At 41.4% G+C, this 144179-nt stretch overlaps 1 protein-coding gene across 4 annotated transcripts; it reads left to right on the forward strand.

The window, feature by feature from the left end:
- The first annotated feature begins 11250 nt into the window (after nt 1-11250).
- On the forward strand, nt 11251-120016 carry EPHA4 (EPH receptor A4). Of its 4 annotated transcripts, XM_067301928.1 has the most exons (18): nt 11251-11350; nt 11935-12002; nt 16458-17121; nt 54451-54606; nt 70586-70924; nt 91563-91687; nt 92880-93039; nt 94169-94280; nt 99529-99587; nt 100389-100502; nt 100685-100870; nt 104931-104992; nt 105525-105734; nt 108301-108450; nt 110573-110766; nt 113303-113458; nt 113745-114631; nt 117537-120016. In XM_067301928.1, exons 1-17 carry the CDS (start codon nt 11260-11262, stop codon nt 113857-113859), a joined length of 2961 nt encoding a protein of 986 aa, XP_067158029.1. In that variant the 5' UTR covers nt 11251-11259; the 3' UTR covers nt 113860-114631; nt 117537-120016. The 4 variants fall into 4 exon arrangements, with proteins under 4 accessions (XP_067158029.1, XP_067158031.1, XP_067158030.1 ...); XM_067301930.1 differs by lacking the exon at nt 113303-113458; XM_067301929.1 differs by lacking the exon at nt 117537-120016 and having other exon boundaries at nt 113695-113774.
- Nucleotides 120017-144179: the final 24163 nt, after the last annotated feature.

Below are 144179 nucleotides of genomic sequence, written 5' to 3' on the forward strand. Positions count from 1 at the left end.
GTGAGGACAGTGAGAAGACAGATCCAGGCCAACCCAGTGCCCTGCTGACAGCAAGGTGTCCTGAAAGTCCTCAGTGCATTGAGGTCTCTTTTAGGTCTTCCCAAGTATTTACCTGGACTTTCTGAAGCCACTAAAGTTTAGAAGTTTGTGGAAAGCTTAGTATGGATAAGGCGGGTACCAGTCATGCTAATTTTTTTTCCTAGTCCAAAACTGAAAACCTCTTTGTGGGAAGAAGTTTACTGGAACTGCTGAAGTTTCTTTTCATGGATTATTTAAGCAGTACAAGATGATGTTAATTCTGAGTTTCTTCCATGTTATTCAGGAAAGTATGTCTGATTATGTAAATTAAAAGTTGCTGCTTAAAAATATTTTGCTTGAGAGATTGCAAAGGCAACACAGCAAATGAATTAAGATCAGAGAGTTTTGCTCAAGTGAGAAGATCGCATAAGTAACCACATGTGTTATTGAAAAATACATATTGTTTACAATGTATTCTTACAAGATTCTTAAGTATTTCACTTTGAAGTTCCCTTGATATAAAATATTGCATTTCTTCAACTTTGTCACACAGGCTGGGCTTTAAGCTGATTTGCAGCTACATGCAGAATAAAACTACTATGCTGTCCCACTGCAATTTTGGATTTAATTTGGTTACTTTCCGTCTTTTTAAGCGAAACAAAAGTTTTCAAACCGAAAGGCATTGACTGCCTACCTAATTAAAAATGTATCCATCTGCTGGCTGACTTGTTATTCAAAGCATGCGGATCTAAGTAGGTTGATTTATTTATGAAGACCTTATGACACTGAGAGATATGCATTCAAAAACATGTAAAAATAAATGTGTCTACAGATGGGTAGATACACGTAGATCTTCATGGGGTCCTAAATAACAAATAGGAAGATTTTGGAAAATGGGCTTTACAGGGAAGCTCCTTCCCAGGGAGCTGCCCTTTTAGGTTGCTTCCAAGTGTTTAACATCGAGAGTCCAAATAACAAAGCAGCCAGCTAACACGTTGTGAGATAACTCTAGTCTGAATATCCTATAGTGCCTTTTAAGGTGCAATGATTGTTTCTGAAAGCTCCATGTGAGTGATAGACTCTTAAGGAGATGCTACATTTTAAACAATGTTTTATTTAGAGAACAGTTTAAAATGAATTTTAATTTCAGGAGAAAATCATTATCCTTCACAAACATCATACATCAGAGTTGGGCTAGATGCTCTCTTTTTATATTTAATTTCACTGATGTATTGGTAAATCTCCACCAAATTAACTTAAGTTTCTTCTAACTATGCTCGGCCTATGGAAACATTGAGTTCTAATGGATTCATTCTCAGTGGTATAAATATAGTTGCAGTCCTCAGGTAAAGTGAAGTTTTTTCATCAGTTTATGGGCTGTAGGAAATTCCCTGTGTAATGAAACCATCATGGTATTTCTGCATGGGGTGTGAAGCTGCTAGTGTTAAATCTCACATCATTACTGGTGCAATTCCACTGCCGTGAGCTGACTTCTTAACATAATACAAGTGGAATAAAACCCATGTTTTGTACATAACGCTCTTAGCGAAGCTGAATTTGTAGGTGGTCTGCACAGGCCACCTGAGAGGCATGAGGAAGATAGAGAATGACGTGGTTGGGAACAACTTTGGAAGAGCTTTACAGCCTCTGTTTCTGTTTACAGCATGGTTTCTATGGGTCCTCCTTGGGTTTTCGCCCATCCATGTACCTGGCAGCAGGTTTATTCCGATTTTGTAGGTGTTTGCATGTGTGTTTGTGTTCATGTGTAAAACAAGTCATTTTATCCAGAACAGACACAAATTATTCCATTATAGATGACCAGATAACACTGGTAACCTCTTAAATTGAAACTGTGTCTTGTATCAAATGATAAAGTCACTTTCAGCAGCAAAATATTCTGCTGAATATTACCATGCATTGACAATTGTGTTCTGCTTCACAAAAAATATTTCTCTAATCCCAAGGTCTGTTTAAACTGCCTCCCTAGTATATACATTTTTAAATTCCCTGTGAATCTCTTTTTGTTTCCACGTGAAGACAAGCATGCGGGTTTCTTAGTGCCAACAAAATATATAAGCATGGTTTATATGTAGATTTAGCCAAGGAAGGATATTAGGCTGAGCTGGCTTTGGATAGGAAGCCTTTCTGGCATTTTTTTGGAAAACTCTAGAGATGTCTGAATAATCCTTACGCTAATAGATGTCACCACTGGGAGTCTGTTTTACTTTTACAACTCTTTATTTGAGCATCCTACTAGCATTTTTGGATATTTTGGAATGGTGGGTGAAACTTAAACAGATCTGCAGTGTCTTATCCTTCGATCTGTTCCAAAGACATATTTTGATGAAAGTTTCAGATAATGATTAAGGAAAGAAAAAACATACGGATTTTACTATGCATGCTGCATTTGTGAAGAAGCATTCTTTTCTGCTTCTATTCTTTCTATGTAGAAAACCTCTCTGACTAGTAAGAACAGGCCAATAAAATTACCCGTAATCCTTTGCCTTTATTTCCAACACACTGCAAATGGCTGTTTTCCATTTTCCTGGTGTTGTGCAGACCCCTGACAGGAGGGCCAAGGGACCTCAGCAGCTCATGGCATACAGTCACACTCTTCCTTAGAATTAACCCATTGTTCAAGTAGGTTAAGCAAGTTTTTCACTGCTAATCTTAGTCTGTGTTAGAAACAGTGCAATAATGTGGCTAAAGTTTAGTAATGGTGATGGGCAAAGGAGATATCTGAGGAGAAGGGTGGCATTTTTTTTTCCCCAGTAAAAGCTGTAGTATTTGTACATTTCTCTTGGAAAGTAATATTTTTGCTGTTTTCCTCAGGATACTGCAGGAAGAAGCGTTTGCAAAAAAATATTGTTGGAAGTATCAGCTGCATATGTATTAGCAAAATCTGACAATAGACTGTCTCAGAAAAGCAATACCAATGAGCCATTTCTAATGGAAACCTAGCCTTAAGGTAGAATCCACCAAGATGTGTTCCTGCTCTTTATTGCCATTACAGACCTGCACACAAGATAATACCCTCAGGTTTTTGGGCTGGCTTCCAATAAAAGATTGAGATGGTTACTGTTGAAAAAAAGATCAGAGGGGAATGGGACTTGACAAAAAGTAGTTGCAACCAAAGAGGAATTGTTTGTTGATGCCATCCGTGTATGAAATACGAGGAACCGATTTGCATATTGTGATTCAGAAAAATTCTTCAAATGGAGTTTATCCCCGTGGAATGCTGTCAAAGTCAGAAGGACACAGGTACAGACTTGGGCACGTCTTTTGCTCTAATGCTACAGCAATGGCTAGGATCCCTGATAGCGGGTTGGGACCTGGTTGTGCTAGATGCTATACAAGAATGTCTTGGTATATGACAAGACCTGGCAGATGCGTATAAATAAATAAAGAACAAGGAAATAACAAGTGGCATTGTGGCCCAGCACAACAAATATTACCTTATTCTCTGAACTTTTCCAAGATCTGTGACAGTACTGAGAAAAATAATGGCTGCCATTTGTTAGACATAAAAGCAATTTTTTTGCATGGTCCTTCTTGCAGATTTTCATTTTTCTATCCATTATTTTGCTTCCTATGAAGTTAACTCAGAATTTGGAATATTCTTCTTCCACAAAATCAATGCAAATATTGAGCTACAATACAGGCACATGCATATACTCAGTTTCCGCAGCTAGTGGTTCCCCTAAAATAACACAAACCTTCTCTTAGATAATAAACAGCCATTCTTTGCTATCTACAGGCTCCCTGTAACAAGGATGGAGAAATATAGATAATGCTTCAGATTCTGAGGTAAGCTCAGAATTATTACTTTAAGGTTGGCCACCCTATAGACCACAAGTATGAGGTCCCATAGTGCCTTACAAGTGTTACTGAATGAAACTACATCTCCATATTCTCTGCAAGAACAGAGCAATAAGCACTGGATGTCTATGGATCTCTCTGCCTCGGTATTTATTCAGCACCTGTGCTTTAAAGGTGGGCACCTGGGATAATCACCTACATCCAGCTTCGGAAGTTTTGCTTTGATGGCTGTTGAAGGTCTCTCGGGCAGTCTGCACAGAGCTCAGAGTACAGCCCCTCTCTCAGACTAAGTTCCCATTCTCAATTATTCTCTTATCCTGTATGTCAGTCACTCTTGTGTATGTGGAAAAATTGCACACATGCTTTCCACTTTCTAGGAGAACACAAAGCAAGGTTTTGTATTTCATTCTAAAGGAGATAAAGAATCTTCCTCTGCCCTACCATGAAAAAATAGCACACACAAAAAAGAAGGGGGGGGTTGATTTTATTTCTTACTTTAGACACAGAAACAATTCTCTTCTATATGATTCCAAATATTTTGTTCATAATAATGGGTGGACTATCTCAGATAGAATGGTTTAATCTGAGTTAATTACGATTTACACTCATATTTGAAGTGCCAGAAATCTTCAGTGCTCTGTAGGGAACCTGTCTCTGGTGCAGTTTGATTGGTACCATCATTGCATAAATAATCTCTGGAAAGATCACTGTCTCCAAACACACAGAATAAACATGATTGAGAGTGCTGACACTCTGGTCTTTAGATTATTTTACCAAAAAGCCCAATCAGTGCATTGTGTACTGAAATTGTTTTTGTCTGTAGACATCTATATAGAAAAAGTGATGATTTAATAATAGTAATACTTTATCTATTTTTTTAGTAATTCCTGCAGTAAATAATGTCAGAAAACCTAAAATCCCAGTATGAAAGCAAATCAGGAAAACAGTTTTTCATTGATACTAATTTTAGATTAATTTTAGATTTATTCTAAATGTACATGAAAGGTCCAATTCTGCCTACCTACTAAAGCTAAGTGGCTGAACGCTATTTATACAGTAAAATTCTACTTTACCTGAGCACAGGCCAGAATGTAGTTCAGAAATCTTAAACCGTGACCTTATGCTTGAAAGAGGAAACTAAGCTTGTCTGACTAAATCTTGTACCCCACTGCAAAAAGATGGGTGTGTGCTTTTAAAGAAATCTGGATGTAGTTTGCAATTCTGTGCGCTTAGATTTTAGCTTTACCCTTCAAATTTAACTAAGGCTCCTCTGAAATTGCTACAAACAGATTCCCTACAATTTTTGGCACGGGCTATTTCACTTACATTTGTTTCTTTATTAATTGAGCACGCTCTCTTGCAAATGCTCCAAGGAGTACTTACAAGGAGCCTGTCTGTGCAGCCTCCCCTCTGGCTGGTAGCCCTTCCTGTTGCCGATGCCAACAGCACTCCTCCCATGAATTACTGCTTGCCAGCGCGAGCGAGGCCATCACACGCGAGTCCTACGTCTTCATCCCAGTAACTTTTCTTTTCTGGAAGCTGACGCTACTCCCAGATGATCATGAATGAGTAAGACGCACAGCTGCTAAGGACTGGCAGTACAAAGCCAATGATATTCGAAAGCATTTTGTAATAATCAAGATATCTGTTAACCTCCACAGCTTTAAATAACCTTTAAATGAAATGTAAGCACATGTGTTCCTTACTGGGTTGCCAAGCATCTGTGCTAGCACTGCAAACAACCTGCAGGGTTAATACAGTTATTTGCACTGCTTTATTGGTCACATTTTTACATCAAAAAAAATGCAGATTGCTGCTTGCCTGTTGGTCTTAACAAGGCTGATAGCCACAGTGAACTAAGCTTACAGATATATAGCAGAGATGGGCTCTTGTAGTTATTATATGTGGTCTGCTTAGTATGTGAAAAGCTGTAATACTTGGTTTGACATTCCAGTGTAATTTTTTGCTTTGCTAGGTCTGTATTGCTTTTCACATGTTGCCTTTTGCCAGTAACCTTTAATGTTTGTTTATATGAGGAAGCATAAAACGGCATCAGAAACACTCCTGTCCTTGTAACTATTTTTGGTGATAGGATTTCCTTTCTGGGACCTCATCAGGGTGTATTATAAATTTTAGACTAACTATGAAATTTGTGTTGTAAGGAGCAGTGTAATAGAAGCTACTACTTCAGTTGTCATTAAAATCCTGTTATAGTTCACTTATGCTTATCTAATTTTCCACGGCAGTCTTGGTTAGAAAAAGCAAAAAATCTATGTCTGTCTGTCTGTCTGTATATTGTCAAGTCATTACATATGCCTAGCCAGAATAAATACGCTGTCACAGTTCCTGTAATCAGTATAAAGGCAGTAATAAATACAAAACTATTGTGATTATGATCATGATGAAGAAGAAGTGTAAATAATCTGCAGTGCCTAAAGCTCACTTTTTTGCGGAGTGAATTTTCAAATGAGCTGTTAGTCTGATCCTTTTCTTATTGAGGTCAGCAGCAAACGTCCTGTTAACCCCAACTGAAACAAAATCATTCCGCTAGCTCGATGTTTGTAGAAATGCATATTATCTTTCCGTAGATTTTCTCCTGGTGTAGTTTTTTGTATTACAGACTGGAGCTTCGGCTAAACACAGGCGTGACCTGAGAAATGAAATCTTACTCGTATCAAATAACCAACAGCTATTCTCAGCTAACAATAAATTTCATCAATGATTTATCAGCAAATATTTAATACTCACAGGTCCATTAAGAATCAGTAAATCCAAGGAGGGAAAAGCTAGGCACATCTGAACACTTGTACTGGGAAGTAAACCACAGTCACTCTCTGGTGCCTTCCCTGATAAAGGTGCACCTTTGGCGCGCAATTCCTTTTGACAATGAGACTGTGTGTGCTAAACTTCCTAGGGTTATTTTACATTCTTTTCCAAATAGCTGAGTATAGTGTAAGGTGTGTGGGAGTGGAGTAAGTGGGCTAGCATTTTTGTAGGAAAGTGCTTTTCGGAGGAGCTGGGTGAATTTTTTTCTGCAGACTGCAGAATTGCATACTAAAGGAAGATCCTGTGCTTCCTCCCCCTGCCCAGCTTCTTTTTCCTCCTCTTTTTTTTCCTATCTAAATGTAGTGCTGGGCCTCAGGAGGCCCGTGAACACATAGAGCCTCCTACTGAGGTTGTCACTTGACTGACAGCAAAAAGCTTCTGGGGAGATGGACGGGCATGAGTAGGTGGACACAGAAAAATGTGGAATGAAAAGATTAAGTAAAAATAGAACAGAATGTTAATACAAAATCACAGCCCTTTCTGGGTCTCTAATGTATTTAAGTTATGAATATTGGGACTGTAAGAAGGGCAAAATGTAAAGCAGCTACATGTACCTATGTGTGTGTAAGTGAGAGACACTTTTAATGTTCATTCAAAATGCGTATTTGGAAATGATATTAACTACAGAAATACACTGAAGACAAACCACATATGCAAATGCCCAACTATCTGTATACTTGTATATTCCACTGGTGTTTTAAAATATAAGAAAAATTGTAAATGAATATGAAATATAATAATTGTTCAGTTGATACACTTCTAGGTGATGTACAGTTTTTTAAAAACTCTGTGTATGTGTGCTCATATGCATGTTTGTCTATGTCGTTTGAGTCCTGTAAATAGTTCTCTAAATAATTCAGCTGTGGTTGACCTCTATGAAGTAGACAGGATCAAACATTTAACACATTGTCATAATTATTACAGCGTGTGCTGCAAGTGAAAATCGTTTCACTGAGAATCTGAGACAAATACAAGATCTGAGACAAATACAAGAAACCCTGGCTGTGCTTTTTCGAGCTGCATTAAATTGACCGTTTAAATGGTGTAAACTTGATTATGGTGCAAACATGATTAGTTCCCATCAAAGTTGAATCACTTCTGATAGTGAGTTACAGTAATGTAACGAGGCAGGTTGGCAACAGAGCAGGCCGCTCAGTTAATAGGCAGTTAAGAAAAATGTAATAGATCCAACTGCTGTAAGAAAATTTTAACGAATAAATTCTGATGTCAGGTACTTTGTTGTAACGTGAGTTACTTCGGTGAGACCGAGAATTTAGTCCAAGTATCCATGACATCTGTTAAAACCAAGCTGAGCTTTTACAATCTGTTGGAATGACACCAAAGTAAAGAAATCATGATTATTTTGGCAAGGCTTTTTTTAAAAAAAACTTTTCTTACAGCCAAAAGGTAGTGGATTTGGTAGAATGGTGAACATTTTAGTGTATTACATTTACAGTCCCTTTTTACATTGTCTGTATTTATTTTATATGAAAAGAATTAACAAATAAAATCATATCAATGGAGATATTTTAAAGGTTTAAGAGTATTTCAAAATTTTTATGGCAAGCTGATTTTTCTGGCATTACTACAAAAATTATTGCAATTTAAAAAAAGAAGATTTTTGATGCTCTGCTGTTCTCATAAAAAAGTTTACCCTGACTTACAGCAGATCTAACAGATGAATCAAAGATCTGAAAACAAAAACACTCAGACTGCTTTAATTGAATACTGCCTATATTTTTGGGTAAATAATAAAAAAGGAACTAATCCTTTTCTTCCTCCTCATTAGGCCAAGAATTCTTGTAGATAATTAAGCTCAGGAAGTACAAGTTTTAACAGTTGCATTGACTTTGCACTATTTTCAAACTCCTATTATCTGAACAGCCACTTAAAAGATTTATTTTCTACGGAAGGAAAAAAATACACTAGATAGACACCACTGCTGAGTTATCTTTAAGGTTCTACTAGTGGGTGTTCCAAAATGAATGTTCAGGGCAAAGGAAAACAATCTGAGCTTCTGACTGTAAAAACCTCATGGTAAAGACTGTGTTAATAAACATTTTTAAAGCCATTTAAAAAACCATAACTGTATCCTACCTAGATCTTAGGCTAAAATTTAAGCACATAGAAGATACTCTATCTTTCTCTGCAAAAATATTATGAATGTGTTTCCAAATACTTTTTTACAGATATTTGAATTTGGGAAAAGTTAAAGTGATTTAAGGAGAAAGCAGCTGATTCTTGATAGGCATGTTTCCTTTTGCACAAAATTGTTACTCAAACTTCAAGATCTCTTCAAAATATTTTTCTAAATAATCTGGCATCTACAGGAGTTCTGTGCATAAACAAAAGTTAATATAGCAATAATTTGTTTTACATCATGCAGAAAAAAACCTTTAAAAAGTCTGGATCTGATTTTTTAAAGCCAGGATATTTGGGATGAAGACATTAAGGATTTGGTCTTGCACCTTTATTCCAGAAAATGTCCTGCTGGGGGGATCAGACATTGAGCCAACCTGGCACTGGATGCACCTCCAGCATTCCTGTGGCACCCAAAGGACGTTTTGAGGAGCAAAGGATGAGGGTCCCTGGCCCCTGTGAAGGTGGTGGGAATGTTTCATCACTGGCTGTTTATCTTTGCTTCAGCCTTTTAGGCTTTGCTGTTTCAGGCTGAATACTGCTCGGCTTTAGTACTGTGCTGTGTGTTGAAAATCAGAGCCACAGAAGCACCTAAAGCTGCTACGGTCTGTGACCCGAGGGGCCCCTAACAGAGCCAGCTCTTCTTCCCACGTGCCCCAAACTCTTCCTCACTCCAGGAGGATTTTGTCCCCAGCCTGCAACACCTACACACAGAAAACGAGCTAAAGGCAGACATGCCTCCCCTTCAGCCAAACGTGAAGGGTTTTTAATCGCTGCTTTGCTAATCTTAAAGAAACGAAGCCAGCTCCACCAAATACTTCAAAGGAAAAAAAGATACTTTTAGTACCTGAGAGCAGAAGGCTCTTAATTAATTAGTGTTTGTAAAGCTTTTCAGAGGAAAGCAAAGCATATGCTTGCTGTTGTTGTCATTATTATTGATAAGCATAGTGAAAAAAATTGATCTCACAATCAGTGGTTAATTACAGTTTTATACAGTCAAGAAATAGCTGCATTTTGCAAACAGTCCTGTTGGAATTAAGTTACGCTGAAGCTTTTCTTATGTTTTGTTTTAAAAGGCTGCCACTGAAAAACAGGCCTCCAGACAGTTTTATAAATATATACTGTTTAAAGAACATTACTTACCATGCTGACACTGCCTAATAAACCAAGGACTTACACACTTTTAAAAACTATGGATTTATTGTAAATATGCATTTAGAATTTTTTTTTTTAAGTCTCATGGTCAAGGCATTCAAAGCAAAGCAGGACTGCAGCTAGCTGTATCTTGTTAAAATTAATAGTCATTGCATTGCTTTAAAGACATCAGCCAATACTGTTTTTATTTGGTATACAGCTGCTTTGAATCACGCATATAAATATAAATGTTCCAGGTGTATATATATATATATGGTGTACACGAGTGTGTGTGTCTTTATGGGTCTCCTTAGCCACTAGTGTAACTTACAATGTTGAGAGAGAATGTATAAAAATGTGAATTTTGTCCTACAGACGGTAACATCTTCAAAGCAGCTGTTAGGTCCATCCTTCCAGCGAGTTATTTATGGACTCTTGGCTTTGCAGATTATCTGTCTGCTGCGGGGCTTTTTTCCTTGCTGCACGTAACTGAGAAGGATGCGCTGGTCTGAGGCAGCTGCCATGGGAAGGGTTTTGTTTTCATATTCGCTGCACATGTTTTGGAGGGGGAAGAAAATTATTAGTCCTGTTCTGTTGCTTTTTTGTAAGCCTCCCCCCACCATGCCGCTGCCCTCGTGCATAAAAATATTAACGATTTGTGTTTGTGGCAAACAGAGGGCCTCACCCTGCCTGTTCCCCACCTTGAAAACTTCCAGTTTGGCCCAACCTCGGCTTTAACATTTATCCGTCTTTAATTGCGAGGAAAAGGGCAGGAGGGGAAATAAAATCGCGGGTGTGCGTGCGTGGAAACCAGCGCTTCAGTCTCCCCACACGTCGTACGGGCGGCGAAACTTTCCCGAGCGGCGCTGCCTCTGGGCGGCGATAAAAAATAAAGGAAATAAAATGGAGGGGGGGGTGGAACGGGAAGGCGCCGCCAGGTGACGCTGTTGTTTAACGGTCGCGGCGCGCGGGGCGAGGCGGGAGGGGCGGGGCGAGGCGGGGCGGGGCCCCGGGACGCTCCCTTGGAGCGTCCCGGGGCCCCGCCCCGCCTCGCCCCGCCCAGTGCTCGGCGCTGGTAGTGCCGGGCGCGGGGCAGAGCTGTGGCCGCGCTCCCCCACCCGCCCCGCCGCGGCTTCCCAGCCCGGCGGCCCCTTTGCCCGTCTCGGCTGGGGGCGGGGCCTGGGGGCGGGGCAGGCGGCGCTGATTGGCGGGCGGCGCTGACGGGCGGCGGCGCCCCGCCCCCTTGGCAATGTCTACCGACCGCCGCACTCCGCATGTAGGCAGTTATTCCACTGGGATAGAGGCAGCCGGAGCGGCGGCGGCATGGCCGGGGTCTCGTACTGCGCCCTCGTCCCGCTCCTCTTCGGGGTCTGCGGGGCCGTCACCGGCTCCCGGGTGTATCCCGCCAACGAAGGTGAGCGGCCCGGCGGAGCGCGACGGCCCGCGGGGCGCCGGCACCAAAGTTTGGCGGGCGCCTCGGCGCGGGGGCCGCTCGGCCGGGCCGGTGCCGCGGGGGGGGGGGGCGGGCGCGGCGCAGGTGCCGCGGGGGCCCTGGGCGCCGCGGGGCGCTGCCCCGGCGCGGCGCGGACGGGTCCCGCCGAGCCCTCGCCCCCCGCTCCGCGCCCGTGGGCAGTCCTGCCCGGAGCGCAGTCTGCACGGCGCTCCCTTGGGCAAGTGTGCCGCTTGCGGGCTATCCTAGATACATCTCCGTAAATGTGTGTGTGTGTGTGTGTATATATAGATACACACATATATATATATATATTTTTTTAAAGTAGGAACGCTCTTGCGTTCTCTTCCCGCAGCCGCGTCTGGGGCGCTAAGCGCCGGCTCCGCGCCGCCGCGCCGTGCGGAGGCGTTAACACGCGCCTCTCCGCTGGAGCGAGCGAGCGAGCGGGCCGGCGGTGGAGATGCGGGCGCGGGCGCCGTCCCGAGCGCTCAGGTGAGCGGCGGCGGCGGCGGCTGGGGCTTAATCCGTGTCGTTTCTGCTTCCCGCAGTTACCTTGCTGGACTCGCGCTCGGTGCAGGGCGAGCTGGGGTGGATAGCAAGTCCCCTGGAAGGAGGGGTAAGTTTTTCTAAACCGCTATCTGATCAAAAGGGTAAAAGGGGGTGATTAGTAACTTTCAGAGCGTCCTAATGGCTCGATTACTGTTGATTGTGGCGAGGAGGTCAGGTTTCCTCCCTGGCTCACCGAGTGAATTACTCTTTGTTGGGGAAACTCTATACTCCCTCTGGATAGTTCTGTCATGGAAGAACTGGAAACCAAAAGGGCAGAAAAGAGGCTTCAGAATTAGGAGATTGGTTGAAGCACGGGCTCAGATGCCTATTTAAAACTGAAATACCAACAAGAAACACGATCTGGAGGTTGAACTGGCATTCTTGACTGTAGTTATTATATCCAGGGACTGTCCCGACAGGGTGATGTTCAGGGCGATTGCTGTTCTATTTCTGGATGAAGGCGTAGGGATCAATATACAGGCTAGACCTCTTGGTGTGGAGGGACAGGTCTTAATCGGGATGCAAAAGTCAAATGCTTTGGTCTCTGAACAACAGCCAGCGCTCAACAGTGAATCGTTGGCATTTCTTTTTACGTCCTCTTTTATAAGAGAAGATTTTAAGAGAAGGCTGCTTAAACTCAGAGCTTGGCTGTGATGTTAAGGGATTCACACATCCTGGCTTGGAGCTCAGAACAACTCTGCTTAGTCAGCTGCAGGCAAGGCATCTCTGCTAATTTAGCTTTATATTGGAGGATAGGCAGCTTGCTGCTCCCTCGTCTGTGTCCCATCCTGCAGGGCACGGAGCACCTCTGTGAGAAACTCGGGAGGATGCTGAGAACTGGCAGAGGCTGTACTTCGCGGAATCAGGCTCTTTGGGATTTTTTTAATAAGCAGTTAGAAAAGCTCTTTCTTTATATAAAGTGAACAGTCTAAGAAAAAATGCCAGCAATGTGCACTAAACTTAAAAGCCTCTCAAATCCTTCTAATATTAAAATAATAAAGCAGCTTAGTATGCTTAAATAAAAGTAACTAAGTTAAATTGATTGAAAAATAAAAGTGCTGGAAGATCAGGACCTGTGCACAATAAAGCACTGGATTCTTCAGGAAACCTGCAAAGGCCCCCCCCCCCCCCCCCCCCCCCCCCCAGTCCAGAAGATGCAGAGCTAAGGAAACAGCAGTGAGTGGAAGGAATGTGCTGGCTGGCGATGCATTATGCATAAGCTCTGGATAACCATAACAGGGGAGAATGGGGGATTGTTTTGCTCCCCCATTGTTGTTCTGCCTGAACTTGACTACAGCCCTGGCTTGTGCGGTGCCTGAGCACACTGTGCTGTCCCTGAAACTTCTTTTTTCCTTTCTTTTTTTTTTTTCTCCTTAATTAAATATCAAAAAAAAAAAGAGTGGGAAAGTGATTGGCAGGCCTCTGGCAGTGCAGACAGTGCACACTCACTGCTGATTGCAGGCAATTGCCCTCATCTTTTGATGGTGAGGAAAGGTACAGCTCTATCTTGGTGAGAGTCAGGCTTCCTTGTTAATCCTCTACCCTGGAAAGGTCAGTTATTCAAACAGGATCTTTCATATGTTTCTCCAAGGGATACCTCCACCGTATATTAAAATATGACCTAAATTACAAGTTTTAATAAGTCAGTAGTAGAATTGATGACCAGAGGAGAGGTGTATCCTATTAATACTTGTTGGATTCCCCCTTTGCCTCATTTCCTTGAAAGCTCCTTGGAAGTTTGAGAAGGAAAGGCATACTCTTATTGTGGACGTGACTAGTTTCACTAAACCTACATATGTGTGTTCTATTTTTAAGCCCCTAGTGAAAAATTTAAGAGTACGTGGTCTGTCTCTGAGATAGACTGCTTGGAAAGCATTTATTTTAACTTTGTATGCTACAGATTTATTTCAAGCCGCGGAAAAGAATTCTTACTTTCTGCCTTCCCATGGAGGTTCTGTCCTTCAGTGCCAGTATGTTTTTCACTTTAACTGTATGCACCTTACTGTGTATTACAAAAGATAACTCTATAGATCTACACCAGACAGTTCTTGAGGTGTGAGGGTTGTGTGAATAAGAAGTGCTGGAGATAAACATAGTCGTTTAGCAGTAATCAAATATATAGTAGCCCTGGAGGAATTAATAAATTGCATTATAAATGTAATTAATGATTTACTCTTGCATTTCACAGTTGAAAAGCAGGTTTTGTGCCCAGAATGCTTTACTCTGCATCATTAAGCCGTGGGAAGAGTTGAATTATAAAAGTTAATTTCAGCTTGAAAGCAAAAAGTTACAGCTTTGACCACATACTTAGCGCTACTAATCATTTACAGTGGCTGGAAACTTGGAGCTGTAGTTATTTTCAGCTCTGGCAGAGACACACACTTAGGTTTGTTTTGTGTATGTGTGCTTATGCAATAAGAAACCCAGAAATACATATTTACATGTTTTTCAGGAGTATGTTAAGAACCTGATCCAAAACTTGCTGAACTTAGTTGCAGCTTATCCATTGGCCTCAGTGGTCTCTTGGTTGGATCTTACAGCAGCATCCTCCATTCTCCATTGTGTAAACATAGTAAAGGAAATCCCATCGACAAGTATTATTTCCCTCTGCTTCTTCCTTTTTCTTATGCCACACGCAATATAGGTAGTGCAGGCAGTCTGAAGATAAGCAGAATAGAAAGTGATGGATCATAAAGATGATATTGTAAAACTAAACTAGCTCTGTGGCAGCTGTAAATTAAACAACTCTGTGTTACTAACACCAAGTTACACTCTGCATTGGTAGATGACTTTTTCTAAGGTTTTCATTTTTTGTGAAAAGGAGTGACATGCTGAGTTTTTTTTTTTTTCTCCTTCCTCTCACCCCTTCTTAATTTGCAGTTATCTCTAGGTAGTAACTAAAATATTATTCCCTCTGCTCCTAGTGACTCATGGTGCTAACTACTATCGTTCTATAAACAGATTCAGCTAAACTGGAATTGCTTTACTTAAAGATCACTTGCATAAGACCAGTCCTTGTGAAAAGATTGCAGGATGTTATACATGAAGCTCCTTAATGTTGAGAGTGTTTCTGTTTATCAGAGCCACAGCTTCAGTAGTTCTGAAAAGTGCTTCTGGGAAGTCTCTTTAAGGCTGCAGTTATTTTCCAAGGATAATTTTTGTTTGCTTCGTTGTATAACCTGCAATCCCAGATGGTATGTAGCTGTTATCTAGTATACATTCTCCCCACCCCAGAAGATTTCTTCAGCAGTGTTATGAGTGTGTGTGTCCTGTCCCCCCCCCCCCCCCCGAGAAGATACCTTTTCCTAACAACCTTTGTGCCCCCCCCCCCCCCCCATTCCAGGAAAGCGCCTTGGTAAATCTTCCTCTCTCTTACATGATTATGATAATCTCTCATTAATGCTTTTTTCAAAGCTGTTGCTTAACTCTTCCTTCCTTCTGTAAGCTCATCACACTGCTGAACTGCTCATTTAGGACTGGATCTCTTTGCATACCTTCCTTGAACTGCCTGAATTTTTGTTGCCTCATAATTGCATTGCTTGTAAGTTCTGTAGTTTCCCTTTGCTTTAGAAGATGCCTGAAATTGAGGGGTCTAAGAGTCTTAAAGCATGCTGCTACCTTCTAACTTCTTGGGGCTTATTTAGAATATAAATTTAACTGCCTCTTTCCTGAGAATTCCTCTAAGACAACATGTATAATATTCCTTCTCTTCCCACCCTTCCCAATAAGAAACTCTGAATGGGAAAGTTTTGGCAGTATTGGTGACAGACAGGTGGTGTTTCTCCTTACCTGTCCTTCCATCTCTAAGGGCTGCTGAAGTCAAGGACCCAGGTCTTATTAAACAGCTCTTTCTGTTCAGCTCCAAAGTGAAGACTGTTCCCTGGCTGTGTTAGGCTATTGCTAGCCCAGGAAAATAGTTGGAAACTTAGAGAAGTGGCATGATGGTTTTAAAAAAAAAAAAAAAAAAAAAAAAAAAAAACCACTTCTGGTAGAGATGCAGGAAATCTAGCCGTTGTTCTGTCTCTGCCCCACACTGCTTGTGTGACTAGGTCATGCGCCTTGCTGTTTCATGTCAACAGGTATGAAGTTGGATTCATGCATTACCTGTCTTGCCTGCTGCAGATCATAGTATCAGAGCTGTCCTATGAGTTTGTGAAGTGCCACAGTGCAGCCCTAGTCTAGGTAGAGTCCTTTAGCCTGAATTGTAATGCAAAAAAATACAGTAAGTTGATGGAGTATTCTTGTATTAGTTCAGCGGGCCTTTAAAACACGTTTTCTTTCAGAGGTGTTTTGCCTGACTGGGAACTTTTCTCCTGAGCAGACTTTCTTTTAAGGTCCAAATAGCTGAGGTTCTGGCTATGGCCTGACCTGTTCTTCTATTTATTTATTTTTCTGTAGTGGCGGAGGGGAGAAAATGCAAACTGAATGTTAGCTGTGGAAGGGCAGATTAAATCTGCTGTGAAGCTCTGATGTTCGTTTTAATACTGATATATATTTTTTCTTCCCCTTTCTCTCCTCACAGTGGGAGGAAGTAAGCATTATGGATGAGAAAAACACTCCGATCCGCACCTATCAAGTTTGCAATGTGATGGAGCCCAGTCAAAATAATTGGTTACGAACTGATTGGATTCCCCGTGAGGGGGCTCAGAGGGTATATATTGAAATTAAGTTCACGCTGAGAGACTGCAACAGCTTGCCAGGTGTCATGGGAACTTGCAAAGAGACATTCAACCTTTATTACTATGAATCAAACAATGATAAGGAGCGTTTTATTCGAGAGAGCCAGTTTGCCAAGATCGACACCATTGCTGCTGATGAGAGCTTCACCCAGGTGGACATTGGTGACAGGATCATGAAGCTGAACACAGAGATACGGGATGTGGGGCCACTCAGCAAGAAAGGATTTTACTTGGCTTTCCAGGACGTTGGCGCCTGCATTGCTTTGGTGTCTGTTCGTGTTTTCTATAAGAAGTGCCCGTTGACAGTTCGTAACCTGGCACAGTTTCCAGACACCATTACTGGGGCTGATACATCCTCTCTGGTGGAGGTTCGTGGCTCCTGTGTCAACAATTCGGAAGAGAAGGATGTGCCAAAAATGTACTGTGGGGCAGATGGTGAATGGCTGGTGCCCATTGGCAACTGTCTGTGCAATGCTGGCTATGAGGAACGTAATGGTGAATGCCAAGGTAGGACCAGCCATGTTGTGCTTTTCATTTGGGTTTAGTTGAATGCATAATCGAATTAGAGATCAGAGTAAGTGGAGTAAAGCCAGTACTTAGCAGCCCCTGTGGGATGTAGTGGGACAGCGGGATTTAATGAAGTCCAAGAGCTTCAGGTTGCAAGACCGAGAGTTGATAATCTGAAATAAATGATACTACTGTAACAGGTAGAAGGCAAAACGCATTTTCCAGCAGGCACCTTCACTTGAATTGGCTCATGATAGCCACCAAAATGTGAATGGCTGACTCCAAAACAATGCAGTTGGACTACCATCATTTAAAGAGAGAAAAATCTTTGAAGTTTTATCCGAAGCCAAGTTTGTTAAGCACAGAAAACTCTGACTAGGTTTCCTTCTGGGCCGTTTACTGTGGTAAGAACCTGTCGGAAAAGAAAGTGGAATTTTAGCTGGTTTACTTTCCCTCTTTGGAAAGGGGGAATCTTTGGTGTTTTACTTGTTACAAATTTTTAGCACTAAATAACCCTTTGATAGCTGACACTGCTGTCTTTGTTAAATATTTTCATTTCTCAGAGGATCTCTATTGTCAGCTTAATAATAGAGGTGCTAGGATACTCTTAGAAATGCTAAAAGTCTCTTCCTCCCCCCCCCCCCCCAATCCTGTGTGCTGCAGAATTAGGGATTAAAGTTTATATAAAAGACAGATTATCCTTAAAAAACAAAAGACAAAAAAACTCCCCACACAACTGTATTCTCTTTGCCTCCACTTTCTGGAAAAAGTAGTAGTAAAAGATTAGGAAAGAAGAGAAGAGACTAAAAATATTGTGGGCCACAGCTTCTAAACTCTTGCTCATCTAAGCATAAACTAAGGTTAAACTTGAATGGCTTCATGCACAGTTTAGTTCAGTGGGTTTAATCCTGCAGGATGCTGAATTGAATGTGCTCAACTCTTCAGTGGATTTGGACCCATTTTTCTTGGAAAAAGTGATTCTGATCCTGATGACTTTGCTTCACTACTCTGGTGTATTTTTCACTAGCTTGTTTTCTCATCTTGAGGCTGAGAACATGATAGTAAAGCAAATAACCAACTGCTTTTGTGCTAGACTCCTAAGAAAGCAGTGTCTTTTTGAATGTCCTACTCAGTTTCTTTTAAATGATAATTTATAGTCGATATGAAGTTCATTATTATGCATTGGAATTAAGCTTTGGCAGAGAAGAGGCACTAAGCATGAACCTCAGCCTTCATTCTTGGGGTTTTTGCTAGATGGAAAAAGCCTAAGTGCATCTTATCAGCAACAAAATTACAATAGGCTGTAGTGAGGATTGAAAAATGAACAGCACAATGACAGGACAGCTTATTTAGAGCGAATTACTCTGTCTTTTGGCATCCTGTGAGACAAACTTGAAAATATGCATGTATTCAGCACACAAACCTGTGGATGCGGTGCTGGGAGGGCCATTGGTGGCTGAGGAGCTGTTACTTTGAAATAGCCGAACAATTTCTAGGTGAAGCTTCTTGATGGTTTACAGCCTGGGTTGTGAGAGGAGGAAGTGAATGGGAGGAAAAAGGCCTCTTGGTTTATTGCATGGAAGTTATTCTGCCTTCTCTTAAAGGGCTATTGGGTCAGTACTGGGTCGCATTGATTAACACAGGTCTAACTTTTCTTGTTGCCCGTGGCCCAGATGGGAGGAGCTAATTGCATAACAAATCCTATGTTGTTCCAGGGAAATCACTCGAGATTTTTCTGGTGGGCAGTAGTAATGACAGTGGATGTCTTTGGAATAGACCTTGGGAATGAAAGTCTCTGGTTACACAGCCTACAAGATCTTAGCTGCACCCAAGGAAGCTTGGGCTCAGGAAACCCAATTACTGTTTCCCAAGTTAAAGGGAAATCAAATGAGACCATATAAAGAAAGGAGAAAAACATTTGTCTCTTGCATTCTCCGGAGTAGAGTTAACTTGTGCCAGCTCTCCTTGGAGGATTTGAGCCAGCAAGTAATTTGAAAGTGCTAAACCCATTTCGTCAGTGGTTATTTGTGGTTTCCTTTTTCTAACGGTTGCCATTCTCCAGCCAGAAAAACTTACCGGGAAGCTCCTCTAATTCATGAAGCCTACCAGAACTTTGCAGTTTGCTCTCCGGTTTCCAGGAAGACTGTTAAAACAGTCTGGCCTTTGACACCGCTGAATGAGACTTCCCATTTTCTTGCCCCACTTAACTTCATAGTTCAGCAAATGTTCTGCTCTGGCAGGTTTGGGGAGGGGAGGGTGAAGTGGGGCGGATTCCTGTGGATTTGAAGCAGAGGACGAGAAAAGGAGATTTGGAGTTTGCAAAAGGCCATAGAAGGATGCCAGGCCAGAGCCGGAGCTAGCGAGCAGGTTCCATCTCAATTGTTTTTCAATAGGTCAATTGTGGCAGGACAAATACAAAGAGAGGTCAGAGGTTGTCCGTTTCCTCATCCATCTTCCTTGCTGATCCTAGGGTCAGAGTTAAGATTGATTAAGATCTTAAATGTTGGACAAAAGCTTGGTACGCAAAAAACTGTTTAGGCCTGTAGAGCAGAGGGTTTGCACTTGCAGGGAGAACGTCAGGCCTGCCTTCCCTCGCGTGGGACTTGCCTCCAGCAGAGCGATGCTGGCACAGCCAGCCTGATGGCTGCGTGGCCCTAAAAATTGTTCCAAGTTCATTCCAGCTTCTGATTTTACATAATAGGTTTTTCTTTGAGCTGCTTTTGCTCAATTTCTGTTGTGTGTAGGGGGAAACCTAATGGGAAGCCACTCTTCCTCTGAAGTGGTTCTTATAAAGGGAGTTAATGACTCTCTGACCTTCAACAGGGTTTTTTAAAAGTGTGTATGTGGTGGGGAAGGGGTGGAGAATGATCACAAAAATTTCTTATTCCTTTGACTGTTATTTCTTTCCAGCTGGCTTTATTGATAGTAACTGTCCTAATGAACATTCATATGTACGCTAAAAGCCAAGGCAGGAAGGGAAAGGAGCTAAATATTTAATCCATATCTGCTTGGGAAGCTTCACAGGTGCATCACAGGAATAGTCTGTGATCTTGGTCCCAGTCATTAGAAATACTAGGTGAGCAGTGATTCTTTTCTTCCAGTTGAATTTACAGCTGTGAATGCACCACTAGAAGAAAAACTTGCTGTTGTGTTTTGGGTTTCGTTTTATTTTTTTCCGCCCTACCCCAAACTTCTTGTGTTAATGGCTATCCTTTTAGGAGAGAACACGTGTGGAATATTGTTAAAGGAACATGAAAGTATCCTAACTGGTCACACACTTTAACCCTAAGGTAATCAGTGGCTTAAGGCAAAGCTAAGACATAAAGTAACTCTTAAGTTTGCTTGTATGTATCATTATCATTTAAATTTTGTCACATATTAATATGATGTGGTTTGGCTTTAGCTATGATTTCCTTATGATAAAATGCATATCTCTCTTTGCTGAAATGGGAGACAAAAAACAAGCAGGAAGGGAGAAAAGACAGATTAAAGAAGCAGTAGACTGTAGCCATCTGTGATGATTTTGATGCTGTGAAATTACAAATCTCAATTTTAGACCTGCCATTTAGTATAAATATGTGAGACAGTTGAGATTTTTTACTGTGATATTGTAAAGGTTATGAGAGCCAACAGCTTTGTCTTCATCTACACTTGCTTTTGTGAGTTGTGAATTGGCCAATTGGCAGAAAATCCAGTGTCATTTAAAATATGGCTCAGTTCTGGTTTCATATCACTGCCATTTTTAGAATTTTCCTTCTAACTTTGATAAGAGCTTCCCTAAGAAGTAATAATTTGATAAGATTCCTTTTATCTCAGAGGCTTTGAAGAGTGACTGTGATCATTGAGAGCAGCAGTTCAGTTTATATCAGAAGAGTACAGTTTAATTATGTTTTTCCTATGATAGATTTTTTTGGATGGTGGGTTTTCTGAGGGTGGAGATGTGAGTAGTAGCTTGTGCATACTTCCCCTTTTAGTCTTAGACTTTTTTTTAGTTGGAGTAACACTGATGAACAGTCTGGCTGCACAAAAGGATAATCAGAAGGGTGACTAAGACTGTGCAGATCTGAGACTTCACTGAAAGATTTTTTTTTTCCAGGTTGCTTATTTTTGGCTGTGGGGAGGGGGGGGGGGAATGCACAGACTTGACATGTTATGATTTTAAAAGGAACTGAGAAGACAGAAGCTACCAGGAGGGGCATGGGAGCAATACTGTAACACAGCCTGTCTGACCCAAATTCATTCAGTTCTTATCTTGGTTAAAGAAGCGATTTAGTTATATTCTGTTCTGGGGAAGCTTAATAGTCTTCCAAGGGCTGCTCCCTCAGTGACTTTGTGCCACCTGGTGCATTGCACAGTCTCCATTTAAACATCATGCAGACTCCATAAGGCTTTCTTCCTCCCTGCCCCCCTCAGAAGTGAAGCTATGATTGTTATCAAACAGTCACCCCTCAGAGTATTCCTTGGAGAAAGGCTCGAACTGCTTCCTCTTGAATTGCTAACAGGAATTTCTGCTGATATCCAGGAGACCAATATCTGGTCCTTATTGTGCACGTCATTGGTCAGGAAGCAGCTCAGCAAAGCCCATTCCTCAAAAGCAAAAGAAAGATGAGCTTCTGTTACATTATAAATTTCGCAGCGTTTCTGGGTACCCTTTTCTGGGGTACGTGGGCCTTGTTCTGGTGTGTATGGCTGGCTTGCTTCTTTTAAAATCTTTCTAGATAACTCATTTTGCATGTAATGACTTAAATATTTAGATTTTGGCTGTGTAAGGGTTATTTATCTGTGTCTAATAACATGCTCCACTGACTTTGGTCTTCATTGCCCTTGTGAGAAGAAAAGATTAAAGAAATGCTCAGCAGTACCTTTTGCTCTTTGGAGACTGCATTTAAAAAGCGCCCCCCCCCCCCCCCCAAACTTGTGAGATAAATCTTATCTGGTTTCATTCCATTATGCCACCTCCTTCTGCTCCGTTGTGAGGAGCAGGTGAGGTCACACAGCTTTGTGAATCGGGGACAATTAACACTCCCATGACTAAGTGGACATTTTATGAATATTCAGGGCCTGCTTCACCTCCCTGGGAAGTAAACATGTTGGTTCCCTTCTTTTTCCTCCTGCCAGAGATGAAGGAAGCCCTCCCTGTGAATGGGGATTGGCAGCTGTCGGGCCACTGCCTTTTGCGTGCAGCGAATTCCTCATTTACATCTTTTGTATACAGCCTCATGCAAAGCAGCACACCCATTTCCCCATTTCACAAAGGAGATAAGAGCTTCCTTTGGAAACTCCAGCCAAAATCTCCTGTTTATGCAGAGCTCAAAGATTTGGATTTTATGCAAATAAAGTCTGTTTAGATTTAAACCCTTTGTTTAAGAGATACAGAGGGTAATATTTGCACAGTGTGCTTTTTGTATCGTCTCGGGTCTTCTCTTGACTAAGACCAGTCGTCACTCTCTCCCCAAACTCTGCAGGCCGCTTGCTCACTTCGAGGCGGCGTGTGGGAAAGGGCTATCCGAAGCCCTAGGCTGGTTTGTAAAGCAATCGCTGGCGGTGCGGGCAGCGCTGTTTCCCATGCCTCGCAGGGCTGCGGGCTCCCAGGTGGGAGCTCCTCTAGGTGCTTACAGGTGACCAGAAAGCCCTAAAGCCCTTCTGTGCCTTCCCCTTGCAAAGGAAGAATTACTAACTTCAGGAAGTGGAATTCCCCCCCCCCCCCCCCCATAAGCACAAACTCTCACAAAAAGCATTAGGTTTTCTGCGTCGTCTTCCCCAAAGGGTCGGCTCAGGCCTGGTGTCAGCCCATGCCTTTAGCTGGCCTGGTCACTGGATAGAGGTTGGCCCACGGTTCGTTGGTGCGAAGTGGAAGAAGTGGCTAGTAGCGCTTGGGTAAACGTGCGCAAAAAAAATTGCTGTCTCTATCAAAAGAAAATAATTGGTGAGAAGTTCTGCTTTCTTAAGCCTCATGATTACACAAGAACCCCTATTTTGTTTTATTTTTGGTTTTAGTGGCTTTCTTTTCTTTTTAACTTTTCTTTATTTCAACTTCACTTAAAATTGCCTTTGGCTTGAAATAAAGCTGAGGCTCATTAAATGCTCCCAAAACACAGGCTTGTTCAGAACGGATTTGTTGAAAGGTTTATTGATATAAGTTAGAACACATGCTGCATGAATGTACTATATTTCTTTAAAGTACTGGTTTTCATTCTGCATCTTTATAAATCAGTGGTATAAAATTGGGACCCTAGTTGTGTTGGGACTGCATTCTATTTAAAAAAAAAAAAAGGGGTGGGGGAGAAATTAGGTGGGGGGGTTCCTTTTTTTTCTTCTTTTTTTGGATGTCCAATTAGTGTTTAACTTGAAGGTAATTTCACAGGGGTAGTAAACTGTGCAGTGTGAAACCTGGTGGCATAATTAAATGGAGGAAAAATTCTTTTACAACAACAAAGGAACGTGCAAAAACTTTAATTTTGTCCTAGTAGTCATTTGGAAGGGGAGATTATGCTGTTTAAAGTATAATATGGATGAGCTATTAAGGTTAAAAAAAAAAAAATCCAGGCCACACTGTACAGTTGGTATTTGCTTTAGTTCAAGTAGTCATGGATGCCAAGAGGAAAATACTGTGTGTGGGGTGGGGGGAGCAGGAAGAGTTGGTTCCGTTTTGTGGGTGGATGTGTGCTGGGTTTTTTTCTTTACCTCTGTGTGTGTGTTTTGGTATAGAGGGATTTAGTTTTACAGATAACTTCAGTGAAAGAGGTATAGTCGGAACAGGCCTCTCTTCCTCACTGGGGGCCTGGTACAGAACGGCACGTGCTCCAGTGGGATTGTGCTTCCAGCGGGCTGGGCAGAGGTGGGAATCCCGAAGAGCGGCAGGAGGAGGAGTGATGCTCTGGTGCCGCAGCAGCGGGAGGAGGAAGATCAGGGACCTTCTCGGGGCACGTGGGATCCCTGGGGCTGAGATGAGGCCAGAGAGAAGCTTGTCTGACTCTGTTGAGTGTTGTAGCTGCAAGATGGCTTTTGCCCCCTTCTCACTTGTTGAAAGGAATCAGTTGCCACTTTCTAATACGTTTCAGTTCTTGAATGCTGGAACACCTTAAAATGCCATTTGAACTAAGGCAATCAATAATTGTTTCCCTTGTATGTTTGAATACTTTGTACAGCCACAGTACAAAGCTGCAGTACAGTGTCTTAATTACCCAGATAATCCTGTTTGCTTGTATTTTTAAACTATGAAGTGCAGGGTAATTATTCAATTCTTAATAGAAGGCAAATGGCAATGTAAACAATAATTAGGATGTTAGACTAATGCGCTTCAAAGCAAATTGGATTTTTTTCATACCATTCAGCATGAAGTCCCATAAAGCTAACAATTTAGTGGCAAGGAAACAAGTTCCATTTTGTTCATATTTTATGGTGTTATCTCTTCATGCCTTGTTTCTGTGAATAACAGTTTGCCCCAGTGAAGCTGCCGGCTCCGGAGCCTAACGTCATGTTAACAATCGGCTCCCTGCTGCCTGCCTTCGATCCCGCTCTCCCAGGGCTTCCCGTGGCCTCGTCCCCTGCAGGCCCGGGGTGAGAGGTTAGCACGTCCCGGCTTTCTCCTTTCTCCTGCGGCACAGGGCAGGTAAGCGTGGAGAGATGCGGCTCCTAGTCAGGTGCAGCTCCCGTTAGGCAGGTTTTTCTGCTGTCTGTTGTTCTGGAGGAGTGGGCTTTACTTTAAGACTAGGATTCTTTCTTCATTTTGAACTGAGCTCCTCTTACAGACGTATTTCTAAGGGGTAGAGCCAGCCTTGGAAGCAGTGAAGGACCTGAAGTGAAATTCAAGGTTTAAGAGACTCAGCCTTGAAAATGTGATTGCAGGCTGTGGGTCAGAACTAGAACTTGTTATGCCCATTAACTTGGAGAGCACTACTGATTTTCATGGCTCCATCTCCAGTTTTACTAGAAGCATAACGCAAGCCATGAACACTGCAAAACACTCAGTTGATTTCTGTTCCATCTGCAAGTTTTGTGTATGTAACGTATTTCAGTACTTCCAAAGACCATTAATTAAGTCCTGTCATCGTATCCATTCCTTGCATTGTATTTAGCCAGTGATCGAAGACTGTGTGTGTTGGTAACAAAGGCATCAGCCAATAATGCTGCTGCTTTCCTAAATATTTTAATAATGCCCCTGTCACACAGTTTTTTGTCTAGCCTTTGCTGCACATTCTCATCAGTCTGAATGGACTGAATAATCAGCTTCCCTTCTCCCATTATCAGCATCTTAAGAAAGGCCAAAACATTCCCCAGTGTTGATACTGTTAATGAATTGCAGAAATTTGATTTTTAGCTAGACACTTTTATTCTGAGAGGTGGCTTGGGTGGTTGGAGGAATCAGTGGGACACTTGAAGAGGCTATGGATGTATTTCTTTGAAACTAATACTGACTGTATTAAAGCATGCACTTAAAGGTGTGGATTTTCTTTTATTTATTTCTAGTTTTAATTTTAAATCCCAGAGGCTTCTCACCAGGCCACATTGTAATAGCATTAATTAACAAGTCTGTCTTTCCCTACATAAAACATCTCTGGCTGGGGAGATGAAGAATACTGTCAACCGATGCTTCTGTGAACTCAGTGCTGGAATTCATGTGTTTTCAGTTTCGAGTGTTTTCTGTAGTTGAAAAAGACATCCCCACTTGGAAAACAATTTCCTTTTGAAGTGTCCAGCCTGGCAATGACTGAGGCAGCCACTAGGCAAAATTAGCATGTTAAAAGAATTGGATCAATACCTTCTCTCCTCATCTCCCTTCAGAGTGGTGGGTTTGAGTATCACTAGGAGGCTCTGAATGGCTGCACCAGTATGTTTCAGGGGCTCTATCAATACTGGTACAGGTCGCATCAAGCTGAGACGGCTTGATCCAGTGCCCGGACTCCTTCAAGGATGGCCATTTGAAAATGGATTCAGGGAAACCGACAGCTTGGGAAAGAGCAGGCAGCTCATCTAATTATGGAGAGGATTAGAAGGAAAGTGTAGGGAGAAGCAGGAGATCAATAGGAGGGCATGAGTTGCCTGAACTCTTCCTCAGATGTTGGAGTGTGCCGTTTTGTAGTACTTAACTGGTGTGTGTAGATTTCTTTTGGCTTTTTCAACAGACAAACACAAATTAAAAAGCGGGTGTGTGGGTAGTCCCTACTGCTTCACAGAAATGCTTGGAGGCAGTGGCTGCTGGATAATTATAGCAGAATAAGGCTGTGGATGCCTAGATACAAATGTGCTTGCTCACAAATTGAAGGAGATAATTCTGGTTTCCCTAGTGCACATTCTGCAGCTCTAGTGTCCTCCAGTTGTTTACAAGTTAGCTTTTCTGCCCTTGCCTCTGGTTTTCTGGTAGCCAAACTTATACGTTCTGACATGGGCATCCACCAAGACCTTTGGGCAGTCACTTAATGTCTCTGCCCTTGATCTCCCGCCTAGCAGGAGAGGTGAGCCCCTGCACCCCTTCTCAGGAATGGCTGGGGGAATTAAAGACTCTTCCCTTGAAAGAGAAGTGCAAAGCAGTAGCCGTGGGCAGGGCCCTGCTGTGTAGTCCCTCAGGCTCACTGTGGCTCAGGGCTCTACTGGAAATGGTTTTAGACAGGGTGGTAGACATGGCTCTTAAGCCTGTCCCAGTAAGTTCTCCTGCTTGCTTCTTCCTTTTGGGGTTTCACAGTGCCAGCGCTCCTTTTGATGAAAAGGAGCTGCTTCTCTCCCCCTTGGATCTGGAAAGGCCTTTGCTTACTTAGGGGAGGACAAATCCTTGTTGGTTTGTTGCCTCTGGGAGTGGTTGGTGTTGCTTTGCCAGCAAGTCCTGGTAGTGTTCTAGGAAGCAAACACATCACTGCTAGAAAAGCTTTGCTTGTATCTGACATAACGTTAAAACAATAAACAAATGATTGCAATAATCCAAATTGCACCCTAGCCATTCTGAAATACAGAGACTGTTTCTTGGGAGCCTTCCTGTGGTTTTGCACACTGGAGATACTAGAAAATAAAGCAGCTGAATTCTGTTCTGTTTCTTTTTAGTGGCTTCAGTGTTTGCATTTTGCACATCTGCCAACTTCCCCTTAATTTCTGAAGTACTGTAACAGTTATTAGGTTGACGCATTTTGTCCACTCATAATTAGTCCTTGGACTTCCTCATTTATTTTTGTGGAGATCATAAGTGTACAGGGTAGAGCTAATAAGACAGTTGAAATCGGGACCAGGTCCCTATATGCAATCCACCTACTCATTAATCAAGGCCTCTGCAGTTAATGAGAGTACTTTCCAGGTAATATTTAATCTCATACTAGCAATAGTTACACTTAATGCATAAGAACTCTTTGCAGTTTGTTGCTGAAGACATTCCCAGGGCATATCAGAAATCTTTCTCCTGTGCTGATCTGAGACGCACAATTCTGTCACATCGATCCAAGTTTGGAATATATTACTACTTCTGAAAACCTGCACCAGATTTGAATATTGGATCCAATACTTGTTGGTAAAGGACATGCTAATTTAGTCAGTGCTGTGTAAATATGTGTACCATACAGATGCGGCTTGTAAAGTACATTGTTTTGTAAGACCTTTTGAGGTTCAAAGGCCTGTCTATGTGGGGGGGACCACACAGGAAAGTTGAAAGGAATCAGCTGAAGATGTGAAGTCAACATGTGTAAGTTAAGGTGCATCATTAAGCACCTGCAAGAATATTTCCATTCTCTGTGGCTGAATCTGCCTGTGTGCAGATCCTTTATCCATGTAGCTGATTCACCTTAAAGTCCTCGGTAGCTCTTTGAAGACAAGCACTCAAGTACCAGTTTTAACATACCCAGAATTAATGTACCCAGTAGCCTTGAATTCAACACACCCAATAGTTTGGGAAAGGGAGCTCAAAGGGTTATGGGCTCTGTGAAAACACCCATTTATAGCTTTAGGATAGATAAAGCACTTTAATTTTTGAGAGAAATGAGAATGAAATTGCATATATCTACAATCACTTGCAGTAGAGCTTGGGTTGACACTAGAAGGGAGAGAAACCTTGAGACTTACTGGCACCAGGAAAGGGGAAGGAGATGTCCACTGTGAAAAGTCCTCAGTGCTAGCTCCTGATGGAGGCTGAAGTAGATAGACTAGAGTTCTCATCCAGCACTCCAGTGCAAGAACTGCAGGGAACTGCCCTCACTTTAACAGGAATTGTGTCCCAAGAGCAGTATCAGAGTCAGTCCTTTTGGCTCCAGGTGAGCTGTAATTGGGGTATGAAATGGGGAGAAAGGAGATCTCTTCCTCTCTTTCGTGTTCTGTTGGAGATTGGTTTGTTCTTTCGTGCGATAACCAGCCCTGTGGCCCTAACTTGTGTTGAGTTTTTGGAGGCTGCATGCTTATTGCGTATATACTGGGGAGAAGGAGCTCAGCCCAGGATTTTCTTTAAAGGCCAATATTAACTGCCACTGTTTTTTGTTGTCATATGTTTAGCTAACCTTCTGTAGAGATCACGGTAATCTGACCTCTCAGTACGCCTGTATTGAAGTTTGAGTTAAAAATGCGCTGCAGCAGAGCAAAGGACAGACATTTTTTCTGTGGGATTGTTCAGCTCTCTTTGAGAATTCCAAATGGCTAAGTTAACTTCTGTGCAAACATTGCCTTTTATTTGACTTTGTAGTTTGCCCTTTGAAATACAAACATATTTGTGCCAATCAGCAAGTCTCCCTTCCTGAGTTCTGGTTGACCCTGTAAAAAGAAATGTGACTATGCAATTATTAAAGGTGAGGCCTTCATTTTAACAAATGCTGAGTAATTGCTATTCGGTTGTCTCTGTGCTTCTGTCATAAGTGATGGTAAACTGCCCTTCAGCCCAGCTAAATAACAAGGAAGATGCATGTCTGGAAGGAAACTCTTCAGAAATTTGCAATATGTCATCATCGTTGTGTCACAGCAACTTGTGGGTAGGGCAAAAAAAAGTCAGCTTTCTATCTCAGAGCTTATAGTGCACAAACCTTACTTGGGCTTTAAGATGCAGTTAGGTCAGATTTTATACCTGTGTCACTTGGACACACTCAGTAGGCACTGTCCAAGTATAGCAGAGGGCAGAATTTGCCCTCTAAAAAAGCATCTAAAGGGAAGATGAAAATGTGATGCTCTGGCAACTTACCTAGCACTTTTTGTTTTATGAAGAAAAACATAAAAGCCCTGCTACTAAAAGCTTTTCCTAAATTTAGCAGAAAGTAGTGGCAGGTACTGGAAAAAGGCTTGTAATGTTTCCCAGGAGTTTTTCACTATCTGTAGACTTGGACCTGGCTGGTGCTAGTGCCCTAGTTGATTCTGGATGGGGAAGTTGTCAGCCACACCGGTGTGGATAGGAATGACTCATACAAAAGAAACACTCAGGAAATCAGACTTCATAACTGCTGCAGAACATCCCCAGTCCTTTTCCAGATATTTCTTTTCAGTAAATAACTTTTTAAAGGACTAGAAATCTGGTATAAAATTAATTTTGGACCTGTATGCATTACTGATGCTGATAGACTATATAGACTGCTATAGAGATACTGAAAAAGACATTGCCAAGATTGTTCAGTGCAGATTTGACCTGCCTTTTCTTTTTATGTTAGTTTGTAATTCCTATATCTTTCTTCAGTCAGTATGTGATTTCTCAGAAGAAATTTTTTAATGCCTTGAGCTCAGCAGTCATGAATCTTGCAGGTAGGCCTTCAATAACAAGTAAGTACATGCGATAAGAGGAAACACAGTTTCTCTAAGGGGGCATTTTCCGTTTTGTTCCTCAAAAAGGTTATTTGGAAAATACTGGATTCTGATTTTTCTTTCACATTGACTAGTATATTTTGGCTGTATTCCAGAAGGAAATAATTGAAATACTAGGCAATGCCTTTTAACTGGTCCAGACCTTGACTCCTAGATACATAGGCAGAAGGGACACTTTATTCTCTTAACCTGCGTGAGGGGGCTGTGTTAGCACTTACTGTCTAATTCACTTTAAGAAGCTGGAAGTTTGGATTTACTCAGGAATGAAGATACATTCAAATGTTTCTTCTTTTTCAGAGGTGTGTAAAAGTTTGGAAACTGGAAACCTGTTCTGTGTGTGCTGGGGAACAGGCTAAGAAATAATGGGTTTAAATTGCAAAATAGGCTAGCCCTGAGGAAAAAATTCGCAATCATAGAGATCTGAAGTGCCAGTACAGATTATCCAGGGACGTGGGAGAATTGCTATCATTGAGGGGTTTTCAGAGCAAGTTAAGCAGACATCTAGTAGAATTGTTTAAGTACGGATTATGCTCCTTTGGGGCAAGGGAATAGACTCACTGGGGTTCTCTCCAGCCTTCTCTGCTGCAGTAAATGCACTTGCCCCGTTGCTACAGGATCACCATCGTCTTATAGTGGAGATGTAGCCCTTGGGAGTGAGAAATAGAGACTTGATCTGGCTCTCTCCTGACGTCCTTCCCCTAGCAGAAACGTTTCCATTCTCAAGAGGTATCTTGGCTATTGGAGCTCTGTCTCTGCCTGACATCCTGTATTTCAGTGCAGCTAACAAGAACTTTAGTCTTCTCGAAGGTCCCTGATATCTCTGTGTCAGTTCGTTCATCAAGCCCCCCACAAAGCCAGAGTGATGCCGAATAGGCCCTGGCTTTTCCAAAGGACTGTGTGTCTGCCTGTTTGGTTAGTGATACACTGGCCTTAGTATCCCCTAAGGGATAAGTTATAATCGTACCGTGTGGCAGGGACATCGCAGAGCAGTAAGCTGGGAGTTTTGCCTGGCGTTGGCTAGCCTGTAAGGAGTACAAATGCTGCTTCCGTGCCAGTTCCTTCCTTCACCCTCTTTTGAAGAGGGAGGGCTGCTTTCATCGCTCCGTGATAAAGCACAGGCTCTAATGCTTCCAGAAGCTTAGTGCAGATGTGTGTATCAAATGCAGTACCGTGCTCCTTGCTTTGTAAGTCTGTGCTGTGTTTTGGCTTAATTTTGCATTCCCTCCCACGCACCTCAGTTATTTGGCAAATTTATCTCGGCTTGTTGAAAGATAGCCCTCCCTCACGCAGGCAGAAACCTTTTCCTTGCATCCAGGTTGGTTCTCATGTGCAGCACACGTGCTCACTTACGAGTTTAATAAGCAGGTACCTACTAAGGAGATATTGGCTGCTCAGGTACAATCCTATATCTGTTGGGATGTGGAGAAGGGATATTAAAATTGTTTACAAGGTAGGAGCTATATAAAGCCTTGCACCACCTTTGAGTTACGATACCATTACCTGGGCTGTGGGAACCAAGAAGTAAAACCTTTTACCGTGAAATATGAAGAGTGCTTATGACTTTGAAGTATAGAGAGAAAGAAAAATGTACACTACGTTTTAGTACATTTTTTTGGTCTGTTGCAGTGGGGTTGATTTTGTTTACAGGTGACGTATAAAATAGATATGGCTTTCATTAATAATGTTTGTGCTACAGGAAGCCTTCTTTTACTAGTTCATTTCATTTTGGGTGATGTCGGTAAAATATTTATTTCTAAAAGCAATTAACTATTTGAGCTTAACTAAATAAACCTGGTATTATTTTTCTACCTAGTAGTAGCAAGCACTGTCTCTTGGGGTGTGTGTGTGTGTTGTTTTAATAACCACATTCTGCTTTGCATCATTTACTTGAAGAGGATTTTTCCTGCCTTGATGGAGAGAGCATTACTACGTTTAAGCCAAATGAAAAGCATCATTACAACACTGATCTAGCAGAACATAGAACACTGCAGCAATATTGATTAAGCTGATTATTCTCAAATAAACTGCTAGCTGCTCTTGTCTGTTTGTGTGTTATGAAACACGCTAACAGGTTTGCAAGCACTGAAAGCCACCCCAAAGGAAACTGTTTCAGGTAGTGAACCAGGGATTTATGCATACTTCTGAAAAAAGCATACGGTTATACTCTCTTATCTTGGAACTGCACATATTTTGGCACTATTTATATAGTCCTTTATAGGTACTTGTCTCATAAGGCACTTTTGTAGAATTAAATAACAGAGTTACGAAGTTAAGTATCTGCAGAGGGTGGAAGGAGTTAGAAGCTATCAACGACAGAGAAAAATATGTAGATGTAAAAATCAGAATGGAGATGGTGTATCGGAATAGACAGATGCGTTGCAGAAAGCAGGAGATGCAGCAAAGGTTTTCCCAAGAGAAGCTGAGAGACAACTGACATGATGAAAAGCAGTAAATCTGTATTTATTAAAACTAACATTCAGTTTCTTCAGAAGGTGGATTTTGTGGTCATGCTGGTCTACTGTTATGTCAGCGACTTGCATCAAAAGTTCCTCGAGTCAGAACATCTGTTGGGGCCAATGGAAAGACTCCCCTTGACTTTAATGTGCTTTGGATCAGGCCCAAAATACAAATAGTCTTTCTCTCATCTTTTGAAGTCTTTAACATTTCATGGACTCCCTTATGTTATTGGTAATTTGCACCAGAGGTATTTTGCATGCAAATGAAATTTCAGCAGTAACAACAACTGCATTTGTGAATGTACATGCACACAAATATCAAGTAAAGAAAACTTTATTCTCTTTTCAGTATACCAAACTGGAAATTTCCTTGTAATAGTGGACGGTTCATATTAACTAGAACTGCAATCTATGTATTGACAAATACATAGAAAAAATGTATAGAACTGCCAAAGTATGTTTTGATAAATCTGTATAGAGCCAATTGATTTTTGTAATTTGTGCATGCTAATGCGTGTTTTCTACATGAAATTGGCAGTTGTCACTAACTTGTTACAATACTGTAGATGTCATAAATGTAAACACTGTAATTGAGCCTAAATTCACTATGGATTTATTTACCAGATCAAAGAGTAAGATCAACCTACAATACTCATTTTGTTTGCCAGCATAAACTCATGAGCTTAGTGAAATGCCAGAGAAAGATTGTTCGTTTGAATTATGCGAGTTCTAGCAAATCACAGGGCTTTAGTTTTTAAAGAGCTGGAAGTGTATTTTGTAACTGGCAGATCCTACTGATTTTAATATCAACATTTTTAAGTTTCTGAGGTAAGAATGGCTATTCTAGTGTTCTCAACAGAGTCTGAGTGGGTATTTTGCGATGCTAGTGCAATGGAATATGACTAAGATTTACAATGACCCTGTTCGCCTGAGATTTGTGCGTTATTCAGTGAGGTCTTAATGTGAGGGAAAAGGGGTTTTGTCCCCTAGTTCCTCTCTTCTAGATTAACACCATCCCCTAAAGCCCCAAACACGGTGGATCCGTACAGATGTCAGGTTGATGCTGGACGCCTGGTGTCAGAGCCCATTCGGAGAAGGCTGAAGCCGTGACAAGACCCAGAACAGAGCTGACAACTTCTCATTTTCCTTCGGGCCCTCTGGGGGTCTGAAGATAAGTCCCCTTGCTGATCTCTGCCTCTCAGCCCACTTTGGCCTTCTACTCTCCCCTTTCTTAAATACGTCCTTCTTTTTTGCTTGTCTGCTTAGTTTCATCATTTACTAGCTGCTCTGGCCCAGCTGTTTCTTCCTGAGCTCCCATTTGCAGGGAAATCCTGCCGCTTCCCAACAGATTCTGCTCCGCTTGCTTCCTCTGGGAACTCGCGCGGACGTTTCGTAGCCCTTCCTGCTTCCCCTGTCTCCTGTTACTTGTCTCGGGATTGCTAGCTGTGCTTGCCTTACTGCGCTGGGGCTGGGTCAGCTGTACTTCAAGGGGACAGCCATCTTGTGACTGTGGGAAAAATAATTGGCTTTCTAATTGCCCTAAGATACGGCTAGAACAGCCTTCCGCAGAAGAAATGTCTCCGAAGTAGAATAGGAATGAATCGTAAGTGCTGTTGCATAGTAGGAGATCTTAATGTGCAACCTGAATTGTAAAAAATGAGTCACTCTTTTGTACCTCAGGCTGTTATTTAAAGTTCTCGCTTGGACTCTCATTGCAATGAGGAGGGAGTAGCAGGAAATAAGGATTGGCGTCAACAGTGGCAACGGTGAGCAGTGAGAAAGGGTGCGTGTGCCCCGGGAGCCGAGCTGGAGGTGCAGTGACCTTTGAGCTGCACCTCAGACTCATCTGCTGCTCCCACCCGCCAGGGAAATGCCGGGAAAGCGGGGAGTGCTCTGCTGAATGAATATGTAGTGGGATGTTGGCTTTATCAAGTGGAAGCTTTTGTCTGAATTTGTGTTTATCTATTTATTTTTGTAAGTAATAAGCACATAAATAACAAAAACAGAAAGTAGACTTGTGTAAACTGGCACACAATTGCTCAACTTTTAAAAATGTAAGTCACCAAAAATATTTTTCTGTTGTCAGCTGAAAGCTTTTGCAAGGAGGAAATGTCTTTCTGGTTCTCTACCTTTATTTCAAAGTGATTTAAGAAAGTTTCATTTTGAGCAGGAGGAAAAACAATGTAATGGTCAATACAGTATGGAGGTAATGTTGCAAACCGTATTATGTAGCTGCTGGCTCTGCTGGGATACAGTAACCAGAGCAAATCAAACTACTTCAGCGGTTACGGATATCAAAGGTATTTGACTGGCACTGGTCCTGGTCCAAATAATAATGAAAGCGAGGGAAAGAGGGGAGCTATGGATCAGACTTTGGTGATACTGGATTTAGAAGCGCAATAAAACCCTGCGTCTTTCCGTCGGGCTCCCCTCAGCCTGAAGCCTTGTGAGCATTGCTGAGGCAGCACCTGCAGTCCCGAGAGCAGAGTGAGGCAGCTGTGGGAGGCAGAGGGGCACCAGGACCTTCATGTTGTCCTCGGCCGCCTTCACGGCCCTGAGAAGCTGGTGCGAAGGAGCACAAATCAGAAAAACCTTCGGCTGCCTTGTTTCATCCCTGAGGCAGCGAGGTCCTCGAGCAGCCTCTAACTTCAGAGGACAGCGCTCTGCTTTGTTCGGTTCCTCATACTGTGAGACGTTGTTGGAGCATCCTCGACTCTCCCTTTCAGCCCCGAACCAGGCATTGCTTGGGGCACAGCCCCAGGAAGGGCTTCGCAGAAGCAGAAGGAAAAGGAAGGGGTGCATTAATGCAAATCCTTGCCTGCCTTGAGCTCCTCTGTTCAAACCCCAGCTGTGGAGCATTTCTGATTTGTGGGCTGTTGCATTTGCTTAAATGTGCTGCTTGCTTTTTTTAAAGGCAGTTGGTGTCCCAAGATGGTATGTAGCATGAATTCTTTAATATCATGAGTTGAGGGTTAACTTTGATATAAGAGCTGTGTAAGCAATGAATAATAGCTGCTTTATTCCTGGCAGAGGAAGTAGGCTTTGGAGATGGATATCGACAGAAGGTATCTAGTTAATTTTTGAACTCTTCCTCCATCCAAGGTTAAAAGCTGACCTCAGACTGTCCATGACATCTGCTAGGTTGTTAAACCTCAACCTATCAGTTCTTTTTGTGGTTCGGGGGGACTGCTCAAACCATACTGTGACAACTGAGCGTGCTTGAAATTCACCTTGCAAATGCACTAGGTGCTGTTCCTAATTCACTGACACCCCCTCCCCTTAGAGAGTTAGCAAAGGACCAGTCACTGCAGTGAGACCCTCAGTCTTTCCAAGTTACCATTCCAAGACAAGCACAAGGTATTGCCCGATTAACATACTCTGCATTACCTAAGACCGTGAACGGCCTCTTTTGTGAGGACCAAAGTCAGCTTTATAAAGAAGCAATACAAAGATGTCTTTAAATATGCATGTCATGCGTATTGATTATTTTAAACTCTAAAAAAGCCTTGCTTTTTATCTGGGAGACCAAGGGCAGTTGCTTTTTTTATTCATACCTGTAATAACTTTGAAACTTTTCAGTGGGATGCAATTCTAGAATTAGAAGTATCTTTTAAGTCTGAGTTACATGTAACAAATTGTTAAAAGTCTTACCGTTTCAATATGCAGAAGTGGAGAGCTATCCTCCGCTCTGCCTCCCACCCCAGTAGTGAGACAGTTTTAAAATGCAGAAATTTGGAGTCTACATACTGTTCTTTACTTTCTGGGTTTTTTTTGTTTGTTTATTTTGACCCACTGGAGAATATTTAGGCCATAATTCCATGGTTTTTTTCACTGTCAGGGAGGATGTGCATTGACTGTTAAATGACAGTGAAAATGCCCACTTAATTCTCACTATGAGGTGAAATTTTGATAAAACAGCACATACTGTGCAGGTCTTGTAGCAAAATCCTGATAGCTGGCCTCTAACCCATAAAGTGACATGTAACATAACCACTCTCAGATTTAGTGTATTGCACAAATCTGATTTCTTGTCAGTCTTCTCAGTGCACAACCGATGGGTCTGGCTCTCCTGTCTTACAACTTTTATATCAGTGAAACTCCATTAATTATGAGAATTTCAATTTGCTACTTCTAATTTATATTGGTGTCAATGTGAGGAGACTCAGACCTTATGTTATTAAGATGTTTTTATGAGAGTAGTGATCAAGTTGGTGAGTCATCACATCCATTTTACATTTTGAATTTTAATTGATTTATGGAGGTTGTTAATTTTTGTTTAGCTTGCTGTTACTTATGAATGATTATCTTCTCTATCAAAAATGCCACCAGTTCTTTCATCACTACTTCTGTATGGTATGACACTTCTTAGAAACATTCAGGCAAGGTTTTATCCTAAATGATTAATGTGTTGCAGCTTCAAAAATACAATTATGTTTTGTTTTGGCTTGTTTTCTTCTCTGTTTTATTACAAACAGATACAATGCTCTGAACGATGTGAATAACAATCAGAACTTTCTAAAGATCAGCTAATGTGGGAGAGAAAACTACCCAGGTCATATATTTATAAGTGTGAGCAGTGGTAATAAAACCATATAAGAAGTCCTGATCTTTGCGTTTTTAAATCAGTTGTTAAGAGGTATATACCACTACGGTGTGGTATGCAAGTCACTCTATGTGGGGTTTTCCGTAGGCAGCTGTTCTTTGACCTTGCCCTATATGAGGAGTTTTAGACTTTCCTATCTGGATTACGGACTGCCCTCTCTCTGTATCTCACTTTCACCTTAGCTTTCTAAAAATGCAGTGGCAAATCAGATTGCATTAATGAAAAATGCCATGGCCTAGAAAACAGCTTTTACTGCTGACAGAATGGGCTGATGAAATCTAGGCTGGTAAGGTATGCTATTTTTGACTGTGAAAAGTGGTGAATTTTAAAGGTTTGCTGAATGCCGTAATGTGATTTCATGTTTTTCTTTGTTAGTCATCTCTAGCTGCTGCTGATGGTAATGGATGTTGTTAATGTTAAACATTTAATCAGCCAAAGTATATGTCTGTCTGCTTTTCTTTCTCTCAAAACTTGAGAGGATTGTTATCAGTTCCATATTTTTTATGTAAAGTCAAAAACAGCTCAGAGAAGGTGAGCAGGGATCTGCTAAATCCATTTTAAAAGCCTGTGAGTGCAAATGAATGATTGTGAAAATAATCTAGTCTTCTCACCAGCCCAAAAGATGCTTGCAGTCACCATTGGCTTGTACTTTCTTCCTCCAGCCTTGTTATGTCTATTTAATGAGGTCTGATTCAGACTAGTTCCCATAATCTGTATGTTTTATTCCCTGCTGAGGCTGGAATATTTGGATGTCTGTTTAGACATATATTTTTCTTTTTAATTAACACAACATCCTTTTTTCTTTCTTTTTTTTTTCCAAGGCCACAACCTCTGTCCCAATCCAGGCAGGTGAAATTTCACAAGCACTTTATCATTGCTCATACCTCAAGCATCCGGACACACCTTTCTAATTGTCATTTATATCCGCCTGTCATTGCCTCTGGCATTTGCTGAGTTCACATTTCCATATAACTTACTGCAAAACATTTTGTTTAACAAGCCTCTAACACACTCTGACAGGGAAGTCCCTTTCAAGAACCTGAAATAATGATTGCCTTCATATTTCTGCTGCTTTCCTGAGGTAGATGCTAAAAAATCAGTCTGCTGGAATCGGTGCTTTCGGTTTTGCACGTACGAAGATTTCTTGGAACCAGAAAACTCTGACCTTGGCTCGGCGAGTGCTTTGAATTGCAGATGCTTTTTGTCGTTGGCTCCGTGTGGAACGTCAGGCGGGCGAGCTCTGCGGCAGGGTGTTTAATCCCCGATTGCACAAGTTTGAGTGCGGTTGGTTTGTGAGTCACCGTCAGCCCTGCTGACGTTCAGGTACCTCGTAAAGTATTTGGATGCTGGGGCTGCCCCTTGACAACGGTTCTGGGAAGCCTCTTGGGGCAGCCGTTCTGCCTTGTGCGCTCGGCGTTTTCGGGCACTGACGGAGCTGTGCTTGCACAGGGAGGAGCCCCCACATCACCCCTGCCGCGTCCTCGCCGGGCAAACCCTGGCTCGTCCTCGCGTGGGTCACAGCTGGGCGAGGAGGCTCCTGTTTTGCTTCCGTGGACTTGGGAGGCGTTCAGTCGGGAGGGCATCGTGGGCTCGTTTCTAAGGCTGTGGATGAGCCAAACAACTGTTCCCATGCAGGAATAACCTTCCTTGTTCTATTGCTTTAAGGCCATTTGATTTAGGGGACATTTAATTTAGACCTAGAATTTGTTCTCACTTTGTTATTCATTTGAAGCCCTAAAATTACCCATGCAGGTGATCATGTGTGTTTCTCTCCCTATATTTCAGAATAATGTCACTAAGTGCTTGCAGTGTCAAAACCCACTTAATGTTGACAAAGGCGATTCATACTGTTCTTTCAAAAGATTGCTTATGTTCCACGATGAGTTGGGCACAGCTTAAAAAATAGCTCTGTTAAGTGGCACACTTGCAAAATGTAAGCAAATGCATAAAAATAAAATATAGCAGAGTAGCCACCCCCCAGTTAGTTGCTGATCTCATGTATTCAGAGTTCTGCCTGGCACAGTGCAAATTTACCGACCCGTTAGTGGCTGCTGTTTGGCTGCACCTTCACAGAGGAAAAATACGTGGAGAAAATAAACTTGACGCATCAGACACGCCATAACTAATTCATTGCAGCCACCACTTTTCCTTCCACTCTGCACTGCTTAACTGCCTCAAGTTTTGATTGCGTATAAAACTCTTGCTTTGGGTCTGTTAGAAAATCCTGGGTTTGTTTATTTGAGGGTATAGCAAATGAATGCAGGCAAGAAAAAAAATATGTTAATTACAAGCAAAGAACATGGATAATTAGTATGTTTGTCAAGCACTAGTTCTCAACATATTCTCCTATGTTTCTCTGATAGGCTAATAAAGATTTTGGTAATCTAGTGATACAGTGTTTGAAAATTCAAGCAAACAGTGGTCGTCAAAGGAATTCTGGCTGGAGCAACCTGCAAGGCCCTTACAAATTCACAGTGAACTCAATTTTGGTGGTCAAAGGCAACGTGCAAGTAACGTTTCTGTGGGGTGGGCACAGAAGTCTGCACAGATGGCTGCTATGGCTTTCTTGAGGATAGCCCGTCTATAGTTGCTTGGTGCCGTTTACTGTATGAAGCTTGACAGTCGCAGAAATACCAGGAATGAAGTGAAGTTTTGCAGGATATTCTTCTCTAATTTGGGGTGAATCCACTGATAGTTGACAAAGGGAGAGATAAAAAGGGGAACATTTTTGCCTGAAGTCTGTTTGGTGGAGTTATGGAAGCAGAGGTCACGCCATGTGAATCAGGCATCTATAGGAAAGTGAAATATGCATACCCGAAAGACAGTCTTGCGTATCCAAATGTATTTGTCTTGCTGGCGTAAGGCTGCTATCAAGAGGATATTACAAACCTCACTCTCCTGAGCTCTCTTGGACACAATTGGGATGCTACCGATAGCGTTCTGTTAATTGTTGAGGCAAAATTAAGTCTTGATAAGGTTTAGTGAGACTAAATTATAGTTCTTATAAGCGCTGCTTTTAACTAATAGTGCTAATCACATCAGGAAGGCAGGGTGATTTGGGAGGATGAGTCACATGTCGGCAAGTGAGTGTGTAGAGCCTCTGTGAGACTTGCAGACCGATTTCTTTGCTAGAGTGAATTGTTGTGGCCTGGATTGAAGTCAGTGGTGCTTTTGGCCATTTCTAAATAGCTCTCTGGTTACCGCAATAAATTTCTTTATTATCTTGCACCAATTTACATATCATGTAGATATTCGTTGAATAAATAGCTCCATCATGTCAGCCATGAGGGCTTCCATGCCAAAACGTGATGTTATTGTTAGGCTTATTTGCCAGTAGTTTTGCAGAAGACGGATGCTTTTCCAGATATAAGCAAAATTATGTGTTTGTTTTGTCACTTTCTCCTAATTGGCAGCCCTGTGGCATCAAGCAGGGATTTGAAAGGAAGCTTTTCTTGTGTGTCACCATTTCCAGGGGAAAAGGCCCTGCGGGCTGGGCTGTGTGAGTGCTCTTGTGCCCTTGGGCTGTGCCGGCAGTGAAGGGTGCCTGGGGCCCGGCACCTCCGGGGGGACGGGGCGGAGGGGTGCTGGGGGCGCCCTCTCGGCTGGCTCTGCAGCGGGAATGGCCTCTGGGCGATTGTGTGAGAGCTTCACTGAGGAGCCCTTAACTTGGCGAGAGGGAAGAAGCCCGTCATTTGTTCATCAGCGCTGACCAGCATTAACCTGACCACCTGCAAAGTCTTAATTTGCTTTAGTAATTGGGTTAGCTATGGGCTCTTTACTCCTGCTGGAGCTAGTCTGATCTTGGAATTACATTGTTGTTGCTTATTTTGTGTGCTTCCTGCAAGTGCCTATAGCAGCTGGTGCAGAGACTGAGCTCCATCTTCAACGGGAGCAATAGACACCCTCACAATGTGAGCACTGAACCAGTACGGTTTTGTTCTGATATGGGCAGATGGATGCTCTAGTTGCTTCCCATTGGAATAAGCCAGTGGGTCCCTGCCACCCCTCTCCTAATTCATGTCCATATGTGCCCACTGAGAGCCTTTCTAGAGAGTCCTGGCAAAGGCTAAGCTGCTGAGGAAGAGACTCTCACAGCTATTTTTGCTCATCCCTAACATAAGGTGACAAGTTTTTTTCCCAGCATTTTATTTCACTTCATATATTTATATACTTTCTCATACAAAAAGAAATTTTCCCCATCCCAAAAATCTGGAGGAAAAATTTGGCTTAAAGCATTCATCGGATGGCTATCTCAGTAAACAGTTTCCAGTTTTACAGGGTAGCAAGCCCGTGGCACAGCTAGGCCAAATTCTGCCCTCTAAGACAGCAGTCTTGTTGTAAAACTGCAGGTTGTCTGGACCTTGAAGATGGATGGGCAGCACTGTGGTATAAAGGTACCATGCACTAGCTAAAAAGAATGAGACAATGCATCATGTATTTCGTGAATTCAGGAGAGGAGAGGGTTTAAAAGTGAAGTCTGGCTCATACTGAAATTGTCCTTATCCTAAACTCACGCAGCTACTCACAGAATCAGGATCTCTCTGGATGTTCTTTTTCTCAACCTCTTGCTTCCTGGGGCTATAAAAACAGGTCCCCAAACCAGCCCTGGCACCTCTAGCTCCTTTCCTCCCCTCTCCACCGGAGACGTGACAGTGAGCCTGGGCAGGTGCGAGGCCTCTGGTCTCTGCAGAGCCAGCGCTGTCGCAGCGGTGCGGTCGTGGCAGAAATCAGTCTGAGCGCGCCCGAAACCTGAACAGGAGCAGTATCGCAGCCTAGAGAACAAGCATATTGCATTGCTACTGCTTCTGGTGTTGTGGCAGTGCCGTTGCTGGCATCTTCTTTGGTCTGTCATGGTATACAACTTCAAAGGGGCTCTGTTGCAGCAGTGTTTCCATTGGTGAGATAACAGATGTGCTTCAGTGCTGCAAGTGATATGTTTCTCCACAGATAAATAAAAGCAAGACAGTGAATTATTGGTGGTAAAAGACTGTCACAGATAAATAAGCATGTTCTCACTTGACTTGATAATTTACATGGTATTGCTGAAGGTGATTTGTAATTTATACATGGAAGGGATTTGCTGATCTCATTAATAACTTTCCAAACATCTAGATAAACATACTATCACTCTAAATCAAATGCACTTGAAACAGCCAAGGTATTCACCTGCAAGGGCTTTTGGCACTCTCCTCTTTCCCAGACAACAGAGGTTTGACAAAAGAATGTGGGAACTGCCAAAATGCATTTCTGCTCGCAGCCACCCTAAGGTGGGAGATTTCATCTATTCTTGCTAAATTATTCTTTTCCATTGAAAGACTTGTTGACAGGAGCAGATTCCCGGTTCTTTTGATTTTAAATAGGGACTATTTCACAGCTCCGAGCACTCAGCCCATACAGGCATTTCTCTTTGCTTTCCTATGGAGAACATCCTGCCAAAGACTGTGATGTAAAAGAGCTGCTAAGCAATCTCCCCAAACTTTCTCTACCCAACTGTGAAAGCAGAGCTGAGACAGCCCTGGATATTCCCTGCTGAGTATGCCAGGTTGTTTGCCATGAGATGTTTGTTTCATCAGGAGTAATCACATCCTCTGTTGTATTGGCGCCTCGTTATCTGGAGATCTCCAAGTGCTCTTTATGCATTTATTGCTTAATTAAGCCTCACAATAGCTTTTGGATGTATCTATTGTGCATTTTATTGCCGCCTTGTAAGCGGATAAACTGAGGCAAGCCTGTTGAGGTTTACACTCTGGGTGCCAGTGTATTTCAAAACAGGGGCCCAAAGGAACAGCTCTGCTCTCTCTCCCACTGCTCTCTGCTTGCTATCTTACCACGACCTCGTGTGCGAAAGGGTTATCCGCAGCTGTGATCCCTGTGCTTGGGGAGGTGACCTGCAAGTTACTAAGCAGAAGGCTAGGCTAGACCGCTTGAAAAGGGAAAGAATGGCTTTTACCCTTAAAGAATGCTGTGATATGCACTATCTTCATGAGTACAAGGAAAAGGTTAGGCAAGCTGTCCTTGGTGTCTGTGACAGAGCCAGAAACAAGACCCGGGAGACCATCCAGGGCTCCGCTGTAGCCTTGAGGTCACACCTCACTGGGAGACATTGGGTCATGGGTGAGAACTAAAGTAGAAGGATGCTTCCCAGATGCCTCCCTATGTATTTTTGGTTTTGTAAGTTAGACCAGTGTGGAACAAATGTTCAGCCTCATTTTCAAATCTAGGCTACGATTGGGGAAAAAAAAACAATCTAGGGAAGAATTGGGTGGTTTGAGTCTTTCTCCTCTGGTTTCAGAATGTTTTTGATAAAGAATGTGATACGTAAGCAAGGGTGCACATGCATATGACCCATGTCTCACACTTCTTCTGAAAAGGTGTGATCTGCATAGAATAAAGAAAAATACAGCTTATGTGAATTTAAGGAGAAAATGACAAACAACTGAGCTGTTTTCCTCTTTTGTTGAAATTGAGCATTGTGGTAATCTTTGCATAGGTAATGAACGAAAAGTGTTCATGAGCTCCAAATAGCAAAGAGCAAAGAAGAGAGAAGCAACTCATCAGTGTGTGACCCTCTCTAAAATGTCATGGGTAATCAAGTGTGAAGTACTTAATGGATCATGATTTGCACGCCACCATTTTGATTGATGTACTACTTAGTAGAGGATTGATAGTTTTTTACAGCGATGCTGATGGGAGTCTCTCAGAAGTACCTCCATCTGTTTTCCCTAATGTTGGGGAGAGCCAAAGCAGTGCTTGTTTGAAGCCATTGTTTTCTTAGTATCTTTGTTCAACTGTCAAAAACAGTGCAGTGTTGTTATCTTGGATAGACCCTGATCTCACCAGAACTATCTATATTTAGGCATCTTCCAAAAACGTTGTGTCAAGCAGTTCTCTGGGGAGACAAAAATAGCATTTATTTAATCATGTTTTGCAGCCATTTAGAGAGGATGTGATGATTGAACCATATTAAGGCATCTTGCTATAGCTCCAGAGATAAGAGCTTGAACTTTGTTCCAGGCTGCTCTCCGAAGTATTAAAAAGCCCAGAAGAAGCTGCAGTGTTCGCTTTGTGACTTAGCTCGATCACAGTCGTGATATAAGTTCAAGTATAAGTAGCAGAAAACATTACACCCATGTTGAGTTCTGCTTTAGGGAGTGAAATTCCACTTGCACAAAGAAAACAGTATTAACAGATTTATATGCAGGATCAATCCACAAATTCTTGACAGTAGACAATTCATTAAAAGTAATTAAAAATTTGAGGCAAATTGCATTTTTATTAGTATATATAAAATATAAGCACTCTTAAAATAACTGAAATTAGCATATTAGATGCTCTTTAATACTTTGCTAGCGCTCCCTGTTTTCAGTTACTGACAGCTGATTCTTGCGTTAGTAGCAAGCGGACCTTTTAAACAGTGATGTCAGGGCTACCTGTTAGGCCTTTCCTTTTCAAACTACTCAAGCTGCTACTGTACTCTATCACAGACTTCATCTAACTTTGGGAGTTTAATTGCCTTTTACAGAGCTGTTAAGATTTAGAAGATGAGAGATAATCCCAGGCTGGTTGGACAGTGCTTTGAGATACAGATCTCTGCTCCCATCAGTGCTTTTACACGACTGGGGAGAGAAGCTTGTAAGCAGGTCTCCTGACAAAAGGATTAGAGCTTGTTAATGTGGAGATTCAGGCTCCTTAATCAGCTTTTGCTGGAGTATATTGTAAAACTTTAGTAGGGATTTTTTTCTGTAAAATTTAGTTGCTGAAAACCCCCAAATCATGGTTTTCTATATGATTTCTTCTTCTTCTTCTTCTTCTTTTTTTAAGAAGCTCAGTTTCTGAGGCTTGCTTAAAAAATCTTTTCGCATTGTGAATCTCATCTTGTTGCGTCTGTTCAAGGGAAACTGTCAACTTGTTTTTTTTAATTGAGTAATTATTTGAAACTGAATACTTGGCTCATCTCTTAAATCTCACAGCTTGTATAAAGGTGATTAAACCTTCAAAGTTAGATGAAATCTCTGACAGAGCGCAGTGGCAGCTTGAGCAGTTTGAAATGGAGAACATCCGAACACTTGACTCAGGCGGTAATATTTTAAAGATCCGATTAGTGGTTGCACAAGTATGTCAGCAGGGATTGTCTGTACTGATGCCACTCCTTTTCAGTTGCTGAGAGGTGAGGTCTTTTCAATAGCATGGGCTTCATTTATTGTTTCAATTTATTAAAAAGAACAAAAAAAAAAACCCAAACCCCAAAACATTTGGGTGCTGAGTCCCCAGCTCAGTAGGGGACATCCCTATTCATTAAAACACTTAAACATAGGCTGAAGTTATGTGTGCTCTTGAATGCTCTGCTGAATCGGACCCTCGGGTGCCTGGAAAGGAAGGGACACCACCTCGAAATATTGTCAGGACAAGCAGTCCTTTCCGCTTTCCGCTGGTGGAGTGCCTGCCGTCTCGCTGAGCTTCGCTTGCGATTGCCGGTCCTAGCAAATACCTTCCTGTAGGGAGCAGAGCCGGCTGGAGTTTTCTTTCTTTGTGGCAAGTGCTGACTTCTCACTGGGAAACGCTTGCTTCAGCCAGAAATCAATTGTTTCAACCCGACCCCCAATTTTTGACTTTCCAAGTTTTGTTTTTACATAGGAAGTAGAACCCCCCCAAACATTTCCCCCCCATAACGTCACAGCTATAGCAAAGGGAGATGTTGCATCTGTAAAATACATCTACTAGTTGATACAAATATGATATTTTCAAGTTTGTATATTCTTGGAGGGCTTTTTTTTTTCCAGCAGTTCTGATCTGTCAGCTGTATAGCAAATTTCAGAATAATTCTTAATATTTTTTAGAATGAAAACTAGCTTTTCATATTTGGGCCTCTCCATGCATGTGCCTATGGAAGTTATTTAACATATAAATCATATATATTCTTATTTATACATTTGACTGGGTTAAGTGTAGTGGTTTCCTTGGAAGAGGTTGAATGATGAAAGAAAGAAAGCAGGTTTCAGCTTTTAAAATGATTGGGTTATCAGCATAATTATATATATTTTTTCGTACTAGATGCAAGTTAGTTTGAAAAATTTCTGTATAGGAAAAGCGTAGTATTTCTGTGTAAAACCCAGGAGAACTGATCCTCTGTAGGAGTGGCACCCCAAATCAGCAAACTGTCCCTAAAGAGAGGATTTTGAAGAGTAACAGTGCCAGCAGTGCCATGGTCCCATGTTTAGAGCATGCAGTTTTCAAGTGTAGGGCTCTGTCACAGATATGTTTGGCGATTGACTCTGACATCATGGAATGGTAACAGGGCAAATAAGACCTTTTTAGGTGGGGTAAATAGGCCATTCTGTTTCTAGTATTATACACCTGGCTGTCTTGCTTGTGCCTGTAGTTTCTGTTTGAACAGTTTTCTGTATCAGATGCCCTAGCCTGTTGTGCTTGTACTCTTTGCTGCACTAGTGAGTCTTTCTTTCTTCATCTTTTACTTCATTGGAATTCTTTTGTATTAAAAGAATTAAAATCTCAGACTCCAGGAGAGCAGATTTTGGCTTGTTCAGGAATCTGCTTGCCAGGAAAGCAGCAGAGAAGCCCAGAAGAGCTGATCAGTCTTGAAGGACAACCTGCTCAAAGGATGGTGTGGTCTGGTGTGCAGCAAGTGAAGCAGGTATAGCAGGAGACCAGCGTGGATGGACAGGGAAAATCTATCGGAGCTCAGGCACGAGAAGGAAGCACCCAAAAGGTGGATGTGGAGATGGGCCATCCCAGAGGGGTGCAGAGCCATTGCCTGAGTGTGCAGGGGTGAAGTTAGGAAAGCTAAAGCTCAGCTGGAGTTGGACCTAGCAAGGGATGTGAAGGAGACCAAGGGCTTCTTCAAGCACATTGGCACCAGAAAGGAAAGCTGAGGAAAATGTGGTCCCACTGCCTCAGTGGGGCAGGAGACCTCGTGACCAAATGGACCAAGTATCCAAATGGAAAAAGGCTGAGATACTGAATGCTTTTTTTGCCTTGGCTTTCACTGGTAAGGTCTGCCACCTGCTCTTCCATGTCCCTGAGCCTCCTTTGGGAGTGAAGCATTACAGGAGAAGACTGAGTTGAAGGGCACTTTAACTGGATGCACACAAATCTATGGGGCCTGGTGGGCTGTATCTGAGGGCACTGAGGGAGCTGGCCGATGTCATTGCAGGGCTGCTGTCTGTAATCTTTGAAAGGTCATGACAGTCAGAGGAGATTCCTAATAAATGAAGAAAGGCAAATGTCACACCTACTGAGGTGGCTCTGCTTTGTGCATGGGTTGGATGAGATAACCTCCAGGGGTCCTTTCCAACAAAAATTATTCTATGAGTCTATGTTCATAACAATGTGACAGTAGTAACAAGAGAAAGAGAAGATAAATTTAACATAGTGGAATCAATAATACTCAGTAGGTTTGGCTCCTCAGATGATTTCTTTCTGTCAGCACCTTGCAGTCAGAAGCCAAAGCTTCATCCCATTCCCTCCTGAGGATTCAAGAAGACTTCTTGCATGCTGATAGTGATTCATTTCCACACCAAAGATCTTTCTAGCTGCTTGCTCTTCACTTTTTTTTTTAACTTCTGCTACTGAAGTAGGCAGTTGAACTTCATGTCCATGTAGGAGCAAAAAAAAAAAAAAAAAAAAAAAAAAAAAACAAACCTGGCTACCTGTCAGTAAGATAATCGTCACCTTACTGCAGATGTAAATCAGTCTGAGGCAGTTCACAGTTGTATTGCTAAGGTTGCTACACCTTAAGGTTTCTGGCTATTGCAATGTCCACAAGCTTCCTCTACCCAGCTGTGAAAGGAGAGCTGAGACAGGCCTGGATATTGCCTGCTGAGTAACTGTCCTCGGCCACTGCATTTTCTAGGCTTGTGACCGTGCCTTATTACTCCTCATCTTGCTGCCTGCAAGCAAACTGAACCTTCCCCCATCAGCGCAAAGAGCTGCTGCAGTGTCATCCGTAGTGGAGGCACCGATTCCTCCCATTGCGGTTGCTGTAGTCCATACTGTAGGTGAAGTGGCTCTGAGATGCTGTACAACTAGAGCATGCTTGCGTGTTGTTGATGTCTTTAAAGTTACAGTTTAACTCAGTGCATTTTGAGTTACAGTTACAGAATTAGAAAAAAATCCAATCGGATAAGGTCTGTTTAATGCAATTTATGCAGACTTTGGCCTTGCAAGGTTCAATTTCAGTGAGATTTTGGAACCAACCAAACCACTTGTTTCTCTGCAGCTTTCTTCTCCAGCAGGCTTACCCACAGCCTTTGCCCCGCTACGTCTCTAGCACAGCTGGCTAGAGGAGTTGCGTGTGTGGGCTACCTGATGGACACCGATAGTCTGGAGGGATTGAGATGATACTTGCCTGTTGTTCATGCCAGGCCTGAAGTTTTCCTGTCATCGCTGTGTCAGCCCAGGGTGTTTTAAAAAAAAAACACTCAAAACTGCAAACTTGAAGCCAAGGTTGCTGCACTGGGGAAAAAAATAACCAAAGCTGTTTTTTAAGGTTGCTCAGTTTTGCTGCCTGAATAATTCTTCCTCTCAGTTTACGCTGCAGCTTTGCTAGCGAGTTCTGCATGTGTACCTATGCAAACAGAGTTTCAGTGGCTTAAACAGAGCTCTGGACTTTACTGAGTCATCTGAGTCCCGGTATTTTTGCTTTGAAGTTCTGGTTAAATCTTTTCCAAATCACAGAGTAAAACCGCGCCAAAGTCAAACATTTTTCTCTCCAGTGGGATTGTATTTGTATTTCCATGTGTCATTCATGCAATGGAAATATGTGCTTAGGGCATAGCAGCATTGTTTTCCTCATCAGCGATATGAGTTAAAGATGTGGAACTCATTTTAATTTGTAGAAAATGTAAAGTCTTGTCAATAGGAGACAAAGATCTTACAATATGAATATCAAAGGAGTCTGACTTTATTTGGAAACAGCATTTGGTACGTCACATCAAATTCTACAATTTGACTTTTAAGAAAAGCTCCAGAGAAGGCTCTCTCCCCCCCCCCCCCCCTTTTTTTTTTTTTGTTCTTCTGGCTTCTAAGGATCTTTATTTATCACCCTCAGGGGCATTACAGTGAGTAATTAGATTGGACCAGGAGAACGACTTAATTTTACAAGAAACTCATTAATTCATCCTATTTAAAATCTTCTCATTTCACCCAAAAACCAATTATGCTTGTAGTGGCAATGATCTGGAAAGGCATTGTCTCGTAGGTATTAGGGGGGCCACTGGGAGTCCTATGGTATTCATGTCGGGGAGACAAGGGCGACTCCCTTTCTTTGACTTTTAGGTCAAAAGAACTAGTCGCCGGGACAGCTTGACAATTAGAAAACCCTGATGAGCATTTGGAACTAAAACAGCTGTACAATAACTGAGAGGTTCATGGTGCGGGGCAGAAAGCTCATCAAAAGAGACTATCCAAACAATTGAGTTCTATAATTAACACACAAAAATCTGTTCAGAAATGGTAATAACAGTAAAAGAGAGCTGAGAAGATCCTGCCTACTTATGTGGCAGATGTGGTTTTGTTACAATCTGAGAGAGAAAATCCATCCTTTTTTAAAGAATGAGAAGAACATTAGAGGGGAAAAATAAAACTAACTTTTTATTCCTAAGGGTGCAGTTAAAACACAAGCTTAAAATATTTACAAAAGGGCAGGAGCTGTAGAAAATGTAACCAGTGATCTTTTAAAAACAAATTTTTTTTCTTGCTCAAATTTATAAGCTTGGCACTGAAATCTTTTTTCTTAACAAATTTACTTTGTCCTTCATTTCACCAAGAATATATTGTTTTAGGGTCTTCCATGAAAGTTGGCTACAATCATCTATAATAAAAAAGATATTTTCCCTCTCTGTTGTGTGTGGGAAGAATTTTAATTCAAAATCATGTCTCAAGGAATTTAGAAATTTTCTTGCCTACGCAGCTGATGAGTTTTTCTGCTTCAAGCAGTGGAAACTATCGAATGCATTGTTTCTTAAATTTCAGCTAGAAACACAAATCTTTACATGTGTTATTCACTTGCCTGCAATAATAAATGTGGTGTGCTGGTCCCTTTTGGGAAGGAGGAGCGCAGTGTGAGTGTGTATTTTCATTAAGCTGCTGATTCTGTCAAGGGCTCCCTCTTTCTTTGCAGAACTCACTGGAGATCGTAGCCTTAAGCATAGCATTTTATAAGATGATGGCTCTGCAGTCCAGCATTCGTGTGCCTGTAACGTACCTCTCCCTACACAGGATTGTCATCCCAGTAGTCTCTTTTTACTGCTGCTGTAAATAAGAATTTTAGAATGTCCATGCCAAATTTTCTTTTGATAGAAGGTCATTGACTTAACTAGATTTACTTCAGCAAACAAATGTGTTTCTAATTCAGCTTAGTCATCCCGTTCTCTTTATTAGTTCCTAATCTGGAAACCAATATTTTCTCCATTGTGAATGCTCACCTTCGGTAGAGGTTGAGTCATCAAGGTAAAAACGATTTCTCCTTGTGTTTGTGTTGGCCCATGAGAGCTGGGGCCGCGGCGGGAATTCCTGGGTAGCACGTGTGAGCGTGGGCACACGCGCTCGCTTGGACTTTCCGCCCCGTCTTCTGCACAGAGCTCAGCCAGCAGCTGAGCCGGCTCAGCCGGGCCGGCTTCCCTGCCTCGTGCAGAGTATCCATCAGCCTTTGTGTGCGTGAGAAGGACATTGCCTCCTTGGAGTACCAAAAAGTGTAACTGGAGCTTGCCAGAGACCTGGATGGGTTTTTTATCTAAGCCTCTGCAAGAAATTAAGCTGATTTTTTTTTAAAGAACTATTAAGCAAGTGAACCCTTTTCCGGATTATGATGGAAAGATTCACTGCCATTTCAACAAGTAAAAAGGAACAATTTGAGAGCAAGGGTTTGGAGAGTTTTTTTGAACAATTTTAAAGGTATCAGTAGATTTTTTTTTTTTTTTAATATATTTTTCCCAAACCTAGGGAGGCATCATAGCTCATTTAAAATCATCTAAGGACAGTAATTCCTTTAATACTTAGGTTTTATTTTAGCTGTGACTAAAAAGAATGTGACTAGAACTTTATCCACTGAGGTAGGTTTTTAAATTTTGAAATTGCTGGCTGAAATTTTTAATAGAAAATTCAGCATTTGAAGAGACCAAGCAAAAAGACTTTTCAGCCCACACGTATGTTCTTTTTTTCAGAAAGCCCTAAGATTCTGAAAATCAGGTTTTAATGTGAAAAGGGAATTTGTAAAACAACTTGTGAAAATTTACATTCAGATTTGAGTGAAGTTCCGTAATTCTTCAGACCATTTCTTTTATCAGTTTTCACATGTATCGTTCTAGTAAATTATAAGGAAAAGAGCATATAGTGATGACCAGCTACGTTCAACAAGTCCCATCTTGCTTTAACAGAAAAATAAATTAGATTTTTTTTTTTACATCAGGATTCAAAGATATCAATGTAATTATTTCATGCTGATCACTGCTTAAAATGAATATGATTAGTTCTAAGAAAAAATGGTGGATTTTTTCATACTGAAAATATTTTTGTTTAAGAATTTTCCCTGGATATAGTGCAGGTGATTGTAACTTTTTTATATTTGCGGGTGATCTGAATGTGAGAAAAGATTTTTCTTTTCTCTCTTTTTTTTCAAACTAACAGAACTAATTAAGGCAAAGCTAAGGAATTGAATTCAAAGTTTGTATTGCACATGTGAACTAATCTTTTTACAATGGTATCTTTCGAAAGCTGTGTAGGAACGCCATTCATGCCCTGTCTCACCCAGCAAATCCTGCCTGGAAAGGAAGTGGGATGGAGATTTGTCACGAGTAAGCAATAGAGACTTTCCGGGGATGAGTTCTCTACAGGCTTCTTGTTTGTCTGCTAAAATATTAACATTCGGAAAAAGTCCATCCCAAGCTGTAATAGGTGTATCAGCAATACTTCATGCTAAGAACACCTTTTACAGGGGTAGATTCAAGTTTTTAAGTGACAGGACCGTGGAGCTCATAGGAGGAAAGAACAGTTGGTTAAATGCAACATATTCTCAAATGTTCTCTTATGTCAAGTGCTGAGATGTGGTGAATCTCTGAGCACACTAAAATGAAGACAACTAAATGTTCAATAGTAGGTGTATGGCTGAAGGAAAATGGCTTTCTGTGCTTCAAAAGCAGTCACTGCATTTGGAGAGCTTTCTTCAGGTCTTGAAATATTAATGATCTTGGCTTAATATAGTAGAAAACAAAGTACATTGCATGAAACAAAGGGGAAAAAATCCTTGAATTATAAACTGTTGACCTTGCAGTACCCGCTGTATTCATCCAACCCCTTTTAAACCACTGAGTCTGGAAAGAAAGTAGGGAGGAGGAATTATGGTTGCAAAAATGTTACCTGTGACATTTTTCTACCCTTTCCAATAAAATGTTATAGTCAGAGCAGAATCAACTTTGTACAAGGCTGTTTATTATCATTTAAATATTTTAATACTAAGAAGATGCAAAAGACAGCTCTTCATTTAATAATTTCTGTGAACTATTATGTTCATATAAACAGTAATGTTAGAGGTTACATATTTTGTTTTATTTGAGTAGTTGAATGAATTTTGTTGGATAAGAGCAGTTAAATCTGCGCTCAATTTGTATTCTTTTTTCCATTCCTTTTCTTTATATATGACACCGAGCTTCTGTCTGTATCTCTTCTAGTCTTATACAGATTTAGGCATATTTCTGATCTGAGTTACGACAATGAAATCCAGGAATAATATCTCAGATCAGAATCTGCCACTTGACTGCTGCTGTTGTTAAACCAGTCACAAGAGGACAGGTACCGATAGCACAACTCATTCACTAGATATTGCAAATCATATCAAACACTGAAAGGTATTTTTCTTTTTTCTCTTTTTTTCTTTTCTTTCCCCCTGGCAATTCATATCGGAAGAAAAATAAGTTACTTTTACACAAGTTGCCTTTGTTTGTTGTGACTGACTGACTGATAGGCCGTACCCGGTGGGTTTGTATGTGTGTTTGGGGACTAATTGTCTTTGATGTGGGGAGGCTAGGTTTGACCCCAGTGATTCTTCCTGCCAAAGCTGTGGTTTCTGATTTTAATCGAAACCCCAAGGCCATTTGAAGCATAGCCAAAAAGCACCTTGCAAGTGGAACCTTATCTAATTATGTGATGTATATAAGCTCTGGAAGCATAAATCCTAGTTGTTTGAGCAGCGTGTTTTTATAAGATTCTCTGGTCCAGTGACAGCCAAAGCAAGTGATAGCGGATTGGTCTTGCAGCGCTTTTATTGATGGCGCGCGACACATCGTAAAGTTAGGACTCGTTAAGGAAATTCCATAAATGGCTTTGGTTAATAAGACTGAAGTAACTTGCTGCTTTATGAACGCGTTACTAAAATCCCTCTCCATTTCCCATTGGAGGGCTTCATAAAAGAGAAGAAGGAAAGAAAGAAAATAAATAAGTACAGGAAGGGGTAAAACACAAAGAACAAGCAGTGGCTGGGCCCAGAGAAGGAGAATGGCTGTGAAAGGAGGTGCGTGCTGTGCTCTGGAGGCATGCAGATAACAGGGGAACCCTAAAGGCAGTGTAGGCGATAAATGATGAGATGTGAGAGTGAGTCATGCAGTAAATATTGAAAGTAACCTTTCCTCTTTACACATCTGTCCTCAAAAAATGCTTGGGCATTTTCTGTGTTCTCCATAGGCCTGAAAGCCAGCGGTGATGGTGGACTTTTATCTCTAGCCAAGGGAGAAATTTCTAGGATGACATACCTGTTAGCCAGTATTAAAATGTGTTATTAATGATCTAATGAGTTTTTTCCAAGTGATGTAAAAGTAGCCATCCGTGTAAGCATTGCATTTATGAAGATGATGTCACCGAAAGCTTGCCAACTGCACATGGGACCTCATGCCAGGGGTGCAGTCGTTGATGTGCCCTGGCTTCGAGGAGGGGAGAACATTGTTGATTTCCTTCCTTGGGGAGAAAGAGCCAAATTAATTCTGCCTTGCCAGAAGGGAAACATGCCATTTCCGGACATGTTAGACTAAGGGCCTCACTGCCAATCACAGTGGGTTCCTATTCCACTCCCTCTTAAAAATTGGCAGTGTCTCCCTGTCAGCTGCCATTCCTTAAGTGGTCACAGAATAAACCAATTGCACCCTTTTTGTTGTGCTCTGAGTGTGTGTGTGTGTGTGAATGCAGGTGGACATGGGTTAAGCAACATGCAACTCCACAGTAAACACAAAGAGGCAGCTGATTTTCTGGCAGTGTCTGTAGAAGAGTATTATTATTATTTTTTTAACATCTCTAGGCCAGCTTTTAAAATGGCTCTTGCTGGAATTAGAAATCAGTGTCCCCTGGCATGGGATTGCTCATTAAGAGTGTGTTGATTGTTAATTTTTCACCTGGGGCTAAGAGGACATCATTTGATCTTTTTGAAATGTCTCCTGCCTTGATTTTGAATAAGTAAGCCAGCAATTTATGATCGCAGCCTGGGCAAGTAACACTCTCCCTTCCTGTTTCTCCATCTAGCTTGCAAAATCGGATACTACAAGGCTCTCTCGACAGATGTTGCATGTGCCAAATGCCCGCCTCACAGCTACTCCATCTGGGAAGGCTCTACCTCCTGCACCTGTGATCGGGGTTTTTTCCGAGCTGAAAATGATGCTGCCTCCATGCCCTGCACTCGTAAGTTAGTCTTTTCTCGGTCTTTTCCCCTTTCATTGTCTGTTTCTTTTCTTGTCTTTCTTTTGCTGTGTATGTATGAAACATTGCCCGGAGATTTGTGTCTCCCTTTGAGAAGTGTCCTGCTTCTGATGGTAGCATTCAGTAGCTCTTACAGCCCTTTGCAGATGCAGTAAGTGTTTTGGATCATGCATCTTGGTGAGAAAACATTAGTTCTCAGCCCTGATTTCCTAACAGTGGTGTGGCTGCGCTGACCCTTGAGAGTTTACTGTCTAAATAAATCAGGGGACTTGAGAGGAGACAAAGCAGAGAAAGAGGAGTGACTTGCACACCTCAGTAGTGGAGTCGGGAATAAAATACAGGTCTAAGTTCCAATCTGAGGACCTGTCCAGTAGATCACATCACCTCTCATCCTTTTAAATATTAATATTTGTAGAAATTGTGAAAGATTTTCTCATAATTAAGTGATATAGGGAAAATATATAATATTTATAATGTCATTAAGTATCTAATTGGCTCAAAATACAGCTGGTGACCCTTAGGAACATAAAAGTATTCCTCTGAAAATGATGGTAATAACAAATCTTAAATCTTAATGAAACAAACCCCAAAACTTTCATTTATTTTATCTTTGGTGTATAAATACGTCAGGTACAACAAATGGAATTATGCTTTAGTTCCACCAGAATTTTTTCAATGGGGAGAACAAGAGGCATAATGCGCTGAGCACACCCACGGAGTTACTGGAAAAACTCCTTGTCCTGTGTTTTGGTTAATGGCTTCCACCACTAAAGACCTGGGAACCTAGACATGCCCTGGTGTTAAACTGTGATCATCTAGTTCTTTGATTCTTGTTTCTATGGGAGCAGAACGTTTTGAAACAATAAATGAAAGGGCTGTATTTTACTAGGGGATGCCCACGTGTGGCTTTCTCTGAAAGCTAATGGAAATGCTTCCAGATTTTTGGAGTTCAACTGTATATTTATGTAGTGTGTTTGTGTCTATGAGTGAGGGAAGGATGATATGTTTCTTTTGTAACATTTTAATATAATCCAAATTCATTTTGGAGAGATGACTCACATTTATTTTAATCTTAATTTCTCCCTTACAAGGCAGAAACAAAGTATGTCCATAACTAAGCCAGCATTCATTCCTTTCCCGCACCACTTCATTCCAGCTCTTCCTCAGTGATCAGCTTCTTCTTTTCAGCTGTGAGTTTTTGCTGGGTGGTGGTTAAGCAGGTCTGGGCATACCCAGGTGTATCTGCTTGATAGGAAAGTGAAGAGCTCCTTGTATATCTTGCCAGGCATTGACTGGGGATGGAGGTCTAGCTTATCATCAAACTCTGAAGTGTCTGAAGTGTAGATGAAGTGGATAGAAAAATGCTTTGATAATATAATTTACACCACGTCTCTAGGAGAAATAGACCTGGACCATTTTGATAGTGAAATTTCTCTTTTGCAACAACAAAGCTATTGCTCAGAAGGTGCACACTGAATAACATTATACCAACAAAAGGTTCTCATATAGCTCAGGTTCTAGTGAGTCATATCCTGACCAAATTGAAATCAAATTAATAATCAAATGCTTGAATTTAAATAGGCATGTGCAGTGAATAAAGTATGAGGAGAGAGCTCTAATATGTAGCAAAACACTTCCAGATGGGGAAATTGTGGGCAAATATGTCTGTTCGCTTGTATGTGCAAAATGTATTCCTACAAGTTTAGCTCTTTTTTGTCAAGTCTTGGGCCTACTTCTGGCACTGTTTCCCATTGCTGTCTTTGAAGGTAAGTCACAGTCGCTGATCTTGGTGATCTTTTACCCTGGAAATAGGAAAAATGGAGAAGAGAGAACAAGGGCCGTGTTCCTGCTCTCAGTCTTCACATCTGCTCTCTAGGAGGACTCAAGTACATAGAGACAAGCCAACAACATAATCCCAAGGACACCAGGCCTGCGTCTAGAGAGATCCCATTTCATAGCTTTGAATTTTCTAGTCACTAAATGGCTTGCATTTGTGTGATCCAAGGTGAAGGAGGATCCAGAGGTTATTTCTGAGCTGGCTCGTGGAGCAGCTTTTCTCCCCCATCCGCTACTTTGCTCTCTAACATCCCCTCTTTGAGATCTGCCATAGCTATGTTTGAATGTTGCTATGGTGGTGGCACCTACACATATGAGGCCCGCTGGCTGTGAGTGCGACCCTGCGTGGTGCACCTCCGTGCTGTGTGAGTAGCATGGTGCAAGAGGCTCCTTGAAGGCCGTCGGTCTGCCCTCCTTCCCACGCCACGTAGCCTTCTGCCAGCTCATTTGAGGCAAGTGACAGAAGCCATTTCAAGGGCTTCTGCTGAAGGAAGCTCCTCTGGAAGACGCTCCCCGTTTGTCTACCTTTCCTGACAAGATGTGGAGACAGAAGGGAGCATCAAAGGCCCTTTCAGACGGCTTCAGACTCTAATCAGTTCTTACCAGTTGGTTAAGCCAAGTGACAAACCCAATTCCCTTGTGCTGACAGCCATAATAATCAGGCACCTTCTTTGTTCATTATGCTCTCTTTAACCCTGGTATTCTCATTCAGCCCTACGTTTAGTAATCGCTCAGTGTGACGGCACACTAATGAAGAAATAAAACACAGTATCTGAGATCCATTCTTCTAGCAAAAAGATAGACTCTGCTTCATTGGTTTGTAAAATCAGGTTTCTGTTCACTTGGAGAACTATTAGACCAGGTGAATAAAAGTAACATTGGGTAATTTGGAGGGAACACCTGAAATGGACTGTGGATTGATCCTTTCTTTATTATTTCTAAACAGTTTTTAAGATTAAGAACTTCAGGCTTCTTAGGATGCGTTTTTGTAAAGCTTTGACCCTTGGCTATTGATTTCCTTTAGTAATAAACTGGCTGGCCTCATCACTTATCTCGCCTTCTAAGCTGTAGGAGGAAGACTGTTATAACTTTCCATTAGCCTGATTGTGCTACAGGATGAAGGAGAATTAGAGATTTCCCTTTCCTTTCCTTCTCACAATTCCCATGGTAAATAATACTTTCTGATGCGCTGATCAGAAGAATTACTCCAGAGGTTTCAGTTTTTCTCATTCTGTAACCCCAGTATCTGGCATCTTCTCTGTCCATTGTTGAGTTGTAAAACTGTGCTTCATGTTCAGGTAAGCCAGTCATCCTATCTAAACAAATAACCCAAACTCTGGTTTTAGTATTCTATTTTATTTTAGCTCTACTGAAGTGAGTAGTTATGTCTGGCTTAAATCTCCTAAAAGTAAGAGCAGAATGTGGCTGGGTGCAAGTGTAGAGGACAGTGGAGTGGGCTGTGTTGGAAGGGCAGGCATAGACACCCTGACATAAACATATTTACTTACGCATCTTTTCCTTTAGGTTTGCCATATAGTGATTCATCAATCACCATGGAGGAGCAGAGCAGCTGCCTCCTACTCATGTGCAAGTCTCTCTGCAGCTCTGGGTCTGCCTCATTGGCTAAGTTGGGAAGTCAGACTTTCAGTTCTGAAGCACAGTGGGCTTGTCAGCTATGTGCTTGGGCACGGAGATGTTATGATTGACCTGTAATACACTTGAGCACAAACTGAAGAAAACACAGTCATTTTTCCATTCTGAAAGCATGGCAAAAGTTATATTAATGCAACTGCTCGGACCTTCATTATTCTTCAGGACTGGCTCAGAAGATGGGTCTGTCATAAGGTTAGCAATCTAATGGAGAATAAATTGCCTTACCAGTACATAAATTTGTGAGACAGAAAATCAACCAATTTAAGTAATGATCTTCATTCCTGAATTTCCTTTTCCATAAGGATGTGGATAGTAGATTAGCTGTGAATTTCAGTCTGGTGTAGGCAGGTGCAGTTCCCATCCAAGTTAATGGATGTTGGTCCTGTGTCTCCACTGTTAATGAATTGGGTTCTCTAACTGTTTCTTAACCAACAATGCTTGCATTATGAGTGAGTATGGGACAGTTTTGTATTGCTTATATTGTCTGTTTGATTAAGATTATTAATGATTTTTAATTGGAAGCCCTTTACAAAAGAGAGATTACCAGCATTGACTGTCCAGCCTGAAATTTGCCTCAGTAAATGACCCTGAATAATTTAGTCCGTTGTGCCACCCAAACAGTGACTGATTGATTGATATTTTGGCGTGACCTGAAATATTTCTAAAACGGTTGCATTTAAGACAGTTTATACCAGAAAAGCTTAGAGCTAATGAGGGCAAATTTAGTGAGATGCAAGAGAAAAGCACCTGCTTTAAAAGGGCTTTCTCCAGTTTAGATTATCAAGAAATTGAAAGATCCTGACTTCGAACAGCAAACGTCACTTAGTTGTCTTTACATTTGCCTCTTCTAATTGAATTTAGTGCACTGCTGTATTTCCTCCAGAAGTATATTGTTTTTAAATTACCATTTCAGTGCTATTACTCAAGGCCCCTGCTTCTAATGCTTTCTGACAGTTATCAACATAATGAACCATAATGAAATGATGAGCAATCTACAGTGGAAACTCAATGTGGATTCCACTAGTGCTGTGTGACTGTGTTGTTAAAATCTGAACGTGCGTTAAAATAACATGGTCATTATTTGTTTCCAAGGTCAAGGTTTTAAAAAAGGTTGGAAAGGTATAAACACTTCAATTTTGTAAATGTTACAGTCTTAATATGTGTCCTTAGCTCAGTCATCTGTATTGCATTCTAAATATCTAAGAAATATTTGACCAGCGTTCCCCCCGCCACCAAAGACAGACTGCATTTACCTGCCTAATAACTATGCTTGCAAATGAGTAATTACACAGGAGCTGATTATTTGAGCATATGTTTATCATGATTGCTTAGACTTCTAAATAAACAAATGTGTTCTCTTTTTTTCTTGAACTTAACTTGTGCTTCGTCTGAATTTCCAGACAGACGCTGATTATCACTGCTCTCGTTTTTAAAGAATAAGAAAGTAGGGTACAACACATGGTCATATGATGAGTAGTACGTTGTAGGTAGCTTTGCATTGACTTTGCTGTACTTCCTTCTCAGGATTTTCACACACTTGTCTTGGGACTGTTTGTTCAGTCCAACCTCTTTTGTAGTAGCCCATTCTATGTAATATGAAGTAATGACAATACAGACTGATTTTCAGAAGTGAAATTTTACAGCATAATAATTCTTCCATATCTTTATGTATGATAGTAACCCTTAAGTAAATTATTTTGTTTTTAAAACATATATAAAGTTCTTCATCATGTAGACGGTATATTAAAATGCCTTTTAAGATACAGTGTATTGGTTGCAACAGCGGAGGAACAGTGGGTAGGCAGTAGGGAGGGAATGGATTTTTCTTCTCCAGGTTGCTGTGAAAATACAATCTGTCATTGTCAGACCCGTAGGAAAGGATTGTGAATGACAGGAATTTCAAAGGAGAAGGCTCTCCTCCCCTCATCCATGGTCATGGACTGAAGGGTTTGAGAAAGCAGTGAGTAAGAAAGGGAGTGGTTATGAACAGAAGAGGAATTGGCTATCGGGAAGGCTTCAGGAGGAGAGATGGGAGTAATTTGACAATGTGTATTTATAATCAGTAGGCTTAAAGTCATCACTCCTTTAAATACAGCAACTATTTATTAGTTGTCTTCTGATTTTCTCTGTCCGGAGCTGTAAATTAACAGAGCCATTTACTCAATTAACTGGGGGCTTTGATTTGGTTAGTCAGGACTCAGTTCTGTAGAGCCATTGGAGTAAATTAGAGGACTGACAGAATAAGAAGTTCAGGAACTGGGCCAATGACAGAACTACCTGTTTTTCTGATTGGAACTCTTTCCAGTCAAACTGTCAAATAACTTTCTGGTATTCACAATGGGATTTGTTTCTTTTTATCTAGAAAGTGTGAGTGGACAGATATATGATATTGTCTGCAGACAGCTTTTTTGAAAGTATACAATAACATATCTTAACATTTCTGGCAATGCAGAGCGTTCTTATGTGGCAGTTTTGGGAAGGGAAATCCAGAGCCCAGAGAGTGGCACCTGCAAGCATCATTTTTCTCACACCTCTGCCAGTGGTAATTGGACCTCTTCACTTAACTCCCTTAGCTCCAGAGAAGAGGAAATATCAATTGCATTGTTCTCTATGTTAAAGAAACAAAGCCTATTGTGAAGCTGGTAACCAGGGTTCCTTGGCAAGTAAATAGGAAATCATACATGCCAGGAAAATGGGCATTTTATCACTGGCCCTAGTCCAAGATCCCTAGCTTGGCAGAACTCCCATTGAAGTCAAAGGAGTCTTGCCCGAGTAAATAAATTAGGAATTGTTTACCAAATCAGATGCCTTATTAAAAACCAGTTGTAATGCTAAACATGTACAGAACGGAGAAAAGGGGGAAAGCAGATGACTAATATTTCAAGTGGCTGCTGCATCTTGTGGACTGTTGACTTTACTCTCACCAGTTGTAAAAACACATGATCTATAGTGATAAATGGTCAGGAATATCCAGGCAGGCAAGAAGCAGGGGTTGTCCTAACTGTCAGTGCTTGTGTAAACTAGCCCACAGCAACGGGAGACCTGTCCACAACTGCTGAAAGAAGCAATTAGTGGCAGCAGCATACGCAACTGTCACTGGAAAGTGCAGGCTTTATTTCTGAGCACAAACTTACACAGTCCAGGTGTTTACTCTGCGTTATAACTTGTCTTTCACATGGGTAAAGATTAACAGCAAAAGTTTATCTGAAGGGCTTCACCGCTCACATGCTGAAACACTATTGATAGCTCCGAAGCTGGGCATGTTTAATGAAGCTTTATGAAATGAGAGGTGGAAGCCAAGGTGCTTTCTCTTGAAGGCTGTGCCTGGCAGCACTTTCCCAGACATCTTAGTGAGGCAACTTAAGAGTTTAAAGACATTGATTATTTAATAATTACTTTCTTTGCATCCACTTTGAAAATGGTAAACTCTTTATTTCACACTCAGCTTTGCCTCCAGGGAGATGAATTTTAGGATCATGATTGAGTTAGGAAGTATTGATTAGAATTGCTAAAAGGCTGTCAACACATTAATGGCGTAGCGAGGTCTCATCGAGAGGGAAGCGTTATGGTCACATTGGCAAGGCAGACGCGCAGCTAAAAGCCCTAATGTGGTCATACTGTCTCTCAGTACCCGAGCTAACTCCTTCAAAGTTGCTTGTTGTCTTCAAGTGTCATTTTGTTGTTCTCTGTAGATGTGCTCCAAAGATCCTTGGAATTGTTCATTGTATGAATCTTTTCTTTCTTACACCTCTTTATTTATTCTCTTTATTCTTGCTGTGTTACACAAAAGCTGACTCTCAGCTCTCATGTAGCAGAAGATGTGTTATACTTCTCACCACTTCTGATACTGCATTTCCAGTTAGATTTTAGTGCTATTAGACAGTTGGATGCTTACTCCCAGGTGCCTGATGTTCCTGTAACTTAACTACTTATATGTAGTATAGCCAAGGCTGAGTTGCTGATTCAAATCAGTCCAATTCATACTAGGCTCCTTTCAAATTACAGCGAGTCATGGCAGTCTTTTCTGTTATATAAATCTTATTTCTTATGTAGCAAATTAGCTCAAGATTTCTAAATACCCTGATTTTCCTTTGAAATCACTGGAGATGGGGGGTCAGCATCTGTCTGGGGCAGGCTCATAAAGAAGATTCTTGTCAGTCCTTGTCCAAAGCCTGTTGAAGCCTTTTGGTCTGTTTGGTTGACTTTGATTAACAACACTCATAGTTTGCGGTCTGCTGTGTTTAACAATATGTTTATAAGGTTTTTTCAGTTTAAGGGGGGAGATTAGAATGTTTCAAACTGCTATTATTTTACTGTTTGTTAGAATCATAATCTTTATAGGTCTATTTTCTCTGTTCTGAGAAAGAGAGGTGATATTTCCCTCAAGGAGAGCATGGGAACAGTTAAAGAAGATTAAAGTCTTTTCTACATGCTTGAGGTTTTCTGATGTCTGGTGGGAATTGCCAATGAAGCTTCCTTCCGATTTCACACTGTCAGGCGAACGCAGACTGAATGTAGGGTGACAACCCACTTGAAAATAATTATCCATTGCCCCGGCTGCAGAGGCATCCGTTACCTGATAGAGAAATGTGCTTTTACACATATGCACATACAGACTGAGTAAATTATTTTTTAAATCATTTTCTCCTTCCAGGGTTTGAAAGCCTCATCCTGCTCATTACTTGGCCACATAGGTATCTTTTGAAAACATCTTTCTTTTAAGAGAGACTACATTTTAAATGCACTGATCTGGTGACTGACAGGACACTCATAATGAAGTCTTGCCTTCTTGAGGGTACATATTTGAAATACCTCCATTAGCACTTCCATGAAGAGTGTGGGTTTTGGCTTGTGTTTTTAATAGGTCTCCTCCTACAGATATATGTTTCAAGGTAATAAATATTAACCATACTATAGGTTAATAGTAAACAGATGGGGTTACAGTCCAAATACTGATAATATCAGTGTAATCCTTAATGGGTAGTGTTGCTTCCAAAATAATCCGCTACCACTGTTAGTGTCTAAGGACTAAGTCGGCATAAAAAAGAAAGGAGCTCCTTGGTAAGGAGCCCTCTGGTAGGGGGACTGAGGCTGGGACGGGGGAGTGCAGGCAGACAGCTCCGTGCCTAGAGAGGCCTTTATTTTCAGTGCTGTCAGTGGGTTTCTCATGAGTACTAAATTCACTTTAAAGGCATTATGTGTCAAAACCCTGCTGGATTGAGGGCTGGAGAGGTTTTTGGTTTGTTTTGTGATGTTTTGGTTTGTTTTCCAACCTAGGAAGATACCCTATAAAGGCTACTCAGGTCCATTAAAAGTGCCCAGACCAAAACTCACAACTTCTATCTTCAGTGCTCTGTCCACAGGGCCCTAGAGGAAAGAAAAAGTAAAATCTTTCCTCACCTATAGCTCTGATTTATCAGTCCAGTGAAGAAAAAATGTTTGTTACCTTTGTTGCTTTCCCACTGGATAAAATCCCATTGCTATCACCAGCTGCTCTAAAGGCCTTTCCAAAATTTCAGGCTGCTGGTTGTCTGAAACTGAGATTGTGGCATCCTATCAACAGCAGAGGACCAAGTTATATGTTCCTCATTATGTATTTTCATTATATGGGACAACAAAGTCACTCAGGAGCTGTTTTGCCTGGAATCATTTATTTCTCCTCTCTTCTCACTGTCCTTTAATCCACGCCCTCTAACCATATACTGTTGCTGAACTAAATTAACTGGTTTAGTGAAGACAGTATTCTCTATGTCAAACAAGTCTGTCCAGTCCAGCTGTAGAAATACATAATTGAATTTACTGCATACACCCAGAGAGGCTTTTGGAGAAGCACCTTGCTGGGCAGATTAGTAATAAAAATGTAAGATACAAAACCAGTGATATTAAAACCTTTATCATAGAATCCATTTAAATATAGTTCCCCAACACAGAGCATTTACAGTTCTACCTTATGATCCTAGGGATAGTTGTTTCCATAGGTGTTTTCCGGTTGTGTAGATCGTCCGGGTTTACAGCTGGAGGGAGAAAGGGTAGGCTGGCTTGGTGGAGCGGCTCTGCGTGCCTGGCAGATTGCGCCTGCGCGCCTGCCTCGCTGGAGTCCCTGCGGCTCCAGGAGCACAGCTACAGCACTGTCCTTGACGTGGGTTTGCAGTAGACAGGATTTGTCTTCCAGCCGGGGGAAGAGGCCTTCTCCTTCTGGACTCCTGGCTCAGTGGCGGTGCTGAGTTTACAGAGTCCTCACGCATTTTGAATGCCAGGAATGTGGTTTGGCCTAGTTCTTGGGCGTGCGGAAGATCCTGGCGTCTTTATTTTCCCTTTTGCATGCATGAAGGGACTGGGCGTGATTGATCCTTGAGGAAAGCAGGAACATTCGCTCGGTTGCAGCTAATCTTTTTGTGCTGTTTGCCTTTGAAATGGTTTAGTGGATTCATAGGGATACACTTTCTCTTTCCTGACAGAACAATTTTGCCACTTTCACTTGGTTGAATCTCCTACAGTTATATTGTTATTCTTTGGTGGCAGAAAAAAAAGGGGGCTTTGAGATACCTTCCTCAGCAGGATGATGTCAGAACAAGAGACTGCGCAGGGGGACTAGAGCTGTCCTCCACTGCACCAGTTCAGGCAGACTGAGCCAGCAGCCTCTTATGGTCCTGCAATGTGTTGGGCAGCTGCTGTAAGTGCAAAATACGATACTCATGGCAAATAAACAGTTCCTTGAAAAGTCTTTATGCCCAGTGATAGTCTGCACCCACTTTGCTGGGAATACATTTTTTCCCCGGCATACAAACCTGTCACCCTGCCAGTGCGTTGTGTGTGAATCCTCCGGGTGTGCCTACCCCACACATTTGGCCTGCACCCTGTTTCGCTTCGCAGTCGTGGTCCTTTGCCATCCACACCGCGTGCATGTTCAGTCCTGAACGGAGAGAGGAGAGTTCACTACTGGGTCTTCACTCCGGAAACTCTACGTGAGTGAGTGTGGGGCCTGGACCAGAGTCTGATCCCTGGTATGAGTCACAAGGACTCTTTAAGTACGCCCACAGAGACCTATAATCCTCAGAGGGAAATAGCACACAGATAAAATAGCACACGGATTTGTCCTGTGATTTGGAAGGTGGGAGGGAGCTGGTCAGCTGGCGGTACTTTTCCTTGTTGTGGATTTCAGCAGGCTTTTTATTAGCCTTGTGGTGGCTTGCTGGAGGCCTCTGACTGGGAGAGGGACTTGAGTGTTTATAGGAAAGGAGGGAGAGAAATAGTGATGGATGAAAGAAGTTAAAATGCAGCCTGAGGTGGTGGAAAGAAGGCTAAAATATGTCAGTCCTTTGAGTACAAGTCAATGCTCATGCTGTTACCAAGGGCCAATGCTGTTAACCTTTTAAACACTGTAGTCTTCCTGAATATTTATTTGACAGGATTCAACATTGTCCTTCAGTCAGACAGATATACATATAGGTGAAAGACAGGCAGACAGGTAGATATACTGGTGATAGCTTATTGCCGCATGAGAAAGCCAAGCACAATCTCTATTGCCCAATACATTTAAGTAAATCTAATAGGAGGGTTGAGGAAGAGATAGCAAGATTAGCTTGACAAAGATTATTTGTTGCTAAACAGACTCTTCAGTGTTTCCCTGAGCACTGATACACACAATGGACTTGCTCCACCTAAGGCCTTTCCATTTGCTTCATGGCTCACTTGATTTAGGTAGGCTTATTGTGAAGCAAGATTTATGGAGCCCTAAGAAGGAATAAAATAAAGACTTCCATTCCCTACATCGTCTGTAGGATTGGATCCCCAGTGTCTGCTCAGGGTGCTTGTAATTGGGCTGGGTGAGGGACTCTGCTTTCAGGCCCCATGCAATCAGGGCACGTCCTCTTTGCCACCCTCACCTGAGACTTGTGAATGGCTATGCAACATGTTTTGTTGTCTTGGGGTGGTGAGAGGGAGAATCTGGCTTCCTGAAATCATAAAATGAACTTTAAAATGGGTTATTTTACAAAATAAAAGTTTCTCAATTTTTATTTTATTTTATTTTATTTTATTTTTGCCTTCGGGGCTCTTTCACATTTTCAGGCTTTTGTGGGCTGTGGAACATTATTAGCTCCATGCTTAAAGAATGCCAAATTGCTCATGCAATATCATGACTGTCAGCAGGAGTTTTCAGAAAAATGCTGTAAATCATGGGACTGGTGACAAAATCACTGAGGTTGGCAACAGTGTTTCAGAGGCACTGCTCCTTATCTCCCCTCTGGTCTGTCCCATAGCTAGATTTTTCTCCACGGGGCCACAGGGTTTCTGTGTGAGTGCAGTAATCTGGCTGGCAGGACGTGCTTTTCCCGAGTGATCCTGCCAGCCTGGGTTTATCATGGAGCAACACTGACATTTAGAGCCTTCCATGTCTGCGAAAGGGTTTTCCTCTCATCTAGCAGCAGTGGCTCTGTTGTCAGAAACAAAGCAAATCCTGCTCGCCACTGAAGGGGCAGATACGCCCTGTGTTTCAACATCTGAAACCAGGCCCATCAATCTGAAACTATTCCCCACTCCCGGTGCCAATAGCTCCGTTAACAACTATGCTCCAAAAAGAAAGGAAATTGCTTTTCCTCTGACTGTAACGTCAGCCCACCACTGGGAAACTCCCCCGCATCTTCCTTTTCATGCTGGAGGTGGTGCACTCATCTCCGTGACCTGCAAGCATCTGCTTCCCTGGTTTTCCGCTTCATTGCTTCTCTGTTTAGACACTGCTTTGCCCTGTCCCACATACTAATTACTGACTTTTTGCTTCTGAGGAGCTTGATTCATTCTGGCACATTTTCCCACGTGAAACTGGACCTAGAGCCTTGGAAAATATCTTAATGGACATCAGAGTAAGTCTGAGTTTAACCCCAAAGTGGCTGCAGTGTCTGGGCTAAAGGCACGTCGTTCGGCCCGTCGGGCTGAGGGTGCAAGCCTTGCTGGGACGCAGCGCTCTGCCTCGTGAACACCCCCCTGAACCGAGGGCAGCCCTTGGAGCCGCGGGCTCGCTCGGGGCGGGAGGTGGTTTTATATGGTAGCACCACGTTATCTCAGCTCTCCAGAACACGCTCAAATCAGCAGTCTCGGTGGTGGTATTACAGCAAGGGAGACGGAGAAGTTCTGTAAGAAAAAGCCACTTGGTTTTTCCTGTCGGGCTCTCACTGTAAGGCCCTCGTGTTTTCCACAGGAGAGATTTTCGGGTTTGAACCGCCCGGGCTGCAGGAGGCCACGGGGCTCCCGGCGGTTCCTGCAGGCACGCAGCTTCGGCAAGGTCAGGCCCGGGCTGCGCAGCAGGCACGCAGCGCCGCAGGCTGTTGCGGCGGCTGTTGTCCTCCAAATGCTTGTGCTTATTTTCTTGCCTTGTTGACAGTGCTCAGGGACACATGTAGTCGCCTCGTGTGCCTGCCTACCCTGGGTGGAGAGCCTTGGTGGAGAGGAATTTTGCGAGTTTTGGGGTAAATGGGCTTTAGTTCAATACTGCTCAGTAGTTCCTGTGTTATTGCTCGAGTTCATGATTTCAGGAGTGTCTTCCACCTCGTTACACTCAGAAGGTATTTTTAAAAGCAGGTTTATGTGTTTGTAGGCTAAGCAGAGACTACTTTCTCCTGCCTGAGAGCCCCTCTGCAGGGAATTGGGATGCCCAGCTTTTGCGAGCAGGAGAGCTGCTGATGGAGGGAAGGCGCGGGGCTGCGACTGGAGATTGGTGATCGATTCCTAGATTTGCAGCTCACGTCCTGTGTGTCCTTGTCCACTCTCTTCGTCTCTGTGTACCTCAGATTCCACATGATGAACAGAGACAAAAACAGTTTCTCCCCCTTTTATTTCTCTGCTAGTTTCTGAGCTCTTTGGAGCAGGAAATGTCTCTTGCTGTGTTCAGTCGCTGATCTCTGAGCAAAAGGTTCTTGTCCTTAGGAGCTCTAAATGCTGCCAGAGTACAAATAAAAATCCTGAATTGTAGCCTCGTGGTGTGAAAGGCAGGAGGACTCCCCGTCACAGGGGCTGGGCTGTGGTCTGTCTTCGTATTGCAGTAATTCTGCCTGTCAGCCCTCATTAGCTCAGCGACTGTTTCAAAGGTTTGGCAGAAAGGGAGGATTTCCCTTTTTTCGAAATGAATACACGAATTTCATATTTGTGAAGTGAGCATGGAGAAACAAGCCTTGCTCAGCCTATCTTGCAGTGCAGTCCATTCATTTAGCTACCGAGGAGAAGTAGATGCATTTGTCCTCTATGTAATTTAAGATTTCTTTCTTTACCTACCTGCCTCACCTAAAATATAAGTACTGGCTCCTGTTGAAGATGTGTTACATGCTGGCTGCTTTGAGAGCAGACCCAAGGACATGATGCAACCCTCAAAGCTTTTCCTCCACAGCATGCTCAGATCTCAGACTTCCTTTTAGATGTAGCCGATGAATCCAGGCAGCCAGAATTAATCTTAACTATAGTCACCTTTTAAATGTCTTAACCTCTTCATTGCTACACTTGAGTCACTCTGTAATTTCAGCAGAATTTCACCATAATTTATTCAGTTCCCAGCATAGCCTGACGGGTGTTTTTATACCTTTAGCATTTGAGAGATTATGATTAATTTATTTATACACTTAATGAAACTGTTGGTGCTGGCTGTTTTTTTTCCCCCAATTTCATAATATTTGACAAATAACAAGCATAGAAAAATGTGACTGAAACTTGTAGGAATTTTCTCTTCATGTTTCTTTCCTGCCAGAAGATCAAATTGATTTTTTTAAATTCTAAATGTCTAATATATTTTGAGAAATTTAAGAAGCTTTCATAAGCAGTTACTTCTGCGTCTTGAATAAAAATTGTGCTTCACTTTGTGACATTCTAGAAAATTATTTCCAGTTTTTTGCTGGTCATAACATTTGTGTTTAAAGCTCTAACCATGAGTAATTATTAAAGATGGCTTGTCACTAGGAGAAGGGATTTCAGGATCTCCCCTGTTTTCCAGTTTGGATTGTTGCATTTTGTGTCCTTCATTCTCCTTCCCTGTTTCTTTTCTGCTGGACATGACGTTTTACTTTATGTCCTGCGCTAGGGTGTTGTGTCCGTCACCGGAGAGCCATTGCCTTCTGCCCCAGAAGTGGCTGCATCTTGATGATCAGTGAAATATTTTGTAACGCATAAAATCTCTCATCTATTTTGCGGGGGTACTATGAGTCATTCTTGTTGCATTTATGAATATAAAAACAGTGTGTCTTGCCTCAAATGTATTGCAATTACATTAAAAATCACAGGATTAGCTCCTCCATTTTAATGTGCTTATTGGTGTTGATCCTGTGGGGATTTAAGCATGTAAATAAGAATTGTGCCTGTGCTTTGGTTACACAGTGAGGCTGGTTGTTGCTGGAGGCAGCTTGGCTGGTTGGGCAGAACCGACCATTAAAATCAGAAGCGAGGAGCTGCCTCCTGCAAGCTCTGCTCTGCGCTGCTCTTGCCCTCGCTGTGCCCAGCTCGCCCCTTCCCTCTTGCTCACGCTCCAGCCCTCGCGCGGAGGGAAGTCCTCCCCATCCTTGCGGGATTCCTGCGTGTGGCTCTGTCCTGAAAAGCCATAGCCCTGGTGCTGGAACCACCCGGGGACTATTGGGCAGCATACTTAAGAGGTATGAGTCTGAAAAGTCACCTAAGCCCTATGGTGCAAGAGCTGACCTTGGATCTCTGATACAGCCTGTTTCCGAGCGCTCTGTATGGTCCCTTGTTCCTGACCGGTTTTCTTGCATCAGCTTTTCTTTCACCTGCTCACTGTATTTTCTTCCCAATTCCTTTGCGTTCCCCAGCACTCCCTTATTGTAACTTCCTCTCCTTTTATTTTCCTTCCTCAAAGGCTTAGTTCCCTGTCCATCTTCATATCCAGATCTCCTTCCTGCATCCCACAGTTTTTATCCTCTCAAAGTTTTTTTTTCCTACTTGCTGGGCTTCAGTTTTCACTGAGCATAATCTAACATCAATCTGTTTGAAAAATACTGCATTTTTATTCTGAAGAAAAAAATATTGGGAGATTAATGATTTCAGTGAGAGTCTGCCTGTATGTAGTGGGGGACCCTGAAAATCTCAAGTAAAGCAGGAGTTTGTGCATTTGATGCATTGCCTGGGAGATCATGGAAAATGAATATAATACTGTATCAATTATATATATAAGTTTTTCATAACAAATATAAATAGCGACAGTGAAAAACATGAATCTTATTTGATTGCAGTACCGGGCTTTCATGTTAATTTAGATCTGAAAATACTGTTAATCCTTAAAATGAAGAGATTAGAGTTTGACTTACCAGTTAATTTTTCATCTTCATTAAGAACATAGGGAAGTAAAATTCTGTATGGTCTTTGCTGTCATTGACTTCCCTGGGAGTTGCACACATTCAGTATCACCCAGGACCCTAAATCTGCAGATGCTGTGTTCATTTTTTTCAATCTCTTAAAAACATGTCGGCTTTTTGCTTTCTAGGCCCTCCCTCTGCTCCCCAGAACCTGATTTCCAACGTCAATGAGACATCAGTGAACCTGGAGTGGAGCTCCCCGCAGAACAAAGGTGGTCGGGAGGACGTCTCCTACAACGTGGTGTGCAAGAGGTGCGGGGCAGGTGACCTCAGCCGTTGTCGGTCATGTGGCAGTGGTGTGCACTTCAGCCCCCAGCAGAACGGCTTGAAAACCACTAAAGTCTCCATTACTGACCTCCTGGCGCACACTAACTACACCTTTGAAGTCTGGGCAGTGAACGGAGTGTCCAAGCAAAATCCCAGCCAGGACCAAGCTGTCTCAGTCACTGTGACAACTAACCAAGCAGGTAGGAGTCTAAATACAATTCTCTCCCTGCCTCTTCCACCTGTTTTTTGGAAAAGCCATGATTTGCATTAAACTCAGCATTAGCAAATGAATGCAGGGAGCCCTAAGAGTCATAGCTGGGTCAAACACTTATTTTCTGGGTTATGCGTGCGGATAGTTTACATTTTTCAGAGCTAGGAGAGCAGAGGAGGGTTTGCCTGCTGCGGCTGGCTGTGCGGCGTTGCTGCAGCACACGGCGAGAACACTGGGAGGCAAGCTGCGGAAGCCGAACAGGCGGCCGCCGAAGGTAGGACCGAGGGGCAGAGCCCGTGCCGGCATCGCCTCTGCGCTGTGTCGCGGAGACCCTGCACATGGACAGGAGTATGCCCTTGATGCTTACAGAGGGGAAAATACGTGCTTGGGGAGCGCAGGATTGTGTTTATCCCTCTCTCCAGCGAGGGTTGTGCAAGATTTGAGAAGAATGACCCTTGTTTGCTTGCCTGCTCGCTCTCCTCGCCAGGCAAAGTCAATTAGGATCTGTCCCCTTGTTAAATAAGCACCTCCTTAACCTGCTACTAACAGCATTTCAATAGATCAAAGCTGGCATTACTCTAGAAGTCATATATGAGCCTGCGTCTTCACGCTGGCTGATTTTTGCATTTCACTCATCTGGCAGACTGAAATAGTACTTTGGTTTGTACCTGATGATTTCAGATACCCTAGGCAGTTCTCCTGTTTTTAGTTCTCTGTGCTTGACTTAGCAAATGCTACAGAACAAGGTTTGGTTTCTGTTTTGAAGATCATTTGTATTGATTTTTTTTTTTTTAATTGCATGAAAGCATTTCATGCCTTCAGACAACCAGAGCTTCATGTGCAGGGTTCTAGTTGAATTTTTAATTTAATGCACAAAATTATATACATTTGAATATGACACTTTTCTTTATGCAGATTAGATATCCAGACTGTCAGACTGGCTACAAGACTGTCAAACCTGTTATCTAGTCTCTCTCAGCACTGATTGCCTTCAAGTCCCATAGATGTTGCAGGCATTCAGCACCTTAAAGCATAGCTTACAGGATATCATTTATCTGTAGATTTATAGTGTCCTGGATAATAAAAACATTGTGTGTACTGAGAGTGCTGGAATATACAAGTATTTTGTATTCTGTTTCCTAGTAGATCCATGTGGAAAATAGGAATGCATAGTCTAAACCTACAAAATTGAGCTATATAATAGTTCTGTGCACTTCCATATTAACAGTTAGAAGTGCACTTAATTTTGCAGTCACAGTTACAAGCAAAATTGTCAAGTCCACACTGAAGTTCCTTTGGAAATGTGGTTCTGGGTTTTTTTTTGGTTTTTGTTTTTTTTTGTTCTTTATACATACACTTGACAGTACCCCTTTTAAATTACGATTCAAAAATTCAAACTATTACATTGCCCAGTGAAAAGAAGATTAATAGAGAACGGGGACTATTACAGACTCTTAGGAGAGAGCTCAGTGAGAATGCTGTCTGTCATACACTATATGAAAAGAGAAGATTGAGAACTGCAGCAGGGACAGGGGGTTTGTGCTATGAACGCCTAGCAAAGAGAGTATTTCTGACTGATTTTGGCATGTGTAAAGATTCGTGGATGCATATATGCATGAATAAGGGAGTGGGATCCATCTACCGTGTGAAAATTCTACCATCTTATGATTTAATATGCAAACCAAAATCTGATTGAATATGCAAATAAGCATTGATTTTGTTTATTATCCATGAGTAACAGTTCTTCACATCAGAAAATTTGTAGTTTTGCCAACATTTCCTATTATGAAACTTGCCTAGTCTATCAAATGCTTCAGAGGGCCGGAGAAAACTGTACTGGTACAAATAAAAATTAACTCCAAGGTGCCAGTGGTCTCCTGTGCTTAATACAGCACTGTGGATTCTGCTGCATAGATCTATGTGAAAAACAGAAATGTGCAGTCTAAACCTGCAGATCTCAACTCAGATAAATAGCCCTACATATGCAAATAATCCCATTGATTCCAGTGAAACTGCTTGCTTGAGTAAAGGTTTGTAAAGTTGGACCCTTGGGTTTTACAAGTACTGATCTGTTTAATCATTGCAAATGTGTATCTGGGGTGCATTAAAATTCTTATGCCGGTTATTTTCTTTTGCTATATTTCATTATAAAGAAATAATGTCATGGTAGAGCGCTGCCATAGGCATGTTTGTAGTCCTGTACCTTTCTCATACTAGTATGAAGCTACCTTAGTTTCATTGCAGCAATTTCTAATTTAAGAAAGATTAGAGTCAAGCTCCTTTGTTAATAAAAGGCTTCCCCTGTTTTGCTAACAAAACTGAGAATACCAGCGGTGAAAATCTGTAACCTGCTCTATTGTATTTGCTATCTATGCTTGTGCTTTCCAGCGTTTGATAGAAAAAATGTTACTAACGTGGTTCTTTACTGATACGACTAGTCCTTTTGGGTCGTTTCCTGGGGAATTTGTTGGACTTGTTTGCAAGAGATGTATCTTCAAGTTAAATTCAATAGGGATGATAAACATACTAGGGTCTAGGAAATGTCTTAACAACAGTCTCAGTTTGACCTTACAAATGCACAACCATATAATCTGAAGAAAATATACCGAAATTTTAGAACGTAGTTTTAAATGTCAGGATCAGAAATCCTAATATTTGCATGTTTGTTTGCATTGGTACCAGCCTCTATAGAAGATATGCCTTTGGAGACAGACAGAAAGCTGTGAGAAATCAGTATAGTTACTGGCATATTCACCACAAGATTGAAGAAATGTATTGCAGTGACATAAAAGGTGCAGTTGAAAGGCACAAGTGTTTTTTGTTGCTTTTGCCATCTTATTCCTGGAGATAATGAAATGAGGCCATTTACTTTCTACCTTTGTTTAGAAACTATTTGCAGTTCCCAAAACTGCATAAAAATGTTTAAATAAAAATAAGCTAGCTTTTGTCATTCAAAGTAGAATCAAAAAGCATTTGAAAAAAGTATTTTTCCTGCTTCCTTTGAAAGATCCTGCTTTATATATATATATATATATATATTTTTTTTTTTTCCTACAGAGAGAATCTAAATTTCAGGCTTTGAACCAAGTAAAAATTTCTGTCTCCTAGAGAAATACTTCAGTGTTGTGACATTTTAAGAATTTTGAATGGTGAATTCAGCTTGCTATTATACGTGTTTAGTATAATAATTTTTTTGGATTTTTTTTTTTTTGAGATCGGAACAGCCACTCTTTTCCCATAAAGATTAAAAAGAAATTAAAAAAGCAAAGCATGGAACACGGGGCTGGTGAAACTTTGAGCCAATGGGTATTGGGAAAGGCTGCTGTTAAGGCTCTCGAGCAGCAGTGGTGACTGCTGCGGCTGTCTGTGTTTCTGATCAAATGAGATCAACGCTTTGTCCATCCTTTACAAATGTGAAATGACTTGTGGAAGAGATGCAACCAGCAATGCTCGTCCGGTGCTAAGAGGAGCTAATTTCCCTGAGAAACCCTACCAGGCAATTGACTGAATGGCTCAGAAATCTCCAGGCTCTTTCTTTGGCTAAGGATAATGCTTCGAAGCTGTTCAAAATTAAAAGTAAATCTCTCAATAAGGAGACCTTGTTCACAGCAAGCAGGAAGCTTTTGTTTTTTTGAAGAGGCACTGAACAGTTTATGTTTTTATTAAAGACTGCAGCCTAACCGTTCAGGTCTGCAGCCTGGGAGCCAGGTTCGCCCGCGCGCGCGTGCGAGGGTGCCGCGCAGCAAGGGCAGCGTTTTTGTACAGCTGCTCTAGGCGTTCGTGAGGGGGGAGCAGCGGGGGGGAACCTACACAAGCGCTAAATGAAACGTAAAATCCAGACTCACTACGCTGCTTTCTTTCCTCCCTTCTTTTCGTTTTCATTTTACGAGGGCCAGGCTTCCGCCGTGCTCCTTTGCTTGCAGGAGCCGAGCGGTTAATGTTCCTGAATAAGCAGGCTGCCTGGTGATTTGTTACCTTGTTAGGTTACCTTGGGCTCAGTGTTTCCTTAAGCGGACCATCGCACTTAGATGGAGGCAGGATGTGCCAATTAGGATGAAAATATCGTATAAATAAATAAACGTACTGCTTCTCCCATTGCATCAGATGTTTTCAAGCTGCCTGTGCTTAGGCTCGAGACCTGATCTCTCTTACGAATATCTCGGGCTCCCTGTCCCGTTTTTCTCTTTTTTTCCGCTCCCTCTCCCCTCCGCGGCTCCTTTGTCTCTCGGAGCCCCAGCGCGCTGCCTGCCGAGCTGGCTGTTGCCTCTCTCGGAGGCAGAGCGGTGCGGCTGGCTGCCGCAGCCCTTCGCCCCCGCGTCGGGGTGCTCCCGGCTCCCTCCGCCGCGGCCGGTGCCTGTTTCCAGGCAGGAACTCTAGTGGGTCTCCCCGTCACCTGAACGGGAGCTGCCGAGAGGACCCAAATGAATCAAGTATTCCTCTGGGACAGGCTGCGGGTGTAGCGACCCCTAAATGTTCAAGTTCAGTGCAGGGAAGGAAAATTCAATGGTTACTCAGGTTTATTTAGCCTTTAGGTTTGTTTGTTTGTTTTTTTGTTTATGTTCTTAATTTCATTACTAAAAGGAAAAAAACCCCAACAGATCCTTTGAGGATAATCTTAAGTTAGAAATGAGGAGGGGAAAGAAAAAGGAAGTGGGAGTTATTTGCTTCCAGATGACTAACAAGTTCTACTGGACTCTTTGGTAGGGAAATATTCCCATTTTGCATTTTGGTGGGACTTCTTTGAAAGCCCATGTTTCCTTTCAAGTGCTGATTAGCATTCCTCACGTGTTGTACAGAGCAGCAGAGAAAATGCATATAAGATCTTGCATTTTGCCAGTGTGATTTAGCCTGTGCAGAACTAAATTTGCAGTCAGTAAAAAATGCATAGACATAGATTGCCCTTGGTCAGTGTGCACTGTTCATATTGACAAAGTAATAGTTGCTCAGGCAGATCAAAAGCAAAACATGCCATAGCCAGTAAACCTCAGGTTTGTCAGTGTTTCCTTTTTAATACCCTGTTTCTAGATATTTATAAGTTATCTATAAAGAATTGCTCCATACTGAAGCATCAGAAGACATTGTTTTTAAGTAGATTTCAATTGTGGGTTTTTTTTAAGTGCCTGCATGAATGTGGGTGCCTTAAACATCTGTTTGAAAGGAAAATTAATAGTTATTCTGAAGACTGATCAATCCATCTGATTCTCTTACTCCATCACATTTTTTGAGTATAATCCTAGTTTCAGTAGAAGTAACAGTACATAGTTTCTGTTGCCTGAGAGCGAATATGCATTTTCTGATTTTGTACATGGGACAGGGAGACACAAAAAGGGTGATGTGACATGTGCATGTTGAGAATTTTATCAATAGGGAAGTGGTCAACGAAATTAATTTTGCTTTCAAAAATAGTAAGGTCTATAGTTGTTCTGCCTTCCATAGTTTTATGGTCATCTATGCTCAGCTCTTGCAAAGGGTTTTTTTGTTTCATGCACTCATGGTGGCCAGCTGTTCACTGCTGTGTCGAAACATAATTGTGAATATACAAGGCTGTATAACCTTGAGGAAGATGCCATTGCCAGAGTAGGCAGGGAAGGAGAGCTGTGAACTTGAGGACAAGATTCATCACACAGTTGTGCTGGAGTGGCTCAGATGCTTCAAAATAGCATAAGCTGGCAAAAGAAGTCATTTTCTGTTCTTGCATCCGTGCATCACCCCTTCCCTAGGGCTGTGGAAGAGCCTCGGGAAGCTCGTGCAGGTCAGCTCTCCGTTTCTCGGCAGGGTGGGTTTTCCTGCCCAGTTCACTGCCTGGCTCCGTGAGGGCTGTGGGGGTACGAGGGGGGTCGGCAGCAAGGGCCCGCGGCAGCGACGCTGGTGAAGGTTTTGGCTTCGTGGAGGGCAGGATTAATGTGTTCTGGTAGCCAGTTACTAGGTCAACATTTTGGACCAGTTGGAAAGTATTCAGGTTTGCACTGAGTTGCAACAGTCTAACCTGGAAGCTGTGAAGGGAGCTAAATTTGTGTCTTTGTCCAAATACAGATGTCAAGGAGTGAGTGGAGGGAAGTTTTCCAGATGTTGGGCACAACAATATCTGTCTGTAGTCTTCCGAGAAGTCCAGGAGTCCATTCAGTTTTTTGGAAAGTGCTCGCTGCTGGCGTGGTCCCACCCTTCTCAGTTAGGTGTTCCCTGGGGCCAGAGGATACCAACAGTCTGTTCCAGGAGTCCTTTTCGCAGGCACACACTGCAGGAAGGAAATGCCTGCACCTATCCGGGTGTGTATCAACAGTCACAACGCTCTGGCCCCTCAGGTCCCCAAAAGCCTGATTTAAATTGGTCTCCTGGCAATCATTTGGATACGTGTCAGATGCCCAGAGCATGGGATGGGTGTTTGATACTTCCAGCCGCTGCATCTTTTTCTGCAAAATGCCAGAGTAATGGAAAAGGGGAGGTTTTTACTTTGCTTTTAAGGCGTTTGCACTAAGGATGATGGATCGGCAGTCTCCTTGTTCTTCAAATGGAGCTGTGTCGAGCATGAATTCAGTAGGGAGAGAGATTCAAAACTGGTAAGCAGGGCCTTGAAAAAGGGCTGATAAGTGAGCGTGACACTCCGAGTGATTTGTTGCAGCATTTTATAGAACTGCAGGCTAATTGTATGCAACTTGCTCTTTCTGAATCGAAACCAGTGTGGTTTCTAAGGCTTTACACTTATCTGCTAGAAATAAGTAGCAATTCCTTACACCCCTCCCACCCCCCCGCTACTTTTTCAAGCAGAAGGGCTGGGACAGGTTGTCAGCTGTTGCAGAGTTTCCTGCCATAATCAATGAGGTGATCTGACAGTTTGTACAAGATGACGACCTGCCTTCTTCTTTTTTCACTTGGGTCCTCGGAGGGAACTGTGTTTTGGCTTTTGCTGTCTGAAGATTTACATCGAAGTGAGTTGCCGCGAGGAGTTCTGAAGCAAACCAAATAATGTATTTTGGGAAACCACAGGCCTCTCAAATATGAATGTGGTAGGAGATCCACAAATAAGATGAGTGATCACAACACAAGAAATTTGGGAATTGTATGGAAATGATCAGTTAGGAATAGTTGTGATTTGGCAAATCTCAGTGTTCAGTGTGAGATTCCTTAGCAGCTCAGAGACGCTGTGTGTTGACTGCTTCAGGCTTCTGCCACTGCGCATGTCCTTACCTGCGTAAGGTAATGTGCCTGGATAAGGAGCTGCTCCAAGCTGGCAGAGGCAGGAGGGAGTTTCTTATTAATAACTCTGTGTTCTTGCACAGGCTTTGAGTAATGGTCTGTAATAAATGCGTAGTTATAAGTGTACGTGCTACCATCTTAAAAACAAAACTGGGAAAACTATTGTTGGGAGGGATTAAATTATTATTTTAAGGTAACTGCAGTTCTCCACAAAGAAATAATAATTAAAATAACAACTGCCTGCTTGCTGACAAAGCTGTCTGCACCACCCATTTCCATGAATTTGTATTCAAGGTGGGGGATACAAGTCTTGGTCGGAAGGAAAAAAAAACAGTGCTTTCTAAAGATCCTTAGTAAATAACCAGCTTCAGGGTTCAGTGAGCAGCTTAGACAAGTTGCATGTCAGATAGTGCCAAGAAGTAATTGCGGCATTTAAATAAAAGTTTGGTCACATTTTTAAAAAGATCTCATAGTTTGCTGTGGAAAATGGAGGTCAGTTACATGCCCTCCTCAGGAAGAAAATGCTTAATTTCAGGTCTGGGTAGTATTGACCATATTTTTAGTTTTATAAATTTACTTTTAATAGGCACCCTGGATCATATTCTGATCTCAGTTATGTTGGTACAGATGAATAGTTACTAAGCTGACATAGATCAAGGTATGGTCCTGGAGCTTTTATTTGCTCTGGATTATTTAACTGCACACTTCCTTTCATTGGCCGTGCACTGACATTTAACAATCTCTAAGCTCACGACCCAGCCTGAACAATTCCCTTATACAGTTTAAAAGGAAATGTTATTTGGAAGGAGACTTTGTCCAAGAATGTTTGTGGCTACCAAATGTTTAGGTGGGCTTCTAAATTTTCTAGTTGTTTTTGCAGCTGACTAAATTAATTGGAAAGCAGCCAGAAAGACACCAGAGTCCAGTCTGGAGTTGAGCAACAATAAAAGGCTTCGGAGAACTTTATCAAAGCTTCCATTAACCCCCTGCTGATGTCCTCAAACAGGATTTTTTTGAGAGAGTGGAAGCACAAAAGCTAGGCTGCACAACTGCCCCTGTGTGTCCATTCACCAGTTTTAAATCCGCACAGTTACTAATTAAAATGCCATGCAGAGTAGCACAAATAAACATAGCTAGTCCCTGAATCCCAAAGTTTCTGCACTGGCTTGTAGTTTGAAGGGCAGGGTACTAAACTGACCCAGCAAGGACGGGATGGGTAAGGCAGCCCTCTGGTTCAGATTTTCCATCCTTGTCGGAGGAGCTGCAAACAATGTCAAGCCCATCCACATGTGTGAAATCATGCTCCCATAAAGCCAGCCCAAGGTAGCCTGCTATTTATTAATTTAATGTATGGCGCAGCGTTGTGTCGTAACACGAGGACTAAATAGAGCTGTAGCGTGTCCGCTGGGTCTCTATAATCACGTTTGCAAGATTTTGGCGGATATCAAAATGCTGAGCACGCGAGCGAATGCTGCTCCTTTCATTGGCAGTGTCACTTCAGATTTAGCCCCCCGTGCGAACTGGCGTGCAGGGAGCGCTTCATTATTCTGGCAGGTCTCCAGTGGGCTTCCCCACCCAAACAAAGCAGGCTAATGCATAGCCTCTATCTGCGTCTGCTGGGCGGATTTCATGGCATCTCCTTAGATTAACGTAATCTGCCTTCATTACTAAATTGAAGAACCAGAATCCAAGAACTCTGCCTTGGTAGCGTACTCGGAGAACACAGTCAGGGTTCCCGAAAGCAGTGATTTGTGAGCTTCTAATAACAAAAATTGACCAGGTTTGGGTTTTTTTTTTTTTAATACTGTCTAAAGAGAGGTAGGAAGCTAAAACCATCTGTATTTTATCTGTTCGGTCATTTATATTTCAAAACATCCTTTATGGAAAAGTCCTACTGAACTTAAAAGAATAACTATTGTCTTAGCTTTCTGAGTTGTTCCTTTAGAATTTATTAGAATTTATATCCCTGCTATTGAATTCTACCACCTAGTCTTAAAAAGAAGACAGAATGATTCAGACTTTCTTATTAAATTCTTTTACAATTCTATAGAATCCCTTTGGTTTTGCCTGTTTTAAAATCTGTTGAAAGTATCAATGGATTATCACAGACAGTAAAACCCTTAAATTATAATGTGCTTTCAATATAAATGTCTTTCAGTTCCTTCCTTACTGAAGACTAAGAGCAAAGCACCAGAGTTTTTAATTAGCTTTTTATTATTTTTATTTTTCTATGCACCACTGGATAGTCCCATCAATAAATAATACAATAAGGCAGTTTGGGCTGAGCAAAATAGGAAGATGTAGTGGGCTGGAAGAGATGTCTCTCATATGAAGTGAGTTTTGTGTGGTGTCCATTTATTTTAGCAAACAAATAAAGGCATGATCTCAAGACAGCCCACTACAATGGCTCCCTGGGAAGATTGCACTTGTCTAGATAACATAGTGCGTGCTTTAAATCTGTCCTCTGAATCAGCCTCAATTTGTCTCTCTTAGCATAAAAGTGAATGCAGATGGAATGGCTGTGTCTTTCCTTCCAGTTTATCAAGACTGGGTGCATGCACATAAATAAGAAAGTGACTGGAATATGCAAGTAGCTGAATGTTAAATCAGACGTTCTGTGAGCTCCCCCGGCCCTCCAGGACGAGGTTGCCAATGGGAATCTGTGCCGAGATCTGCGAGCCCTCCGTCCTACTTCAGCCATGACGTGCAGGCCCAGCGGTGCATTTCCAAAAGCATTTCAGTCTTTTGCTTTCACTGCTGCCTATGCTGAAAGTTAAAACACTGCAATTATGCCTGTGCTGGGAAGGAGGCAGTGGGAGAACTGATTTGAAGAGAGTGGACTGGGCTCAAACAGGGAGACTGCGTTAGCACTGGTTGCAGATGTACAATTTTTCTTTAACCAGAGAATATTTTTAGATATCGATGAGCTGCAGACATCACAGGTTAGAGAGGGTCTTCGGGCAGGAGTTTCCTAGCTTGTTTTGAGTCAGAATGATCAGTAAATAGAAGTTATCAGCTTCATCTGGATCAGATAAGGGGATCAAATCCGTGGAGCTGTTGATAACAAAACTGAACTAAAACCATGAACCTTACAGGGAGGGGAGACATAACATTGGAAGGTGCTTTGCATGCTGTTGGAAAAAGAAATGATTTTTGAATTCAGTTGTTGTGAGTTATGTAGAGATGAAGATTATATTTTTTGTTGCAATTCCCATCCTGGCCGTTTCTCCTAAATTCCATCCTGTCAGTAATCTTGGGGCTTCCACCCAGGGGAGAGGCAAGGTCTGCTCTGTCCCTGCAGGAGTGCAGCGGGGATTTTCTAATCAGCAATCAGGAGTGGATCTTTCAATGTCCTCCTACTGTACTGAGAATTTGGGACAAAAAATGAAGGTCCAGACTCAGAACGTAGACCCATCCATGAGATTGCTGAGCTAATTTAGGATTATTGTTCTCACTGATTTTCATTTGTCCAGCATCCTAACTCCGTACTCCTCTAGTAAATAAACATGACAGATGTCTTTGTATACCCCCAAATTTCATAAGCTCATGAGTTTTGGGGTTTTTTTTTAGGATTGAAATTATTCAGTCTTTGTAATGGCACTTACATTGCAGAGGAAATTTTACCAATTATTATCTTTCTGACCATTTTCCACTAAGGCAGCCCCTTTAATTTTTAATTGCTTACAGCATTTGTTTTTTTTCCCTAATTTTTAAATTAATTATTTGCTAGTTTTCAGTACTTAGAATAAAAACAAAATCAAAGTAATGAAAACCCTGTATAAGTTGAATTATGTGCCACCTGTGATATAATCATTTACTAACATTATGAAGTAAGATTTTAATTTTAAGATTTATGTGTTTCAGAAAGCTTAAGACATCTCCAGTTTATGTCTCTCATCACTATTTTTTACTGGACAGCGAACTTCAGGTTGCTCTGCTTTTGCAACAGCGCTGTGTGCAGAATACAGTTTTTTCTTTCATTGGGTCTATTTATGATTTTTAATTTCCTGGAAAAATCTGCATGTTGCAGATGAGGGAAAATGGGCTCAATTCAGTTCCACTGAGAGGAACTGTGAGAAGAGCTCTGAGTGTGAAAGCCCAGGAGGATTTGGTGTGCTGGAATCTAATTACCTATATTAATTTTTCCAGAAGTACAAAGTATCTTTTTTTCCTCAAGAAGAGGAACTGTGATGGGGTTGTATAGCAAGGTGGTTTGCTGTATCCTGGAAGAGCTGAGGAACCCATCTCCCAGTGTTGTCAGGCCAGTGTCCTTCACAAAGTGCTATTAATGTGAGCACAGAAAAGCTAAACCTTGATTCAATCTTGAGAGCTTCTCAACAGCCCGGAGACAGAGATTGTATCATGTGGAATCCATCTAACCTTTGTACAGAAGGCACTTTACTGAAGTTCCAGTTGAATGCTCTGAATATCAGCTATAATTAAAATTTACAGCTTGTTCATCTGAAATGTAAATACAGAAATTTGAACCTTCTGCACCACCCTCTTGTGTGTGATGAAGCTTAAAGTAAACACAACTGAAGCACCTTAACTTTGGTGACTTCCAAATAATCCGTTACTCTCAAGTGTTAAAACAGGAATTGCAGTTTTTATTGTCAGGTGAGATGTGTTTTGATTCTTTTGGGTACCACAGGCTCAAGAGGGCATGTATGAAACCTAGCTTGCAGTTGCTGTTGGAGCCTATCACTTGTGTGTATCCCAGTTAAAGTAAAATGTTTATCATTTTATTATCTTTTTTCCCTCCAAGATTCTTGACATTTCTGATGTTGGTCGATTGATCTGAGGAACCCAAATGGCAAAGTCTAACTCTCTGCTATTACTGTAGCACTTCACAAGTCAAGATGAGACAACATGAGCAAAACTATTTATTAAAAAAGGAAAAGCTACTTTAGCAAAATGAGTCATAACTTATTTACTTATTTATTTATCTTATTTAGAAGATACTTCAGTATTTCCAAAGCATGAGTGAGTAGGGCAGGGGCTTTTATTTGTCTGGATTTCAGGCAGTGTAAGCAGTTCTTTTTAAAAAACTAATATTCTTAATGCTGAGAATAAGTGACAAAGTAAGTTATTTAGTACATATACGTATCATCTAGACTTCTTTATTTCAAGTAAATAAAAGCAACTGTGTGAGAACCAAAGAGAACAGCATTATGAGATATGTTGCCTTGGGTACCAATTCACACATTTGACCCTTAGTGAATTAAGCTTCACACTGTAACTGCTGAGCTAACCACATGCTCAGATGACTTGGTGGTAAGTATAAGTAAGGACCAAGGAGCAAGAAGGAGTTTTTCTGTAAATAGGTAGTGGCATGAGGCATCAGGTCAGAGCTGTCTTTTGCAATAGGACACAAAAGGTTGCCGTACTGGGATATTTATAAGGCAGGCTCAATATTTTCAGTATTGTTTTATTGGTTGTTGATATGTTATTTTAAATAGTTGAAAAGCTGCACACAAAATGTTTGCAGGGCATAGAAACAGTAAGTTATTTCATTAATCCTTCAGAATTTAAGAACAACTCTACCCCACTTTGTCTGTTGACTCGTGAAGTGTGTGCAGGCATGTCTTACTCCTCTAACTTTGGACAGGAGAATGAGAAAATAGGGAGGATGAGTAGCTGGACTTTACTTGACTTGAGGAAGGGCACAGGGCTTGGGACTTGGGGATCATTGGAGGGCATCTGATGCATCTTTGAGGACAGTTTTGACTTCCCTGTGGAAGGAGCCGGGAAGGTAGTGGAAGAGTTTGTTTGGAAAAGATGGCTCAGCAGATCCTCCTTCCATGTAGTGATACAAATGTGAAGGACAGAGCATTTCTGAGGAGGACTTAGCTCTCATTGCTGGTTCTGGCTTCCCCAGAGCAACAGCAGGATCTGGTGAGGTAGAGCGGCCATGAGAGAATAGCAGTGAGTGAGTCAGATTGCGCTGGACTGCTTATTTTGAGAGGCTGGAGGATGCCCTAACTCCAACATTATAATTCATTTTAATATCTAGAGGTTACGGTCTCTACTTTCTCCTTCTGGATCCCCCTGGAGCCAGTGTATCCTTGGGGAACCCTGCGTTATGTCCCAGCATCAGTGGCTTATGGAGGTCTGTGCTTGGTAGACCGCCTTAGAAGTAACAGAGCAATTGCAGTGTGTGCTTCCCTGAAGTGTTCGACCCGACGCTGGTCATGGGATCCTGCCTCCCAAGCGTGGCTGGTTCAGGCCCTAGACGAGGACTCCGAAAGTAGTGGCGATACCCCTTTGCCAAGACTTTGGCCCGTTTTCTCTGCTTCTGCCTGCCCACTAGAATGTAGTAGAGCATCAGCGTTGGCTTCCTTAGGCTACAAAATTTGGGTTTGTGTATACTGGGTCAAATTCTAACCTCAGCTAGAGGGAAGAGGAACTGCATTGGGGCCTGCTCTGTGACCAGCAGTTCAAAACCTGCCCAGGTTAGAGAGCTGCTGACTAGTTCCAAATCTTAACAAATTGCTTGTAGCTGTAGAATTTCTTAGAGCAATTTACAGCGCTAAATACATTCACCCTTCTTGTGTTAATCATTCTAGTTTAAACATTTAGAAATGTTTCAGTGCTGTTTTTTTTTTTTAAGTGCTTGTAATGTTCAGACAGATTTTTATAAATTGCCTTCCAACTGAAAGACTTGTTTTCCTGTTTGTTTTAAACTGGCATTCATACATACAGGAAATACACACACAGTATCCTGCCATGTTTCTGTTGGCAACTATTAAGTTATCCTTGTCAGAACATGCCAACAGGATTTCTTAGCAAGCTAGCAGAAAGAAAACAAGCAGTCCTCAGACTAAACAGACTCCATGCTTGAGTTGCAATACAGATCTCATGTTAAATGCTGTGTGGATTCTATATTCTTTTGGTTTAAGGCAGTCTTTGGGACTGCAGGTTGCAGATTCAGATCTCTGGAGTTGCTCCAGAGCTGCATTGCATTAGCTGACATCATTATTTGGCCTTCAAAACTGGAGGGCCAGTACCTGAAAATAACATCCTGGTATCAAGAGCTTGTCCCCAGAAATCGATAGTCAGAACGAGCTGTCTCCTGGGTGTGCAAAATCTTTGTTACCACTGTCCCATCACAGTTTCGGAGTTTCTGACCACAGGGAACTGTGGTCAGACCTCAGCTCCTATAACTGGTTTGGTCTAAATTAGAGCAGTTCCAGTATGCTAATGTAGGCTCTGCTAAAACTGGCACAGAACAAGACTCATAGCCAGGAAAATACGCCGGCTCTTTATGGATCTTCGGCAGTTACTGCCGTTCTCCAAGAACTGGAGCTGGGGTAGGATGGTAAAAATACAGCACTCTAATAATCCTGAGCTGCTATTATTTGTTGCGGCTAACAGCCTGCGTCTTTCTGCAGGCTTTTGATTTGATGCAAGTCAGAGCCAGCTTTTGTGGTCTGGCAAGGTTTGCAGTCCAGGTTCTCTTTTGGGAGAGGCAAGAAATAAAATCTTTAAAACAGAGGAAATGTTTAAAACATAATAATGCAGTGTTAACAGTCTTCAAAATCTCATTTTCTACCCCTTACTTTATGAAATACCACTATAAACATAACTGATGTGAGCTAGTCCCGAGGCTTGAGAGCTTGTCACTTGTTTGCCATAGAGCTCATATATGCAGTGACTGCGCTGTGGAGCCTGGAAAGAAGGGAAAGCTAATGTGTGCCTTTCATCTTGGAATGAAGATGTCATGTGACACTACCCTGTGGCTGAGCTGGGTTTTTTCCTGCGCAGCATGTTTTCTAGTAACAAGGAAGGAAACTTTAGTTGCAGAAGTATTATGACTGATTTAAGGGATTGAGAGAAAGAGGCCGAGCTCAGCTGTCACACTGCTTCACATTTCAGAGGCCAGGATTTTCAAATGTGGGCGGATAACCTTGGGCAGTTTACTTCAGCGGTGCAGATTTAAAGTCTTTGCTTTAAATGCTAAGGCTTGAACATGCTGGCCTGAACCTCGGTGCGGCTCGGTTTCAAACGGGGAGGTGTTCCACGCCAGTCGTCATTCCTCGCGGAGCCAAAGGCAGACAGTGGGAAGACAGAGGACTAGGGAATGTCTTGGGAGGCTTCCAGTGGTTCACTTGAGCAATCGGGCTTCTAGATCCTCGTCCAAGTCCTAACCTGGCCAAACCATTGCTAGTACAAATGTTTGCTGCACTTATACACAGGGAGAGTTATTTGGGGATTAATGAAAAAAAAAAAGTACGTAGCTCATTCTTAAGGTGTACATCCAGTCTTGCAGGCTTCTGATGGTCTCTAGGAGAAAAAAGTAGCAATCGTTTTGGCAGTGAAGAGTAGGAATGCCAAACTAGCTCGGTGCTTCAAATGTGTATAGTCATCTAATCTGTGTGTGTACAAATAGGTTCACTTGTGCAAAAACTTTCATGTGCTTGTCCCTGTGTGGATACATGGGTTATGCATATGCTTGGAAACTCGGTCTCCTGCCATTCTTCGTCAATTCTTTTGCTCACAACTCAAATGTATTCCCCTTCCTTTGAGAATTCAATTGCCAGGAGTACTCAGAGCACAGAGGTGGTATTATTCAAAAAATGAAAGTTTTCAGGCATTTCTGTCTGGACAAGAGAGAGGAGCAGGTGAAAGGCCTGAGGGGTTGATGGGGAGCAGAACCAAACACCAACATTTTAGGAAAGAGCAAATTGCTTCCTTTTTAATTTAATCTGGAATATTTAACAAAATAGGGCTGGTTACTTATCCCTTCACTTGATTTGAAGTCAGTGTGACAGCTAGTACAGTAAGTTGCTCCCTTACCAGAATCAGAATGTGCTCCCTTATCAGAATGTGGTCTGGAGAACGTTGCCTTTAGGAATCATTAAAAACATATTTGATTGTCTGTGTTGTATATCCTTTTCCTGCTGTAAAGTTATTTGATAATATCATTTACAATATCAAATGTAAAAAAACCAACATTACAAGAAGGATATTCAAAGACAAAACCTTAAATGTGCCAGGTTTCCTTAAATGTGTTCTTGTTCCAGTTAATAGAAGATGTTTTATTTTCTTGTTTTGATTTTAAGAGGACTTTTCTTCAGTCTTAGATTCTCAAAAATCTTTATTTTTTTTAATAATTAATAATGGAACAGGCTTTTAGTATCTACCCTGGAAGGTAAAAACCCTTAATCACAGTAACATCATTAGTGCTTTCAGGCTTTTAATTTTGATGCTTGACAAAGCACATAGCCATTGATAAGAACAAATAAGTGTTGTTGTGTGCAATTGAGGGAAAAAAGAAAAGCATGAAACCCCTAAGCTTCAAGTAATTAAATTTAAATATGTTATTTGAATTTAGCTGAGATAATGTACAAACTGTGGGCATATTTTTCAATCAGTGAAAGACCCCTTGAGTAAACATGATCCATTTAAATTCAAATCATGGGGAGTGGAAAGTAAATCCTGCTGTGGTTAAGAAGGCATCTTCACTCAAACACTGGGCATTGTGTATCTTTGATATCCAAGTATTCATGCTTTAGTTTTATAAAGGGCCGCTTTCACTCATGGATGCCTACATGCCAGAGACTTTTATTGCATCTATTTATTTCCTGTTTTTTCCTCCCTCCCCCCCAGTAATGAACCAGTAATGAAAAACTGACACTGCCTCTGCCATCCTTTAAAGTGCCTCAAAACTGTTATAATTCAGCACTTATTAGCCTTGGGATATAGCTTTATGGCATTTGGGTGAAGTTTTTGTAGTACATCTGTGCTCTTTCTCTCTCTGTAGGCCACAAGCTCAGAACTGCAGTAATAAAACTACTAGTAGGTGTTTAATGGCAGGTTATTGAGGAAGTAGATAAAAGAAAATTGCAACATTCACATCAGTAGGGAGTGGAGTTTTTAAGGGAGAGGAACTGCTGAGCTTTGAACTAAGGAAAGTTACACTTAGTGCTTTTGTTAAAGGGACCCCTTTTTAAACACCAAAATATCTCGTCATTCTTCACTGTAAAGTGCACTGTTCTGGTAGAACTGGTCCTTGATACATACTGTGTGTGCACATGTGGGAGAAAAACTTGCTATTCTAAGCAATGATGATTTAGAAACAAGTTTTACTTAGTATTTCTTTCTAAATGTCTGGGAATAGAGAAGAAGAAAGTGAAGAAGGTGAAAGAAAAAGTCATCTCCTACTCCTCTCCAAAACTATTCTGTAGTACTATTGCAAACATCTCAAATTTTTATGTTATTCTTTTTGATCAAATTATCCTCTGTATGATTTCTCTAGGAGTGTGTGTGTATAGAATGAACAAATATCACAGTCAAATGTAAGAGACGTTACCGTCTTCTCTTCTGCTCGCTATCAAAGCATCATTTTACAATCTGTTACATGTTTATCTTCACAACATCCCTAAGAGGCATTTTAAAGGCAGAGGGAAGAGGAGCAAAGAATCTAAATATTTTGCACAAGCTCACCCAGAGGGCTGGGACAGCACAGAGTATGAAGCCCGGTTACTCTCTCTTTTAGCTAGAGCTACTCCTGGCGGCTGATGGGATGCTTCTGTTGTGGTGGATCCTAAAAAACCAACCAACCAACCAACCTGATTTACAGGGCTGTTTGCAGAAATAAGAGAGTACTGGTAAAGGAGGGTTTTGTCTGTGCAGTGGGATAGCTTTAGTTACTGAGCCCAGTCCCTCAAGGTCCATGGAGCTGCAGATGACCATCCTATTTCATAGACATTTCCAGCTCTGTGCCACAGAGACAGCAAAGAGCTCCTTGACAGCCTTTGGCCATTCTGGTACCTCGTGACATGGACATCAGCACTCTCAGGATTTCTGTATAGCATACGGAGAAGCAGGATAACAGCCAAAACAAAACAAAAACAGAAACAAGTTACTCATCTGCACAATACAACGCAAGAGAATAGATTAAAAGTTAATTAGGATGAAGTTGCATAATGGTTAGTATTCAACAGTATAAAGGACAGGAAGAAAAAGCTAGGGCCATTCTTGCAACTCTAATCATAAGAATTAGCAAAGGAATTGATATACGAATCCTCTTTCTTATCCTGGAGCCCAGGAGGAGGTTGTCTATACCAGTATGGAGTAGTACCTAGCATGAACTGTCCGTTTTTGAGAGATACAAGAAAGCATTTATTAAACTAGAAAACTAAGCATCCTCCATAAGAAGAGGTGGTTAATATATTTTCTTCAGCTGTGAATAGCCATTTTACAACAGAGCAAAAATGCATTTCCATTTAGCACTTTACCAGCCTACTAATACAGGGCTCACTAAATTCCAATATAAATGCCTGCAGAAATGAAATGGGAAGCCAAGCAAGTTAAAAAGAGGATGAGGGTAAGAAAGTGAACTTTCTCTCTGAAATTGTTAAGGTCAGACCAGAGTAAGTGACAGATTCTCAGTAAAAAGAATTGCATATCTTTCGGACGTGAGGCACCAATTAACTAAGCAGATTTCTCTCTGGTTGGTTTATTGGTAATGTCATGTGTGTGTGTGTTTTAGAGTAATAAATCTGATTTCCAATTTGTTGGCTGCAAAAGGAAAACTCCTGTTGTCTGTTGAGGAACTGTGGGGTTACTGAGCAGATTCTCAGTCCTGCCACAGATCTGACTTGATGGAGCACACCTGGATCCTCCCTGTTGGCTGTGTTTATAGTCTCCTCTCTCGTCCAGTATTTGCCTTTGCATGTGAGAGACAGACAAGAAAAAAGCGAAAGGTTCGGAGGCATTGCTAACAGAGATGCCAAACTGTCACACAGTGAGGCAGCAAGCAGCTCCCTGGAGGTTTCCCGTCAAGAGGGAGACACCCTTTTGTGCCTGTGTGGTGTCTCCTGGTTATTTTCACTTCCATCACAACTGTCCGATATGGTCAAGTAGGTTTGAGGCTTTCAACATTCAATTTTCCTTTCATTTACTGTGACTGTTTTATTTATTTGTCTTTCTTGGTTCTTTTCAAGGATACATGTTTCAAGGGTTGGGTTTTTTTTCTTATTTTTAACATTTTCATGGATCATCATCCTAAAGTTAGAGTAAAAAAAGAAAAACAAAAAAAAAAGGAAAAAGGAAAAAAAAGAGCAACATGTCTACAGCTTCAGGGGACAAAAGAAGAAATACGTTCAATTTAGGAAGACCTCTAATCTCTGGTTATACAGGACAGCTTTGTTAGATAAGATTAAAAATTTCATGAATGTCCCTTTTTATCCCTGGAGACTCCACCGTTTATACCAGCTATTGTCAGCATCAAAAGAGCTTGATAACAGCTGGCTAGAGACGTGACCACACAGCAACACAACAGCAAGAAAGGGCCAGTCAGGTTCATAAATCTTCAGAAACCCGTTCCCCCAGCACAGCCATGAATCTGCTACTATCGCAGTCAAAGGGAGAAAGCATTGTCCGCCAGCCAGTCAAAACCTGAACTTCAGCGATCACAGGGGCTCTATTGAAAGTGTAGGGTGCGCAATGAGATGTTTTCCATTATCTTCTTCGTTGCAGCCCTTATTACGGCACACAGATACAGTTTAAAGGATCTTTGAGTTTAGCTTGTTGCTAGGTAGAGTTTTGCCAAAAGTCATTCAGCCCTTCCCCTTGACAGTGTAGTCCTACTTCATCTGTTGAATACGTTTATATTGCGCCACATGGGACAGGGCCAGATTATGCCAGTTTGGTACATGAGGGGCCAATCTCTGATATCTTCTAGTTGGGAAACACCTAGTGCTATCAAAGCCAGCACCTGGCCCACGGACGTTGAGCTTCCTCATTCTCCAGGAACTGCTCACAGGCTGAGGTGCTAAGCAGGGCCAGTTAGGAGGCACAAACTGGCTCAGACTCTTGAAATAAAAGTTTTCTGGTTCTCATGGGAGGGTCCGAATTTGTATGTATTGAGCTTTATTCTGGTCTTGCTTAATTCAATAACAAAATTTTCTCAGCTTTAGAGAAAACAGTATTGGTCCCTCAGGAGTTTCATAGTTCTTGTAAAGCAAACAGTGACTTAAGACCAGTTAATTTTAGGAGGTGGAGGAGGAGAATCAGTATGGACTGAAATCTAATGCATATGAGTCTTTGTGCACTGTGACTAACACAGGTCAAAAATGAGGCAGAATCTTTTGGTACTTTAGCCTATTATGGAGGTTTGGTCTATAGGCGTCATGAACATTATGTCATTTAGACTACTATGCTGTGTTACTCCAGAGGCTACCTATATAGCACAGCCCAGAATCTAAAAACAAGATCTATTAGAAGGGAATTAAACATAATTTTGTTACAGAAAACAGCAACAATACTTAATGCATACAACCTCACACAAGAAAAATACAATTTCTGAAAGTGCTCACGAGTCAGTAAGCTCTCTCATTGTGAAAGCTACAATTATAAGCATGCATTCCTCATTTGAAACTAAATTATTGCTTATATAATTGTTTTTTTTTTTTTTTTTTTTTTGGCAGCTCCATCCCCAATTGCTTTGATCCAGGCTAAAGAGATAACAAGACACAGCGTTGCCTTGGCCTGGCTGGAGCCGGATAGGCCAAACGGAGTCATCCTGGAATACGAAGTCAAATACTATGAAAAGGTACTGTTCACAATGGACAAGCAAGGAGCTTTGTTTGGGATTAGGGTTTTTTTTTTTTTAACCTCATTTAATTATGTTTTATTTCCAGATAGGATCCCATTCTTTGAAACCAAATAGGTTTAGTTTAATAATATCCAATAAAGGATTTTGTGCACTTGAATGATTGTTTGAAATAATAAGATATAGAGGCTGTTCCAGCTGTGTGGTATGAGTTTGTTTTGTTATTTTTTCTTACCTAGGAAGCAAGTTTTTGTAGCAAGCGTATTTATAATGAGAATCAATAATGTTGGTCAGAAGTGAGGCATTAGCTTTACATCATAGACAGAAGTATAATAATGAGGTATATAACACGCTAATAGCAATAAGATCTGTTTGCCAATAGCTTCTGCTTAGAGTGATGATGTGGGTTGGATGGCTTTTAATAAAGAATAAGGAAAGAAAATTACATTCTTCATACTCTCTGAGTTAGAGGGAGATGTTATTCCTACAAATAACTTCTCTCCTCAAGTATGGAACCATGAAAAGAGCTACTTTCTTTGAAGGTTGTCTGCCAAAATTAACAATTATCTGCTTTTGCTCTCGTGCTGTCACACACATGCACACACACTTTTTAATTTTTTTAAGATAATCACTTTGTTGCTTGCCTCACACATACAGCAAAAGGCAGATGATTTTCGGTGAAGCTAAATTACAATATTTTCTGAAGTATTTTCCAGCCAAAAATAAGAATAACCTTTAAGATGGGACTTTCTGGAAGACATTTTTCAAGTTTTTTCTTTTTATATATGTTTTATATGTTTTGTTATATGGCTCCTGGCTAGTAGGAGGAAAAATGGAGCACCAGCATGTCTGAATAAAATGTCATTTGTTCATCAGCAAAATCATGTTTGAAGACTTGGCTGTTTTCCAGAGGAATTTGTTGTGTGATTTCTTAAATAATCAATGATACATGATCATCATACCCAGAGTTTCATCACCCTTTTTTGGCTCGCTCAGGGATCCCTCCCAGAATGCAGTACTCGAAGTATTGAGCACGGCGGGCAGCAGAGGCTTTTGAGATGTATTTTGAGAATTCCATCATCATTACTCATCGTCTTTCATCATAACGCTTTTGGCAAAGAAGTGGGATTCCACTGTGCATGGCACAGCGAGGCGTTTTTCCTTGCTCACCGCTCTGTTCTTTTGTTGTTAGGACCAAAACGAGCGTAGCTATCGCATTGTGAAGACGGCCTCCAGGAACACTGACATTAAAGGCTTGAACCCCCTGACTTCATATGTATTTCATGTGCGGGCCAGGACAGCAGCAGGATATGGAGACTTCAGTGGGCCATTTGAGTTCACAACTAACACAGGTAGAAACATGCCCATTGATCCCTTTTTTTTTCCTTGAGAGAACAGTGCAAATGTGGCAGAGCTGTGTGTTGGGAGTTTCCCTTCAGTTGCTTGGATTATGGGGCATCTATTCTGGAAAATGTTCCTCCATAGCTGCATGACTCATGATGTGACTGTTGACTGCCATTTCTGCTGTGGCATCTCTTGTCCAAAGGCTGTTAGTGATGTGGCGAATCTGACCTTAGACATCTGTTCGGATAGGTTATATTCTAGATACTTAAAAATACCTCAACATGGCATAAGGAGATGTACATTCTGTAAATACATGGAAGCCATTGATTCTTGAGAGATTTATGTACCTATTATTGTTTAATGTAAATGTGAGGTGTTTACATATGTTTTTGGGTTATCTCATTTGCCGGGGAATACAACCTTGTTACTCCCCTTTGTAAGCTATTGACATAGATCAGTGAAAAGTGTGTTACATTAGATGATGTATTTGCACTTGCCCTTAGACTGTCCTATAAAGAGAGAATGTTTGAATGATATTGTCCATAGAGCTTTTCACTTTGCTCAAGGCAACACGCAAATTTACCACGAAAACATGTTTGCTTTTTGGTGGCAGGAAGGTGATGTGACCAAACCTATTTAATTCTGGACATACAGATCTGTTCAAATCCATTTAAGGTCATGTCAGTCTGTGCCAACATCCTTTAGGATGTTAACAGCTGAAAATAATCAATCCAGCAGGAAGGGGGAAGACATTTTAAAACAACTTGTTCTCTTTGTGTCAGTTGGGGAGTGATCATCTGGCCCCACTGAGAAAAAAGGAAGAAAGAATAGTGGAAAGCAATTAGGAGGGCAAAAAAAAAATAGCCATTATACCCTCTGAGCAGCACTGGAGGGGAGAAGGAGAGGGAGTCCTTGTTCTCAGTGAACTGAGGTTCCCCAAATCATTATCAAACATCATGTCTTCAGCTAATTAGGACCCTCTTGGAAAATTATGTCAAATGACTATATAATGAAGGCCTGAAAGTGGATTTGAGTACTACTCTAAACTGCCTCCACAAGCCAGAATGCCTCATTGAGTGCTACCTAGGTTGATTTTTTGAGGGTGTCTGAAACTAATGCTCCCTTTTCTGTTTCCAGTTCCTTCCCCCATCATTGGCGATGGTACCAATCCCACAGTGCTTCTAGTTTCAGTGGCTGGCAGTGTTGTTCTTGTGGTCATTCTCATTGCAGCCTTTGTCATCAGCAGGAGGTAAGAACTTAAGCTTCTCTCTCCCCCCTCTCTTTCATGAGGGAGCTTTTTGTCTCCTCCAAACAAAGCTAAATTCTTTGATTAGCATCATAAACAGTGCATTTGCATTACAAGCCTTCTCCCATGTAGCTTTGATCTTCTTAACATTAGTACCACAGCAGCATGTGATGTAATGGCAATAGTTCCAGCTCTATTTGTCCTTCAGATGCAAAGCTGATTCCAATAACTGGCATTGAGAAGCAAGCCAACTAGAGATTTGTTGCTAGTGTAATTTGAAGTTAAGTTTGATGGGTATGCGTACAGTAGATCTTCTTGGACTGACTTGTTATATACAGGGCATAAACAACTATACTGTTGTGAAGAAAGCTGTTGGGCTGCTGTGCTCATGGTTTTGTCTTAGACACTAGCTGCCTGTATGAGTCTGCATTAGTCTTGGGTTAGTCCTTCCACTGTGAGTGGAAATGACTGTAAAACAGAAACCTCAGTCATTCAGCATCATATGCAGTAACACAACAGACTGGATCAATAGGTTATTTGATCAGAGCAGAACCACAATCTTCTACCAAGTACTTGTTCGTTCCCCCAAATTCAACCCAGGCATCAAGAAAAATATTGCAAATGGGAAGGATAGTGTAGCAGAAACATAATGCGAGTGCTTCTGACTTCATCTTTTAGTGATTATTCTTATTTAAAAAGATCGGCATGAATTTGGCTCCGTATATTTCCGAGAGAAAACTGGACATATCACTACTCCATCTCAAGTCTGGGATTTGAGGGATGCAGGTTTTCAAGACTGATCAGTCTCCTATCAGTTTAATGGTGACAGCCGTAAATGTGCACAACTTCCTCTTGATTTGCTCACTAAATTGTCTTAAAGAGCACTTAAGTCACTATGATTATAATATCTAGTAAGTACTCATGCATTGTGTTCAACTCAAAGCCTCCAAGCCGGCAAGAAGAAAGATGAGCAGAACATATGGAAATGTAATGCAGAGAGACAGGTTTATTAAAAGCCATTGCAACGGAAAATAGCATTACTGAGCTTGATGACTTAATCTCTTCTCTGCTTTTATTGATCACTTTATTATTTAAGGCAGGATTGATAGCAGGATACATTGGATTTCTAATTATGAGTCGCCACCTTGGAGAATTGAGCCTGTCGAGTTGTTCTGAGATGATTCCTTCCCCTCCTCCCCCTATAAAAAAAAATGTCACTTCCCAAGGCTGATAAACACTGCTTGGTGATTGGCCCTCAATGGATCACTTCTTAGAAAATGAAATGTCAACCCCTTGCCCTCGTATTGATTCTCTTTAGTATCGGCCATAAAGCTGTCAAAGGAAAGGCTGCCTGGAGCCAGGTAGCTGACAGTCTCGCTGATGCTGATGTGTACTCAGCCAGTTCTCACTGCTCAGGCTGTCTGCTTAGTTATCTCTGCCCAGAGGTGTTTAAACTGGACAAAAAAAGCAGACAAAGAACAGTTGAGTAGCGCAGACAAAAGGCTGGTCCAAGCACTGGTGGGGATGGAGGTAAAAGTAGCTTAGTGCAGTGGGTTCAGAGATGCCCCATACCTCTGTACTGATAGGTCCCCAGAGGCTGTGGGAGGGGAAAGACAGCAAAATGAATGAAATACTAAGACAGGGCAAGTGTTCTGTGCATACTGATGCATGGTGCCTTGTTAATTAATAGCCTTCCTCAGTACACAGCTCGCCAGTAGTTGGAAGTAGCTCTCAATAAACAGGATCTAATATCCAATATTACACTAACAATTTTAACCACCTTACCAATGTCATTTAGAGGTGTGGGCTTTGGGGATATTTCGTGATGTTCCTATACCAGCAAAATTAATAGCAAAATAATTATACATTGTTCCAAAATTACTTTAGCAGAGAAAATGCTTTCCTGTCCATACAGTCCCCATGAGGAGGTTTTGTAATATAGCTGTGATCTAAAAGTCATATTTGTACAATCAAAACTGTGCTTTGGCCTGCAGATGTGGCCTCCCTGCATCTGTGAGCCAGATGTTGGCAGTGGACATATTCTGTAGGTGCCCACTTTTGGACGCTGGGTTATTATTACTAATTTAGCATTATTTTTTTTCAAGCCATTACTCAAATCCCAAAATTCATCCTCACAACAGAATTTGTCAGAGGACTTCGCCTTCAGGCAGCTCGAGCTGTTTTTTTCTGTTCTGTGACCACAGCGTTTATGTTAACAGGAGAACTAACCTGCCTAAATGTTAGTTTAAACTTCCTGAGGTTAAGATAAGCATATCCATACAGCTGAAATCAGGGGAGTGTAGCTAGAGTGTTTCTAAACCCTACCCTACCCAACAGGAACACTGAGTAAAATTAGAGTATTTCAAATAGAGTTTTAAAGGATTTGGAAAACTGTGAAACAATAAGAGCTACTTTTTTAAAGGAGTTGGATGGAGAAAGATGGCTTCTACAAAATCCTTTGGTTATCTAAAAGTTTCTGTCAGAGACTCCTGTGTTTGTTAGCTTGCTTTATGTTCTGCTCTGCAAGCTTAGCTGAACACGTTTGCCCGCCTTTGCTGCTGGTTTTGGATCAGCATGCTCCATCAGCCTTGTGTCGAGCGCTGCAGTCACCCCAGCTCCTCTTCTGTCTGTGAACCGAAGGCAGCAGCACCTCAATGCATGCAAGTACCTTCTAGTGTTACTGCTGGTGCTCGGAGAGACCTTCCCTCTCCTTCTCTCCGTGCCCCACCTGTAGATTTGCCTGTGCCTCTGACCCCCGCTGGTTCTGAAGGCTTCTGTGTTTTTTCCTTGAATAGCAGCTATTTAGCCACCACCGCCAAAACCCCTGTAATTGCGGCATTCAAAGCCGTGACAAAGGCTGCCTGTGTCACTCAGGTGAGCGGCCGGGGCTCCTGCCCGCTCTCCTGCCCCGGGGCAGCGCGTCCCTCCGTGCCCAGCCTCTCACCGGGACAATGGCAGCCAGGAGCCTCCTGCCCCGAGCCAGCAGGAAAGGTCAGCAGGTGGCAGAGGGAGACGTGGAAGGAGGTAGTTAGTTTGGAAGGTATTATTTAAAGTTAATAAGCTACAATTATATTGTTTGAACAGTAATCCCTTTGTTTCCTTTTGCTTTTTGCACATCCTTGGGTTTTAGTGGGGGGGAAGATTATTTTTTTATCTGTTAATAGGGTGATTTAAGTTTTGAAAGTAAGATAAAAAGCATTTTTTCATACTTAAAAAATACTTTCATGCAAAGAACATTTGTGTTTTGTATCGCCCATCTGTATTTGAACATCAAGAAAATGAATTTGAAGGGGTCCTGCTTAAAATGCAGAATCTTTTTGGTTTTTTTGTGTAGTATCCAAATCATCTCTGCAGTCCCCCTAGCTGACTTGGTCCAGTATGATAGTGGGTGCTATTTTGTGCTGACTCTTCCTTGTTCGGTTCAATAACTCGGAGCAGAATGTAGTCCTTTTATTTAACTCTGCTCTGTTATACCGGTGCTGTAAGTCCTTGGGCAAATAAATGTTTTAAATTGGCATTTGGATCCAGTGTGGTTTTTAATAAGGCTCTTCTTGTGATTTGAAGTCATTTGTGTTTAATTGACTTTCATCAAGAAAAGAAGCTCCCAACCAATTATGGGGTGTTCCTGCTTTTTATGTCTGAACGCAAGTCCAGCTGATATTGTCTGGAGCTGTGAGACTTGGTTCAAAGATGGGTAGTCTTGGCATGTTCAGCAGGATTTTTTTTTTCTTCTGTTTTATCAATAATTTAAAGTTTGTACTATTGATATAGTAACGCCCTACACTAAACAATGGCAAAGACAAAGGTTGGGAGATGGCCTCTTAGCTGGTAGCGATGGGAAGTTGCCATTGTTTGTAGGCCCAGCACAGAACAGGAAGTTAAGATGCTTTTTGCTGGTGGGCATGAAAGGTTTTTGCTGACAGGAGAATGGTGAAACTCAGGAAGATTTGCTGCAATCAACGCTCCGCAAGTTGCATATTATTTTCTTCCTGCTTTCTCCAAGCTTTTGCACCCTTTTAACTCATCTCTGCCAGTAGGTCTTTCACTCACCCAGTCCCTTTTCCTTCCTCTACCACTTTCCATTTTCAGGCTTTTAACCCAGTCTCACTTCAGTATCCCCAAAACAGTGGTTGTCTTGCCCTGCTCTGGGCACCCTGTTCCAGTCTTACCCCACCTTTCCTTTGGTCTTGGTTTCTCTTTCTTCCTTCGCTCTTGTTCGCTCCAGCCCAGACGCTTTTGCCAGTTGGGTAACCTGGGTCTGACACGATGGGATGTTTGCCCCAACTTCCATAGGAACAAGCAAGCTGAGGACTAAACCACAATAAGGCCTTCTCTTTGGCAATGTCTGTTCTTACACCTGGTTCTGCATTTTCAGTGAACTCTATGTAAAAGCCCAAATCAAACCTCCACATCTAGATACCATTAAACACCAGGGAACTTCTAATCACAATACACATTTGGCTGAACTGACTTCTCAATATCCTCCCTATCAGAGTAACCGCTTCTATTATTAACTTTTCTTAATGCCACTTACCCTTTGAGGTTTAATGCTGAACTAATTAAATATATAACTGTATGCATAATTGTGTGTGTAGGTGTAGAAATAATAATCTATTGAATTAACATACTATACACTACATTATTGCGTTCCCCTCAGAGGTTTAGTAGAGGGGTTCTGCCATCAAGAGTTCTTTTTGTCCCCTTCAATTATATGGTGATAAAAAAAAAATTACATTTTTGATGACCAGGATTTCTTTGCTTCAGTTGTGATTTCTGTGTTTATAGACTGTTTCAAAATTTTCAGTTAAATAAGGGTGGAGGTATTGGCATTTGCCCAATTATGTTTGAAAATCAATCTACCAAAACACCTCTGTTGTAGCATTTGAATCCATATATGATTGTGCTGAAAAGCAGTTTGGCCCTTTTTTTGCACTGAATTGCAAACGCACATTTGAAGAAAAAGTAGCTGAAATGCAAGCTTTCTTTTCTTTGTTTAAATGCCGAGATGCAAATACGATTTGTGTTTGCCTTGATGCTTTGTTGATGCCAATAACACTTAGAGCAGTTTGAGGAGAGGAGGCTCCTACCCCGCTGGTAGGTGTAAGCTGTGTCACGGGCTCTTGTAGGGGAGCTGCAGAGCACAGGTCGTGGCAGGTGTAAACAGCTCAAGTCTCAGCAGGTCAAGAAGACCGAGCTCATCTCAAAGTAAGATGTTTATTTTGAACTGTAATGCTCTTTTTTGTTCTGACAGACGCAGTAAGTACAGTAAGGCTAAGCAAGAGGCAGATGAGGAGAAACATTTGAACCAAGGTAAAAAGCAATGGGGCTTGGGATTTTTGATTTGGTTCACAAAACATGTCCCATGTTCTGATGATGCTTAGGAAATAAGGAATGACATTCCTCTTGAGATGAATATGTTTGTTTTCCTTATTTGCAACCATCCTTATACAAAAAGTATGCATTTTAGTAACAGGGAAAGTAGAAATGTCTGTATAAAATATATTTGAGGGAAAAGACAGGAAGAAGGTTCATCTATTTTTTCCCTTTGTTCCTTTCTGCGAGAAGACTCCTCCTCTTGGCCAGTGATGTCTAGGCATGATTTTTCCCCACAGTACTCTGCTAAAGAGTTTTTCCATCTTACTGGATGGGCCAGAGGCAGTCCTGCAGAAAAGGAAATGTGAACTTTGCTGCCTTTTTTTCAGGACTGAATCCTACTGTTACTTCCATCTCAGTCACCCAGGTACCAAATTTAGGACCTGAACTCAGAATTTCTTTGCTCCCCAAATGGAAATTTCATGTCTTTTTCTTTCATGGGTCCATAGTCTGACCATTGGCCTGTTAGTGATGGCAGTGATTTGTGAAACTCATTTATTGGCAAAAGCCTGATTCTTTCTGTCAATACTGGGAGATATTAAACATTTGCATTAAAAAATCACATTGGGGAAAAATATGTTAAGTCCTTTCTTCTTTCATCAGTCATTCCTGGCTTACAGTACATTTTTATTGTACACTCTCTTTGGTGTTGTATATCATTAAGGCTTCAGTCTCATATGTTCTGTGTTCAGCAGCATGTAGATCAGTGACTTCAAATAAAACATTTCTGCCTTGCAGGTGTTAGAACATATGTGGATCCTTTTACATATGAGGATCCAAACCAAGCTGTGAGGGAATTTGCCAAGGAAATCGATGCCTCCTGCATAAAGATTGAAAAAGTTATTGGTGTGGGTAAGTGCCAAAACTTTTGCATTTTTTGCAGTAAATAGAGTTTTAAATTGGCTTTTCGGAGAGCTGGCATTCAATGGTCTTTGTATGACAGTTCCCCAAAATGAACTGACTATTATGGTCTGACAACACAGGTGTATGCTTCAGGTTCATGACCAATGGGTTCTTGTGCCTTTTTCCTGAAGGGGAATTTGGTGAAGTGTGCAGTGGACGTCTCAAAGTACCAGGAAAAAGAGAGATCTGTGTTGCTATCAAGACTCTAAAAGCTGGTTACACTGATAAACAAAGAAGAGACTTTCTGAGTGAGGCCAGCATCATGGGACAGTTTGACCACCCCAATATCATCCACTTGGAAGGTGTAGTTACTAAATGTAAGTAGGTCATTTTCATGACAAGGCCAATTTGGAAGTCACTGAGAAATTAAATCTGTGGTCTTTTTTCTTTTTTCTTTTTACCCTCTCTCCTGTGAAATGACAGATGGAGCAGATCCACTGATAGCTAATAGGAGGAAATCAGTGCAGGACAAGTCATTAATCTTGTTGTCAGCTATAAATGGGTTTATGGTTTCAACTGATACTCTATCTACAGGCAGCTTGTACAAGATTTTGTAGGGGGAATTAAATACTGCAGGGGTCGGGGCTTTTTTTTTTCCTTCTTGCTATGCCAAACAGGCATCTTTCACATCTTTGTGAAACTGAGCTGATTGTTGCAGGATAGGCAGATGGTAAGCAAAGAATTTAAAATGGTTGGAGGAAAAATATCAAAACAAAACTACAGTGTTGTATGTTTGAGATAAAAAGCCCAGATGTAAAGAACAGGGCTTTGAATTGAAGTAGTCTGTTTTAGTATGAAACTTGCTTATTTGTTTTCTTTGATTTACAGGTGTGATAACTTCACTCTGTTTGCAGAAATTACCTGGCTGATCTTTCTGTTTGGTTGGATTGGGTTTTTAAAAATTGTTTAAGTCTGTTCGCATTCACTGTGCCCATTAACTCTGTCTGAGAAAGAGAATGACTGAGCTCGCTGGATGCTGTTTCCAGGCTAGAACTGGAAATACACCTGTGAGCCATGTTTGGGTCCGAGTTCATAACGTGCCGCTGAGCTGGTGCAGTTATTGTTCAAGATGGCCCTGTTCCAGCTGCTCTAGGTAGCGTGTTGGCAAAGCGTGGCACCGGCTGCTAATCCGGAAAGACCTTTTAGATTTAGGGGCTCGTTCTCAGGGCAGCAAAGACATCAGAGAGTGAGCCCGTGAATTGCTGTTAAAGGGTGGGATTTGTGGAGCTTACCTCCTGCAGCTGAGAGACTGTGCAGGCAGAACAGAAACTCAGGATGTTAATCGTGTAAGGAATTAAAATTAGGTGGGTAAGAAGTTATAAAATATAACTAGAAGAGCATAAAATATCTCCAGTAGAGGATTGTCAAAGCTATCAGTAGCACTGAAAAACCCTGTCCCTCTTGAATGTTGGTGGGAGCTGGATGCTTACTTTACCACTTGTGTTTCTGGAAATCCCCCCCTACTCCTTTGTGTTTCCTTCTCCTGGTCTGCCTGTTCTCACTGTAGTTGAAAATGTGCCTCATATAGGATGTCACTGTTTGCTCCTCAAGACAAATTTCACTAGGGGAAAAAAAGGGGTCTCAGACTTCTTTTGCCCATTGTTTTCTAGGCCTCAGAATTTAAATCAAAATATAATACTCCATTTAAATTTTGTGGGTCTGTTTCTCTCTCTCTTTTTCTCTCTTTTCATCTTTTTTTCCTTTTTTTTTTTTTTTTAAACAAAGAGGGGAGTCTCTGTTCAGGTCACAGTGTGTTTGCCATAGACAGTGATTTTTGTAGCATCACTGTGAAAGAAAGAGGCAAAACAGGATCTTTGTGTTTAAATCCCACCAAGGCTCTAAACCCCATAGCTGTTACAGCTCTGGCAGTTATAAATGGCTGTATGCATTTGCATAATGCAGTTGTCACTGAATTAAAATGATTTGAAATTTTCACCGAGGAGGTGGTAGCCTGACCCAAGAACATTTCATTGCCTGGCTCGCAGTAAGCAGTATTTCTGCTGCAAGCCAGCTTAGTTACCTCAGAGCTGGTGCGTTTGGTAAACAGGGCTACTTAAGAAGACATTCATCTCAATTTCTCCATAGGTTTTCTGAATGCTGTGATAAATGAATGCATTTAATAAACTGAAAATTAAAATGTGAGATAAATAGTGGAGTAGATGGGAGTTGAGGGGAGAGAGGCAGCAGAAAACCATGAATACATTATTGGCTGCTAGTCAAGTACTTTAATAATTGACTCGCTGATGGTAACTTCTCCTCTCTCTCTTCCCCCTCCCCAGCTCAAGAAGTGCCTGAGTAATGAAATTACGTGTTAATGCACTGAAAGAGTCTCCCTTTCTTCCTTTCTACGTTGACATAGTGTTTTTTGATTGAGGAAGGTTAATTAAAACTCATTTAGGTGTATTTGTTCTGTGGAAGAGTTCTGGTCACAGCTGTGAGGATAAATGAAATATGCAGATTTGGTTGGAGTTCTTTCTGTTTTTACTGAAGAATGCTTGGAAAGGTGAATTAGAGGAGGAATGATGTTTTATCGCATCTCTTTCCTTAAGGATGCAAATACTCAGCCAAGGTCACTAAACCCACACACCACAGTTTGCTTTGTGCAATACCATGTCTTTTCTGCTTTGTTCATGCAAATCAGAAAGGGCCCAGCTGCCTGACTGGCATTTCACAGGTCTGCTGGTTTGCATGCAACCAAAACAGTAGGAGTTTTGCTATCAGCTGGGCAGGCCAGGAGAGTTAGGAACAGGAAAAAGCCTGCAAATGCTAGCTTGGGACTGACCAGGTGAAGTAAGTAATGATGAGTGAAATAAGTGACATATTTCACATATATGTTAGCCTAAGTGAAGTAATGTAAAATTTTCAGGATAGCCAGTCCTTATAGCATATTGTTTTCTAATCAAAAAAAGGGTTACTTCAGAACAGAAATCTGACAAATGAAGGGAGAAGGAACTTGGTAAAAAATGCACTGAAGTAGAAGTGATTATGGGAGCTTCTCAATGCTGCAACATTTCATAGTAGAGCAGTTTTCATAGCCGGTTGTTCTGGAGCAGATACTTACTGGTGAAAGAAGCAAGGAAAAGTTGAGTAGTTCTGATAGGTCAGTTCTGTCTTGGTATCGACAGTGTCTACAGTCTAGGTGACGTCCACTGAACCCTTCTTCCCCAGTAATGGTCCCTTATTCAGAGCTGCTCCAGGCAGTTAAGTACAAAAGTGCAGTTTCTCTGGGACATTGTTTTTATGTAGGAGAAAACACTGCAGTTCCTTAGCTAAAGCAAAGAGTTGAGAGGAAGGGTTTCCGTCCCCGGCTGGTGTTCATCGACGTGTGCTCCCTTGACTGCGGGTGGGCTTAACAGTGCTCATTTCAGGACGAGGCTTTTGCCTTTCAAACTTTTACAAGTCACTTAACTTCTCTACATCTCCCGTTGCTGACTTTTAAAATGGAGATGATATTGGACTCATTTCTGCAAATATCCAGGTGCTGAATATCAAACATAATTAACCACTGGAAATAATTAGTGTTATTTAGTATGTACCTAAATGTTTTCAAATTCAGTGTCGTGTGACTTTGTAAAGCACTTGAAGGCAACATCAAGCATTATTTATAAATTTGCTATTATTTTTAGGCAGAAAAGTGCCTAGAAAGCATTCTTGTGCCAGTAACATTACATTTCTCTCCAGATTGCCCAGCCTTAGTTCTCTGTATTGCGCCGTGGAAAGCTGAGTGCTGCTGAAGCATTATACCCCACATGTGACACAATTCATTGAATCATTTATCCTGTGGTTGACTTCATGAGGCAAATGGCTTTGGCTCATTTATAAATAATGAGAGACACAGGATACAGATTTAAGATAGAGAAAGTTGAGAGGAACAGTTTATATTTTGCACTTCTGAATACAGTTGTCTTCGAGTACCCTGTAGCTGCAGACAATTTTCTAACTCCCCTAAAGTATTGATGTTTCAAAAGAGAGAAAGAAACCAAAGCATTCACGAATCCCATTTTGGAAAGCAAGGCTATATAGTCTGCAAACAATTTAACTACACTAAAGATTTCTGTCAAGTTTGAACAGATCTTTTCTTCTTAGCTGGCAATTATCAGTTCATGTATTCCTTAGAGACCAGGAGCCACTTTAACTAAAGACCTTGTCAACAAGTCACCTAAAGGGTTAACCTTCCAGATGGAGCCCTTTAAATGTTCTTGTCCTATAATATTCTTCTCTTGCTCCCCACAGCTGAGGCATAAGCTTGGTGCTTTTCAAATTAAATTAGATTGTGTAAGACAGGTGTCTTGGCAGTAAAATCATGTGCAACCCATTTTTATCCCATTAACATCAGTGTTCATCACCGATTTCTGTTTTTCTTTCTGCAAACTCTAGGTAAACCGGTAATGATCATAACTGAGTACATGGAGAATGGCTCCTTGGATGCCTTCCTCAGGGTAGGTGACTGCTTCGTAATAAACTAAGGAGATTTTATACTGGGAAACAATTTCTGGTTTCTTATTTTGGTTCTGTTTTGCAGGAGGATATTGAAAATACAGTATTTTAAAAGAAGTTATGTTTATACTTGGTAAATTCTGTTTCTTTTCTGGTTTTGCTCCTATAGAAAACAGAATAAATGGGAAGTAGAAGGATATAGAATAAATGAAATGTTTAAAATACCAGGCTCTTAAATAATCCATGTTTAAAAGGGAACAGTTTTGATTTGCTCCGTTTTTGAAAGCATCACACTGCTGTAGACTCATTAAAACTGGATACATTGCATACATCACAGGAAGCTGTAACAAAACCTCTGGGTTTGTACTTTACTGGTGAATTATAGACACTAGTTAGGAGAGTGAGGAAATAACACTGCATTTTATTTCAGACAAGACGGGGATCCGGAGATACGCTCTTTGCCAATTTCAGCAATGGCAGTAATGTAGCTTTTAGCGTAATGCTCTGTGATTTTCTTCCTTCCCTCATATGCAGAAGAATGATGGCAGATTTACAGTAATCCAGTTGGTGGGGATGCTTCGTGGCATTGGCTCAGGAATGAAGTATCTGTCTGACATGAGTTATGTGCATCGGGACCTCGCTGCACGAAACATACTAGTCAACAGCAACTTGGTCTGCAAGGTGTCCGACTTCGGCATGTCCCGCGTCCTGGAAGATGACCCTGAAGCAGCTTATACCACACGGGTAAGGAAGGAAGGAAGGAAAATAGCCTGTGGATTTTCTTGCCTACGTAAGATTTTTGTCCGACAGTGTGGGAGGTGGCAATAGTTTGTTTTAAAATAATCTCAGGCATAAGTGAAAACCTATATCACAACATAAAAATAAACATTGGCCCAGGCTCCATAACAAGTATAAATTGATGTAGTGTTATTGCTACATCAGTGGCTACATCAGTATTTCTTCTCTAAGGATGCGACCCATGTTATTCTTCTGGTTCTCTTAGTGTGCTAGGAGTGCGTGACAGGAATCTGATGTCAGAAATTAGAGCTTGGGCTTCCATTCCTTCTGACATCTAGAGGGGTGCATAATTATTTGCAAGTGACTAGTCCCGCTGAGGTTTGAGACAGCAAGTGTAGATTTGCCACAAAAAAAAAAAAACACTTTTGCCCATCCCAAAGCTCTTCATAAATTTGACCCAAATAACTTGAGCTGGGAAAAGTATGAGGCCTGCATTCCCAAGATTGGTTATGGTAAATGCTTTTGCCTCACCTTTTTTTTTGTTGTTGTTTCCCTCCCATTTTTTCTATATATCAGCTTCCCACTGTTACTAATTTTGCTAAGCCATTTTAGTATGCTGCTTGTGAAATAGTACTAATGCAAGTACTTCTGCCCACAAAACAACATCCCAACCATTACCAGCCTTTGTACCAATACCTCTGTAATTAACGTGTGCCTGAAAAAAAAAGTCAGAGAGTTTATAAAGTCTCTTTTTTAACTGCTTATTTTCTTTGTTTTTAAATATCTGCCATTCTCCATCTGTTCTCCCTAGTGCAGAGTTTGTTTGCAGTACTCAGTTTTTGCAGTTTAATCCCCACACTCATCCTTTAATGGATTCACAGTTCATTATGGGAAGGATAGACTCATGTACTATTAAATGCTGGCCAGCCTTGGTATTTCTCACTCATAGGGGTGGCAAGTGGAAGAAGCAGAAGCAGAGGTCTGGGAAGCTGTATTCAGGGAAATCAAAGCTTAGACAAACACACAAGGGCAAGACAGAAATGACTGAGAAGTCTCCCTTTGAATTTAGTGAGTGCAGATACAGTATTATGTTTTCTCTCAGAAGTAAACTACAGGGAATCAATGCAATTTGCATTACAGTGCATTGTCTTCATTTGCTATCAGTAATGAAGAATCAGGAAAATTTGGGTGAACTCCACTGTACTCAAACAGCTAAATAAAAAGAGCTTACTGACAATTTTTAAAATGACAACCATATGTAAGCAATGCATCTGTGTCCATGCATCTGTGTCTGAAAGGAGGAATCGAGTTTTTCATAACCAGAGATGATACAGTAAAATGCAATTTTTAAAGGCTCCTGTTTTGGGAGGATTGTGCGTTCTGTTCCCCGTTAGTATTGTAACTCGTTAAAGTGAAAGCATCCCGTGGCCACAAAGAGGCACATAGTACCACGAATTGATTCACAAAGGGCCTGATCCAAAGGCCAGAGAAGCCAGTAGAAGGACCCCTTTTGATTTCAATGGGCTTTGGAACAGGTCCATATTAAACACTTGAGAAGTATATGAGGACAATAAACTATTAAGTATACACATGCTGCACTCAGTTATGGATAAAAGTATCTACAAGATTGCTGAGAAAAAAACTTACCAAAATAAACTTAATCAAAAAAGCATAAAAGCAAATGAAAAAACCCTAAAAGCTTTGTTCAGCTTAAGTCATTTCCCAGATGTAACTGCAGGAAACCAAAAGCTCAATTAAAAACACCTTGTATATTAGCATAAACAAAAGGAGAAATCTCTGGCCTGGGATCACTCAGCTAAGGCAAAATCAGATAAACAGGATGGAGAGAGTTCCTTTTAAAACAGTGCAGAACCCCCAGTGGCCCAGATCAGATGCCCCCAGTGTTTTTATTTGTTTAAAAAAAAAATTGTAACAAGAGGCAGCTCTCTCCAACTGCTATCCAAAGCTGCCTTGTGACATGGTCCAGCATAAAACTCCTTGCGCATGGACTGGGAGAGCCAGAGGCTTGCTTACCTTCTCACAGCCTTTGTAGGATTTGGGATATTGCCCAGGGGAAACACCACAGCGTTCATAAATCTTCCCAGTTCATCCTCTCTCTGTTTTACCCTTTTGAAAAACAAAATGTTTATAAACCCGCTTTTCTGAAACAGGGCAAACAGGTCAGACAGGCAAGCAAGGAAATAGTCATTAACAGCATGTACTTATTTGTTTTGTCAACTAAATCTCTATCATACACTTTGTAAAAGCTCCGGCCTTTTCTCATACTTCTGCATTGCCCTAAGCAGAGATATCTAAGTGGGCTGATAAAAATACATTTTAACAATTTACTGGTTCGCCTCCCTGTCACTGAAGAAAGCAGATGGACAGCATTGCCTCCTGGTTGAATCTGACAGTTTTATGGCAGGAGAAAGTGAATGCCTTTTTAAGAACGATTCTGGAGTTGCATGCAGAAAACCATTCTGTATTTTTAATGGCGAGGTAGAAGATGGTCAGCCGCACGCAGTGCTGGCTCAGCGACTCACTAGCCGCTGGTTTCTTTTCTTTGTGACAGGGCGGCAAGATCCCTATCAGGTGGACTGCACCGGAGGCAATCGCCTACCGTAAATTTACGTCGGCTAGTGATGTGTGGAGCTATGGCATCGTCATGTGGGAAGTGATGTCCTACGGAGAGAGACCTTACTGGGATATGTCCAATCAAGATGTAAGTCTCCTCCTGAGACTTCCTCGTCCTTTTCCTTTTCTCTCCTCCCCCTTTATTTTTTTCTTTAGATGCCTTGCTGATGTTTTTGTGTGTCAATTGCCATGTGGTTATAACACATTTCTCCCAGGTTTTTAAAAAGGTTATCATAATTCCTGTTTTCCCAGTGAACCTCTCCAGAACAAAGACTTCCATGAATACCTCAAGCCGCGTATATGATCAGGGGAGGCGGATTCTCAAGTTAGGATCTATAGTTTATGCATGTATCCTCCCTCTCTCCCTCTCTTTTTCTCTCTGCCCTCTTTCCTTTGCTCTTTTTTCCTTTTTTTTCTGTCTCTTTTCTTCTCTCTTCTCTTTTTCTTCTCTTCTTTTTTCCTTCTGTCTTCTCTTTGAAAGTAAAGTTTTAAGTGGTTAAAGAAAGAAAAGTGAAGATTAGAGCAAAGAGAAATGAATTTATTCAAACTGTCAAATCATAATATTGTAAAGAGAGGAGAAATTTGAATATTGATATTAAATCTCAGTGTTATTGAAAGTCATTAAGAAAAAAAACACTTTAATGGGGCTTCTTATTAGTAATTAATTCCTCAAAACCCAGTATGCTCATAATTCTTCCAAATGATTTTATTTCTTTTAGGATATCTAAGACAACACATATGAAATCCAATTCTGATTCTCAGTTAGGGCATCCCCACAACGATAGCATAGCTGCCCCCCGAGGACATTAAAAAGCAGCTTTGCTAAATGACCATTCTTAAATTATGCATGTCCTGTTTAACTGTACCATCTGGACTACTTCAGTGTATTCCAAGAGGGAGCATACACAATGACTGCTATTTCTGAAGAGTATTTAATAATAATACTAATAAGGGCTTTTTCTAATAGATTTTTTATTAAATTAAAAAAAAAAATTCCAGCGAAAATGAGACATAGATTATCCATAATTCTTTTCCCAGGGGATTTATAAACATAAAGGAGGAAGAAAATGTTAATCTGAATATATGGTCATGGGAGTGGTTAAGTCATTTTACAAGTCATCTGCTTTCTTATGTAGAGCTGAACATTTTCAAAGAGTGTCTAGATGTGGATGGCATTTAATCTAAACAGAGGATTTAATTTTAATTCCCTTCTGATGTGAAATGTCTCTTCTGGCCCTCAGTCTTGCCTTCCTTTGCTAACAGGAAGTCATCAAGACTTAGCAAGAAAACAAAAAACACCAGATTCATCTCAGTTATATAGGGCATGTCCGCACAGCTAGCAGATTAGCCTGGTGTACAGTGCTAGTGTGCAATGCTAGACCATGTTGAAAAGCTAGCTTGAAGGGCATAGTCAAAGCCGGTGTTAGTGTCTTTGCATTCCCTTTTTAGTGCATGGTATAGACATACTGTATTTTTCCTCCTTGACAGTGGTGAGAGCAGCGCTTTCCAGAACTTTTTGTTAAGACTGCACAGACGGTTTCTTATCTCTGCGTTTCTTAGTTCAGGGCATGCAGTGCTGAGGGAACAGGGTCTGTACAAGGCCTGTATTACTGCCGGGATGAGCTAGCCCAGGAGGAGAGGTAGGAGGGATCTTCTGCTGTCCTCTGAAAACAATGGGGAAAACTTCAGCTTCAACATGCTGCACCCAGAACTGGCAGATATTAACAGATTTCCTGTGGAGCTGTTGCTTCTCCAACCCTCTGTCCACCAAGGATGGCTGCTTAATTCTAACATGGGCTCTTTTGCCTTCCCTTTATGCCATGTTCTCCTTTTGATGCATTCCCCTGCTGGATCTGATGTCTGCTTTGGATGCTGTACCTAATATTCATGTTTTCTGTATTAATTGCCACTCCCTAGGTTGAAGTGTGTGCAGTGCTCTTACACTCACAATTATACTTCAGTCCACATAAATAGATCCTAAGATTTGCTTCTCTACTTGCTGTAACCCTTTTAGTTTTTGAATTGTCAGGCGAAAATGACAGTACTGAGACCACCAACTGCTTGAGTCTGAGTGCAATTTTCCATATTGTTTCACTTAACTGTGGATTTGTTTCCATACTCTGGATCACCCTCGGATAAATGATACTCAGCTGGTAGATGTGAGCAGCATCTGATGCTCTCTAATGTCTTCCTAATTGCACCATTTATAGGTTATTAAAGCCATTGAAGAAGGGTATCGGCTGCCACCCCCGATGGACTGCCCCATTGCTCTCCATCAGCTGATGCTAGACTGCTGGCAGAAGGAACGCAGTGACAGGCCTAAATTTGGACAGATCGTCAACATGCTGGACAAACTCATCCGCAACCCCAACAGCCTGAAGAGGACAGGCAGCGAGAGCTCCAGGTCAGCTGTGCTTTTGTAATGGTGATGTATGAGGAAGTACACTGGAGGTGACAAGCAAGCTGTAAGTCACCTGAGCTTGGGCGCCGGGATTCGAGCCTGCTCCGTGGCTCTGCAGCGCCAGGCAGCACGGCACTGGGTCACACTGCGCAAGAGAGCTGAGGGGCTGCAGCGACGCGCTGCAGAGCCCCACGGTGCGCCCCAGGCTCGCCTCGCTCTCCTGGAAGGAAAACCGAATGAGCAGAGCACTTGCTGTATTACACCAGTGCTGACTGCGTTTATAACGCAGATTTAAGTGTGTCCTGAAAAAGTTCTGGTGCAGCCAAGCTCTGTTTGAAGGCAAAGTGTACAGTGTCTTTTCCCTCTGCCCCCACAGCGAAAGGGCTTGCAAGGGTCCTTAATGTGGTATAACTAGCAGCAGTGATGTGGTTTTCTGCAGGAAAACTACATCATCAAGTTTTATAAACCCTAGATTTGTGTCGGATTTGCAAATGAGCATTATGGCATTACAGCCAACGCCTTGCGGGCATTGGGAAGGTGTGGATTAATTTTTATGTGAATTTGAATTTAATTTTGTGGAAAGCCAGTTTCAAGTCTCCACTGATCCCGTGTTACATTTTTGTTTTGTTTTGTTTGCTAAGCATGGTATACCTGGTATGTGCAAAAGGATCATGGTAGGAAGGAAACTCCCAGTGCTGCAGAAAAAAAATCTTTGTTTTGGGGCAGACCAGCAGTTGGTTTATGCCAGTGAAACACTGCTGAAGTAACAGGAGCTTTACTAATTTACACCAGCTGTGCTCTATTATTTTCAAATATTTTTGCTTTGTAAGGTGAATTCATTTACAGCAAAGCAGGAAAAAAGCTTAGAAGAAAAGAAACAAGGGGAAAATAAGGGGAAATTATTTCTCAATAGAAAGAAAGATACAGAATATCTGCTGGGAAATGCAAAATGAAGTTTCTTGAATCAGTGAAGGAGTAACAGAGGCCAGAGAGGTCCTGATTTAGCCTCCAACAGGCTAACATCCTGGAAAAAGCTGTTTTTCACTTTTAAACTTGTAGGTCCCTTTTTGATTCTTGCTTATAATTTACATTATCAGAAGAGGGATTATTAACCCTGTGAGGCCACTGTCACCACATATCTTCCAGACTGCCCTAATTGCAATGGTAGCCTGGCAAACCTGTATGCACCCTTGTGGGTTAAATATTTTAGATGGTGGGAATCGCAGTATGATCTGCTTTGATAATTTACAAACTGTTCCATTTTGCTTTGTTTGCAATTTTCATGTGCTCTTTGGGGAAAAAATATATCTGTATCTGTATATAGGTATTTATGTATAAAAATTCATTTATAAAATTTCATTATATATATATTTACAATTATTATTATTATTTTTTTTTTTTACAAAAGTTAATAGCCTGTTCAAGGTCATTTCATGTGCGTGGCTATCTATACATCTTTATATTTCTTCTCTTTGGAGTATGGATTTCAAGTATGCATATAACATTAATATATGACTATATGTGGAGTGTAATTGTATGTAATTAGGTTGCAATCATGGTCTTGTGTTAGAGAGTACAGTAAAAGAGTTATACCAAGTGGCATGAACCCAGTGCCTTAGGCAAAGCATAACAATGCTATTGCATGCCTAATCTTTGATGATGTGCGTTTTCAAATAAATTGCTAGATGATAATTGTTTTGGTTAGATATATAGTAGTAATTTATAAAGGCTTAGTGAAACAATGTGATTTACAAAATACATGGAATAATAAATGAGTTATTAATAGGTGAAGTGAATTTTGTTAAATCTGTGCAAGGGAAAATGAAGCACATTCCACAGCCCAAACAAAGATCAAAGCTCCCAGTATTCCCGCCAGGCCTGGCACACGTGCTGGTCAGGGATGGATTGATTAAAGAGGAGATTAACTCCCTGCTGTCCTGAGCTTGTCTGAATGCACTGAGCTTGCTTGCAAACCTGGCTAGAAACACGACTTATCTGCACCCGCCCTGAGCTTTGCGCTCCAAACCAGTCTGGCAGGTTGCGAGCTCGCAGCTCCTTTGCTCATACTTCAGCAGCGTTTCTATAGTTGCTGAGCTGAGGCCTGACATATGCGGGATTGGCAAGGTCCTGAATTGCTGTGTGTGAGACAGAGACACAGTAGGCTGAACATGTTACAGCACTGCCATCTTTTTTGTTTTTTACAGCTTATTGAAATAAAAGCTTTTTCTACAAACTTGGTTCCATTTGAGGCTGAAATTGTAAACAGCATAGTCATTCAAATTATAGCTGAAAGCAGCAGTAGACATCTAGGGTCAGACTCATTCGTGGCGTGGATTGGCCCATTATCTTACATTTTGCAACGTTTCTTGCCACTGCTCTGTTCTGCTGTACAGAGAGCCACAAGTTTCGCTAGACACCCAACTTGCTGCTCTTACTTTCCCTCGTCACTGAGAATATTTGTTGCAGGGACCGAACTTGGGTTTGTGATTCATGATTCAGCTGACAGGATTTCTCTGTCCTTTCGCTGTTTGGCATTCAGGCCCAGCACGGCCCTGCTGGATCCCAGCTCCCCGGAGTTCTCGGCGGTTGTTTCTGTTGGTGATTGGCTCCAAGCCATTAAAATGGAGCGATACAAGGATAACTTCACAGCTGCTGGCTATACCACCCTAGAGGCTGTGGTGCATATGAACCAGGAGTAAGTACTCAGAGTTATAACAAAAAACTGGTAAATCTGGATTTAATCGGCCTCTTTTGCTTTGTGCTGCATATCATTGCACTCATTAAAGGAATGGAATGCCTTTCATTTGGACGGAGCAGATCTTTAAATGCCTCCACAATGCCTTCACTTATTTAATTAAACATTTCTGTACATCTGCCTTGCTTTTTTTGTGTTACTTGTGGTTGACTCTTAATATTTTTCTCTGCCATCAGCATTTGATCCACGACTCTCAGCCCCCTGCTTCTTCTCTTGTTTTACACAGTGACCTGGCAAGGATCGGGATCACCGCCAGTGCGCACCAGAACAAGATCCTGAGCAGCGTCCAAGCAATGCGCACCCAAATGCAACAGATGCACGGCAGAATGGTTCCCGTCTGAGCCAGTACTGAATAAACTCAAAACTCTTGAAATTAGTTTACCTCATCCATGCACTTTAATTGAAGAACTGCACTTTTTTTACTTCGTCTCCTCTTCGCCCGTCGAAATAAAGATCTGCAGCATTGCTTGATGTACAGATTGCAGAAAGTGAGCGTGTGTGTTGGGAGGGGGGCCTCCAGAAATGACAAGCCGTCATTTTAAACCAGACCTGGAACAAATTGTTTCTTGGAACATACTTCTCTGTTGATCAACGATATGTAAAATACATGTATCTATATAAATATAAAGTCACATTCAAGTTTTGATGCTATGTTTGCTGCCAGATACTGTGCTTAAAAAACAGAAACGAATTACTTTCCTTCCCCCTATGACCTGTAGGATTACAACCATAGTGTTTTATTTGTGGGTGAAACCACAGTTGTACATCTTTCACTGGAATGAAGAATCTGCCCGAGGATATTTTTTGCAGACTTGATGCGTCACTAATACCTTGCAGAAACCTCAGTGAGAATATCATTTGGCTAATCAGTGCCTGTCGATTAGTGATCTACCCATTTATGGGCTTGAGACATGAAATGACCCACCTCGTGGATTACTGGGCAAAACTGGACTTCTGGGGAGATCATCGGCTGTTGTTGTGCCATACTGAATCCTACCGCTTAGAGACGTTTTGTGAACATCTTGCCAGTAGTCAACTGTGACAATCGGGGCTGTGGAGCTTTCAGACTTCTTTTCTCTTCCAAGAAGCAATTCCCTTTGCCACACAGAGAAGGTCAGTGGAAGTAGAGTCTCTAATGTGTTCGTGGTGCTTTATTTCTTAAATTGTGCTCAGATTTCATCACTATATGGAAAAAAAGTGCCGTAATATATATTACATGGGGGTTCCCAACTGGTTTGGATAATCCTGTGCTGATTTCCCAGACTAATTGCTTAGTGTTTCACATTGTTTGCTCTGTTTGATGACAGTGAAAATTGCGCAGTTTCAAAACCCAGTCTTGCTCACAAGCTGTTGCATGTTGGCATGTGCAGACAAGGTGCTGGAGTGTTTGTTGGGGCCCAGTTCAGTGGAAAGAGCCTGACCCCACTTCTCACTGAGCCCTAGAGAAGCCTTTATTTTTTGGGTGGAAGAATTGGATCCCACAAAAAGGACAAGTAGCCTTCTAAAGTACAGATACTCATGAATGTACCAAGAAGGAGAACCAGGGAGGTTCCTGCCCTTTTGTGAAAAGTAGTGGAACCAATATTTGTGTTTTAAGAAGATGAGTCCCAGTTGCTGTCAGCGGTTTTATCTGGGTGGGAGCAGAAGGAAATGGGGTTGTGCAGTCAGCCTGCTGATTTTTGCACGGTTTGGGTGTAGGGCATAGTGACAGCTATACAGTATGCAGCACTGTTACTCTTCAGACAAGGTGATCCAGTCTCATCAGCTGTGAGAGCCAAATTAGCTTTTGGGGCAAAACCCGTAGGCTGGATTATCAAGGCATGTGGGTCTGAGTGCAAAGCATATGCCAGCTGGCATGGAGGGTTGTCTTTTTTTTCCCCAACTCTAGCTTCAAATGCTTTTCCCAGTGGCTTTAGGCAGCATGGCTAAGGTCTAAGCACACTTCTGTGTGCATGGGCAACCAAGGTGGAACATAACCTGCTTGAAAAACTGCCCTCCATCTCCTCTGAGAACTAGGTGGCAAGTTAAGTGAAAGCATCCCCTCGGCTGCTAGGTGGGTCTTACTGCTGTAGGAGTGTGGTTGGCCTTACTAGATCACATGGGATAAAGCTTTGTTCAGTAAAGATCAGAACACATTTAGCTTGAATTTAATTTATATTAAGGCTTCTATAACACTTTTTGATCAGTGAAAAGGGAACCACAGGAATGTGTAAATTAGATTCCTTCTAAGATTGTTTTGAGGACCAAATTTATGTGAAGAGCTTAAATAAGAGACTGGATCAGACCCATATATGCTGTGATGGGAAAGAAGAGGACTTTCATGACACCTGAATAGACATTGCATTTCAGCTGGGCCGGGCAAAATGTCAGGAAGATGAGATTTATATTTTGATGGCACTAGGATTGCTTCTTTGGTCTATAATATTTTGGTCCCACTCTGCACCTGACAGCAACTTCAGAAATGATTTAGGGGCTTTATATGTCAGATTTTTTAAAATCACTACATTTGTTCTAAATCCAAAACAGCCGAGTTGGACAAATACTGTATCCACAATGTTGCTCACATCATTTTTTGTCACTTTTAACAGTGACTTGCTTATTTTAACTAGTAACTCTCCCTCACTCCAACTTATTCAGAAAGCAGCTTGTTCAGGATAGGGGGTGCTAAATTTGGACCCTGTGGAGTCATGGCAGCTTAGTAAAAACCGTTCAGCAGTATTACTCATAAAAGCTTTTCCATTTGGAGGAATTTAAGATTTCTTTTTAAAAACTGCTTAAACCAGCATGTCTTAAACCATCATTTTTCCAGGCAATGTAAGAATGGGTTGCTCATTTTAAAGACCTGACAGTGGTACTTTCAGCAGCAAAAACTCTTTTGCTTCTTAAGCGCAGAGATATTTTAAGATTCCCATTGCTGTAAATCTGTTACATAAAGTTGAAATTGTCTTTTTCCATAAAACCAAAATGCACCCAATTTCCTGGACAATTTGAAGAATTGTTTTGTTGGCATCTAGTAACAGTTGTTCAAAATACTTCAATATTTTCCATACAAAATGAATGTAAAATTTTGTCCATATAAAATGAAAACTCTAAAGGCAGTTCAGATGCCAAATGTTCAGAACTGCCGTTCATGGTTATAAGCTCCTTGTGATAAAATATGACTAGTGAGAGGGCACACGCTTGAATGTGATTTTAGCTGGAGGAAAGCAGATTAAAAAAATAATATGTGGCACGTGTATGTTACACATCCATTTACATTATGGCATGGAAACAAGACTTAAAAGGGAAACAGTGTGAGGGAAGGAAGGGCACAAGGAAGGTGAAGGGTTCTCACCTGAAAAAGTGCAGGTTAGCTTTGTCCCGCTGGCCTGAGACGGCCGAGCGGAGCAGGGGGAGCAGCGGCAACGTGCTGCGGCTGCTGTTCGGCTGTCGCTTTGTGAATGGTGTTGCCGCTTGGGCCTTCACCTTAGGGAATACCATGCTGCCGGGAAATGGGACTGACTTTGGAAGAAGCCTTACAAAGGAGGTTCACTGCTGTTAGCCCAGCTGAAGAAAGCATGAGCTTTCTCTTCTTTTTTCTTCCGCTTTGGAGAGACATTGTTGTACAGACTTTAACTGAAAAGCTCGTGTCTATAGTTGGTGGCTAATCAGTGACAAAGTAAATTGCCAGTGAGGAGTTTGTGACAGCCGTGGCCTGATTTCTTCTGGTATCTGGGCGACTTGCATCTCTCTCCTGCTTTCTCCTCTGTCCTTTAGGAAATCCTTCTCCCTCGCCCTGGGGGAGATGTTTAATTCTGTGAACTTGCTCCCATCTCACCTCTTCACAAGGGCAGAAATGAGTTCAGGACTTTTCCTTTGATGTGAATTAGCAATCGTACCAGCAAAGGAGGGGCTGACAAACCCCAGACTAAGATATAGCAGTACTTATGTTGGGAGATCTAAGAGGAGGCATTAGGGTAGGTGTACATGTCTGCTGTTTTGCATGTGGTTTAATATATTTGTGTTTTCTTCTGTGCAGGGAAATTAGAGTTTGCTTTCACGGCCTCACAGCCCGTCCTATTGATCATACGGACCATGGAGGAACTTAAGACTAGACATGAAGCCTTCTGGATCCACAGTTGCGTCTTCCCTAGCACTGATTCTGGGAAAAACACACTGAACAGTCACTGGTCCCTGAAGAGTGCGTGACTTTTACTTTCTTCTTTTTCTTCTCCAACCCTCCGTTTTTTTCTTCATTGGAACATAACTAACTCAGACTCAGCATCCAGTTGTCACTTGAGGAATGTACTGGGTCAAAGCCCTGCAGACTTGATTTTTTTCTCCCCTTCTGCTTTCTCTTTCTACCTTTGGTTTTATTTATATATATTGTTATTTTCTCTCCTCATCCCCCGGCTGTCACTGCTGCATCTCGGATGAATGCAGGTGACAGAGCACTACATGTTACCATGGACGCCAGGCCAGGTGCCACCACAAAGAAACCAGTTCCTGTGAGCTGCCTGTATACATTGCTGAAGTGACATTTTACACAAAACGTGCCATTGCAGTGATATAAATATATTTTTTTCCTTGAATGGATAATGGATTATTATCTCCTACAAAAGGTGCGTATGTGTGTTTGTGTGTGTGTGTGCGAGTCACCTCGTGTGTACAACTGCCTGTGAACGCGCTGGAAGCACCTCTGAAAGTGCAGGAGTCCCTCTGTCGTATGAAAGCAGGCGATAGCTCGTGTCTGCAATGGCAGCAAGAACACACACATTCGAAAAAGGTTTAAACTTCTGTATCTGTAAGTGTGTGTGTTAGCTGCCACACTAACCTTAGTGAGTAGTTTTGCAGCCTAAAACAGGGGCACATTCACATTAATTTTGGAGTGGTGGATTACAGGATCCATAAGGGTGATAAAGATTTTCATAAATATCATTTACTCTTACTAACACCCTGTTCATGATCAAAATCAACCAGTTTCCAATGACAGGGTGATGGAGGCAACACTTGGATATCCATCGACTGGTAACCCTGAACTGAATTCTTAAGTAGCCTTTTTTATCTGCAAAAATAGAATTTTAAAGACTTGTTGAATGCGAACAAATATATGCAGTTCTTCCATTCGCAGAAGCACATTGCTCTGTGTGCAAGCTGTGAAAACTTTTTGTCTTGTAACTTAATAATGAACAAACACGTCATTTGCTCCCAGCACAGTTATGGAACAAAAATACAAGAAGACTTTTAAGGTTACAGCAGTTAGCAGAAGGGTTGCAAAGCGTGTCCTGTTCCTCATCCATGTAACAAAAGCTGAATGAAGTGATGCAGAAGGCACTCTGCCGTGGTCCCAGGACCAGTCCTAACAAATCACTGGTGCTACCTTGAGAAGCTTACTGTGCTTGGAGAATTCACCGCTAATTTAATGTAAGCTAGTTTCTGAGTGGAGCTGTATGCTAGAGTTCAGGGAACGGACTGCGTGGGTAAGTGATGGGCTCCGCGTGCTCTCTGGCTGCTGAGGGCCGACGGCTCCCCGGTACCCAGGGCAGCCCTGCAACCTGCCGCGAGACAAGCTGTGCCCCAGATGTACCTTGGAGAAAGCTAGATGTGCCGCATGAAAAGAGTGCGCAGCATTGACCAGAGCCATAAAGTGGTGTCACAAAGTTGCTTCTATTTCCTCCTCTTTTCCCTCCTCCTTGTCCCCTTTTAGTTCATTAAACGAGGAATTACAGGTCAGGATAGCTGAGGGGGACTAACGCAGCTGTGCTGCTGGCAGAGGCCACGTGGGGCAGGTTGGTGCCAGGAGGTGCGAAGGGCACGCAGCAGCCCGGCACATGCAGCCGGCAGCCCGCCGGAGCGGGGCCGGCGCGGACACGCAGCAGCGTCCTGCGACGTGCGCTTTCCCTGCGCTTCCCGGCTCAGAACGTGCTGTCAGTGGGACTCTCGCATGAAAAGCCTCTGTTACGAAATCGTCCTGCTCACCACACCACTGGTTGATGTTTGTCCAGGTTTCTTGTTGTACTAACTTTGTGATGGATCTATGTATTAAAAATATATATGTATAAAATACAAAAGGCTGGTAAGTAACCAGTAAACAGGACTTAAAAAGCAGTATTTTTCTTTTACGTGACATTTTCATAACCAGAAAAAAAAAATCTGAAATACTAATCAGACAAATAAAAAGAGAGTGCATTTATTTTTTTGTATCACTGCAAGTATGTTGGAATATGCAAGGACTGTGGTTAAACGTAGAATGTATGAGGCATATTATAATTTAGTTCATACTGAAAAAATCTAACAGCATTTCTTGGTTCGTGCATTTGAACGATCTCTGGGTTAGATATATAGATTTTCTATTTGTTTTAATTTGTAATTTTTTTTCCCCTCCATGAATTTTAGGTACACATAACTTATGTCATTTATTTATGGTCTTTTATACCTAGTTTGTAAAATTGTAAAATAGCAAACAATGCAAACATTTGCATTTGAAAATAATAAAGTAGTTGCTGTACAAACCTGAAATGGGATATTACTATATTATTGCATCTTTTTATTATTTAACGTTCATCCACAACAGATATGAGTACAGAACTCTGAGTAATCATCCTGGTCTTTGCCCCAGAGGGATTGATTTTCTTCAATAGATTTCACAGGAATGCACTCCCGAAGTTCATTTTAACTGAGCAGTTCCCATATGTATTTTAAAGCATGTTGCTTTCTCCTGTTACACAGATTCTGCAGAGCGCCAAATATTTGTAATACGGGAAAGATGCTGCAGTCAGGCTGACCTTGTTAGCAGTCCCAATGATTTTTCCTTAGGGAATATGTAGTACCAGCAGGGACTTTTGCCTAAGAAAAAACTGCAGGATCACACTACCAGTCTCTTGAACTCCTGGAATACTCTGAGAACGTTCTCCCTCCCCGTCCGCTCTCTGTACCTTTCCCTGGGAGCTCTCGGCCCCAGCAGGAATCTGAGAGTTTTTGCAGTTTACTTTGGGCCAAGATTTCACCGTTAATGTGGGAACAGGGACCTCGCTGCTTCGGTGCTGCTCAGTTATTGCACGCGGGTGGACTGTGTCGCTCTGCTCGTGTTCTGCGTTTGTGGGTCTGGTGGCCTCAGGTCGGAGACTTGTGGCTGGCAAGGGAGGAGGCAGGAAGAAGCGAGAGGGAGAAGCGGAGGAATGAAAGGAAGAACAGAGGGGTGAGAGCGTCCGAATGAGCAGGAGATGGAGAGGGACCATTTCTGTGACAAAGGCTCCAAGCCAGACACCTGGAGGTGGGTATTGTGTAAAGGATATTGCTGTAGCCCTACAGCACCTGCAGTCAGGTATGCTAGGACCGTTTTTATAATCTTCAGAAACTACTTTTGAGTGCTTTAGTCTCATACCCTCACTTTTAAAAAAAAAAAAGTGTTGAAGCCATCTTTGCATTTAACTCTTTGGAATGCTATAAATTATGTAAAAATACAGATTTTCAACTATAGTAATAGTAACATATATATGGGAGTATGCTGCATAGTCTGCATGCCAAGTGTATAATAGCCTTAAGCCATCACATCTTAACAATGCTGCTACTTAGTTTAGAAAGTGCAGACTTTTGGGGATTGTAACCATCCGGATTATACATGGTACCCAATTTGGAGGTACCGGGAAAGCAAGGTGGCTCTTCTAGAAATGTGCTTAAACTTTTCACGTGTGTATTTGGAAAATATTTTGAATGAAGTTCTTCTTGGGTAAAATTCCAATGAAGCCAATGGAAGTCTCTCATACAGCATTATTCCACCATTCTGTGTATTAAGAGAGACTGTCTTGACTAGAAAAACAAATTTCATTTCACACACACAAAAGTTCTACAAATTATTTAGTTTTATTGTGACATGAAAGCAAAACCTTTGAATTTTTTTTAACAAGCAGAACTGCTTGAAAATCTTCAGTGAGGACTGAAAGCTCGGGTATTCCCCCTTCTCCTTCTGATTCTCCCCTCTTTTTCCCTTTCAGTTCCCAAATCTAAAAAATCATCCTATCAAAGCTTTTACCAGAATGGTTTCATTTTTTTCAAATATATGGATTTTAATGAAAGATTTTGTTGTGGAAAAGACTGTGACCATCTGTAGCACGTTTGTGTGCTCTGCTCCTCACTCTTTCCATGTATTTTTACAGCGGCAGGAAGCAAGAGATTCTAGTTTGTATATAAGGCCTATATATTTGCATCTCAGTGACAATGTATATAGCTGCACAGGGACTGAGCATGGAGTAGTGTGAGGAACAGGCACAGTCTCTCTAGAGATATTGGGGCCATTCTAGTCATGTCAAGAAAAACAAAATGGGTTTTGACAATTGCCAAAAAGAAAAAAAAGGCACGTTATGCTCTAAATCAACAACATGATTAAAGCTAGAGCTGCGTTTTAGGCCTTGACCTCAGTTATTTTACCCTTTCCCTTTTAAGGAAGTACCCTTGGGCCATTGACTGATTCTCTGTTGAATGGGTTACAGACCTCTGACATATCTAATTTCTGGTTGTGGCCCTGAACATAATTCTTTGTTTACAGGAGCCTCCTATAAAGTTGTATGAATATGTAGAAGTTTTCTTTAAAAAATAAAATTAAAACCTAACGCATTCCATTCCAATCAACTTAGTAAAATGTATTCTCCATGCATGGATGGAGAAAGTAGCCACAGGAATACTCTATAGTAACTTACTTATATACAGTAAATAGTATGTAGGCCAATTATATTCCAGTAATCTGCTGTGGATTACTAGCCTGTAACCAGAGCAACAAAAGGTAATGAAATCCTTGTCTTTGTGGTGCTTTTGGATTTATTCATGATTCTGTTCTATAAAATTTTGTATAATGAAGTATTTTGGTGTTCACTTTTGAATACTGTTTTCTGTTTGTTTGTTTGTTTTAAAAAAGAAAGCTGGTCAGCAGAACAAACCCACCATTAGGCACCCTATTGCTCTCCCATTTCTGCCACGGTAACTTGCCTCTCCTGGGGTCTATGACTCAAATCTCAGGGCCAGGCAATCTAGGGCTTTTAGGCAATTGAGGGTGCAGGCAGGTGCCTACTGCTAACTTTTCAATGATGTTTGGGATCTGCATGGCCAAAAGATGCAGCAGCTCAGGTAATGGGCTCTCACTTCCTAGCTGAATTTTCAGCCTTGCATGAAGTGTCTTCTTGCTGACTAAGCTCTTGAAATGTCTCCACCATAATCACCTGCGGGAGGTGTTTTCCAGAGGCGCCTGCCCAGCGAGAAGCCATGTCAGCTGGTGGAGGAAGGGGAGCCAAGACGGGCTCTGTGGCCCACCTGCCGGACTGGCCTGGGGCCTTCTCTGCCTCAGAGCCAGCTGCAAACCCTCTGCTGGAGTTAGCCTATGTAAGAGACCTGCCTCGGGCATACCTTACCCTTGCAGCCGGTTTTCTAGATCCAGCCTTCTGCTTCCTTCACATTGGGTACTTCTCTTGCAGTCAAGATGTTAGTGGGACTCTCTTTGGTGGTTCCCTGGCCAAGGAGGTACTTGCAGAGCTTCTGCTCAGCTGAAGGCTGTGAGAAGGTCACTAGCTCTGGGCTGGGACCAGTGTTCAGGCTGTGCAGCAGCTGCAGCAACAAGCCATAAATGATTTGAAAATGCCAGCATCTGGAAGGTTAGGGAGCCCCTGAACTAGAGTTTTCAGTTAGTTTAAATCCAAACACCCCATAAAAAATCTGGCCTCAAATAGGCTTTTCAAAAGTGCTTTGGAGCTTGATGCCATCTTATTGCCATGGGCCAATGAGATCACATAGAAACTCAACACTTAGAAATTCAGTACAAGGATCTCCAGCGAAGTAGGGTAATGCCTGTCTCATCTGCTTGCCTGATTAATCTCTATCTGAAAGCTTACACAGACCTTTCCAGCCTGTGCAGGACTGCAGAGTTGCATTATATGGCAAGTATTAAAAACTGTCTACTTTCACCTTTATGAAAAATCAGTCAAGTTTTCTGGAGGGCAAAATGCTTCTGGGAAAAAATGTGAGGTTAAAATTGAATGATGATGTTGTTCTTTCACACTTAAGAAGGTTGCTGGGTTGATTAAAGCAGCATAATATCAAAGGCCTAGGAAAGATGACACTGACAAAATAAAAAAATAATAAGGATAAATGAATTGATCTAGTCCCTCTGGTGGTATGAATTGATTCCACTGGAACTGCCCTGATTTGCATCAGCTTAAAGACCTAATCCTTAGCTATAAAAAAAAATGAAACGTTAAGGTAATTTATATTTTTTCCCAGAAAAAACAGATTTTTAAGTGATTTTAAAGTTTTTTTTAAGAAATCACTCAAGCAGTGATAATACATTCAGGCTGGTCTTTTTTTATATTTTTTTTATGTGACCATTATTCATGCAAATATTTGAAGTATATATTTATTAATACAAAATAATGGTATCAAACGGCAGATAAAGGTTTCTGTGGAGGCACAGAGCTCCTGTCTTTGTCAGCTTTGTTTTCAGGTTCCTATTATGACTGCAGATGGGTTTTCTTTGGCCAAATGGCTAGAATTGCAACATTCAGTCCTCAGAGACCTTCGTGTCATTTTTGCAGACTCTCTTAGAGTGCTCAGCTATGGCAGTTGAAGAGATAGGACATCTATGTTTCATTCACCAACTTTTGATCTCTAATATTCACAGATGGAGGAAAGAAAAAAACCTAAACAACCCCCTCGTGCCATTAAATGAGTTTCAGGCTTGGGCAGGTGTACGTGGACACGAAGTGCTCCCAGTTATCCAACAACCTAAACATGCAGCAGACGGCTCAGTTATGCCTGGAGAAGCAAAGCGAATGGCTGAGCCAGGATTCAGGGTCTTTTGTCGAGCTACAGATACTTCACAGAGGGGAAAGCAACCTAATAAGCTAACCATTATTTTTCAGAGGTACCAGCAGTGCACTTAGTGCTGTTTGAAGTTTTGAAGGTTCACTCATGACACTGTTTCGCTCCTTGTGTTCTTCTGCTGCAGCGTCCCACTGCGCTGGGTGAGGTAGGTGGGAAAGCCCAAGCCAGCAGCAATTACTGAATATTTGCAGTGAGCATCTCCACTCTTCCTGTGCCTGAGTATACTGCTTTCCTAAGACAGCTATTACTGGCTTCGTAACTGATGTCTAGAAACTTTTCTTATGCAGATGTTGCTTCATTTTTCATTTGCTTTTGTGCTTCATGTCAGGCTGAATCCTGCTGTGCCCTGAAGTTTGGAGCTGACCAGTTTTGAAGCCAGTTTAGCATCCTGATCTGGTGGAAGAGATGACCAAATTTTTTTAATCAGCTGTGAAAGTGTGTGTAGTTGATCCAAGAACAAAAACCGTTCACCTACTGCTAAACCCAGTCAAATGAGGGTGATTGATTACTTCTAGCTTACTTAATTGATTGACTGTGAGATTTCTAGGAAGGAGCTATTACAAAATTAAGGAAATCCACACAGCTGTTTCAATTTTTAGAATAACCTGTAAGTTGCATTTTAACCTGTTTTTGAATTCAACTGTATTGAGTATTTGAGCAAAATATACAGATGGTTGTGTTAGAGCTGTGCTGGACTAGAATGGGTGTTTTCTTTCCTCTTGTTCAGTAACAAGTTAACTGGTGGAAGAAGTTTGAAAGAGGCTCCTTTCATCCCAACAAGGTAGTACAATATATATCTGTTTCTATATGTATATGAATTGCCTTGCATATACATACACAAGTATAAAAAGAGTGTTGTTCTGCTTGTTCTGCTGTTGTCCTGGCGCAGTGCTGAGCCCTGCACCTCCGCTTTCACCCAGGTTGCACCCATGGCTGTCTTGCAGATGGCTCGTACAATTACGTTTGACATTGCACTGACTTGCCATGGGTGCCTGTGTGTGAGAGCATGCTTTGGAGAACATGACCATAAGCCACTCACTCACTCATTTTGGGTTTGGGCTTATCCATTCCAGGACCATCCTTAAGAGACAATTTAGATATACTTTGTAAGTGTAAGTGTACCAGTGTAAGTTTTTAAATAAATTCAACTATTTTTACTTGCACAGCTGAAAATGAGACATGAACCTGTCAAGTGCTGAAGTACCATTTCTGCAGTAATGCTGCTGCCAGTGTGCATGCTATGGCAAATTGTAATGTCATTATTTTCAGCATGATAAGACAACTCCAGCTGTGACTGAATGCACGCAATACACAGGGATGCTTTCAGTACAGTGTAGAGCAACCTGTCTGAAGGCGCCTCAGCTGTAAGTGAAGGCCTATCCCCTTGTTCTGCAGCTTTCTGCCATGTCTGGTGATGGGCCAGGGCCAGAGTTCTCATGGGATTGATGGAGGAAGAGCATTTTCAAAAGTGCTTTTGTACCTGTTGAATTCTTTGCCATGAAAAATTGCTGTTCCTAGGACCGATTGCCTTCCCCATAAAATGCAGGCTTCTTTCTGGTTTAACCTCTTTTCTCTCATAACAATAAGCAATATCTAGGAAGTGTTTTCAATAGTTCTTAGAAAAGAGCATAGGTAACATCAGTCTGCCCCTGAGGTACAAAACCGTACTTGGTGTGTTTGGTTGGGACTGATGATAGTGTATGTGACAGAGGGCGCCCAGACACCCTGGAAGGAAACAAGCACACGTGAACATCTGCAGGATCACATGTGCGAATCTTTAGTTGTGGTGTGATGATGACCAACAAGGAGACCAGAAATCACATTGTTTCTCAAAACTCTTCATATAGGCAGAAAGAGAAAAGAACCAGTCTTTTACTTGTGCGCTGAATACTGGTGCCTATGTCCTGGAGACAAAGACATACGGCCCCTTGCTCTATTGCTAACATATATCTGTAGATAGACCCATGTTAAAAGAAAAAAAAAATTCCACCATAAAAAAAGTTCAGGATTTGAATTTAGAAACAAAGGAGACATCTTTTTGTTTAAATATTGCATGTTTACTTTTCCTCTATTGGGTCATCAGAAATCTTTCACTTGCTTTGTGTTGTCCAGGACAATTTATGAGTTTGTGATTTCAATCACAGGAGAAGTGTCTGTTGGTACTACATGGACGTTCGACACTTTGCAGTGTAACAAAGCCTATGCTGTATTCCCTACCATTCTCTGATGAGATCCTTGGGAAAAATTCCTTAGACTGTTCTGCAGATAAAACTTTTAAGAACCATCCATTATCTCTTCAGGGGAATTCCTCCCCTGTGATGAAAACTACTTTGCTGATGTGGAGCTGGATTTCTCATTCAGTGATAACAGCTGTGGTTATTCTTTTAGTTGTAACTTTTATCATTATTGTTAAATAGCTTCTCAGTCACACCAACTTCATGTCATCTATTCTTACAGTACCTTCAAGTGACCTTCTCGCAAGCCATCAGCCCCTTTCTAAAACATAATTATATTTTGGGTCTTGGATGAAGTCACTGCAAATAAAGATTCTAGAGATTTGGTTAGTAAAATTCTTTCTCTGGGGCCACTTTTTACCTCTGCATAGGGGTAGTCTGATTAGGGAGAAAAGACAAATATACTGTTGACATTACATCTTTCTGCTACCCTGACTTCAGCCACATTATTTCTGCTTCCACCTGTGGGTAAATGGAACTGGTTGTCTTCAGAATTACCTTTGCAAGGCATATAAACCACCTATGGTCAAAGTGCATCTAGCCTTTGCCAGCTATGGAAATGATCTGAGGTGTAACCCAGCCGCTGGGCATCTCTCTTAAGTGCAAACCACAGAGTCCTCCTGTGCTCTTGGCTTCCCAGCTAGCCAGCAGTCATGCTGAATTGGGGAGGAACCTGTGAGGAGCCAGGTCCCTGAGGATACAGGAATGTTCTTCTTCCCCAGGCTTGGTGGCAGGACTAGGAGTTGCAATGGTATCAGTAGGTGCAAATAGTGTCTCTGTATGAGTCCACACGCCATTTCCAGACACCACCTTGCTGAGCAGGAAAAGCACCCCGAGCCCAGGAGCATCCAGAGTGACAGGCATGTTGGAGCTTGGCCGAGTAACCGTTCCCCAGCTCCGTCAGAGAGGATCAGCATTTGGTGCCTTGGCCTGTGTGTCTGGGCTGGGTATGTTTTGCATCAGAGTGAGCCTTTGGCTTGTCATTTACTTACCCAAGTGGTGGGGGTGGGAGAAAGCAGCAAGCAACAAACAAGTGTGGTTTAAATCAGAAACACCTGCAAAATCATGCTAAGTTTGTGTGTGTACATATTTTAATTGAAAGCAGGGATGTATTGTTTTTTTAGGTTGTAGTTTTGCAGTTTGTTGAAAAATGATATGGTCTCTGTTCTGTCCTCCAAAAGTTAATTGTTGTCAAACACTGAGCCAACTGAAATAAGCTTTTGTTATTCACAGTGGAGGAAGAAAAACTTTATAGAATCATTTTGTGCTTCAGAAGCACACAAGGGCAGTTCTGGGCCCTGTGCTTAGATTTGTACTGTATTGATCAAAGAACCTAGATAGAGTAATAAATAAGGCAAGGACTTTGTCTGTACTGTCAACAGAATCACTAGTACACATTTGCAAGTTTTACCTGAAACTCTCTCTCTTTCTCTCTCAAAAAAACCCTCACATTTTCATCTGAAAAAATACATTAACTGGTAATTACTCCATTCATTGTTATCATCAGTGCCAGTACTGCGCTCTTTCAGCCATGCCACGGTTTTCAGTTCCTTGGCCCACTCGCTGTTGATGCAGACAAGGCTCCTCTTCCTCAAGTCAAGCTTTGTCTGATAAAGTCCTTGCTTATTGGTTTTTTGATTGCTTCTTTCCTATGCTCATCCCAAATTATTCATATTTCCTATTCTCCAGCTCCCATTTATGTCAGTTTCTTCCTATTCTGTCATTAAACCTCCCTCATCCATCACTCTTAAATTGCCACTGGTGAGAATTTTCCATTTTCCCAAGTCCTGAATGCACCGTGATTTCCTGGCAGATCCACTCTTATTACAGGACTAGAGAGACTCATGCCTGTCATAATGACACACATCCAGATAGCATAACAACAATATCTAATGCAGATGCCAACATATTTCAGGAATAAATGACAAGCAGCTCTACTTAAATCGTAGAGGAAATAAAGACAGTTGGCTGCAGGGTACTGGAATGCTTCCTCGGGCTTTGTTGACCATCATACACTTTCCCATATATGTGCTCCATGTTCTGTGAATGAATTTTCTTTCATCTACAAATGAAAAACTGTATGTGGTTTTATTAAGGAACTGCCAAGACAATTCAGAGTGCTCGCATAACCTACACAGCTTCCCAGCACAGGACAAGTCACCAGCTGATTTTGTAACACTGAGTCTTATTTCCTTGCTGGATCTTTTGTTCATCCACCCTTTTCCTTATTGGTTCTAATTTTTATTTACTGTCAAACAAATTTATACTAACACTAAGCCCTTTGTGCTTGGCTTAGAAAGGGATTTCCATGGATTTATAAGCTTACCTTTTTAAATCAGAATGCCATGTTAGTTCACCTCATAATCTTTAGTATCTCATTATTAGCAGGAACAGCATATGGAATCTTAAATTGAGCAACTGGAGATCTTATTTGTGGAAAAAATGTGTCCATTGTAAAGTCTGAATCTATGCAAAGAAACAGATATGCCTCTTCCTTATATGACTGCATGAATTAGCATTCATCCCTGTAGACAAGATGAACTGCAGTTGAGGATTTACTTAGTGCAGTAGTGGACTGGTGGGATCAGAGCTCCAGTTGCTCCATTCATTTCATTTTGCAGCTCTTTCTTTTGCCTTCAGCCTAGGTGGTTGTGTCTAGGGCTTTGGTTCAAGTGAAAACTGGTTGAAGCAGATGAGTGTGTGCTCATTTGTAAATGAGATTTGAAATATGTGGAGTTGCTCTGTTTATATAACATTTTGTAAACCAAACCGGATTGTTTTAGTGGATTTGCTGAGGAGCGCAGCCGAGCATTCAGCTCATGAACTGTCCTCTTTGATTCATCACTGTTTGAAATTCAGTGTGTGACTGGGCAACTGAGTTGCATGGGATTTTTTCTGTTGCCTGAATTAATCAAACTTTCTCAGCAAGAAACCATCATTAAAAATAAAAAAAACCCAAACCCCACACAGTTTGCATTCTAAAGGCCAGATTTCTAGAAGTGCAAAGCAGCCTTAAAGATGGCTTAAGGAGTCAGCTGGGGTTTTCTTGGCATAAAGCAGCATAGAGCTAACGCAGTTTGTCTTACAGTGCTTTAGTTCAGAGCAAGCACTGTAAGCAGGTATAAATTTGTGGCGTTCGGAGTTGTCTGTGCTTGGCCCCATTCTGCATGCGGGGTTGCTGGCTCTGCAAGTGTGTTTTAAATGCGAGTGAGACAGCTGGGGGAGAGCCACTGCCAGCCCAAGAAACCAAGGGAAGCTGCAAAGGAGGAGGGGAAAAGGAGAAGAGCACAAGTCGTAACAGTTACGACATGCAAAAATACAGAAAAGACCATGCTACAAAGTCTTTGAAAGAGGAGAATTTGCTCATTTTTACAGCTGTCACAATACAAGGTGAAGTCACAAATTAACAATGTGCCATCTGTTCTGATGAATTAAAAACACACAACACGTTATCTATATTAACTAATTATCCAAGTAAAAAACAATCTAAGAATGCAGAATCTGTTGTTTATTAAAGAGTTCAGAACATGGACAACGGACCTGAGAAGTCTGGATGTGGCCTGATATGTAGGGCGGATGTTTGTAATGCATTACATACGGCCCTCCATGCACATCTGATTTTGCGCTGGCAGTCTGTGCTGTTATTTCATGTGATTTGTATATTTAAAAAGCAAAAGCCCCAACTCCTTCCTCATGGAAGATGAGGAGATTATTTTTTTTAATCTTTGTTTTAACTGGACATTAGTAAAATGGATTCCTGACAAAGCAAAAATCCAAAAAATGTTCTACTACTTTTTAGAAAGCAAATATTCTTAAGGGTTCAATGAGCTATGTGAACCAAATTTCAGAAGTGGGAAATCAGAAAAGGTGGGAGATGGAGGGGAAATCGTGGCAAAGAGGAATGGCAGAGTTCTAGCTGGGAAAAACAATACTGGATATTATTGCTTTCTGGGTAGAATGAAAGGGCTGTGCCCTTGGCTGGTGTTAATTGGTCTAACTCTGCTAAACTTAGTAGAGGATTGATTCACAGCAGCTCTAATCCTCCAGTTAAATCCTGTCCCCACTGGGGGTTTTATCATTGTCTTCAAAGGAGGAAAGATTTTAACTGGACTGTTATTTTATACAATCACATCGTGAATCTCATATAGTGAACAGTAAAAGACCTCAGCTCAGCCTCCATGGCCCTGCGGGAGGGATAGGATTCAGACTGCTGTACAAACTAGAAGCATGTACTAGTTTTCTGGAAAAATTCACACAAACTTTTGAAAAAGCCTTTGTCTAATTTTAGTAATTTATTATTTTTCACTGAAATTATTCAAAAGTGCTGAGCTGCCATATTTTCAAACCCAAGCCAGGTGAAACTTCAGGCTTTGGCTTGTTTCATCACAAAGGTTTGGGTTCAACCTGTGGAAATGAAGAATGCAATTCCGTGTGTTCATGGCAGACAACTTAGCTACTCTTAGCCAAACACAGGAGCATACAAATAAATCTCATTTTTACTAAACGTGTCATGCACATCAAGTGACTGTTGGTCCTTGCTTAGTACAAGCTAAGCCTAAGGAAGCCAAACACTTATATGAGACATGAACCAGGCCAGCCGATTCTTCTGGGGTGATGAGACTTACTGCCATGAATGATAAAAATTACAGTCCTCAACTGGGCTAAACCTACGCCTGATAGGGTCCGTGTGGAATTGGCCCTTAGGTATCCTATGTGCACTGATGTGATTTCAGAGCTGAGTTAGGGCAGGCCATATGAACTATAAGGAACAGGAAAACAGCATGAAAAACCTCATATTTTTGTATCCTTTATGCTTTTTCACAGCCTGGAATTCTAGATCCATCAGAAAGCAAGCTGCATTTAGGTTGCTGTTCAGGCTTGTTTTTGCAGTTTTAAACATTGTTTCCTCTTTATTTACATGTGTGGAGTTATAAGCTGTGTATACAGACTAGTGACACATTCCTAATTGTCTTACTCATGTATGGTGAATTTAAGATGCTAAATTCAACTTCCCTTAGGAATAATCTAGGCTCCTTTTCTCAGGCTCTGAATGAAATAGTGTAAGAAACATCAAAATCCCTCTGTCAACACCATACAGATACACACAAAGCCAAGACAAACTCCCCTCACAACACAGCAAACATCCACACACTTGTGTGCAGGAAGTAGGAACAGAAAAGCAGAATCCATGGCTCTAAGATGAGATATTCATAGTGCAGGACCAGCTTACTTGCTCTGCTTTTTTTCCTGAAAATATGTTCATTTTTTGTTATTGAAAAGAGATGACTACAAGAAATTAGTTCTTCTGTGAACACTTTTTGGTATAGAAATGTGGTGCAATTGGCGCTGTTTTCAAAATGTCTACCTTTTGGGGGATTGCCTGTTCAATAGCTGATTTAAAATTAGAATAGCAATTTTTGGGAGGACTTCCCTTTTTTTTTTTCTTGAAAATAAGCCAAAAGTGTAACCACTGTGTCAGAATGCTGGTGTTTTAAAGGCTTTCATAAGGCAAGATATAATGGAGAATCTGTATGTTCCTGCTTTCTTCAAGTTTTCTCTGTATCTTTTCCTCTGCTGGTGAACGTTCTCACTCTGATTTTTTTCCAAGCTTCTGCTTCATGCAGTTGTGGTCTTTTCAGATTTGCCTTTAATTTCTGTTTTATTTTCCCTTTTTTTCCCTGTTACTGACTTTACAACTAAGGTTTTACTCCTTTGTGTGTTAGATTGCTGCCAATCACTGCAGTATCTGAGAACTGCAATATATCATTCTCTGATTGTTTTCTGTAGTTTTATACCAAATAAATACAGCTTGCTTTTTTATTTTGTAAGAAATGAAAAAGTGGTTCATAGCCATCATTATCTAAAAGTTTACTACAGGCTTCATAATATTGGCAATATTCTTGCAGTGATGCTGTTAGCACATGCAGGGTAAGGTTCACATTTCCAACTGTAGCTCGCCAGCTCTAGGCACGTTTGGTAGGGAGGGGAAGAGAGGGGCTAGCGTTAGCAGGAAAGTAAGACAAATAATTGTGGTGGGGAGAGCTTGGTTGGGGATATGTATGAGGGTCAGCTTGAAATGAAAGCCTGCTTTCTCAGTCAAGCCACATCCCTGCTCCTCAAAGCTCTAAATCACATAGTCTGTTCTCAAACAAGTATATAAAAAAAGTTTTAGAAAATAACTAAATGAAATTTTCAGACTTCGCATTTCTTTTTCTGTACCTAAGTGGCCAAAGCCACAGCAACCAGCAACCTTCAGTTTGTGAACAGATGGACTGAGCCCCAAATGCCTTCTTTCATTTGCACGTTTTCACTAGGAATTTCATTTTGGAGTTTCTAGCAGAGGGCAGTTTGGGGGCTTTGGCTGTGTTAACAGAAGTGTGCATCAGATGAACACCTTGCTATGGAGCGAGAAGGGCTGGAGACAGAGTGGTCCATGCACCACTGTCCTTTCCCTATTCCTCCTCCTGTCATTTCACCAAACTAACCATCTGCATGGGGCTAGCCACAGTCCAGCATAGCATGCAACTGCTTAGGGTCTTTTTGTTGTAATTTAACATAAAATAGCATTGTAAGTCCTGACAGTAAATGTGGGCAACTGTAGACCCTGCAATCAGCAGCAACACATAGCTCAGGCTACAAATGCAGACTGGAGGCAATTCAATACCAAACTGTCGAAGATTTCAATATGAACTAGCAAAGAGCTGAAGTCAAGAGGCTGTAGCAGGAGAGCAGCTGGGCATGTTGGTACTTCTCACGGCTCTCCTACTTAGCGGGTTACAGAGAAATGGCTCACCAAATGCTGTGAAGACAGTAGCAGCTATCGATGCTAGCCAAGAGCTGAACCCCACTTAATTCTGGTGAGAGTCAAGGAGTTACCGAATTCCACCGCACACTGCCACGACTCCCTCTTCACGCTGCACGGGTGCTCCATAAATCCACACGGCTCTCTCCCTCTTATCTGAATCGCAATGCAGTTATTAAACAAATTGTAAGTCTATTTCATATCCTTTTAATACTTTGAAAACTGCACAGTATAAGGCTTAATAAAAGCTGAATGCTCCAAAACTGCTCTTAGAACTGAAAATATGACTACATCAAAAGACTTTACAAGGGCAGGATTTTAATGGCTGAATAATACGCTGGAACGAAGCAGTAATTTCTTCTCGAATGCTGGGATGAATTATTTATGCTTTGACAACATTATGTGTCTCTAAAGCAGCTTTTAGTTATTCGCCTATTCGAGGACACAGCTGATCCTGCTGCCCGCTCTTGTAATTACATTAACCTCTTGACACTACATGACAAGCTTTTCCTGTGAACTGCGATCAATAGCCCATAACTGCTACCTATTTAATAGGGCCACAGTTACACTTCGGTTCAGATATAATTAGCTCTTTTCCCCCCTTCCTCTTTTAACAGAGCGTGGAAAAAAACCCATGTTGTTTAAATTAAAAAAAAATACACACAACAAAATAAAGGCTGTTGAGGAAAAGAATAAAAGCATTCAGATCACTGAATAAGCAAGTAATATATTCCCTGAGTTTCTGTTCAGAAATGCACAGCCTTTCCATTAGTCCACATCTGCATTTAAATGGAACTGGAAGCTATAGCATATGAGGACTTGTAGGAATCAATTACAGAAGTGTTGGTACAGGTGGGCAAGGCTGCGACCTGATACAGTTAAAGCACACACACATAATGTGGTAAACTAGATTCATTTCCCCTCTGCTTTCACCCAACTTTAGTATAGGCATAGCAATTTGTGGCATACTGCTAGAGTTACTTCGTCTCAGGGATGGATGTAGATTTGGCTAAATACATACAGGTCTGGAAATGAAGAAGTTTTGACTAATTGCATTCACACTTTCAAACAAGTAATGTTTTGCAGCTAATCTTTCTGTTGCATTATGGATTATCTGAACAGACTTGTGAATACCTTAGGACAGACAAAGCCTATAAAATAGTTTTCCATTCCTTAATCTCTAGATGGATGGCTGTTCTCATTTGATAGGCCCAAAGAACATTGCCCAAGTCGTAATTTAAAAGTTTACATACCCTCTTCTAAATAGTCTTTTGCATTTTCATGCCTTACTTTGCAAAATGGCCTTTTAAAACTGAAGAGATTTTGTGCTTTTTTTATTTTGTTTTTTGGTTAGGGGAGTTGAGTGCTTTATGTTGCTGCTCATTTTAAAAGGATAGGATAAGCATTTGTAAGGAAGTTTAATAGCTTTTTCTAAATAGGCAGTTAGCAAGAGCTGTATTCTTTAACTCAAGATCCAGACTAATCAAGTCTATGAGGCTCTTTCCAATTTCTTCAAGAGATGGAGAACCAGGTCTGCACTAAGAACAATTAATACTATCAACGCATTGCTAGCAATATAGGTAGTGAAAGAATCTAGATGGTTTTCTCTCACCAGAAACATGTCTTTTCTTATCTATGGTAATCTATGAACACTTCAGGTTGGGGCACTCCATGGTTTTTAGGGACCTCACTTGAATTTGAAATTTTGAGAGATTAGGTGCCTAAAGGTTAGGTGCCTGAGGTTACTGGAAAATATTCTTTACTTCCTTGACTTCAGTGGCAGAAAATCTAGTCTTTTATGAGCATACCTGTAATGACAAGTTTTCTGAGGTGCAAAAATTACAGAATCTACCTTCAGTTTATATAAGTAATTATTCTCTAAAGTAAATACATTCACTTCTAGCAAAAAATAATAGCTTTTTTTTACTTTATTTTTGTACACTTTATTTACTTAGTTGATGCTACATACTGTAGACATTGCCGAGGTTACAGAAGGACTCATGGACATGACAATGCCTTACTCCCACAGAAACAGAACTTTAACCGATCTGCGACATTAATTCTTCAGAGTTGGGGTGAGGTTTGAGGATTAACATCATACATTCCCAGGAGGATTTACCTTTGCTTAGTAAATATTTTATTTCCCATTTCAAGACTAACAAAACTGTAGTTTTATCCTGCCCTTAAAAATTCAAATAGAATAATAGTTATGGAAGCATATTTCTGCTATAAAGACTTCCTTATTAGAGTGTGCAGTTAATATTGGGATACATTTTTGCAGCATAGATGGGTGAACAGAATTGTTAATACCATTCTAAATTAGAGTAATAATGCTGTTTGAGATGGTAACGAGAAGCTCCTGGGGATAGCAGAGAAGTAATCAACTATAAGGCATAGGTAAGGCAAGGAAGCTCTGAAATGCCTTCCCATTTCTCCCAAGAGACAAAAGACAAGAAAGAGAAGAGCTGAATTAGCAGTTAATAACATATAATGAGTTAGAAGTTTGAAGTTTATGATGATTCATAATTATTATAAGAAACCAGTTGGTCGATTCCTGAATTCAAGACAAGCTTGTTTTCCTGCATGCTGACTATTGCCACTTGCCATACTTGCAAGGTACTGCCTTTCAACAGAGCTTAATCTTGGAGAAATTTTTTCCTTTCTACAGCATGTCTGACAAGTAAGCAAAGGGTTTGGCTAGGTTTTCTCCCTAAATGAAAAAAATAGAGGTCAGTCAGGTTTTCAAAGTTATTTTTGGTAACAACACTTCCTTTTCACAGATTTGTTGATCCCAGCAGCTGACAAGGTATGTTAAAGCAAGTTCTTATAAAACTGCTGTCCTAAGAAAAATGAAAGATTATCTGTTTCTCTGCAGAAGTGAGACTTCCTCTTTTTACGACTTCTGGGGATGTCAGAAGTTCTGAAATGTGACCCTCTTGTAGTCTTGACAGTCTTGAAAACAGAGTGAATGAGAGTGTAGGAAGGAGACATAGGAAGGAGACAGTGGTGAAGGACCTCAGGGGAAGGCAGGGAAAGGAGGAGGAGGAGGAGGAGGGATGGGTCTCAGCACAGCACTAGTGAGCAGGGCAGAAACAAACACCGTTGCGGCAGAATGGATGAGTCCAAGAGGCTGATATTTGGGAATGCACTTATTTAAAAAGCCATTTAGCAGCTTTCTAATTTTCCAAGGTTAGCACCTCCCTGACCCTGAGTAAAATCAGTGATAATTTTCTTACCATTTTTAGGGGTTAGTGGTATTAGGATAATGCTAGAAGACTGTAATCTTTCTTTGGGGCTCCCCCTGTGTCATTTAAATGCATAAGTGACAGTTCCTCTACCAAAGATATTACTTTTTATTTAGAAAAAGGGAAGATTTCATTATCCACAGTTTACAAAGTAGGAATTGAGACACAGTGAGAGGTAGTTATCTTTTTAAAGGTGACCCAGAGGTATGTGATGAAGCCAGGAACAAGTCAAATCTTTTGGATCACAGACCTGTTCCTTAATCACAGGGATATCTTTCCTGCTTCATTTTTACCTTTTGAAACAGGCTGAGAAACCTTTGTGAATATAGATTTGTTTAATGGTATTACAAGATTGACATTAGTCATCTGGCTGGAATTTTCACTAACAAATCATATCACTATGTATTTATTTAACGTGAGATAAACTTTCATTTTCCTGCCAGCAAATATTTTATTCCTTAGATACTGAGCTGACTAAACTTACAACTTGCATGAGTGATACAGAATCTGAAGTTAAACGGTAGACTATTTGTTATATTTATAACTGATAGCAAATGGGATATCAGTTCATAATTAAGAATAAAAAAATCAGCAGCTTCTCAGCATTAAAGTGAAGGAAGTTTGCATTGGGAAATGCATAGCATAGCTAAAGAATTTATGCACCTACTTATTTTCTTGCACACCCATATGATTAATCTGTGTGCTATCCACCAGGCTTCCGAGAAAGATTTCCTCAGCTCTGCATTGCTCAGAGCAAGTCAGGTCCTGGAAAGAGTTGAGAGCAGCTTCAGTTTTGCTAGGCTTTTCTTCTTGCTACTGTAACTGCTAAATTTTGGATTTTTATGAACAAAATGTTTCCATCCTGCCAGGCCTTTTTCTAAAGCCAGTGACAATTTGACCTCATAAAGGTCTTTTAAGGCTGAATGAATTGAGAATGTGGTTTGGGAGTGAGAACGTGGTTTCAATTACTATCTTTAAGCAGATTTGGTACCTTTATCTGAAATGGGGAAGTGGAAATGAAAATCAAACATAGCATCACCTGTATGACAATGCAAAACACTCCCACTAGACAGAGAATTGCAGGTCTTGAGCATAGGCACAACTCCATTAAAGCCAATATTACTCTAGCCCAGGACCTTCTTTTCCAGAGGCCACTGGTTCATTCTTTTCTCATTTGGGAGCTCAGGCACTTTCTGAAAGCACCTAAATAAGGTCTTTGAATGTTTCACTGAGGTAACGCTGGAAGTCGTAAACAAATATTTTTCCTGCTTTTATGGCAATACACTTATATGCCTATACATTATTTAACAATGGTCACCTAAGAATGGCAAAAAAGTGGTATCTCATGTCCCCTATGAGGCGTTATGGCTATAGTATTCTATTACAGCATATAATATTCATAATGGCCTGAGAGATACATTCTCCATATCCTGTGACTGTTTTAAACAGGGGAGGAGAACAATGGTAACATGATCAGGCTACCCATACGCCTGGACTCAGGACACAGCTGGGCTGCTTCTGTTGAAAGAAAACCCTTGAATCCTACAGAACAACTTGCTTCCACATTTGTTTTTCTATTGCATTATTTCAGAAAAGAGTTGCTGCTTTAAAACAGCATTTCAGCTGCTAAGGAGTACCAGCCTCTGTGGTGAGCAAGCTATGAAGTGCACTGGTTTGCTGAGGTAGGCAGAGCATGGGCATCCTGATAAGAAGACGTTTGGAAAGCTAGGGCCGCCTTCTAAAAAGGCAGAAATAACCTTGGGTGACCTTCCTCCAGCGCAGGGATCACCCCTGCTTCTATGTCCTGAGCAGGAAGCAAGGTCAAAGGAAGGGAGCTGTGGTCCCTGCAATATCAGGTTGGTCAGGCTGGCTGCTGGCTGCCACAGTCTTCTGCACTGTGGCACTTGGCTGGGCTTATGGTTGAAGGACTCCCTGCTGCACCACTTATCTGGGCTTCCAGTAGGAATTTCCTCCCATCTGTTTCTCCTCAGCCAATCCAATTCAACCAAATTATTTTTCCCCAACTTTATCCTTTCCTTGCTGACAAGTCTTCTCACCTGATTGTTGTCTATTACTGTATAGTCCAACTTAACTCCTCATAGAAGAAAGCAAGTAAATCTTCAGCCATAGTGTCTTTCCAGTGTCTTTTTTTCCTTTACACAGTGTTTGGATACAGCCTTTGATTGTTTTTTAAAGCACATTCATTTTAAAAAGTGATTTGATTAAATGTTTCATGAATGTTGTTTGCACTTTAGTTAACTATTTCCACATTTTAGCAGTCAATATCAGGCTGCTTGTTCACTTTGTATTCAGTCCTGCAGTCAGGAGAATTGGCTTCTTTACTGCTCTGCATGGATCTACCTCACAGAGTGCCACAGACTGTATGGTATTATTTTTACTTCTTAACTGGATGAACGTAACCCTCCTAATCAGATTCCTGGATGAATGAGCATGGAGAGCAAGTTAAAGTTTGCTTTACCCAATCATTCAGAGAAATTTTTATAAAACTCAATTTCAATGATATTTGTAGAAAACAAGTATATCATGGATGTTAACATGACTGGTGCATCTTTGTATTTAATCTGAATGAATATTCACACAAGATTTCTTTATTTCTCAAATGTTTTCTGCATTATCTACCCCACTCTGTTCTTCCCCATAGACAAAACCTGATTCATCTAGTGAAAATTATTAATTCCACAGGTATATTTGAACCACAAGCAGAAAATAAAATGAAGTATACTGTGGAAAAATGCATACTATTATATACAAGAAAGAGACATATTTGGAGCATGCTCCAAATTGGGATGGATATAGCAAGAAATGATGTAATAAAAAAACTGGGATTAATTGTTTTCACAAAATTAGCTGGGAACTGCAATGTGCTATAACAGAAAGAAGTAGAGGCATAGTTTGAGGCTATATTCACTGTAATGTATCCTGGAGCAAAAAATCCATAGATTTGGTCTTGGTTTAATTTATCGGGGTTTATAATGCCATCTCTTCTTCCCTAGATTAGCCACTCTCAGCCCATCATAGTGACACCTTGGATTATTGCTATCTCTGCATGCATCCTCATGTCTGGGATAGAGCATTTACTGGAAAGATATGTGAGCTGAAAAATACTGATAGAGAATTAAATGGATTGGTTGGGCTCATGTAAACATTAGGAGTTCTGGTAAATATTATGTGCCTAGCTAGATACCAGCTAAGGAAATGAAAGCAGAACAACATAACTGATGGATATTGAAGAAAAATGAGGACTGAGTCACACCACAAAAGCTATGATTTAATTGGAAGCAATAGAATGAACATAAAATGGGAAAACTAATTTGAATAGTAGTGAAAATTTTCTGGATTGGTTTTAGGCTTTCAAACAATATTCCAAGTAAGGTTATGGAGGACTCCTGAAAATTGATTCTCTAGTTATTAATTAAAAAAACAATAAACATATATGATAGACAACAATCTTATCTCTGCTGGAGGGACTGCCCAAATGATCAAGGCGGTATGTGTTGATGAGGGCAGCAGAGGAAAAGCAGTAGGAATGCCTCAGTGCAGGCAGTAACCTGGCTGCTGGTGCTACGCCAATTCAGCCGCCATGGTAAAAAGACCAAACGGAAAAGGCACAGAAGAGAGGAGTTTAGTGGGGAGAAGAACAGAGAGTACGAATATACTGCTCTTGTAAGAGGCGCATCAAGGAAGGAAAGGGCAGCTTCATCAGGAGGTCTGGGGCCTGGCAGAGGGCCGTTGGGCCGTGGCCGCGGCCGTTGGGGTTGGGCCGTGGCGCTGCCATGGCGACGGGCCCAGCTCCACGCGTGGGCTTCAGCGGGCTGCGGGCTGCCCTGTGGGCTCTTCCTCACTGCGCCTCGCTGAGGCTGCTTGGTTTGCGGTTAGCAATCACAAAAAGCACTTTTGTTAAAAACCCTTTCTGGGGGGGTGCGGGGAGGGGGGGGCATTTCCATGGGAAAGCAGTTGCTGTTTCAGGTGTGTCTGTCCAAACTGCTGAGAGGGTACATGCTGCCAAGGAAAGGTAGGAGCTGATTTCACCTGCACAAAAGGGTTTTTATTCAGACCTAATAATATATATATTATAAAGCCCTGCTGGGGCAGGTCTTGCCCAGCAGTGGGTTCCTCTGCTTAAGCTGGTGGGTGTTTACTCCTCTTTATATTCTCCCCAGGATTTGGTAAGAGCAGTGTTGAAAGAGAAGCACTATCTTGAAGGCATACGTACAAAATGTATCTACATATGTGTGTGTGTGTGTATTTTTATATATATATATATATATTTATGTGTATATATATTTATATTTGAGTGTGTCAAGCTGAGAAGAGTGAGGATAAAAGGTGTTTTCTGAGTATATAACAGTAAACCCAACAAATATATTCCCAGACATTATGTTCGGGAAAAACCAACAGCTAAAGCAGTCTGTGTATCAACTGCTGGTTTGTATGTGCTTCAGGCTTTGATGTTCCCAATATTATTGTAAAGGAAAATGTCCATTTAACCGGAAATTACATGCAACAGCTAACATAGCAACTCTAATTCCCTGTTTGTGTGTCATGCTCGTTCCTCTGTTCCAGCAAACAGAGAAAGCTGCAAGATGTTTGTCTGCTAACATGTAGCAAATCTCTTCTTCCTGTTTAGGACTAGGATTTTTCTTTCACTTAAGCAACACCAGGTCCAGTTCCCATCGTATGTATTGCAGGAACTTCAGTAACTCAAGAAAGTAACTCGCTGTTTGTGTGTTCAGATGAGCCTGTTCATGTAAATTAGTTGAAACTGAAAGTGGATAAGCATCATTTTGTAAAACAAAAAAACCTCACTTTGTGAAATGATAACTCCATATTTTCCTATCTTTTTGAAACTGTATGTTTTAGTAAATATATGTGACTTAATCTGATTTTCAACATCTGTAATTGAATTTAAAATGGAGCATTCACCATTGTGTGTTTGTAAATATACAAAAAATTGTAGCTGTTGGTTTACTACTTTATTAGTATTATGCTACTACTGATGCTACACGCTTCTGCACACTTTTTTGCTGAGGGATGGACTTCTATGATATCACCTTCCCTTGAAATCACATTGGCAAGTGCTTAAAGGTGTTATGAGAAAGCTTTAAAACGTGAATGCTCTAACTGACTGTAAGTATCAGTATTGGAAGTACTTTTGAGGTCATGCAATGATAGATCAGCAGTAGCGCAAGGTAACTTTTCTGACCAGGTAGCAACTAATTAATGCTACTTGTACAGTGAGGAATGACTTTTCTCAGCAACTGATAGGAATCAATCTATAGTGTCAAATCAAAGAATTCTGGAAATTCACCAAGCCAGTGGAGACCACAGTCTCTACAAATATTTTGCAAAAGAAAAAAGGATTAAATTTCTCAGATGAATGACATTTGTGGGTTATTCATCTAGCCCTCATCAGAGTGGGTGCTGTAGCTTTGCTCTTTTGGTTTTCCCCAGAAAAAACATTTGCTTTGTTTTCCCTGCCTGATTGCCATATTCCTTTAGAGGATATTTATTGTTAAGCCATGGCCTCTGTTATTTCCTTTGCTGCCTGAGCTTACTCAGAACTCTGCCTCAGACATGCAATAAAGCCCAGTAGCAGAGGAAATAACAGTGCAGTTAACCTCCTTAACACTGATAATAAATAAGCACTAATAAGATATGTACCAGGGTAGCAATTGCCCTGACATAATGAAATGAAATGCACTAGTTTAAATAAGTGGTAGCTGGTGTCATTGTGCTTTTCAGTAAGGAACCTATGTAGGCACTATATTTCCTGGGTAATTTATGTGTCAGATTTTCTAAGAAGCTCAGCTGCTATTCAGATATTTAGTCCAAGTCACCCAGTTTTCAGAAATGCTTGACACCCAGCAGAACCCTTTGTTTTTACAGGTGCCTATTGGAGATCTGAGTAGTTTCTTTAAAAATATTACCCCAGTTGGGGGTGCCGAGCCTTCTTGGAAATCCGGTCTCTATCTCCTCTCTCTTTGTTAAAACTGCATTTCACTGGATTAAAGCCAGCTCGATTGAGAATTTTGCTTTTCAGTCCCTACTGTGACTCTTGATTGAACATGGTATCTCTGCTATCAGTTTATGTCCCTGTGGATCAAACAGCTCTCTTCATCTCATTCTGCTGACAAGCTATCATGACAACTCCATGGTGAATATACACACTCTGTAACTGGAGGAGAGGTTTGCTTCATTGTAAAACAATTCTTCAAGGTGGCTTAGTGACATGTTTTGAAGGAAAGACCAAGGTTCCCTTTGCACCAGACCTAAACTAAAGGAAAACGCAAAATGTTTCCCCCCACCCCCAGCTCAAACACATTTAACTATCTCACAGCTTGGGCACTGCTTAAAACAACTCATGTGCTGTAATTGAATTCAGTGCAGACCAAAAAAATATGGTAGTACTGAATAACCGGGAGATGTTTATAGGTACAATATTAATTAGATAATCATAGCTCATAAAAGCCACATGAGGATGTGATTTGTGAATCGCAACTAAGTCTGAGTGATTGTGCTAATTTACTATGGTTTGGAAAGAGAAATGTAAATTTGTAATCCTCGTTCCTCATTATTACGATTATTATTATTATTTTTTACTCCACAGTCCTCCTGACACTTATTGTGTTACTGAAGCCAAGAATAATAATACCAGAAAATGGTTGTCTTTTATCTCTGTAATATTGCCGGCAAACTGAGACAACATGGTAGCAAAATCATAAAGGAAGTTTTCTTCTGTGAAGTGCCCACTTCTTTGGTTTATGGAACTTGTCAGATTTTCATTATTGCTTGGTTGCAAAAAAACATCTGTTCCTGCTTTTGAGAAATATTTGTAGCAGTTTTGCATCAGGATTTAATTACTGCCAGTGAATGGTGGTTGGGTGCCATACAGTGCTAACAGATTATATCTATACTCCTTTATATCTATGAAGTGTAAATGCCAAATAAGAACACTATTTAACTGTGACTTTAGTAACAAAGGCTATTTACTGAAGAACTATGTGGTGAGAGAGTTCGAATGATGGGCAACGCTCAAAGGATTTTGTTTCAGACTTGCTCACAGAGTGATGTGATTTGTTCCTTCTTGAGCTCCATGTCAGAATGCAGCTCACTAAATTCTAAAGCTGCTTCGGCCACGAGAGAATCTTTAATATGAACCTTGAAAGAATCTGAGATATTAGAAAACTTCTGAACAGCTGCAGTAATTGTTCCTTATGTTTTTTTAAAGTGCTGATCATTGTTGACTCTGAGTGCTATGCTTTTGATGGAGTTATGTTTTAATAAATTATTTTGTTAGGTTTTAGTCATTCATCTGCTTTGGGCTGTTTGGGAAACATCTTCTTAGACTTTTATATTACCATGAAGATACAATCTGATTTTTATACTGTCCAGAAAGTGAGACATCTCAGTCATCTAGAAATATCAATGCATAAATATGACTGATGACATTTAATGGGAGCAGTTTCTCTGGTAATTAGAGAGAAGCACAATACCAGAGGCAGCAGTAATGCAAG

This window comes from Apteryx mantelli, chromosome 9, assembly GCF_036417845.1.
Source record: "Apteryx mantelli isolate bAptMan1 chromosome 9, bAptMan1.hap1, whole genome shotgun sequence".
Taxonomy (NCBI): Eukaryota; Metazoa; Chordata; class Aves; order Apterygiformes; family Apterygidae; genus Apteryx; species Apteryx mantelli.

Bases quoted from the DNA above. Each gene is read 5' to 3' on its own strand.
- EPHA4 (XM_067301928.1), top strand. From the start codon at position 11,260: ATGGCCGGGGTCTCGTACTGCGCCCTCGTCCCGCTCCTCTTCGGGGTC. The intron at 54,607-70,585 runs GTAAGTTAGTCT...TTTGCTTTCTAG, and splicing joins TGCCTCCATGCCCTGCACTC to GCCCTCCCTCTGCTCCCCAG. The intron at 104,993-105,524 runs GTAGGTGACTGC...CCTCATATGCAG, and splicing joins CCTTGGATGCCTTCCTCAGG to AAGAATGATGGCAGATTTAC.